The following is a 130,565-nucleotide window of genomic DNA, read 5'->3' as shown; positions in this document are numbered from 1 at the left end:
ACTTTTTCCCGTATCCAGCCAATATCGGCGCTTTCGGTGTTTCTGTGGCATAAAATGGGATGAAGGGGGCTGGTCATAGGTGTTTCATTAGGTCACTTGAAAGAAAAAAAGAAGACAGTAGGCCATCAACAGTGCTTCTTTGTCCATAAGGTGCATGTCAGTAGGTCACAAAGCTCATTTATCTTCAACAGTTTGCTTGAACGGTGGAAACGAGCAGTTAACCGCTAACTACTAATTAACTTTCCATCAATGTGCATTTCTAGCAGAACAAATGTGAATGCAAGGTGTGCAAACAGTTTAAATTAACAAAATCGCCAGAATTGTAAAAAAAGGTTGTAGACAAAAATCTAAAGAGGAACGAGAGACTTCGATGGGTTTAAGCATTGACTTGTTCTGAATTTTTTTTATTAACCAAGCTGCAGTCTTGTTTCCAAACATTTTAGTTTGTGAGGCCGCCGGGGGTCATTGTTGTTCCGGCATATAATTGCAACTGCGATTTTATAAATTCAATGTCGGACTAACAAGTGAATGTTCATTGTTATTCGTGAGTGCTGCGTCGACCATTTATATTTACAACAAAGTGCAAAGCAGCTCCCTGAGAAGACCTTGGCATGGGGACTGCCGTTGATGTTCGATTATTCCGTGCAGTTCTGCTGCCTAACCACGAGCTGGTTTACATGCGCGCAAAAATTTATTGTATGTTTGGCTCAGTAATGGCAGCACTGAAAAATGACAAGGGAGCGATTATAGCATTGCTTAAAGGTGTTGTGCCACGAAATTTGCTGCTTGTGCATTCTTTGTTGCAAACGTTTTATACTTCGTTAAAAAGCATAATACATGCTCTCACATGCAGATATTCTGAGTAAAAAAATTATTATCGCACGATTCATGTGAACAGGATTCGGTTTCGGTTTCTGGGCGCCGATTCAAGCAGTGACGTCACGGTGTTGCGAGGACGCTCTGCCACGTGTGTATACCATGCGGCACTGCGGTGCGCTGCGACTTCACTGTGGCGTCTGCTCCCGCACACACGTGCTTCACCATGGAAATAAACACGCTGACTCGTCATGTCAAGCCGCGACAGCTCCGACCGGGACTCTTTGTCTGCATCGTCGAATGCAGACAAACGAAAACCATGGATATGCAAACCATGGAAATGCAATTGGATATGCAAACCATGCCCCTTAAAAAAACGCTAAAAAAAAAGCCTGCCCCCGTCGCAAATTGAACCCGCAACGTTGACCGAGCGGGCGCGACGCGCGAGACCACTGAGCCACCGCACAAATGATTCCGCGCCGCGAAACAGCCGGTGTACTAGATGGAGGCCCATCCTTGGAGTCGTACGTCGATGTTTACTAGCTAGTTTACAGAATGCCCGGCTTGTAAACTCAAATTTCTTAAATAGCGCCTGCGCAGCAAGGTTCCGCGAAGCCCCCGCAATAGCTTATCGCCATCAAATCTGCTCCTTCGCGAAAGCGCTCTCAAAAATAAGTGTGCCAGGCTGCGACTACGATTTAGCACTGTAGGGATAGTGTTTGCCGTACTATGGTTTTACGTTTTACGTTAAAAACCTTTGCCGATACTGATCTCTTATTACCCAAATTACCCTACGTAACTCTTGTTCTGCACGAAACTGACCTTATATTTTCTACAGGCGAGCCGATCGCACACGCATTCCGGGGTAGCGGCGTCGCCGAAGAGCACGGCCGAAGCGTCTAATGCCAAAATACGGATCGCATTAGCGCTAGTGTTGAGTTGTATGGGCTTCGTGGACCTTACTGAGTTTATTACCCTCCAGAAACTAACAAAATAGAGCCGCGTTCATTGCGGAACGAATGTTGTCGGGGAGCAGTTTTCGCTTCTCGGTCGATTCCCGACGACGCGTCGGGCGACCAGTCAGGCGAACGGTTTTGTTTGCGTCTTCGGTCGGCGAGTCAGTCACACTACGGCGACTTTCCATCGGCCGACGTGTTTGTGTCGCAGTCGGCGTAGTGTGACAACGTGGTCTGCAATTCCGCAGTTTGCCGATGGTTTGGCGACTCGTCGGCGTCGCGTCTATGGTGGCTAGAAGGGCCACCATATCGCGTCGTCGCCGCCGTCGTGTCGGCCTAGTTTGTCTGATACGACCAAGCGACCAAACAAACTGTGATAACTGCAGTTCACGTTGACGTCGCTCGAGTCGCTAACGTGGTATGACGTCACAAACTTTGTTATTCTGGCAATTCACTGGCGTCATGGTTAGTGGCGCTAGCGATGGGTACCGATCTTCAGAAGAGCTTTTAGGTACTTTTTAGAAGCGAATTAAAGTATATATTAAGCGCTTGCTGTACCCAGCACTTTGTGTTGATGGTCCTTGCATACAGAGGAAGCCTACAGCAGGCTTTTTACAGAATTAAAATTTGGCAGCACAACACCTTTAAGCGCAGTTACCCTAAAGAGTATTGCGGAAATTAGTTCGCAGAAGAAATGCCGTTCGGCAGATACAGTGGGAATATAAGAAAACGTTTTCTGGAAGTACTTTTCGTTTCATATGGTGACATTATATGTCAATCAAGGTGTTCATTTGTACGGTGTTTTGTGCTCCTGACGTGTGTACAGAACCTGTAGTAATGTGGTTTTCTTATCAGAATAGGAACTGTTTATATCAGGTGTCGCCATTTGTGCGAGCAAGAGCCCGTATTGATTACTAGACAGAACATAGCTACCGTTGGTGGGGAAACACGGCGAGGCTATTCCATTATTCAGTCAGCTATTAGAGCTGTGTTTCATTTCCGCTAGATCCCAGCATGAAAGTGCTTGTGCATTTGTCAATGAAATACATTTACGCGGTAATGCTTTTCTGACTAGGGGATGGCACAGCGCGCTGATATTTTGTCCAATAAACACCTCACACGCGAACGATCGTTCTTGCATTTGCGCCTGTATCTTCCGGTGGCGATTACATAATGAATCGGACTGCGTTTCTAGAATCAGCTGACGGTCATTCATTTCTCGAGAGACTGTTATCGTCGTTGTAGGACAGCTCGTTTCCTGAGTGAGGTACTGTGAAGGGAAGCGTAGTGTTTTTTTGTTATTTTGAGTCAAAGTATCCGCTATTTTCGGGCTCACACGCGGAGCGTACTTGCCTAAGTGGCGTCCAACAGGAACACGTGTCCAATACTGCTTGATCTGTGTGCGAACTATCTACTTAATACACATAGACACGTGAACGGGCGTTATCGTATCGATGACGCTGGGCCATTACTAGTTGTGAGTGCGTTGTCGGCTAATGACCACTGAGAAATTTCACGCTCGGTATGTAGTGAAACAAAAACAGTGACGCAATATCAGCTCACCCTATTGAAGCCCCGCCCCCCCCTTCCCCCCCCCCCCAAGGTTTGTTTACGGGAACCGTTGCGCACATGTATAAGTTATCACCAGTGTTGAGATTGCTATAAACCATTTCGGAGTCACCAAAGCCTGTTAAGGAATCATCCCGCCGCCACTTCGTATAGCAAGCAATGGATTGATTTAGGGCTAGGGTTTGAAATGTTTAAGTAACATACCAGTTTATCAATTTTTCTCAGACACTACTGGAGGAAGAATGCCATAGGAAGCACTTTCTTGAAATCACAATGTAGGATTAACGTTACTTCTACGTTTTTCGATCGCACGGTCCGCTCGTTATGGTTTTTTTAAAAACTAAAAACCTCAACAATCTTTAAGTCGGTAGCCAAAGGGTCCGCTTGATGATATAATATAGTAAAGCAAATTTTCTTTGAAATGTTGGTAAATAATTACAATGCATTAAGGTAATCCTCCCGGAAGAGGTGCCAGAGGAAAACATTTGAGGAGATGCGGGTTCAATAAATTACAACTGCAGAAAGCCAGCTGACGATGCAAGAACATTAATTTTTTTTTACCTTACAAATGCTCAGCCCGGCTCAACACTTGGTTACATTTTGTCTTAGAGTAGCGTTCCTTTAGGTATTAGAGATATCAGCCAACTCACTTAGAGGCTTGTTCTGCAATTAGGTTTTAGTGGACAGGCTGAGAACGCGCTTGGCTGAATTGTTGCTTCGGCTAAAAAATCTGAGTGAGGTATTTAAAGATTCGTAGAGGTTGTACACATCTTTTTGTTGCAGGGAAACGCAATAACGCGTACATTTGTGTCTCGTGACACCGTCCAATACAGAAGCCGTGCCGGCGCACTAGGAGTAGAGCTATTAAATTCTAAAGGCCTTTAGGTGATGGGGATTGATGAGTTGCGTTTCCGGCAGCGTTTCTATTAAAGGCATTTCGAGCGGATCTTTTAGTAAGGCTGAGGTCAAAATTGTTCCCTACATCTTTTACCCTGCCTTTTGGTGTTAGTGGAGGTGAGATTTCAATTGGCTTTCCGTCGCAGTGGCGCTTCCGATGTCTCAGCTTACCCCCTTTTTGTGAATGGATCTGTGTTATTCCCACGCAGCATCGTGACTACCAAGTTTTCCTCAGTTTTTATGCCTTCATCTGAACTCGTCTACGTGAAAGTGCATTAGAAAAATGTGCGTCGTTCATGCCTCGTAAATATGATAAATTCAATGCAAACGATTCAGAACGTCCATAAGTTTTGTCAGCCTTGCATTTTGTCATGGCATCGCTACATGCAGGCTTAGTTGTCGCGTTTCAGATCATGGTTGGAGGTACAATCGGTGTGTTTAGATTGGGTGTCCGCGAGGAGGGTTGAGGGCATCAGGTTTAACCTGTCCAACAAAAACAAACTTAGCTTTCTCGTGTATAAAATGTGTTATCAGGTCATTTGCTCGGTCGTCAGCATGCGTGATGCTCGGGGCGTGCGTTATGCCCCACAGTCTTTGACAAATACGTCGGACAACTGCATGGTTGACTCTCAGTGTCCTACACTGCGTCTATGAGGTTCTTGGACCTGGTTGTCGTGACGTAAACAATTAAATACAAGTTAAGGTGTGTTCTTTTCTGCCTTTCTCTTGAAACGTTTGTTTAAAGATGAATTGAAAGTCGCTCTTTTCAAAATTTTGCTTCAGTAGATGGAGTACAGTGCGATAAACTTGAAGGCACTTGTGGTTGCTTTTACCAGTGGACTTTTCAAATTTCAGAGCTGCCGATTCGGAAAGTGCGAAGATAAGTATTTTACTATCTTCGCCCCTTTGTAGCATCTTCTTACAGGTCACCTTTTCTCTGCATTTGGAGAATTATCTTGGCGATAATGTGTGCGCATCACTGCCTCATATCAGTAACAGAGTATTGCAACCTGTTAGGTGTCACCGCTACCTATTTGTTGATGCGTAGAAACAAAAACGGGAAGCTTCGACGTGCTAGAAGAGAGGGGCAGCCGCTCAGGAAACAGCTAATAGAGAGAAAGAAGCTGTCCTGATGTTTCCCTTGCCAAGCAAAGCGATGCTTTACCAAGGCACGCCTGCTTGATTTTCCCAGCAGAGCTGGTTAAGGTTGAGTTTAATCCGTTGCTGGAGTTGCTCAAAACTCGGTGCAGGGAAGTGGGGAGGGAAACAGGGTAGGGAAGAAGAGTAAGGGGAAGTTAGCGTGAATGTAAGGAGCCCAGGAGCAGGTGCTGGGAGGGTGCGCCTCAAGAAGTGACGGTTTCCTGGTCTGAATCGAACATGATCCTTCGCAATTTAAAGCCACCGTCTATTCGATTGCGATTTCATCGCATTCAGGGCACTCAGGATTTACTTTTGTTCACATAGCTGGCTTTGGCTTTGGGCTATAGCTGAGTGGAATTGAACAGATGTTCGGGTGGGAAGGCGCACGTCGGGGATTGGCTGTGCCTAGTGATGGCGTGCGCTCGGACGTACAGGGGTTATCGTAGTTGAGAGAGGCGGCGTGCTCTCTGAGTAACCAGCGTCCTATCTACTGATGAGAAGGGCAGACCTAAGAAAAGCCAACGTTAAGCTAGTGGAGACCACCAGCTCCGCTGTTGCCATTCTTCGCATATGAATAGTGAAAGCGACCGATTTTTTTTCCTGCTCATGCACATTAACATTGATTGAGACTGTACATGTCTAGTTCCTCAATGTTCTGTGTTTTTACAGAAAATAAGGAATCCTCTTGTTACGGGAGACGCTTGCAATTGTTCTACAAAACGCGAGCCAGTTTTAAAAAGCAAAATGGTCATGACGCCGCACGCTTCTCACAGTTGATCTTTTATAGCCTACAAAACGTCAGCATCATCTTAGCACTGGACAAAAAAGAGCTAAAAAATACAGGGCTGACCCTGCTAGTAGACATATTTGATAATCGCTAAACCCAGCCTCCAAAGATGCGTACACAGAAGGATAGAAAACGCGCGAACACATTTTCTGCAACAGTGTTCACTGACACACAAGTGTCAGAACCAACCCCATGATTCACGCGCGACCCTTAAGAAATAGTAGAGACAAAGGCACCAATTCATCACACGATCCTAACAGCAGTGTTTTTTAAAGTATGCCACCTCTTTCCTAATAGCTGTTGGTAAGGTTGAGCGAGGCAGTGATAATTACCGTGTGGTGCAATCTGTGGGCTCAATCGGTTCTTTTCCATTGTCTGGTTCCCCTAAGAAAAATATTGCACCACTCATACTGGAAGAAAATATGCACACTCCGCAACGAACGGCCAAGTTTTTTCCTCTCCATGACTCCAGAGACGTTTCATGTTACTTAAGACGAACATCAATGCAGCTTCCCTTCTACCCTTTAGGCATTCTATTGCAGCAGAACGTAATGCATTAGACTGCATTGTTTGTGCGCATTGTTCATATGGTTTGTGGTGATTAGCGCAGTGGCTTGGCTTTGCGATTTGTGGTCTTGGCCCCGATGTTTGGAAGCGAACAGCAGCAAAAAATAACTTGTAGAATAGCCTGTGTCAACTTTCTTGACATTGCAGGAAGGTTGTTCTATATAGGAAACTTTTTATAGGCGCTTACGGTCCACATTTACTTGCAGGTGTATTCTGGCCTGTGTTTCTTTTTCCACCCTGTTTGTTTCGGCAACCGCCCTTATAACGGTATTGGGAAAGTCGAATCCTTTGTACGCCCAGTCTATAACAAAATCCTCAATCAAAGTTTTATCCTCCATTGAGTAGTGGCAACATTTGTCAGCTTTTATTCAAAACATGAAGCTGGTATACGATGGCGCAGGAATTTTCAGTTTCAGTAAATAAATTGTAAAGGCTGCTGGCTATTCCTATGGACGCATACATCCCAACCGTTCAGTCTTAGCGAACGTGAGTATAACGCGTAAAATGTTATGCCTCCATGAGGCAATGACGAAAAACCTTCTGAGGAGAAATCGTCATCTCTAAGAAGCCTTTGTCAGACCCGTTTCTTGGCAAAATGGTAATTGACGGATTGATTGTGGCGTTAATGCGGGGGGACAACAGCTGCGCTACGAGGCGCGCTGTAGTGGTGGCCTCCGGATTAATTTTGGCCATCTGAGGATTTTTGACGTGCGCCAAAATCTGGGCCCACAGGCGTTTTTGCGTTTTGCCTCCGTCAGAAAAGCGCCAACCGTGGTTGGGATCGAATCCAGGCCAGGGTCTCAGTAACACAGCGTCTCAGCTACTGAGGCACCACGGCGCGCGGCGACTTGTTCATCTTTATGGCACGCTATGAAGGAGTTGAATCTGCCAATGGATCCACATGAGTGCGTACCTGAAGTTGTTCACTTTTGAACTTTGAATTTCTACGCTATACCGGAATCATTTTCTCATTGGTTATGGAATCATTTTCTCATTGGTTACACTGCAATATACACTGCAGTACAGTACCAAAAGTAGACTGCTTGGTCTCCATACGAAATAATGCATACGTTTTCTCAACAAAACAGACCTCCCTTTGCATTGTGGTAAGGCTTAGCTGAAGCATTGTCAGAGGCCGAAAGGCCGATATAGGTAGGGCGTCTTTGCCGCGGAATAAAACTGCACTCACTCTCATGATCGATATGAAAGTGGCGCGTCATCCGACGAGCTTGGGTGGTCAGTGACAGTAAACTGGTTAGTGAGAACGCCAGTTTGAGTCATTTAGCGAAGCAGCAAAAAATATATTTAGGTGGTTTCGTAAGTACGTATTGATGTATTGTGCCGTCTTCCTTATAGCACTGCAACCATTCAACAGATTGGTAATAAAAAAGTCGCGCAGGATTTTTGTATGTAGAAGTCGTTCACCTTAACACTGTGAGGAATGGGCTGTTCATGGCACAAAAAAGAAAATGCAGGAACAGCAAACGAGCACACAAGCCAAAACGGTGCCTCACCTGAAGAAGTTCAGAGATTCAATCGTTTTCGCGCGTTTTCTGCGACAGTTACATCAAACACAAAAAAGAACAACTTTTTTTGCTGCAGAAGATAAAATTGGCAAATATTAAACGTGGCGGAAACATCTGCGAAGGCGAGATGTTGATAGCTACAAAAAACGGAACTGTGCAAATGAGAAAAAAACAGCGTTGAGGATGGTGATATCGTGTATTTATTATAAAAAAATGACATAAATTCACGTCTGCTAAATCTGTATAGGGCTTCAGTGGCGGAGCCTGGTAGTCATCACAAATCAAAGACAATAGCAACAACAGGAATAAAAAATACATGTCCAAATAAAAGCAACATAGGTGAGTCACAAATTTGGGCAATCGAAATGTTCATAAAGATACATTGCACACACACACAGTGTAGGTTCCCAGCATGATTATTCATTTATCAAAATTGTTTATAATTTGAATTTATGCTAGAAGAATTGTCATTAAGGTCGGTCAACGCTACACGAAGATAGTAGCTTCTAGCACTACGTCCATACCTTGTGTAACAACGGGGAATCAAGTGAGGATCTTATGGCCAGGGATTATGCATAGGGATATACAAGGGTTTACAATAATTTGTCCATAAATATTTTATTCAATAGTTTCGCTCAACCAAAAATCGAAGTTTTGTAAACGTATAGTTTTACTCGAATGAAAGTTTTGCTCAAAATTGTCATCGTAGTTTGGGGTAGTTAACAGAGAGCGGGGAATCGAATTGATTATATTTAATTAGAGAATAGTATGCGCCAAAATGCGTAATATGCGCCAACTGGCCCTACAAGTCCTTCTAAACACTGGGATGCAGTATCGAAGTAAGCTGAAAACCAAAGCATGTACGACAGTTTTACGAACAGACAAGGGCATAACGTATCCAATTTTGTACAACACACAAGAAGCAGACCCAGTTTTTCGACAAATGTTTACAAGTGAGTATTCCAGGATAAGGGAGTATCAAAATTATACCAAGATATTAAATGGAAGGCTTATATGCCAAGGGCAGCAAGTACAAAAAGAGCAATTGGAGTTGTGCAGGAACAGAGAGCGATTGAGATTTAGGTTCTGGAGGGGTTCTGGAAACAAATCAAACAAGCTTTAGCAGAGTCCACAGAAATAAGCTTTGCCTAGAACCAACCCACCGCTTCCCTAAGAGCCACTTGTAATGTGGGCATCGCGTCTAGGTAAGAAGGGGCCACATATGCATTACCACTGTCATCTGCGTATTGCTATAATGAACCGCGCACGTGATAACCAGGTCGATTTGCATATAAGTTAAATAATAAAGGGCTCAGCATTCACGCCTGGGGAACCGGGGACACTAAAGGTGTAAATTATCTTCAAAACCTTCAAACGGAAGAACACTGCCGTCTGATAAACCGCGAAACACTAACTTTGGCAGTTTAGTAAGCAGAAGCGGGTGACAAACGCTGTCTACCCCTTTACTAAAATCTACTAGAACAGCCCATACAACTTTCATTTTCTCAAGAAAATAAATCAGAAGGTCGAAAAAAATCGCCGAGTAGTACTTGTGTACCATGGCCATGAATAAAAACATATGTGTAGAAAGCGCGCCATGCGCATTTACGAAGGTTATAACCGTTTTCAACTATTCTTTCTCTAATATTCAGCCGATACTAGGTGTAAATGAGATAGGCCAATATATTTTTGTGTTCTTGTGCACCCCTCTCTTAAGGACTGGTTTAACTAAGGGGGTTTTCAAACTAAGAGCATCAGTAAAAACAAGAATTATTAATAATAAGAACATTGTTGTGCCCAATATGCCGTAATGTTTTACGATTGTGTGTTCACGACACTCCTTTCAAGACGGATGTATGAAACCTGTTAACTAAGAGTGCCCGTGATCGGAACTTAAATATGCTGCTATTTCCCCACTTGCACCGTAATACATATCGAAAAAGTAGCGCGTACACGCGTGTTGTGGGCACTATTTCCAGCAAGTACCACGCCTGAAGGAATACCGAGTCAAGCAATCAATTCTAAAGCACCTTTTATCGAAAAATATAAAGGTTGGTTTTCTAAGCCAAGTAAATGCTCCGGCGCACCCTAAAAACGAGCTTTCCTAAGCAACATCGTTCTGCCGGAGGGCGAATTTTTATTTGGGTCTCAGAGGGTATGAATAGTTCCCGAGCAAGACAACGCGTTGCTAGGCCAAACCACAAAAAGCTAGATTGTACCGCTGCAAATAGGAGCGTTCAAAGGTGGTCGTCTTCTAACGTGCATGGCCAAGCAACGATGTAGTTTTTCAAGGGCTATCAATTCCAATAACCTTAGTATGAGAACTTTCAATTTTCAACATGCATGTACATGTTGTAACCTTGAACATTGTTGTCTATGGTAGATGAAGGTCCGCTGTAAAGCTGCCAAGGCTCAACAGTGAGGTCATCGGCGCTAATGTCCCAGCGAAAGTAATGTTACATTGCGACTGGACAAATGACACTAAAGATTTTAGACAATGACAGGATGAATTTATTCGGTGGCAGCTATCTTGGCTTGGGGGCAGCGTGTGCTCCTGGGTGCGTCATCGCAAATGGGTGAGCATGGTGCTGCACACAGTTGTCCACATCTTCTCGAGCCATATTCCTCCGGTCGAGAACACCATCTGTTAACACGCGAACAACCATCCTGTTAACACGCGAAACAATGATATTTGGCCAATTCTTTGTTTTCGCACAGACTACAAAAATCAAATGTTGCAACATAACCTGCCTTATATTTTGAATAAATTTGGAACACTATGCAATCCTTCGTTAAGGGAACTACGGGAAATGTTTGTGAATATGTAGTTTTAATGCTTACAAAGTTTTCTTGTTTTTTGTACTTCTTTCACTATTGTACATGGCTGTGTATTTTGCTTATGCATTTCAATTGCTATTTCTTTTCTCATCTGAAGTCGCTTTTTGTTGTTACAATGGCATACGTGCTTGTAGCGTTTTTACATTTATCCTATCTATAACATGCATGCAATTGCCAATTGCACGCGCAGTGCTGACTGATGTATCTTTTTTTTTTTTGCTGCCTTGTACTGGCTGTCTGGGCCCCCGTCAAGCTGTTCCCGCAGCTTTTAGCCCAGGCAGCCAACCCGTATTATCTGGTGAATAAAACGAATTGAATTGAATTGAATTGAATTGAATCTAGGACGGGACGGCGCTGAAGTGATGAGTAGGGATTCACGCTAGCGATGCGATGAGAGTACGTTACTAACGACGCTGATCTCATGAATGGCCCCTTGTCGTGCAACAGCGATGTCCTCAAGGAGGCGACGAAGCGTATAATGTACTTAGAACGACGTCGGACCGAAGGGCTGGGAAGAGGCGCATTCAGCTGCCTGGTCTTGTTTTAACTGGTCATCGCTGGCCTTGCGGGGCTGGCCGCGGGCTGGGGACACGAGGCTGGCGACGGTGTTGAGTGCAGGCCGCTGCAGTTCTGGAGCTGCACGATAAAGCCCGAGTACCCTCGACGTCGTGTTTAGGCAGGGATGGTGGGAAGCTGTAGCTAGAATAAGGATGACACCGCACGCTCCACCAAGCATGTTACGTAACGGCTGTACAAGTGGCATAAATAAGAAAAGGCGGTAATGTGTTAATTTGAAGGATGCCCGCAATATTGGCGCGAGCACCGCTGTGTGCCACAGTGTATATCGCGTTCGCTAATGGGAACGAATTATCCTGTGTGCAATATTCTTCATCTGTCTTGGTAACACGTGCGGAATGGTGGCTTTTTGAAGTTGGACAAAAAATGGGAGTTTTTTAGAATCATTAACAAACAAATACGATACATAAAAGGGTAATAACTTCTTAAAAGTTACAGCTAAAATTACAGAAAGTACTGCCACTTCAACTAGGAGTTTTCTTTGCGCAAGTAACTACTTTTAAAGGCGCTGGAGAACACAGATTTCGGCACTAATCGAACATGCAAAATGAGGTATAACTGGTTCTGTGTATACGCACTACGTAACGTGGCATGCTTGCTCACACTACTCCTTTCTGAGAGAGCAGTTGCGCGTGCACAGCTGCAATCACCAATAAAGCCTTCGCTTTTTTTAACCCATAAAGGCACGAAGGGATGAAACAAAAGTTACAGGCAATTGAAGTCGTAAGAATAATGCAGCCCCTTTCTGCTGGCTAGAAAAGCGCTCTGATTGGGGGCGCTGCGCGAGCAGAAGTTGCAGATCTTGAAGGTAGATAACGCTTAGCCGTTGGTTTAATTTCAAGTAGAAACCGAAGAGCCAGCCAATGGTTGGAACAGTTGTCAGGCTTAATCCAAGGTGCGTAAGAGAAGGCACCCGCAAGTTTGTTTCAGATGTGTTCCAAGCCCCCCAGATAGGACTTGGGTACAAGAGGAAGACAGGAATCTGACATGGACACAAGCATTCAGCCATTTTGTTTATTTTCGAGAAGTTTTCGACGATAAGTGCAATACTTTGTCTTTGCGTACGTCCACTGTGGCAGTTATTGCCTAGAATACCATGGCCTTCTTGTGTTAGTTGGCAGCCTATATTGACTTACGCACATTCCCCTAAAGCATTTCTGAAAGATGAAAAAAAAATGGTTGTTTAGTTTTTCTCCTTTGATAACCTTTGCGGACACAAAATATGGCATTTACTTCAGCGTTCAGTTTAAAAAGTAGCACTCCTTCCAACTTATGGCAATTGTTGTGTATCATTATTTTCTGATTCTCCAGTCCTGACGTAACAAAAGAGGGCCAGTGCGTTCAAAGATAAGCTGAAACTTGCATCGGTTGTCGCATAACTCCGAAAAAACAAAGCGGCAGCGGAACAGACTGGACGGGGCGGGACCTACATAAACACCTGTGCTTTGCCCCTTGTGCCGTTTAAGCGCAAGTGTTTGTCTAGTTCTCTCAACGCCACGTCTGTGGCACTGCCGGCCGCTTTTTTTCGAAGTTTAGAGATGACATACGTGACGCAAACAATAGCAAAAATGCCAGTGAGAAGAGTCTGCTTGTACTGTGAAGACGTTTACTCCCACGTGAAGAACCATCTTGGTATATCTTATACGCAGCTGTTTCCCATTGCAAGGAGAATGGCCTAATGCGGGCGCGTGAAGCTGGGCTGGCAATTTCCTGTCAAGTGTAATTTGTACAGAAAGGAGGACAGGGTACCAGTGTGTCTCTTTCGAATGCAATACAAAAACATATTTAAAATAGCCTTACTCTATAGCAGATGCTGGAAGCGCTGTACTCAGTAGAAAGTCGAATTACAAAAATTTTTTTCGGTGACATTGCAGTTGGGACATACCAGTTGAACTGTATTTCAGCCTGTCAATATTCTTGTATTTCGGTCGCATTCACCTTTTGTCTGGTTATTTGAATTTCAAAGTGACATAGTAGTCATCGAAGAACATTGAAACGCAATATTGACCCACTCCAATGTTTTTTCAGATAAGTTGTTCGATAAATAGACGGTCGCAAAGACAAGCGTTGAGAAACCGGTCAAACAATTTTACGTGTTTCTTCTAGAGCCGGTGAATCAAACGGCATCGCATTAGACATCGTATATACTTCTGAGAGGGCAGTTTATTTGAGAAGAATCGTCATTGATCAAGAATATTTGCGACCAAACGAGAATAGATAATATCAGTTCTGATTAATGGGTTACACTTTTTTCTATGAATCAAGAGATAGCCGGGCTTGGCGTAACGCTTGGCAGATAAAGAAGGGCATATTTCATACTCTGTTATAGTATTTAGGCTTAATTAGGTACGGTTTTTTGTGCGAATTTCTTGTTCTGATTTTTTTGTGTGTCTGTAAAGCGAAGTATGGCAGCAAACCTGATCAAACGGCAGAATGTTAACCTTTAGTGAGTAGTGCAGCCAAAAGATTATTTATTAGTAGTCTAAAGGCTCTTTTTTGAATACGTTGGCTGCCGTTCACACAATCTTAATTCAATTCATGGTTTTAAAGAAAATGAACTGTAGCTCCCTCAAAACGTTTTATTTGAAAGCAGTACTAAACAGTACGTCGATGCCAAAATACTGCAACAAGTTTTTTAGTGTGAGCCCGAAAAAATGAAACAAAATAATAGCATCGTGTCTGCTTGCTTTGGTGCAAATCTCGTCAAAGGACGGTAGTCGTAAGTCCTCGTATATTTTCGTTGCGTTTTTTAAGCCTGTGTTCACGTCTGGACTTGGCACTTCATGACCACTGCCATGATCGCTTAAGGGTTCAAAACGGCATGATATGGCGCCGTCCTTTTCAGAGAAATGTGATAAATGCACACAATGTATGCACTAATGCAAGACTGAGTACACTTTCGTCGCCGCGTACAGTTATGGAGAAAGCATATGCAAACCGGGGAGCGCACCAGCGAAGATACTTCTCGCTACACTGGTGGCGCCACCTCGCAGTGGCCCTGGGTAACGTACAGTGTGAGCACCCAGGGCCACTTCCAGATAGCCACCAGTACCTCAGTGTTGCGCTCCACGTTTTCGGATTCTGCAGTTGCTGCACTTGCTGTTGCTATATTTCATTTGCTGCAGTTGCTGTATTCATTTTCAGTTGCCGTATTTTTTGCATTGCTTTATTTAAGTTAGGAATCTATGTATTTTTAATAAAAGAACAGTGCAACTATCACGCATGTATTTTTGTGTTGTCTCAGATATCGGTAATGTTTTGCTTCTGTAGGGCAGTGTTGAAGAGTATGAAAATTCAATTAGACTCAGATGTTTAGAGATGTCTTTTTAGAGAGGCACATAATAGGATAGACGCAAAATATCGAAAAATTGTTAGCTACATAAACAAAGGCAAACACACTCATAAAAAATGGCTGGATCAAAACATCAAAAAAGAATAATATGTTGGTACAGAGTACCTTCATCCGTCCGCAGGGCATTCCGTCAAGCATTACTTTGACGCTACACGCTGTTGTAGAACGTCCACCGTTCCGAGTAAGCAAGCAGCACTTCAGTTTACAATGGCTGTTCAAAATGTCACTCTGAAAAAAATATTTCTGTGGAATTAGTAATTGTCATCACCGCGCTAACTTTTCACGATTGAAAGCACAACGCCGGCTCAGTGACACTCATCTTTCTACAGGGCAACACGCAATCAACGCTTATGCACTGAAGGGAGAAAAGTCGTCTAGCAAGCTGCGGCCTATGTTAGCGTTAATTGAACGCGTGGTTCACCCACACATGTGACATGGATATATAAAAGTTTGATACGTATACCAAACTACTGGCTAACAAACATTAAAAAACCTATTAGGAAAGTTGTGGGAAATCTATCTTACGAATTGTCTCATCCCTAAATTTCGAACAGCCAAATAGCCTACGCTCAATCCTAAGTAGGAGGTCCACAGTTGTAAATTTGTCAAGCTAAAATTTGAATATTTCAGTTTTCCAGGCATAATGAACGTTTACTTCACCCGCAGCAATCTAGCAATCCAGCTGCCCGCCAGAGCAAAGACAGAAATAACACAGTGCTCGATACACTTCACTATTTATAGGCGGCAATTCATCAATAGGCTGACTAGTTTTTAGCTAATAATGTAAAAACCAAAACATACATGATTTAAAATTAGCACTCTTCCTGCCATCCGTCTCTCGAAGCGTTGTGGTACTTCTTAACCTGTTCCGCCATATTTTCGTAGCACATTTAGTCGATATAAATAATTAGGTTGTTTTTATTCTAATTATTTTGTGGCCACCTAATGTGAAATATATGCTGTGCAGGTGAAGGTCACTGAAAAAAACCTGAGAAGGACTGGGAGTTCCCATAAGTGTAGAAATAAGAGATTTGAGTAGCAAAATCTGTTAACGCAAATTGTTCTGCGTGCAATCCCTCTTGAAATGCTGTATGTTTTGTTTATGGAAAATACGCATTCATTTTCCCAAAGTGTTGTTTTAGGATTTTTCGGCGATAAATATTTATTGAGTGCACTTTAGGTTTGCAACAAATTTATGTGATTTAGTAGATTTTTACAATACGAATTTTGTTTCAGCTTTAAGGCAGGATATCAAACAAAATGTCCTAACAACTACTTTGCATAAAGATTTCCATTTGGTGATTCCAGTATTACGTAACACTCATTGGTACCATTTGAACACCCTACAGTATCATGCCTACATTGCAAACATGGGCTGAAGATTGGACTGAACAAGTTGCCACTCTCGTCACTTTGGGTCTAATTTGTGTTTGCGTTGTTACAGTTTTAGTAGCGTAATCGGGTGTGGCGGTACTATTATAATTACACACTCGCAGATAGCATTTTTATGCCTGTCGGGTTTTGCCTAACGCTAATAAAAACTAGAAATGATGTAAAAAGTGCCTTTTTCTTCAATTTTATTCCTGAATATTTAGCGGTGGTGCCTTCGTCGTGTTTTTGATGACTTTTGTAGAAAACGTTTACATTACCGGATCGAGCCAACAAACCCATACATTTATTTCGTCTACATCTATGTGATGTCCTGCCGGGGTTACCTCCACTGCAGTATTCGTGAACGTGTTCGACACGAAAAAACTCAACACGTTTCTGCGGAGGTGAAATGGCTTGAAGGATGTCCTCAATCCTCTGGTTAAGAAGAACATGATAGCTTATTTTGACAGTTCTTTGACCACAGGCTGAATATTAGAGTTCCTCCTCTCCCCAGAACTCTGGTTGTATCAGATGGTTGGCCTATGCATTTTATTTTTTGCCACCTTGGCCCCTTTCACAGGAGCATTTGGAAAACAATTCGACTCACTTGAGAGGGCAAAACAGCAGAAGAAGCGCTGGCCTGCCAGTAGTTTTTACACGCCGAGTGTGCGTTCCTGCCACCCCGTGTTGACATCAGCCAGTGACCTACTCACACTACATACCGTGCAACCGCGTGAATGGCACACAATTCTTAACAATACAATATCAACGCCTGGCTGATCAGTGTCACTGGTGAGGGTGTGAGTTATTCCATGACGCAAAAATATTGTAAGAACGCCAACATCGCCCAACGAGAGACTTGGTTTACGTGTTGTCTGTATATTTTGCAGAAACTAAAGTTTCTCCCGAACACACTTTTAACAACTCTTAATATCAGCCAGATGTAGCTTGCCCTGTACAAGAAGGAATGAAGTTTTTATAACTCGTTTTCATAACTGGTGGGGAGTGCCGGTTTCTGTGAATGGTTCTCTGTGAAGCCATTTGTGTGGTTCTTTAGTGTAATATGCCGTCGGCTCATGTAAGCACTTGCGTATATATAGATAAAGTAACGTGCTCTCAACAACAAGGAGATATAAGTCAGCACTTTTCCTGTTAGCCTTGTTTCACGGAGTGTATTCTCTGTGGTTTGCGGTGTTTTTCACCTTGTAACTGCGCGAACTCGCACAATTAGCCACGCTACTGATCACACAGATTAATACAAACTGAATAATTTTGGCTTTTAAAATCATGTAATGAAGAAAGCCAACACTGGCCTCAGCTGCTAACTCTCTGAATGCTATGAAGCTTTGTTACACTGCCATACATTTAAGTATCCGTAAATACACTGAGGCATACTCTTCAATATTTGTATTGTTTGGGGCAGCTGAGATATACGCCAATGAGGGAAATTTTGTGGCTTTTATCACAATCGTGCATCTTCAACTTTTATTCTCCTGGCCTTCTTCCTATTGAACACATGCAAGTTACGCGGGAACCTTAGGAGAGAAAAAGAGCACAAAAAGTAGAAAGTGAAGAAGAGTTCAAGTGAAATAATCCAAAAAAGGTCATGAACTCCCTGATTAGACAGTTACTTTTTTCCGAAAGAATTAGTGTACTTACGGTACTCGCATAGATACTTTTGAATCTTGGATACAAATATTGGCAGTACTGCTTTGTAGACAGAAGCTGTCCAGGGTAGATATTATGTATGGCATACGCTTTGTTGGCAACCACGTTCCAGCAGTTCTTACCCCGGAGCCTATTTTCAAAGAGAAAAACAGTCAATCCTTCTTCGTTTCTATAGATAAGGTATATAGACATATTTTTGTATTTGTCGTCAAATGCTCAAAAACAAACAGCACTGAGGAACTCGGGAGGCTGTAACAATTTTTGTACCTGTCATATTGGCGCACTCAAGAGACGTTTTGAGGTGTGGTAGCCCGGGCCTTTTTTTCCTAACAGGACAGAAATGAAGGCCTTTAGTGCTCACCTGTACACTAAAATAAATGAGTAGTATGAAATACAAAGTAGCCTAATCCGTAGTGTTGGTTCGCTGGTCAAGCAGCATACGATTATTTATTAACTAGGAAATTAAATAATTTAGGTACCAAATTAAAATTCTGTCGCTGAATTCTATGTTTTATTATATCACAAGGGCAGGTAACTAAAACAAACGTTCGTGTTTTGAATGAAGCCACCGCTATCTGCAAACGCCCTTTTGGTTAGAGTCCGTCGGCGTAGATGTCGCCGCGATACCGGCCAAAAAACCATGTTCGCACTTTGTTTGCTTCTGACCGCACTCATACTGGTCATATTTTTATTACGGGTGGTAATATTCGTTTCCACAAAGAGTAGATATGAAGCGAGAAACAGGGTCACAAAAGTGGCAGTGTCGCATATGCCAGTTGGCCAGTGTCGTGTCAGAAAAGCCCCGCGTGACCGAAGGCTGTGTTTACATGTTCCTTTGTAATTTGATGTTTATGCTAATATTTTTACGAATATAAAAGAAATATTCGCAAAATGTAAGCGCTAATACCTCGTCCTCGTGTTTCAAGGTTATAACCCGCGTTTATTAACGTTACATTTTGTCGGTTTCGGTTAATAGCGTTCAATGGCGCAATGTACTTCAGAAGTTCAATGAGGGAACGTAACTGGGGACTCGCATGCCTATTATTGTTTTCCTCAATACGGAGCTCATTTGACCGAAGTTTACGCAAAGCCTATTACTATTAAAGGTGCCCAATAAAGACTAATTAGCCCAAGAACAGCTCCGCGACCCCACTTTTAGTTCAAGACACAGTTCTGAACGCAGTTATTCTCAATCATTGTAACGTCCTCCTACGTGCTGTTGGATGTTCTCTACTTGCCGTTCTCGGCAATGTCAAATGCAATAGAAGGTACAACAAGAGGGTACAACAGGCTGATACAACAGTAGCTGTAGTTTTTGGCTCTTCCGGCTCTGAGCGAAGCGAGCAGCTCTCGGTCGGAGCATAAGGCAAGAATGTAATTGGGCTTGAGAATCAGCAGAAACTCCCGATCGGTTTTGAAAATTTTGAAGGATTTGGCAACCTAAATATATTTTTCGGCACTGTGAAGAGGTCCCACCACCCTCTCAAAAAACAAATTGCATTAGGGTCACGTTTTAAACAAAGCACCGCTAAAAATAAGCATTGTTTTTTTAGTGAAGGAGGCTTTCGCCTCGTACAGAATAACATATAAGTGTCAACTTCCAGCTCGAAAACATTACCGATTTCATAAAACGACAAATAAAGATTTGAGGCTGCAACGAAAGTATCTGTACTAGAGAAAATAAACATGGTTGTTTGTATGTACAAATGGCAATTACCGGAGAACGTGCTTGATTTGTCTTTGGCTGCAAGTTGAAAGTCGGTATCTTTTTTCACCTCCATCATGATAGCTCATTAGATAACCTTGTTTCTCTGGGCAATCGTAAGATCCCGGGTGAGCTTGTATAGCCGAGTACGGGCCACTTCCATCATGTGTTGCTCCAAGTCTGCGAAGGACAAACAGACAAGGAACTTTATTGTTTTTAAACAAGGAACTTTATTCTCTGCGAGGGAAAAATTATTACATAGAATGGGTTATGAAGTACTTGTTTATTAACTGCTTTGCCAAATAGTTTTATTCATATGTACAGCAATCGAAATTAGGCCTAACAAAGATGTTTGGCGGGTTGTCTGTTTGGGCCAACTAAAGAATATGGCGCAAAAGTAGTTTGCGTCTCGCCTATAAATTGTCTTGCAATACCACACTGCAGGTATGTGCTCATCCATGTCTATGAAACACTTCAGTAGGCTTTGCGCGGAGATAACAGAGTACGGCGCAAATTTCTTGTGGTCCGCTTTAGTAGTACTTGCCTTGTAATTCATTTATTTATTTTTACAAGCGTCAGCGGTCACCGCACCGCTAAAGCGTAGGTCAATCCTCAAGTGCTGGTATGTGTTATCCTATGGTGCATAATCGGCGCAAAGCTCTTCCCTGATGTAGCGAGCCTGTTGCGGGTGGCGCTTAGTCTGACGAGGCAGAGACACGGGAAAAAATTTTAACTGTCCCCCTACCCATGTCGGCCGGCAAAAACAAAATATGACAGCGCAACAGCCGCGTCACACCAGGGAGAAGCTTTTCCCCGATCCTAACTCGTGCATGCGTGATCATGCGAACGACTATTGAAATTTGGAGGCGGATGTTTCGGAGCACAGAGACGCTAGAAAATTCGTCCAACTGATACCGTGTAGAAACACGATTGCCTCTAACTTTTCAATACAATCATACCCGCTTACGGTACTCAAGAAACAAGTATTGAATTTTAGTAATTGGGCTGCTGACTGCGATAATTATCATCTCACTTTGTGTCCCCCTGGCCACATAACCTCTTTGCCCAGGAGGACTTACCATGCATTCCAGTGCCTAATGAAAAAAAACCATGAATTTTGATTTTACAGCTAGCTTTAGTGTCCTCACTGATTCCGGTGCATGCCAATACCCCTGCAGGAAAGCCAACTTTCTCTGACGATGATGATGATCGATCGTGGGTGAAATGAAAAAAAAAAAAAACGCTTTCCCTGGACGGAACCGAACCAGGGTCCCACGCGTTATGAAGCCGCCGTCTGTTCGATCGTTCCATTTTAACATGGTAGAAGCGAACGCGAAGCAAGAGGTACCGATTGGCGTCGTACAAACCAAACCCAAATGTTAGGCCTACGAAGTGCACACGCACGAGTTGCTGTCGGTATGCCAGGAAAGTGGAGCGTGCCTCCACAGGGGCACATACTCACAGTGTGGGATTGGCAAACCAAATAATCTATAACAAAAAGCTACGCGATCAGCCATCGTCCTCTTTAGATGGAGGGGTGCATGATTTTTGGATACCCGGTACAACGCATGTCGCTTTTTCGCTGTGTATGGTGTCGGCATTACTAATGCACACATATTTCCGAATTCGAGAAACAACCCCTCCTCGTGCCAACGTTAAGACGACCGCCAATTTCCTTCATTATAAACAATTCCGAACTGGCACAAGTGAAGGGTCCACAGAAATATTTTGTCCACTTACAAGTGTCCAACTTCGTGAGCAGTTTCAAGTACACCGCTGTAGGAGCCTCCGATGTCCTCAGCAATGGCAACGTTGTGTTCCTCGCAGACTCCTCCTACGTACGCAATTCCTGCACAACAAGGACACGGAGAAATCTGTAGGGGAACATACTTTATGAAGGGAGTATGGAAACAGATAACAGAGTGAATGTTTTTGACGGAAGCAAAATTTCAGGCAATACCTTTGAGATGAATTGACTTTTTGGAGATTTTTTACGCTACATACGGCATGCAGTGATTTCTGGGAAATGAGAAAATTGGCATGGAAGCAAATGTGCGGAATGTGCCAAATCATCAGGTTTGAAGTGGTTGTATTCATCGTTCAGCACGAAAAAAAAGTGCGTTGAAATTATTTCACAAACAAGTGCTTCAGTTCAAACCTGGGGTTTTCATATCATTCTAAGGAGTTAATCAGTCTGTAGCCAATATCTACAATATAATTATTTCGTTTAAGACAGAAATGTTGGGGACGACCTGTTGTTTTTGTGACACTTAATTATAACGAGGTAATTAAAAACCAGCCAGGTAATCGAAACCTGTTACGAGTATAATGTGTCGCTGTATTTGGCATTTATACAATATGAAATAGGCATTTGAGTCAGTGCCCACATCAGCAGTAATAAAGGTATTAATACATCATCACGGCGTCGACGAGGCATACATTGCGCTCTTAAAAGATATATTTGACGGACGCAAGCGAACTATACGGCTTCATCACAGAACTTGTAAATTTCCTATACAAAAGGGTGTTCGCAAGTGGCACGATATCACTACTACTTACAGCTTGTCCGGAAGGTACGTTCTTAAAGCTTAAGTGGGGGAATCCCGGGGTGCGAATCAATAGGGAATATCTCAGCCTTCTCAGGTTAGCAGATGTCATTGTCCTGTTCAGTCAAAGTAGCAAGTATTTACTGAGCATGTTTCGCCAAATGTGCTCAGAACGTATGGCTGCAAGCTTAAAAAAACACGAAAAAATTCCAGGTAATGCCCAATAAGCACGCCAAGACACCAAGACTTCATTACCTACCTTAGGGTAGGTAATGAAGTCTTAGAAACAGTAGCCGAATACGTATACTTAATGTAGTCACAGCTGTTGACAGCTGTTGGCCCAGACCACGAAAGGAGAATTACCCGAGCAATAAGGCTACGGTGGGCTGCTTCTGGTAAAAATTCAGATATCCTGACCAGTAAGCTTTCGCTGCCACTCAGAAAGCTTGTATTTAATAATAAATGCGCTCTTGCAGTACTGACTTACGGGGGATAAACTTCGGGTCTCACCAAACGACTTGAAAGGAAACTTAGATCGACACAAAAGGCCATGGAACATGGAGTGCTAGGCATCACGCTACGGGATAGGGAAACAGCTGCATGGATTATGGAAAAGACTAAAGTGGAGGATGTCCCAGTTCACATTAGGCGAAGGAAATGGGCATGGGCGGGTTATGTAAAGCGTATGAGGAACAAAAGGTGGACCATCTCTTTAATAGCGTGGCTGCCAATAAACCACAAACGCAATAGGGGTCGGCCGAGGAGTCGATGCAGAGACGAACTACGAAAACGTGGGGGGAAAGCGTGGACTCTGCTAGCGCTCGACAGGCGTGGCTGGAGACCTTAGGAGAGGCTTTAGTCATAAAGGGACACAATCAGGCTTATGACGATGGTCAAATTAGTAACAGCCACCTTTCTTCACTCCCAGCTCAACCTGCTCCATAGTGCTTTTTGCTTGACTTGAGCACATGAAGCGGCCATTGACACAGCTAAAAATTATAACTGGCGCAAAATTCTGAATGTGAAGCACGGATGTTTATATAAGCATGATGAAAACTTCATTGAGAAAACAAACTGTTATTCTGTTTGAAACGGAATGAGGGTCATACCGGGAGGTTTGAAATGATCTCGAGTAAAAAATATACTCCGTACCTGCAACCCGTTTGTTTACAGAACCTCCTGTGCTTGTACACATGTCTCGCCTGCAACACAGAAAGAAAATTGCAAATGAAAATGCGGACGTTTATGATAAAAGGGAGACAGAACTCTTACCCTGTCAACAAGACAATCGCGTCGGGAGTTCCGTAACTTTCTTTCTTCGGGGCTACGTATTTGCTGAAAAGATCGAGGCTGTAGTCGTCATACATAAGCTCGTCGTTTCCAAATATGTAAGGTCCATCCTGGGTGTAAAGTGGTTTAGTAATTATTTCGGAAGAAATCATGAAGTTTTTATTTATATTGTGCGTTAAACACGCCACTTTCGACACAAACGTTACAGCTATATATACCAAGAAGGATCAAAGGATCGGGCACTAATGCTATAAAACTATGCATCATAAAGACAACGGCGCATCCAGACGTGACAGCGCAGCGCAGTGACATATAGACTGGGCGTACTTTGAAGTTTTAGAAGCTCCGAATAAAGTGTGCTTTGAGCAGAGGTTGGGAGCAATAGATTAACATAAGGGGACGGCTAATATTTGTAGGCTCTCCTCATAAAAAGCATGCAAATGCAGTGGCCAGCAAAGGGGAAAGCGTTGACAGAGAAGTATTTAAACAACGGCGGTTAACCATAGACGGCCAAGATAACCAAAGGAGAGGCAAAGCAGGCAAAAAAATAAATAGGGCGAAAAAAGGAATCAAAACGTCGTTAGGGATGTACAGGGAAGAGCAACTTGACATCAGCACGGCTTAGGTACACCCTTGTAGTGTTCACAAAAATTACGACAAATTCCAAATTTTTTCGGAATAGTTTATAGACACTATATGGTGGGAATGGGTACCTGTTGGTGAACCTTTCGTCTGCATCGGTACACGAAACGATATTCCTCCCCTGATTACCCCGCAAGTATATGTGATTGGCCGAAAAGACCCGATGTTTTGCTAATGATCTGAAAGCTCAAAAACCTTGGTCTGAATCGCCTGAGCATTTAAGCGTAGCGTTCCTGTGATTTACGCTTACTGAGCCTTGAGCGGCATCGCGTTTTCTTTTGTAAAGACGCCGTGATAATTGCCATTATCATATTGCTGCAGTTACTGCTGCCACCGTATCGCACTGTCGATAGAAGCAACAACGAGTCTTCAATGACAAAAAAACGCCCCCCCGCCTCCCCGAAGGGGATCATGCGGAAATGCGAATGCATTGGGTGCACCGATGAGTGCGCTGCGGCAAGCAGTCACGGAGAGAGGCGCGCGCTCCACTGCATTTATATATATTCTTCCTAGCGCAGCGAGCGGAGAGAGGGTACGCGGAGAGGAGAGAGAGACCCGCGCAACACGCCCGCCCCGCGCGCGAGCTCTCTCCGCCGAGCTCCGCGATGCGAGCGCCCTCACATGCCCGAGCGCGCTCCTCCTCTCCACTCACTCTCCGCTACTCCGCCCGAGCTCCGCGATGCGAGCGCCCTCACACGCCGAGCGCGCTCCTCCTCTCCCCTTGCCCTCCGCTACTCCCGCCCGAGCTACGACGTGCTCCGGTTGCTAGGCGCGCCACAGCTGTTGCTAGGCGCACGCCGGCCAACGCACGACAACCCCCGACTAAGAAATGCATTCGCATTTATTATAGAGAATAGTCAGAAAGGCTGACAGCTGAAAATCAGCTGAAAATTGCTACTTACTGCCGTGAAGTTTCTTTACAAATTCAAGGGATATCTTTTTATCTGAAATGATTTCTCGGGGCACTTTATTCCATTTACGGACCTTCAAGACATAGACAATGGCTTGGCTGCTTTATTGTAGTTGCGTCTCTCACTTCCTTCTAGTGTCTTCATCTTTTGTCGCTAACTACTTCGTCAGTTTTCTTTAGTGGTATACCGCGTTTGCATCTCCCTTCGCCCTCGTTTCCTTGGTTTCTGGCGCGAAATGGTTTAACAGGCACACAGGTGACACAGGCCACAGTTTGAGCACAATCAGAGTTCTGTGTGGCCAGGTGGTCGTGCTTTGCATGTTGTTTACGTGCCGCCTGTCCTACGTCAATATACTGTGCCCTCGTTTCCACTTGTTGCGTGGAAGGCACAGGCTTAAGTTTTCTTCTATTGCTGGCGGTGTGTGGAGAATCGCAGTGATAGCGCTCTGGGCTTCTACTATAAAGGCGCGGATGCAAATCCTATGTGAACTCAGACTTTCTTGATTTACGCATATCAGCGGTGAATGTTTTCTTGGTTGCCCAAATGAACCGAGAACGAAGGTTTTTTTCACAGTTCGATTGTTGAGACTTTTGCGTAAACAGATTTTCAGGCACTTCTAGCGGCAGTAAATGGAATGTCCTACCGAGACAAGTTTCTTTTGCCTTGCCTTTACTGTTTGTTTTTTAAAGACGATAGTCTTTCTTGGGCTACTTAAACCCAGAAATTTTGGTCTGTCTGTACGTCTGTCTGTCTGTGACTCGATTCAGCCACCCGGCCAAAGCAAAACAATGCCTGCGCAATAGTCTTATATAGTCACAGCTAAATCTACCCGTCTATGTCCGGTGTAATGTTCATACTTGTGAACATTGTTGAAGAAGAACACATTACGCAAATATGAGACAACAAATCAATACAGAAGTGATATTTGCAGTGTTCCTTTATAAAAAATCAAACATGCTTGACTTTTGCGAAATTAAATACTTCATCAACTGCAGAAAAAGAATTCCCTCCGCCGTCGCCTGCTGTCACCCGCGCCACTATAGCTTCTGGCGCCATTTTAAGAAATCAACCGACAACAGTTACGCAAGGTTCCACTAGATAGGTTCCACGTTCTTCTTGCAACGCACATGGAGTAGGGAAACGCGCTTCTATAAACGTTGAAGTAGGGCGCCTCGATTAACGCGCGTCTTCGCCGTACGGCAGCGTTCGCTTCGAGACACCCGGTTTGGAGCAGTGGAACGCGGGTAATTTAAAATGATTTAAGCAAAGCTTTGGCGTCTTTACCTTGGGATGAGCGCGACGCAAGAGGAACAACATGAGAGGTGAGCGGGAAAGCGAAGGGAGGCATTTACTTCGCGAAAGCAGATAAAGACTATCGTCTTTTGACGGCATTTGCAACGAAAGGAGCAGATACGCGGCCAATTTTTTCTTTTGCCTTGCCTATATTATTTATTTTTTTCTGTTACGCAATGTTTTCTTGCTTTCAGTATTCCTCGAAACAAAACGCCGTTTCTCTTTGGTGTACGTCAGTGTGGTGGGGACACGCATTTATGTTCACATAAATGCTCTCGGGCCTCCCAAGTAAGCATTGGCCTGCGTTTGCCAGTTAAGCAGTGGCTTCCGGATTTCCACGAGTTCTCTTGAAACAGGTAATGGTCCAAAAGAAGTTTGTAGTCTCACCATTTATATGACGCAATGCCTTAATTTTTTTACAACCCAAGTGTCGAGTGCTGCTATCACTGATTGTGGTAATTTGTAATTTGAATCTAGAAAGAAATAACGCAACCAAAAATTCATTTTTATGAAAACTTACGTCTTTCGTGAGCTCCAGTCCCACAAGAAGAAGCTTGATTGCAGGGCTAGTGATGCTCATAAACACCGCATTTATCTGAAATATACGGAAAACAAAACTGGATTTTGTGAACGCCTATAATTGCGCACGAAATCTTTCAGCAGAACACAGGCTTTTAAAAGAACGTAATCTCTGTATCAATAATAGTGGAGGCTGTCTCGGGGGGCCGCCAATAAGTACTCAATTATATAAAATAAGGGAAACGTAATGAATTCTGCATTTATCACCCGAAATAAAAGAAAACTCAATCCAGGGTCGCTCTATAGGCCTTTCCGGGGCTGCGGCGCCCTCTCTTAGCTCCTTTTGCGATCAATGGCAGGCGGATATTCAAAGTAGTCAAAGAAGGGCACCACAGCCCCTCTGGTGACGACGTTTCGGCTGGTGTCCAGCCTTTTTCAAGTGGAGATGGCTGTACCCTAGCCGAAATGTCGTAATCACTGTGGTTATGTTTTTCATGGTCACTCCACACTCCAATGTAGTATATATATATATATATATATATATATATATATATATATATATATATATATATATATATATAATCCAGGGAGTAGTAGAACTTTGAAGATGGTAGAGAACACAAGAGAAGAAAAACTTCGAACAAGGTAAAAGCACGATTGTGGCCTACGTTGCAGCAAAGAGAACTTGCTTTCCTCAGGGCAAGTTCTCTTTGCTGAAACGTAGGCCACAATCGTGCTTTTACCTTGTTCGAAGTTTTTCTTCTATTATATATATATATATATATATATATATATATATATATATATATATATATATATATATATATATATATATATATATATATATATATACAGAAAGATAAGTCGGCAGTCTACAACGCCAAAGGAGGCATAGGGGTGTGGTTAGGCTCTTTTTTTTAGTACGGTTAATGAAGTTAATATTTTTTTAAATATACGGAAGAAAGAAAGAAAGAAAAACACGCACCCAGAGTGGGGACCAAACCCACGCCTTTCGATTAGATCTCGAATGCCTTACCAATTCGGCTATCTGGGCGACTGTGTTCTCCTTCACTTTCTGGGCTATTTATATTCACTAGAAGTGTATCTGACGCTTGAGGGTGGTAGCCAGCGCCACTCAGACTACACGGGGAGAAGGGGACCTTCTTTTCAACCCCCGGGGCGTGACTAGAACGTCTACAGCCTGTCATGAGCGGGTAACTGGCGGGAAGCCCTCTTATGCTACCTAGGCATCAAGGCTGCCAGAATCGAGACCCTCGCTACGCTTTCGCAGAATAATATAGTAAGGAAATGAGGGGCTCGTTGGGGAAATACAGAAAGATAAGTCGGCAGTCTACAACGCCAAAGGAGGCATAGGGGTGTGGTTAAGCTCTTTTTTTTAGTACGGTTAATGAAGTTAATATTTTTTTTAAATATACGGAAGAAAGAAAGAAAGAAAAACACGCGCCCAGAGTGGGGACCGAACCCACGCCTTTCGATTAGATCTCGAATGCCTTACCAATTCGGCTATCTGGGCGACTGTGTTCTCCTTCACTTTCTGGGCTATTTATATTCACTAGAAGTGTATCTGACGCTTGAGGGTGGTAGCCAGCGCCACTCAGACTACACGGGGAGAAGGGGACCTTCTTTTCAACCCCCGTGGCGTGACTAGAACGTCTACAGCCTGTCATGAGCGGGTAACTGGCGGGAAGCCCTCTTATGCTACCTAGGCATCAAGGCTGCCAGAATCGAGACCCTCGCTACGCTTTCGCAGAATAATATAGTAAGGAAATGAGGGGCTCGTTGGGGAAATACAGAAAGATAAGTCGGCAGTCTACAACGCCAAAGGAGGCATAGGGGTGTGGTTAGGCTCTTTTTTTTAGTACGGTTAATGAAGTTAATATTTTTTTTAAATATACGGAAGAAAGAAAGAAAGAAAAACACGCGCCCAGAGTGGGGACCGAACCCACGCCTTTCGATTAGATCTCGAATGCCTTACCAATTCGGCTATCTGGGCGACTGTGTTCTCCTTCACTTTCTGGGCTATTTATATTCACTAGAAGTGTATCTGACGCTTGAGGGTGGTAGCCAGCGCCACTCAGACTACACGGGGAGAAGGGGACCTTCTTTTCAACCCCCGGGGCGTGACTAGAACGTCTACAGCCTGTCATGAGCGGGTAACTGGCGGGAAGCCCTCTTATGCTACCTAGGCATCAAGGCTGCCAGAATCAAGACCCTCGCTACGCTTTCGCAGAATAATATAGTAAGGAAATGAGGGGCTCGTTGGGGAAATACAGAAAGATAAGTCGGCAGTCTACAACGCCAAAGGAGGCATAGGGGTGTGGTTAGGCTCTTTTTTTTAGTACGGTTAATGAAGTTAATATTTTTTTTAAATATACGGAAGAAAGAAAGAAAGAAAAACACGCGCCCAGAGTGGGGACCGAACCCACGCCTTTCGATTAGATCTCGAATGCCTTACCAATTCGGCTATCTGGGCGACTGTGTTCTCCTTCACTTTCTGGGCTATTTATATTCACTAGAAGTGTATCTGACGCTTGAGGGTGGTAGCCAGCGCCACTCAGACTACACGGGGAGAAGGGGACCTTCTTTTCAACCCCCGGGGCGTGACTAGAACTAGAGCGTGGGTTCGGTCCCCACTCTGGGCGCGTGTTTTTCTTTCTTTCTTTCTTCCGTATATTTAAAAAAATATTAACTTCATTAACCGTACTAAAAAAAGAGCCTAACCACACCCCTATGCCTCCTTTGGCGTTGTAGACTGCCGACTTATCTTTCTGTATTTCCCCAACGAGCCCCTCATTTCCTTACTATATTATTCTGCGAAAGCGTAGCGAGGGTCTCGATTCTGGCAGCCTTGATGCCTAGGTAGCATAAGAGGGCTTCCCGCCAGTTACCCGCTCATGACAGGCTGTAGACGTTCTAGTCACGCCCCGGGGGTTGAAAAGAAGGTCCCCTTCTCCCCGTGTAGTCTTAGTGGCGCTGGCTACCACCCTCAAGCGTCAGATACACTTCTAGTGAATATAAATAGCCCAGAAAGTGAAGGAGAACACAGTCGCCCAGATAGCCGAATTGGTAAGGCATTCGAGATCTAATCGAAAGGCGTGGGTTCGGTCCCCACTCTGGGCGCGTGTTTTTCTTTCTTTCTTTCTTCCGTATATTTAAAAAAAATATTAACTTCATTAACCGTACTAAAAAAAAGAGCCTAACCACACCCCTATGCCTCCTTTGGCGTTGCAGACTGCCGACTTATCTTTCTGTATTTCCCCAACGAGCCCCTCATTTCCTTACTATATTATTCTGCGAAAGCGTAGCGAGGGTCTCGATTCTGGCAGCCTTGATGCCTAGGTAGCATAAGAGGGCTTCCCGCCAGTTACCCGCTCATGACAGGCTGTAGACGTTCTAGTCACGCCCCGGGGGTTGAAAAGAAGGTCCCCTTCTCCCCGTGTAGTCTGAGTGGCGCTGGCTACCACCCTCAAGCGTCAGATACACTTCTAGTGAATATAAATAGCCCAGAAAGTGAAGGAGAACACAGTCGCCCAGATAGCCGAATTGGTAAGGCATTCGAGATCTAATCGAAAGGCGTGGGTTCGGTCCCCACTCTGGGCGCGTGTTTTTCTTTCTTTCTTTCTTCCGTATATTTAAAAAAAATATTAACTTCATTAACCGTACTAAAAAAAGAGCCTAACCACACCCCTATGCCTCCTTTGGCGTTGTAGACTGCCGACTTATCTTTCTGTATTTCCCCAACGAGCCCCTCATTTCCTTACTATATATATATATATATATATATATATATATATATATATAAGACAGAAATAAGAATTGGCAGTCAAGAAGACCTCGGAAAGGAAAGGGGAGGATGTAGTAGCTCAAGATAAAGAGTTTGGAAAATAATAAAGTGCAGAAAAAATGCCCGCCAGGTGCCCTCCACACAAAATGCCCTCCACTTTCTTATTTTTCCAAATTATTTATCTTGAGCTACTACATCCTCCCCTTTGCTTTCCGAGGTCTTCTTGACTGCCAATTCTTATTTCGGTCTTATTTTCAACGAGCCCCTCATTTCCTATTCTGATTCGCTATATATTTATATATATATATATATATATATATATATGTATATATATATATATATATATATATATATATATATATATATATATTGTGAGCACGTTGTGAGCATTGCGTCCTATTTACAGTAACCGGGTTGTACATTGTGGGCACCATCCTGTGCTGCATCTTCCCCTCATAATCATCGTCATCAATATTATTCTACCAATCCTCCTCTTGTGAAGATCATGGTCATCGGAGGCTAGTTCCGAGTCTGCGACGGTTGCAACGCTTCCGAATAAACGTCCTTCTGCACCTGTCTCTGAAGGCCCTCCCAATATAATAGTTGGCAGTTTGCACTGTTTGTTTGTCCTGTCTTACGACCATGTTTTTTTTTCGTTCAATCATACAAAGGGTGGTTGATGGATTTAAAGGAAAAACTGGCCGAAAGTACTCATTCGCAATTGAATACAGTTTGGCAGTGTGGAAAGAGAGGCACGTTGTAGCTTTCAAAAAGCTGTTTTCTTGCCTGAAACATCGTTTATTACGAATAAAATTTTTAGATCAGCAATATAGTTGGTGCATAATATGAGCTATATCAGGTAGTTTTATCTAGAGGGCATCGAAACCTTATTAAGGTTTCATACCAAGAAAGCCGCCATATTAGCCAACATTGGAAGTATATGTTTTGAAAATGTTTTCTTTCAATGGCGTGCGCGTTTTTCCCACACTGTGCACGGCAAAGAGCAAAAGCGGAAACAATAGTTGTGTATAAAACGGTACAACACGTCTGAAAAAATATTACTGGCGAAGATGCACCATTTCAATAAATGTAAAGAAATCGTTATGTAGTTTCATTTGTTACGCCATCTTAAAGAGCTACTTTGGGGAAATGTTGGTTTATTGAACCAACTTTCGTCTATACGCGAATATTTTATGAAACGGGTAATTGATCAAGAAGTTTAAAAGAATTTTGAAAATTCTCGCTCACGAAATCACCAAACTAGCAAAACGTTGTTTAAGTGGTTTCACAATTGCGGCTTTCCAGGTATGAGACCTTCAGAGTTCAATGATCCAGAATAAATAACAAGCTATGGTTTTTGATGGGGAATGCCTCGAACATGATTTATCTCGGCCATCCCGGGAGTGGGATTGGAGGGGGCATTCTCGAAACACTTGTTAGTCCTCTTGGACTACTTGCGATGAGAACGCTATTCGCCCTGCGTCTTCAGTTGTAAGTGCCTACCAGCTGCCCTTTGTGTGTGGGTGAAAAGAGGCACTCGGTGGGATTTCCGCTTGTTTAAATATAGTGCGGGTGTTTGTGGTCGGGTGCCTGCTTCATCGACATACATTTTAAGGTGTCTGACGTTGCGCACGGTGATCTCGGCACATAGTTCAGAACGTGGTTCTTTAGGGAGTTAAGGAAACAAATGTTTATGTCCCAGGCTTTAAATGGCGGTGCGCGCTTTGTTAAGTTCGACTATCGGGTGTGAGCTCAAATACGTCTAACTACTATACTCATTCTTCTATGGTGTTCGCGGACAAAAAAGCCACGTACTAAAGCTGTTTGAAGGATAAACGCTGCGCTTTTTGAAAACAAATTGCGGAAGGCTTGCACACGCACGCATTTTTTTAGATCCCTTACCTCCCTGAACGAAATCCCCTAAACTTCATTGCCTTGGCTCACCAACAATTCTCAGTACTCTTAACGCTGGATTTGCGCCGAAAACAGGCTGCATTTCCTCTGGTCTCGCACACTATAGTGTCTATATCATACACATGTCGGTTGTCCATTTTGCAGAACAAAATCAGTTGGCCTTGGTACCCTTCTCTTGTCTAGTGACAAGTCCACACGCGGTTTAGGAGAAATGTTCAAGTATTGGGTTACTTTCGGGAAATATATGCAGAATTGCTTACGCTGTTAAAGAGTATGCATATGTAGCGCAAAACATCATCGTCAGAGTTGAAGCGCTTGTGATGTATAGTGTCGGACACAACGTAGATCTCAATTGTCACATTTTGTGGAAGCTTTTCTGCTTCGCTAGGCTGTCTGCTGTTATTGTAGGCCCTTTCTGAAATTCCTGTAAATAGATTTATAACAAATAAAACCACATTTATATTTCAGATAACTAACAAAGTATCCGAAATAGTCATTTCAGCAAGGCGAAAATGTGTGCAAAAAAATCGTACTGAAGTCCTCATGATTTTGGGCGCAGGCCATGCGGGAACGTAACTAGCTCTTCTAGGAAAAAATTTTATTCGCATGAGCATTGAATTTAATTCTCATTAAAAAGTGTAAAAACGAACGTTGCCTTTCGAACTTGTCACGGAAGTATCTAAGGCGCAATACCAACCGTGTATAAACAACAAGGCTGTGTACCCGGGACAGTATGTTCTTTCACAACGTTATTAGGCCGATTAGGAATCTGTTCAGTGAGTTAGCTAGAAAAAAATTCCGTTTCTTTAACCTAAGAATTATAATTTCCTCCGCGCGGTGGGGCGGGCAAAAATTGAGCCAATAAAAATTTACAGATAATAAACATAGGAAGACAGGATTCGCCTAGACGCAAAGCAAATTCTCGTTCGACATTCACGTATTAGCTCCATATTTGTGTGTTTTCCGTCTTTTTTTTACTCCAGATGAACCAGGAAACTGGCGTCTGTTTCTTTCGGCCCAGTATAGAAATATTTGGATGTTCTTTCTACACGTATTGTGCGGCATGGCCGTGCTTTAAGACTTTGGAGCAATGCAGTCTAATAAAACGGACCAAATTTGAATGTAAAGGCCGTGCTACGTACGGAACCAGCTTCTTGAAACCGCTATCACACGCTCTGAGGGGCCGCACGGCTACACGGTGGCCTGGGTTCCAGAAAATATCTTAACAGTAGTTATCTGTCATTACAACGAAATGCAGCATCACGAGTGCTTCGCAGTTCAATGAAAATTGGAGCTGTCGGGTGTTCTTTGAAACCGGAGCAGTCACTTTTTTTTTGCAGTTTCAGTTTCACTTCATTAGACATACATAGTAAATAACATGACGTTAATATACAGGCAGGGATCCCATAGCGAAGAACACTGCAGTCGGGACCCCTGATGATAAAAACAAAGTGAACACTACGTGCAGTCGCTGAACAAGAATAAATGCATAAGGATTATACAATTGACAAACAAAATACTAAGCCACTAAATGTCAAAACAATGCTAATATGTTAGAGAAAATCAGGAGTAAAGATATGCTAAGAGTGCGCGAATAACATCTGATGGAATCTAATAATACAAATACACATGTATGCACACAACTAGTCATGCACACATACACAAAAATGTACATATCTATAAGTACATATATATACTGGACTATCCATAGATTATGATATTTGTTTTAGTCAGCTAATATAAACGTTTTCAAATACATGGCCACATACACATACACACTCATTCGAAAGCTTCAGAATATCGTGAGTTGCCAGGAATATGACATTTTATGATAGGCAAAGTGTAGGATGCAGCAAGCGCTTAAATGAGTTAAGCGATCTGGAAGTTTTGATAGTGAACGCCAAGTTGTTCGACTGCTTAATCCCGCAAATTCAAAAGTGTACTTTACATAGTAGGTCCTTGTTTTTGGGAGTATAAAATTATTTTGTTCCGAAATTATTTTGTTCCGAAATATTTTGTTGGGTGTTCTATGAGAGAACCACAACTCGTGGAGATTTGGGCGCAATGACTTGGCGCCCCAGCGGCCCGGTCTTCTAGATAAACTCCGCAAAACAGCTAAGAGGGCCAATGCCTTCTCGTATACATATGGGAAAACTTGCTTTTAAATCCAACGCTGTACTCATCGTATTACACTGCTAAAATGTCATCAGGTGTACAAGATCACCAGGCAACTGTCGTGAAGCAAGTCGGTGAAAGGGTTGTTATTGTTTTAATGCATTGTAAATTGTTGTGTCATCGTAAAGAAATACATTTCACAAAACAAATTTTGTCGGTGTGTAATATAGCAGTTGCAGCGGTAAGATATGCTACACGCTCCCTCGATGGCTTAGACAAAGTAGCTAAAGAAATAACAGAGTTGTTTTACTTCTAACAAAGGTTTATTTTTTTAGGTCTCTCCGAGCTTCAGCGCTTAGCACGTTCAGAGCTTTGTTATCGACATATGATTGAAACATGAGCCTCGCAACTCCCAAAACTGCAAATAAAAATGCGGAAAGGTCAGCCTAGGCCAAGCCAATTCCTGTGTCATCCTCTTTCACAAGCACACACTCCTCGTCTGCTTGAAGTTACTTCCATAACTCACTGTGGATATGTGCGTTTTTGTTTGAATTGAGCGTTCTGGGCCCGTCTATAGTCCCATTGTGCTTGAACGAGAAACTTATTACCTTTAATCGCGGTTTCAAAACGGAACCAAACCGAACTGAAAACCAGAACCCAACCCTATTTTTGCCGGAAGTGAACCCAGACCCAAAGCGTTTTATTTTGAGTTCGCTGAACCCGAACCGGTACTGAACCGAAAAAATAAATAACGGTTAGCCATTCAAAGCGAAACGGTTCGAACACCCGTTATTTATAATAGGCGGTCAGTTTCAATCGGAGCTTTTCTCTTTGACGCGAGATCAACGTCGTAACCTTTCACGCCCTTTTCCCCTTGAGAGAAGTCACAACACTATCAACTGTCGCAACATGAGGAAATGCATGTCGGGCAGTGGTACAATGGTATGCCGTAGCGCCACTAAATAAGCTACGCTTAAGAGCGCCGCCACTTCGTGCACCCAGAAGCGTCAGGGGGCCATTTTGTTTCTGGCTTGCAGTGTTGCCATCTCTACCAACGAAACCGCCGCCGGTTGTGACGGGCAGAGTGTGACCGGCCGCCCTAGCATCCGCGCAGCAGAGAGAGTGGCTGCGTTCCAATTAGCGGGCAGCTTCGTAGACAGCCTACGAAGCAGTCTAACTAGTCGTCTAAAGGAATAAAATTGCAACGGCGCCGCGGACGTAAACGCAACATTGCAGACGACCGCCTCGTAGCAGACATGTGGAGTCACGCAAGACTCAAGTTTCGTAAATAATATTACCGTTGTTGTTACAAACATTACGTAATTAAAAAAAGACAAAGTCGTATTCACTACTAGTAAATTATAGTAAATATTCGAATAAAGGAACAAGTGCTTTTGTTCCAACGTTAATACGCAAAAAGGTGGCGCTGGCGGCACTATCAGTTTAGACAGGAAGGTAGCCTCCATCGTTGCTGACTCTGATGCGGTCTCCTCGAACAAGTCTTCGTTGACTGCTTCGTTCGAATTGGAACGGTGCTTAACATTGCGGGCTGCCCGCGAAGACGGCAACGAAGCCGTGTAAAGGGGAAATTGAAACGCACCCAGAGAAAGAGGATAGGCGCCCAGAAACAAAATGGCTGCGCCCATACGTAAACAAATATGACGTGGTGCTGACCGACCAAATGGAAATCCTGGCGGCGTATAACAATGAGAGAAAAGAGTGCCGATGCTCGAAAAGCCTTTATTTAGCGACGCTAGTATGCCGCTGCTGGTCGCGCGTGCAGAGTGCAAGGCTGAAAAAGACACAGCCGCGGTATCCTGCAGGCGATACGAGACATCGACTTTACCCTTCCTTCGCTGCGACTGTATAGGCGCCATCAAGCTGCAAGATCACGCAAAGGCGAATTTCAACACCGTAAACTTTCCTCCTTGTTGCATTTCATAATATGCTTGGACAGGTTTCACACATGAAAAGTGCAAATACTTCACAAGTGTTAATCCCAGGTAATATTAAGTGGCTGAGCCACTGGCGCGGATGTAGGTTCATTTATCTTTGCCTGCCGCTGCTACGGGGATGTAGACGAGAAATAAACACCGTATGTTGATATTTCGACGCTGGTTAAAGATTCCCAGGTGTTCAAAATTTTTCTGCCACCCTGCAACATGCGGTACGCCTCACAGCACAGGTACAGCACATGGCGTCGAACGCACCTTTTTTGATTGATTGTAGTGTTTAACGTGCCTACGCAACGCAGGCGATGAGGCGCGCTGTAGTGGAGGGCTCCGGAATAATTTTGACCAGCTGGGGATATTTAACCTGCGCCGAAACCTCGTACACACGGCCGTTCTTGCTTTTCGCCTCCATCAGAAAAGCGGCCGCCGGGCCGGGAATCGAACCCGCGACCTCGTGCTTAGCAGCGCAACGCTTTAGCCACTGAGCCACCGCTGTGGGTAACGCAAATTTTTTACAAGTGTGCTCGCGTGGCAAACAAAAAGAAAAACCCTTTCACTTAGGTTCGAAATGTTCCACATACAGTACTGCTCGTTTTCGCTGCCTTCAGCCATCGAACAAGCACAAAATCAGGTGGCATATTGCCCTCCAAACGCCCCTCCTATGTCCAACTCTTCACATAACTAAAGTTGACATCACGGCGATGGCAGTGAGTGCCGTGGTGCCTCGTACAATGGTTGCTTGATGACGATGCGTAGAATGAATGAAACAAATATTTAATAAAAACAACAGGTGCAGTTGTTAGGGCACCCGCCCGTCCCTAGTCCGGGATCCCCTGGCTTCGGCTGGTTGCGCGGGCCCTTTGCACCAGGTCAAGCTGGAACGTAGGTCCTTGCTGGTCAACCGCGCCGTCCACTGTTGTATAGAGGGGTTGGGTATTGGGTGCAGGTCCGGTGTCTTTTGCCACTCCCACACCTGATGGTATAGGGTACCGGGCGCAGGGCAGTAGTGGAAGGTGGGTGGATAGTCTGTCGGATGAATGGCATGAAGAAGGGTACGGTGTGGATACGTGTTAGTTTGAAGTCGTCTGAACGTTGTTGCTTCATCCCTTGTGAGTTGGTGGTGTGGAATGGGGAAAATTTGTCGTTTATGTCCGTAGTTCGCCAAGATATATGTGTAGCGCAAGAGAGGTTGCGGATTAGGTGGAAGAGGCGGTGACTGCCCCGTGAGAGAAACGGCCCGGTGTATGTAATCGCGGGCAGCGGCGTGAGCCGCCTCATCCCCCTCAAGGGATTCGTGTACTGGCATCCAGACTATATAAACTTCTGGAATGCTCTGCCTTGTTAAAAGGAGACGAAGTGCCATTTTAAAAATTCTAACTTGTAAGTAATTTTTCCACGCTGCGTGAGAGTCGGTAAGTATGGTAAGTATGGTATGGTATGGTATGGTCGGTAAGTATGGCAGTGATGATGGACAAGTTTAGACCGGCGATTTGCCGTCTTACGTTGACGTCAGATCTTTATTACAAGCCACTACAGCCAACAAGATCTTGGGCTTTGTAGCTTCAAAACTACACATATATTGCAACATGTTTTTGAGGCACAGAGGAAAGAACAAAACTGGCGATTTGTGAAAGATAAAAAAACCGAGATGGCACTTTTTATAGTGGTTTCAAAATTACAGCAAAGTTTCCGACTTGCATGCAATGCAGATGATTTTTTAAAAAACCACCTAGTGTACATACACTGGGATTGCCAGGAAAATGAATAATTATCCGTGAATTACAATGAAAAATAACTCCCTAGCTTTAGCAGATATAGACAAGTGGAACATAACATTTTGGCCATTTCTGAGATGAGCCATATTGTTATTTAAATTCTAAAGATTCCTTCCTGAAATGAAAACCAAATAAGTTACCTCGTTTGAAAGCTATGCCTCGTATCGAGAGAAAAAGGCCTGCGCTTGTTTGTCTTTTACAGAGGAAAAGTTTCGAATTTTCAGCGATCTGCCCAAAGGGCATAATGCCCTGAGCCTTCTTTGGGATTTTCTTAGAAAGGAAAAGTTTCTTTTCGGCAATCTTAACTTCACATATACATTGTGTGAAGGAGCCATATATCAATTTCTCGTGAAATTACATGTGCAGCTTTCCCGCTCATGGCAGTTCTTTCAACAGTGATTACTCTGCAATTTTTTAGCGAAATGAAAATGTTCTTTTGCACAGCTAATATTTGAGGTGAATACTTGCTTTGTGCACAGTTTCAAGTCGCGCACGTTGCGCGACTGGGTTCCTGAGCCATGGGAACTATCCCATAGAAATGCATGGGGAGTTAGATTTGACAGCGAATTACACAAAAAAATATACAGAAACCTGAAATCTTCTTTTAGCGTTTTAATCTTCACGTTGATTTCTAGCTTTATGCCAAATATCATCTTCCTAAAGTGGTTTTTCTAGGTTCCCGAGAGGTTGTAATTTTGAGCGAGAAAGCTGGGTATGAAAAATGTCGCGCACACACTTGTCCCATCTCTCTAGTAAATACTACTAACTATAGACCCTAGGACGATATAAGGCTGGTCTAGAAAAGTCCTGGTGTATTGCCATTATTTCACTTCTTTCACCTTGTATCTTACTCAATCATATAACACTTGACTTTGAAAACGCACCAGCTGTTATTGTTAAAAAGCAGTATTTTGAATTTCTGTTTGTATTTTGCGTTTATTGGCGCTTTCAACTAGTAAACATTCTTTTCTCCCTTCTCTGATAACCCAAGGCACCAAACCGGTTCGGAAACCGGTTCGACAGCATGATTGAGTTGTACCGAAATTGAACCGGAATGGAATTAATTCATCCCAACCGGAACCGTAACTGAACCGGTAGTTTTTATGGTATGGCGCACTGCCCTTAACACACCTGTGTAGAATGCCTTAGTACTGTCGAGATGTGCCGTGAATATGAACTTCCGGAAAGGTACAGCTGTGTTTACTCAAACACAAGGAGGAATTCTGGATGGCGAGTAATTTTCTACGAACGTGCAATGTGGCGAATATCGAGAAGATGTAAATACTGATGGTGTTCATGCCAAATCGTGTTATATGATACTCACCAGGTGCGTCTCGCAAGAAATTGTCATAGCAAATACTGCTGCTGTTCATGCTAAATTTTGTTGTAAGATACTCACCAGGTGCGTCTCGCAAGACATTGTCATATAATATCTTGTTCTGGTGTAGTTTATATATTGCGTGGGTATTTCGAGCACTGTAGGCTCTTTCTACTGGCTGGAGGGGTTCTATTCTTTCTGTAGGGTTGAGGAGCCCTTCCTAACCACGAAAAAGAAGAGTCACATTAGTCGCAAAAACTTTGCTCTGAATACTTTTTCAGTCTAATTCATTGTTGGTTTTATGTTAAGAATTGCTTTGAGTGACACATGGTAATATTACCGTAATCAAGTGTCTTTTTGTCGCCGTTGAACTGTTTTTATTATAAGAAAAACGGAGCAGCAGAGACGGGCATGGCGATAAGATTACGTGCGCACGAGCGGGCGCGTGCATCTAGCGGTACTTTTGTCCCCGTGCATGCTGCCATGTTTTTATCTTAAACAATGGCGTAATACAGACACTTAGATAATGGCTTTAAATAATGATAAAAGCGAAAAATGAGCAAGATCCTATTGCACATAGACGTTCCAAAAACTCGATGTAATCTTTTTGAGCCTATGGACCTTAAATAAAGGGTGATGCATGAAAAGTATTTGTAAGCAGGTGTTTTGGGATTTATTAGCGACTGATAATTTTATGTGGGGCTTGAAGCTTAGCTGTCAGCGGGGAAAATTAGAAAAACGCAATTCTACTATTCAGCGTTACAACTAAAAACACAAGCGCCACGGGCAGTCAAATGAATGATTATTCGAGACACAGCAGCACTGCACGTATAATAATTTTGGCATGTTGGGTTTTCGGTGCCAATCCCCCCACATGTAGCTGGTCTACTATACCATAGACCCATAGAGAAGCTCATAGGACAGCGTAACGAAGCACTCGATATGTGTAGCCAATCCCACTGTTAACTTAGGATATGCCCTGGAACAGTTTATCAGCACAGCTTACGATTTCTGTATTTGGATTGTTGTCTGGTGTTCAGTTCTAGTATTTATTGCCAATGAGGTGTTGTGGTTTCTTAGGCGCCGAGTTATTAATAATTCCTACTTTCTTTCATAATTGAATGTTTCCCACTGAAAAAGACAGTTACGACTGCATTTCATTTCGCAAGATTTGTGTAGTACAGTCTACGCTACACAACTCTCTACAATATACAAACGAGTGCATCTAAATTGCCGAGGTGATGATTACGAATTGATGATTACGAATTCGGTTATGTTTTAAGAGGTGTTACAAAAAGGGTAAGGAGCAACTGGTCCTGATAAATAGCGATTATAAAAGTTCTCTCAGCTTCTCGCAATTCTCAAACTCACTAAACTAACTAGTTTTAATCGGTATAAATGGAAATCACTAAGTTCGCATGCCGAATTCTTTCGGTGTCTACGCTTCTGTCGCGCGATTGTGTAGCCCCAGGCTAGCACATCAGGATGGCTAGGTTTCCCTGTCTGACCCTTCGAAAGACTCTCCTCCCCGTTTTCTCTCTGCCGATGCAGGACGGGCTACGGCGGCTGCGTCCACCGCTTTATCCCGGCCACGGCCGACGCTGCTGCATTCGCGACACCACCCCCCCGAATTCCAAGTAACGGCTGGCAGAATCTGTTGTTTCACTCTTTGTAGAGCCACGTGTGTGAATTCGAGTGACGTCGCATGGGCAATTGTTCAGGGTGCCGTTTAAAGCTTTGCTTTCCAACCACGTTCACAGCGTGGATTGAAGCCAATTTTTTCCATCGTGCCTTCGCGGAATGTGCCGGTAGTTAGACGTACTAATCCGGATGGTTTTTGATAACCGTGGAGAATCCACAGGGTGGCACGCAGTTTGTGGAATGGGCTTTGAGTGATGTTTTAAGTACTGGGAACTTGGAAATAACTCAGCGACAACATTTCAAATGAAGCCGCTATGTGGGTTCTTTTGCAACTTCACATGAAAATACGGTTTGGGTGCGTAATTTAATCATGTTACAAATCAAATTGCAGCGTTTGATCTAATATAATAGTTGTCCCACCGACCGTTAACGAATGAACAATCTGCAATTTTTTTTATAATAAAGTGCAGGAATTTGTCCCAGATATGATAAGCAAAGAATAGCGGCAGCTGAAACGGGATTATGCCCTTACAAGTATTTTCTGGAGACATGACCAGCCGACAGATATTAACGAAGTATAAAAATGACCACAAACTGCCATTTAAAAGTCGGAATGTTGTTCCTAAAATGAGAAATAGAAGTACGTGCACCTTCATTTTGAAAAGACTGAGCAAATTTGATTCTTTTGCACAGGTCTTGCGTGCGCAGAGGGCTTATAAAATTGAAAAGCGGGCATTGGCAAGCGTTGGTGTAGTAATTTGCGCACACACTTCCAAACCTTGGTTACTTACGATTTTGACACCGCTTTCGTCGTTGAATAGAAAAACTGTTGTCATGGTGTTTTTATTTTCATACATGTTCTTTTCAATGTCAGATGCTTTAACCTGTTAAAAAAATGTAAAAAAGAAGATGTCTTGAAACCTACAAGTGCACAACCCTTTTCTGCAGCTACTAGGAAGGAAATTGCAATACCATCGCCTGCTATTATTTATGGAAGAACCATAGTTTCGTGCCTCTAAAGGCCAAGAACAGGCAGTGCTGGAACCATTTTTTGGGTAAAATAGCGCTTGGGAATGTTTTTTTTTTGCTCATACACAGCCGTGCTTTCGTTTCAGGGGCAGCTGAAAAAGAAAGTTGAAGACTAAGGATTGACCAGAAGGCATTTTTTTTTCATTAATAATTTTTGTTTTCTGTCCATAAGCTTTTCCCTAGAGGATATTCACGAATATTTTAAAGGCGTTTTGTGTCAGCGGTTGAATATTTCAGGTCCTTACTGGGGCTTAGTTTTTGAGAACTGAGCCCAGAGAACTTTGTGTTCAATTTAATCGGCCACCGCAGGGCCCGAAGCCGAGGCTTTGTGGAGGTCGCGAGCCCGAGCTCCACAAAATTGGAGTATCGAGGGCAAAGTTGGACCTCAGGTCACTGTACAGTGGGATCAAGACCAAGTGTAGCGTGGCCACTAACATTCACCTACAGCCGCCGAACCCACTACCACGCATTAACTTGACATCGACTCAGCGGGGCGCAACGACGGTGCCCGCACCGGACAAGCTTATGGTCACTACATGCGACGGGCCAGTCGATACAACAAGTCAGCACATCGGCTTGGTCGCGTGATGCCCGAGTCCCAAAATAGTACATTGAGTAAAGAGACCCACCCCAGTCGCTAGATCCAACGCGTGAATGATTCGAATAAGTCAGTACATTCATTTGGGTCACTACATAAAACGCGACCTTAGAGCGAACGAGCCATTACATCCAATGAGAAAAAACGGAAGTTCTTGCCTTCTATTTCTGGCGTTGTGAAAGCAAGAAAAGCTTGAATTAAACATTTTTTTACCTTCACAGACAAGCTCTCCTATTTACACACCACGATTAAATCTCAACCTTGAATTTGATATGCATAGATGTCGCAGTTTAAAAAAAATAGTGCCCGTACATGAATAATCATAAATTCTACATTTTAGTAATTGGTTTCAGTAGTGATGTATTTCTATTCGTGTTGCTGCCTGTCACTGTCTTTGCTATGCAGGGAAAGTTTAAAACGGTCGTAATATTTCTGATTTTGAACTGCGACTGGTAGGACCGATCCGCGTTCGTCATTGGCTATATTAAGGCATTAGAATGTGCGGTATGACAAGTTTGCATTTAATGCGGGCATGAAGACAAAACCAGTGGAATTAAATTAAAGCGGATCGAGGAACTATCCGCAGTAAGTAATGTTGGTCAAGTCGCGCAATAATAGTTACGCGTAAAATGACGATTACACATGCACAATGTTTATAAGAACAGGTCTTGCAGATCTTCAAAATAAATCAACAAAACGGCACCCAGGAGCATTTCTCAAAAACTAATTACAGCAGAAATCATTTGAAGGAAGTTGAGTGCATTTATGATGATAATTACCTAATGAAAACAATATTAGTGACATAACCACCTGCGCATCGTAAGTCAGAGGCAAGAAAGATGATATTCCGAATTCTAAATAAAGCTATTCTCGTCGCGCCCACAACCCCAGTAAACTCTTCGGCAACTGATGCCACAAACATAAGAGCGCCACTAAAAGCAAAAAAAAAAAAAACTCGGGGGCTATTTCCGAAATTCCTTATGCAAAATCGCGACTTTTCCGAGAAGAGTGGTTATCAGCTGTTATTCAGCTGATAGAAACAGTTTGTAATTTTTAATTACCCCGGGGTACTCGCCGAACAATTTGTCATTTTAGTAGATTTTGTGCAGTTGCTCAGAAAAATGAAATTACTCTTCAACAGCTACAAATTAGCTCAAATATACGGATATCGAGAGCCACATATTTAGGGTAGCGTTTGCAGAAAGTACGCATTGGATACTGCGCATAGAATTCATTAAAAGCATTGTCCGCTGTCCCACAGGCATCTATTCTGGGGCCTTTGTAGTTTTTATTTTTGTAATTGATGTAAAATCTGTAGTAGCTCAAAGATCTGTTGAGATCAAACCTTTTTCCGAAGACTTTACATCTCTGTAACCAATGCAAATGACCAAATAAAAATTGAGGTCTTCAAGCCTTGGATGACTGGTGTGCACAGGCGGGAATCACCATTAACTATTCAAATATAACGTTTACTCACATGTATGTACCTATGTATGTACTGACAACGAGTGAGTGCATACATAAATAGATGTACTGACTCATTGGATGTATGACTCATTGGATGGAGTGACTCTGAATCCACCGGACACTGACCGTGACTCGTACCGACCAGTGTTCTCTCCCCCACATTGTTAGTGCATACATAAATAGATGTACTGACTCGTTGGATGTATGACCCATTGGATGTAGTGACTCTGAATCCACCGGACACTGACCGTGACTCGTACCGAAAAGTGTTCTCTCCCCACATTGTTAGGCAGCGTGTCGGTAGTGTTAGTGTTTGGCATTGCACTGTACTGTTACGCCCTCTTTCATGCATGTTCGATGTGACTCGTTCCCATTTGGAGGCGAGTCGAGACAGCCTCTGTGGTCAGAGTTCTTTCCTAGTCAAGAGTCGTGTGGCGACCATCCGCACCACGTTCTCCCTATGGGACCAACGTGGCGTTTCTAGCTGATGATACGATCCAGAGACCTGTCCAACCAAATGTGGGTGGTGTTAACACCCCTAACTGAATATGTTATCGGTCTAAGTCATTCCGAAATATCCAACAGACTTGAAGACCTTCATACATTAGATTTTTGCATGGTTGAGGAAAAAGGGCAGTCCAATAACTGTTGTAACGACGTTATTGGCACGCTGAGAAATAAGGACGGATGCAAGTCCTTCTTCGACTATTTTGCACTCGCAGGCTACAACATTCACAACAAGTAAACCACGGGGTATAAACGGTGCTTCAATTTGGTCTCGGATACTGAGCGATTATATCTGCCATACTAAGACTAATAAAGCACCGCCTACCCCATCAGCATGTCTGGTGGTTCGTAAACAGCTTAGCTTCTCAACTACTTCTCCAAATCGGGGATGACGCCTCAGATATTTGCCTGTTTAGTTTGTAGTACTCTCCATGAGCCACCCGCCACGGTGGCTCAGTGGCTAAGGTGTTGCGATGCTGAGCACGAGGAAGTGAGTTTGACTGCCAGCACCGGCCACCGCTTTTCTGACTGAGGCCAAGAGCAGAAACGACTGTGTGTACGAGATTTCGGCGCACGTTTAAGATCCTTAGGTGGTCAAGATTAGTCCGAGACCTGTCGCAAGAAGAATGTAATCTGTTTCTACTCGCTTCTTATGCTGCGCCATTGTGCAGCCGAATTGAAGTTGAAATATTCCACGTGGCAGCTCGTATCTTTGATGTGACTCTATCCGTCAGTAAGTAAAGACGTCAATGACCAGGCGAAGATCAAAAAGTTTTTGAAGGTACTTTTAACATCGCAAAACAGGAACACTACCACGAAATAAAATGGGGCAATTTCAAGATGAGCCGGTTAATATTAGCTTGGTGGCACCAATTTCAATTACGCGATTATAACTGCATTTCCTCGTCAAACAACGCTAGACTCTCCCAAAGTGTGTACATTACACGGCGGTGTTCACTAAGCTCACAGTAGAGGAAGAAAAGCGAGAGAAACAGCTCCTTGATTTTAAGGCTTCTACAAGACGCGCATAAATGGCGACACATGAAGACAATAAAAAACTTTTATTCTTTCGTTTTGCCACAAACTTCCTGCCACAACAGCAGGAAAGCACTCTAGCTACTTTCAACCTTCGAAAAACCCATATATAGAACTGCCGCGAGGGAACACAAGGAAAAAAAGTTAAAAAAAAACAAACATGAGCTTGTTTTGTAAAAACGAATAACACACAGCAGCTACACAGCTGCCGATATGGCTTTCTGACGAAACGTTTGAAGGAGAACAGGATGGAATTTGAAGAAATGCAATGTGTGTCTCCCATAGATGACAATATTCAGCTTTAAATATTTGTTACCGGGAGAAGAAAAAAGGGTACACACAAAATATTCCTAAATTAATTCGTTCTCTTCGTGCAGTAAAGCAAAACGCGGGCCTGAACTCCGAACTTCAACAACAGTAAATAAAAGCAATACAAACACTGCGCACACTCCCACCAGTTTGAAATCGTGTTATTGGCTTTTTCAACGATGCTATTCTTGGCCCCGACAGTTCATTTCAGACTTTTTCCATAGTGGAAACTGTCGAGCAGTAAAATGGCATGAAAAGGTGTAGGAAGGTTCCTCGTGCGCCTCAATGCGATTAAAGAACAGTTCTCTTTTGCTGCTTTCTACTAGCACTTCGGTATTATCCTCGGTGTTTGTAGAAAGCCTAGCTCGCCATCTTCAATATTACATTGTGACGTGAACTCAATGTACTTACGCCTTCCTCAGTCACAATATATTTTCTGAAGTTTTGCACGAAAACCTTTTGGTGAGTGAGCCTGAAAAATCTATCCGCCTGCCTGTCAAGCAGTACAACGTAACGCGAGGCGATATGTATGGGTAGATCGACCTTATGGGTTACTAAGTAAAGGTCCTTCGGCTTTTTAATAAATACGCCCAATATCGAATGTATACTTTTGTGATGAAGCACTCTTTTGAATAAAATATTAGGTGCACAAAACCCAGAAGCTAAAGACTAAGGAAACAAATGCGCATATATAGGGATGCACAATACTAGTCTATGTTTTGACTCACTTATGGTTTTTCTTCTGGTTCTGTTGTGTACATAAGTAAAAAATGTAAAGCAAGCATTACACTGTAGGCGCCTGGTTTAGTTGAAATAGACCAGACTAAGGCAAAAATGTTTTCGCACCCAGCTTTATTCTCCATTCATTGAATCAGAGTAAGGTCAGCCAAGAAATTCCACATACATCAAGAATGCGCTGAATTTAGAGGGAAAAGGTACCACTGGTTCTTTATTGAGCGTCATTGCTTTTAAAGAGTTTTGTATTTGCACCGTTGTTTTTGTACAGAACAAAACTACAAAAAAACGGGGAACACGCACCCAACATTCCAAAATCAGTAGCTAATGGAAACTGAATGAAATATATTTTTCTAGATACCCCCAAGTTTAATCAGGAAAACAGACAGCATGTTATGTGAATAACTGTAAGCCTAACGCATATTAGGAACACAAAGGGTTTCCTTCAGAATTTTTTACAGATTTTGAATTTGTTTCTTGCGGTTCAGAACTTCAAGATACCATTACGAGTTCGTATAGTTTTTATTCACAAATGCAGTTCCTGAGTCAAAGACCACTCAGTATTGAACGTTGATTTCAAATTACCTTACTTCCGACGGACACATTCATCCCATAAAAATAAGGCCAGGCAGACCGTGTCAACGTAGTCAGTGTAAAATTGCCGAAACAAAAAGAACGAACTGATGCAGTTCGCGTTGACCATGGGTCCACCGGAAAACACGAAACTAAAATGAAACAAGTTTTTGAGGACCAAGCTCTGCACCTCGATAAATTGTGGCACCGAAATGGGGTAGGCATGAGAGCCACTTAGATATTCAAGTACTTTTCCTTATAACGGCGTTCCAACTTTTTTTGTCTTCATGCGCCCTCTCTTTCCGCTGATACTGAACGCAGGTCCTAATCAGGTGACCAGGCATTAAAGTGAATGGCTGACTGCACTTCTGAAGTTTAATTATAGACCCATACATACGGCTAGAAAAAATCACTCTGTGACAATTGCAACAATTCTAAAAGTGGTTTAAATTTCCTTGAACAATTCATTGTTGCACGTGATTGACTACAGACTCATCAGTCTGCAGACTTGGTATTTAGAACAACTAGGGCCACACACCCCTTCCAAAATGTTGTCAGAAATAACTAACAAAATTGCACGTATTTTTTTAACCTGTAGTTCAATTGGGCGATCAGGTATGCTCACGTGCTTTGGGGGTCTTTTAAACGTGAAGGTTGTAAATATGTAATACAGAAGTCATAAAGTTGCTGCTTGCCTTATAAATGCCCGTTACATTTAACTAATCTAAAAAAGATGGTGGCTCATTTTGCGATCTAGATGGCGCAATCACCAAAATTTGTAAACACTGATTTTATATGCTAGTACGTAGGGGAGAGGTTTGTACCGACGAATAAGATTCAGAATTGGGATTTGTCAATTGCATTTTAGTTATAAAAGGCGATTTTCGCAAGAGCTCTTTATGGTGTGTGTCAGCTGAAAAGTTTTTTGTTGACGATATTGAGTACAAATCAATTGTTGTGGCCGTACCAAATTTCCCTTTTTTTGATACATAAAAAATCTCAATGCAGAAGAGCTGGTACAACTAGTAGCGGTGTGTATTTCTCTAAACAGTATGCAGAAATAAGCACATAAGAAAAACCAAGCTTCAAATTAAAACCCAAGGTTGACAGTGTGAAAATGTTACTTACGAGCTGGTCCAAAGCTTCACCGTCACGTGAAGTACGCAATCGAACCCATTCTGATGCAACGGAAGCTTTGGTTAGCGTCAGTGTCAAATTATCGTGTATTCGCACGACCATTGAACCATCAATGCTTCGCTCTTCAAGTAACCGAGGATGTACGAGGGTCCTTTCCTGGGCTTTGGAGAAGAACGAGAATGTCGAGGTTACGGATAGTAGCTGAGGGTGCTGGATCGTGACAATTCGTTAATTAGTTGTATACGTGCCCGAAACCACCTGACTTCCTGCTATATTTAAAGCAGGAGCGACGTAGCCACATACAATGTCCACAAACCATGGTATCTAGCTTACCATTTATTTATTTTCCAGAACCTAGGCTATTCTCGGTAGTTCGAGAGGCCCCAAAATATTATGAATTGAACACACAGCGGCAAATAAGAAACGCGGCCTGAAACGAAATAGAGGATAGGTATTATGACTTCAGCGCAAATTTTGTGTTTTTCCGCTCTTGGTTACCGCTGCGTACTATTTGTTTCCTGATTTGCCTAGAAGTAATGAAAACCGGGCTAAAGAGAGGAACAAAAAGAGGTAGGAAGATAATAAAGATGCTGATACGAGGATTCAAAATAGTGGTGGGAGCAAAACCAGTGATCAGATGAGGGGGTAAGCAGGTGTAGAGGAAAGGTTCCACTATAAACTTCGCAAACTTCTAGATCTGTTATTTCCACATCAGAAAAATATTAGGGAGGTTTTCCATCTTGCTATCTACGGTGAGAGACTTTTGAATGGGAGGAGTTTGTATTTTTACGCAATATTAACTGTTCGTTTCACGTGTTCTGTACGTTTGAATGGAGGAAGATAAAATGTTCATTATATTTACGAATAGAAGAGTTCATATGTCGCGGCATGTGCCAGGGCAACTTATTTTGGGATAACCTCTTCAACGCACCCATTTCAGTACATATTGGGCACAATTATGGCAAAATACTGCGTAAATTTGACAGAAACCACGGCATTTTGCTAACAGATTACAAGAAAGAAGGGATTTTATAGCAAAGTCGCATGGGTCCTATCGCGAGAAAAAGTGCTCACTCAATGTTGCCAGTTGCATGAAACAAGTTTGCCTTTAAAATAAGCTCTGAGCATACTCTGATCCGTACACAGTCTCTTGAATAAAGGAACCAAAGCACAAAAGCTGAATTATTTTCGTTAAAAATGTTCCCTGAAACACACAAGCGAAGCTAACGAGTACGCAAAAACGTCAGTGTTCTTGGAACGCATTCAAACCGATATTTGTTGACCCTCGGGATAGCAAACGATGGCGCAAGGTCGGCCTTAAACTCGTTACTATGCACTGCGGGAAGAAACATTTGAGTTGGTAAACCTCGGAGAAATATACCACCTGAAGCAAAGAATCTTCCAGGCCATGATAAAAATCTTAATGACAACAAACTATCTCAGTAATAGATACAGATAACACGAGCAAATGGAGTCCCGACCTAATGAAGTCACTGTAGACTTTGGGAACTCCATTATACGAACACCATTGTAATTGACTGCTGCAAGCTTACCGGAAGCCATGCAAAGCTCTGACTACATTCCTGTATTGAAATCTTGATGAAATCAAGAACCGCCCAGAACTACCAGGGCGGCAGCACAGAAGTAGCGAAATCTGATTAGTTTAAGACGTAGAGAAAAACACGCGTATCGATATTCCATGCGAACAAACTGACTAAAGCACGTACCGTTGCTTGCGAGCGAACAAATGCTCTACTTACCTTCCCCAACTGCCATCAGAATATAAAAAACCGCCGCTAGCAACATTCCCTCTAAAGGCACTCTTATCTTGTACGGTAGCCGTTTCTTACGCTTTATATAGTAGCACACGTTGTCAGATTTGGCCAGTGTATGCTTCGCAGTACGAATGGGAGAGCATCAGTCTCGCATGTATCTCTGTTAGATTAGGATCTTAGGTGGAGCAGGGGCCGCATTTAAGCAGAAGCGTTTAATGGTTACGCATTGAGAGTGTGAATGTAATTGTCATTATGGGCACCATGCAGTTGACAAGCAAGAACAGCAAAAAATGTGAACTACGAATTCAGTTCACAATGGCGGGCATCGACATCAGGAGGGTGAATCCTACGAAAGGGTAAGCATCGGTATAACCGAAGTTTTCAAATGGCGATGAAACCTTATAAATGTCAGTTTCTTTATTTTGAGCGCCCTTTTTTGTGTTGAAAGCACGTAGGTGCCCAGTTGAAATACATACTGCTTGGATCCGACGACATTTAATAACGGTCAACGTCTTCTCGCTAAATGCTAGCCTGCGTCGTCGAGCACTGTTATGGAGGAATAATGTTCCGTAGAGTGGGAGCTTGCATCACACGTTAAACTTAGCTCGCTATTAAAACAACTGTCTTTTAGCAAAACATTCGGGCTGCACACCGAAACTAAGATGATTGTGGATGTCTGTGCAAAAGTTCGCAGATCTGTTTTTGGGAAAGTTTGCACGTGGACATACAAAGCTGCTCGGAAGGAGAAGGCTTTTCTGTGTAAAAAGCCACACGTACTTTTTGAGCTAGGAAAATTTTAAGTGCTCAAGAATAATAATGGCAGACACAGATTTATGCTGAAATGACATATTCCGCAATCATATTCCGCAATTGCGTGGTGGTTGCGACATTTCTTTTTTGCGACGTACTAACAGATATTCAGGTCATGTTGTTGAGATTTAAGCTGTAGGTGCGGAAAAAGGTGATGTAGAGGCAGGAAGGGGCAAATGCGGCGTTAATGTGACGCTCACGACGCGATTTGTTTCAATCGCGTGTCTTCCTATTATGAAAACGTAAAGCGAGGGCTTTGCGGGGAGTGTATTGCGGGACGCTGTGTTTCGCATGGATAACTTTTAAAGCGAAGCTTTTCATGTATCACTTGTGGAGCCGCAAAAAATGCACTTCAGGAAAACCAAGTTTACTGCAGGGAAGCCAACTTTACACATTGGGCTTTTCACAAAGGGCAAATCAATCACACATCGCATAAAAAGTGGGATGTTTACGTGCATAACGGGTCCCATGGTGGTAGAAGATTGCAGTTTAGCGTCTCGTGGTTGAGAAATGATGGTAGTGAAACTACTTTTTAACAAGCACACAGATGCCACAATAATCCCACACCGCATGCTTAACAATGAGAAGCCTAAAAAAAGCGGAAACGCCGGCGTTTCTGAATCAGCCCATTAAGATGACCCAATCCCACACTAATAGATACAAAATCATAACATAACATAACATTCGGTTAGCTCAGCCTTGTCGTAGATTTGGTTTGGTTTGACATTCGCGTGCTGAGTGTATACTTATGGTATTTTTACAATATCATGCCATTATGCCCAACATTTTGATTTCCTTCAAACATTCTTCGTTCTTTTATTCTTTTTATGGCATATTTTCTTGCGCGTATCTGTTTTCAATGAAATTGAAATAGTTACTGTGATTCAATTAAACCTGTTCCCGGTTTTAAATCTACGGCTGAAAATATACCCTGTAGTAATTTCGGTGCAGTCTTTCTCCTTTGTTTATACCCGTGCAGCGAAAAAAAAACAACACACTATCGTTCTGGGTGCATGCAGACCGGGAAGTCTCCTCAGGTTCCATAGTAAAGTCCGGCAAACATACAAATCTTGATTATATTTCGAAGGAATAAAAAGTGAAACTCTCGACCCCTACCTTTTTGAACTGGGGGTCTTTGTAATGTTTCTATTTTCATTGGTTATTGAAATGCTCCTGAAAGCAAAATTTTAAGACAAATTTGGACAAGAAAGAATACTGGTAGACAGCTTGACTTTCTATTCATTCACAATGTAATGATATTTACACGTAGCGGAGGTAAGCACACCCTTGGGATTTTCTTTGAAAGGAATCCTGATGATGGACTGTAGTCAAAGCAATGTCCATTGAGTAGCTGGAAGCAAATGCACTGTCGCCCAACCCCAAGTGACGTAAATGAGGGCTATGATAATTACTTCATTTTAACGTTCTGGCGTTAAATGGTTTCCGCAAACATAATTTGAACGAAGAGAACAGTATGTTCCATTTTTATGGCTGACCTTATACTTCGGCGAGTGCAATTAGAAATAAATAAGCGTGCACGGTAACTTCAGTTATCAGTAAATAAACATGTGCACATGTTTACTATCCTTTCAAGATACATGTACATGTATGTTGGAAGGATAGTAAACAACCTTCCAACACATTTTTTTGCACATGGAAGGATAACGGCGCTGCCTAAACTACAAAACATGAAATGCTCTGGCAGACATTGAGTTAAAATCACGTACAATGCTTCAAATTATTATCCGGTGAATTATTTTAGCAGGAAGCCGTATCTACCGTCATGCATAACGTCATTCTGGTGGGAAGGGTTAATGAGATCGCATGTTACGTGGATGTCTGAAAACTAGTGTGGATATCATAGCAAGCCGACCTTGCCGACAGTAACAGGTGACAAAATGTTTTCGCCTACAAAGTAAAAAAATTGCCTTAGTAATGTTGAAAACAACAGGGAAAACAAAAACAGCATGATCGTAATATAGCACGGCCACGTTCTTCGTCTCTACTAATATTTTATTACTGTTCTAAAGAATACTTAAGGCATTGATTTCGGAGAATGTGTCGTAATCACCAGTAGCTTTAAATATAAATGAAGCAAACTATTTTTAAGGAGTTGTCAAAAGGGAATAACAGAAGCAAGGCTGGTTACATTGGAGTATACTGCTTAGTAATAATATAATGAATGCTAAAGGAAGACGCGTGTGTGCAATTATAATGAACTTTGCTATTGATGAAGTTATAAAAACACACAGGACAAGGTTTACATGACCCGTCAAATTGATGAGATACAGTAAAACGAGGGGAGAGTTTGTATTTCTGAGTTGCACCTTGCCTTCTAGCAAGGCTGTACCGGATGATGCAGCTTGGTTGCAGAGCTTTTGGAAGTAAGAAATTAGAAGAAGGAATAAACAGTTTGGAAATGAGGAGAGTTGCAATTCTATGTCATGGCGGAATAGGCGGGGGTCACCTAACGGTTGAAAGAGACACGATACCAGAAACAATGACAAATTATTCACAAGACGCCTAAATGGATATGACCCCCAGCAGTTACACTGGAAAGGCCCTTTTTTTCTTCTTACGGAGGACACTGCTGGCTGAAAGGAAGTTAATGTGTTGTTGTATGTGTTGTGTATTGGCGCAAGAGCAGCTTGGCCAAAGAGCGCCAAATACCAGGGTTTTGTATATTTCTTTGGGGGCATACTTCTTTAAGTAAAAGGGTTAAAATATGGTGTAGGGGGCCTTTTCACTAAAAGCAACCTATTGGTGTAGAGGGCCATACTACTAAGAACTATAAGTGGTGAATGGAAAGCACTTCAGCTTTCAGTGAGGGATATCGGTGAAACAATTATGGTCGATATGAAATTTTTTGTAAAAATCCGAAGCTAAATAAATACTCTAGGACACGACTGCATGCAAACATGGGATTGTCTGCAAGGAAATGTGCTGGGTGAATCGCGATGTGGTGCGTGTAGCATTCTGGAAAGTGTTTGCGTCTGCCAGCGTCGTGTTCTTTGCATTCGACAAGGATGTGAATAACAGTAAGTGCTTGTCCGCATGCCGAACATTGTTGTCTTTCTGTGCCATTTAAAACGTAAGAATGAGTGCCGTGTGTGTCCTATACGTAATCTGCAAAGTGTCACTCAAATGATTCTGTTCCGCTTGTCTGTTATGTATTTGCCTATTTTTGGCTTAATTACATGAAATGTATTCTCTGTCTGTGTGTCCCATTCTTCTTGCCATTGCTCGCGGAGTTTGCGTCTGATGAGAGCCTTCAGTTCAGTGTAAGGTATTAATGTCACGTCAATCTCATCACGGTGGGTGGCGGCAGCTTCTTGTCTGTCAGCAGACTCATTGCCAACTGTTCCGCAATGGCCGGGGAGCCAGCAGATTGTAATTTGGAGCCCCATGGAGTATGCACACATAATAGTCTTTAGAAGCTGGTTTAAATATGTATTTTTGTGGCTTTTGCCAGACGATAAGCCGTTACAACACTAAGTGAGTCTGTGTATATAACTGACAGGTATTATGCTTTGTATTACGTGTTCAAGAGCCATAGTAATACTACATGCCTCTGCTGTGAGTATGCTTGCGTTTAGGTTCATTACTTTTGAGCAGGTGAAGTTTGGTCCAAATGCCACACATGCTACTGCAGAGCGTGTTTTGGATGCATCAGTGTAGAATTCTGTGCATTGATATTTTTTTGAAGACTTAGGAAGTGTTGTTGTATGAGGGCCTGAGAGGCTTGGTTCTTATCAATATTAACAAATGACAAGTCGCATGACATGAGTAGAAGTTTCCAAGATGCAATAAAACCCGTAAGAACAGTTTTCTGACTGTGCGTGAAAAATATTCCCAACTCAGAGGCCTCAGATCTGACTGTAAAAGAAAAAGGTTGGGGCAGTGAGGGGCGTTTTAAAAACAAGTTTGCGCTAGTATGATCGCTTAGTATGGTGTTACAGGGATGCTGAGGTATCGAGGCCAATTTAGCAGCATACAAGAGTGCACTGAATTTACGCTGGTGTTCTAGGGACCACGTGTCAGACTCCACATAAACACCTAAAACGGAACTCGTACGGAAAGCACGTGTAGCTAGCCGGAGTCCTAGGTGGTGAACAGCATTGAGCATCTTGAAGGCTGTTTTTGATGCCGACTGATGCACAATGCTTCCATAGTCAATGTTGGAGATAATTAGGCTACGGAATATCCTCAGTAAGCATGTCTTGTCAGTGCCAGGACTGGTGTGCTAAAACGATAGGTGTGTTTAAGAATTGCATGCACTTCATTTTGAGTTGCTGAATATGTGGAACCACCTCTAAATATTGTATTTTATTTGAGTGCATTATTTGAGGCAAACCGCTGGCATTTAAAGAAAATTGCTCATCTACTCCACCCACTAAATCATATCCACGGCAGCAGAGGGGGGATCTTCGCGGCGGAGAACAATCGTCGCGCATGCTGGTGTGGATTAAGGCGAATGGGCCGCCGATAGGTGCACGGTAGCCGTGTGCAACAACCGCTTTGGCGCATCATACGTGCGCGGAAAAGCTTACTCGTCTAAAGCTTGTCTTTTGGAGGATCCGCTTGAGGTCACTCACCACACGTTACCCGCTAACAAACTAAATGTGGCGATTGACTGCTTTGATTGCAGTCAGCATAGCTCTCGGTCGCAGCTGAAGACCGATGCAGTTCTTATAAAAGTCAAGACCATTTCCATTCCCATTCCATTCCGGGCAAACTGCGCCTAATTGCATTCCCTTCCCAATCCTCATAGCGTTGCCCCCATTCGACTGCCATTCCTTCCCAGGACCTCGAAAAAATGGAAGGATTCCGGAACCATTTCAATTATGTAGCGGTAAATCAGTAAGACTGATTGCCAGCGTGAAACAAAGGAGTAATTGTATTTCCTTTCTTTGTGGCACATTCTGTTTGAGGGTATTTAACAGGAATGGGGAGCGTTGACTGGGTAGTCATGCAGCTTTCCAGAATGCACTAAAATCTTATTTCAAAACACAAATTTGCAGCATTGTTTTACGTCTTTATTCGGGCTAGTAGGTATTTATTTACAAGACATTCAAGCGTCATATGCTTAGCGAAAGGACGTAAAGGACATATACGTGCGATAATACCCGCAAGTCGGTCTCCTTTACGTGCTTTATCCAAATATTATGCGCTTGAATGCATTATCATGGTAGAATACAGCGTGTCTCGCGTTTTAAGAGGAAAAAAACAAATGCAAAGAATGGGATATGATTACCATGTAGCAGTGTAGAAGTATTCCGCTTTCAAAGAACGTGAGAGCTGTTGAGTTCGTCCAGGAATGATTATGACTGGCAGGACCAATGTATATCGAGGAAGGCGAGATGGAGTGACGGCACATCTCGTGGCGTAGGGCAGCGGCATAATACAGCCATGCGAAAGTAATTCACACGCGTCCTCGTAACTATGTTTACTATTTGATGCAGGAGCTGCTTTTGTGGCGGTGGATTCGAATGAAAGGATGACGATGGACGGTAGTGACCCAAGGCGGGCTGAAGAAGGGGACCCTTAACAGAATATCATCTGAGTGCATAGACGCGTCTTTCCTATGCGACAGATATGTAACCTAATTTCTGTAACGAACCCACCCAAACACACGACGGGCTATTAGGACCACTTTTTTAGTTCACTGGTCACACATGAGTGAAAATTGTTCCGTACGACTAGTACTCATAACGACTTAAATTTTACCGTTGGACGCCATCCCTCGCTTGAATGAGTACCTCCACACAGCCCTGTCGGAAAACCCGGATTGGAATGCGCTGGAGACAACGGAAAACACTGGAAAACGCCGAGCTGGACGACACCAACGCGGGGACCGCATTTTACAGCATTCGGAGAGGGATGGAAAATGCCGGAGAGAACGGAAAACACTGAAAAACGCCGAGCTCGACGACAGCAACGCGAGGACAGCATTTTCCAGCGTTCGGAGAGCGATGTAATAGGCTGGAGAGAATGGAAAACACAGAAAAACGCCAAGCTGGAGGACAGCAACGCGGGGACCGCATTTTCCAGCATTCAGAGAGCGATGGTATATGCTTGGGAGAACGGAAAACACTGAAAAACGCCGAGCTGGACAACAGCAATGCGGGGAACGCATTTTCCAGCATTCGGAGAGCGATGGAATACGCTGGAGAGAATGGAAAACACTGCAAAACGCCGAGCTGGACGACATCAACGCCGGGACTGCATTTTTCAGCATTCGGAGAGCGATGTAATATGCTGAAGAGAACGGAACACACTGAAAAACGCCGAGCTGGACAACAGCAACGCGGGGACCGCATTTTTCAGCATTCGGAGAGCGATGGAATATGCTGAAGAGAACGGCAAACACTGGAAAACGCCGAGCTGGACGAGAGCAACGCGAGTACCGCATTTCCCAGCATTCGGAAAGCGATGGAATATGCTGGAGAGAACGGAAAACACTAAAAAACGCCGAGCTGGACGGCATCAACGCGATGACCTCATTTTCCAGCATTCGGAGAGCGATAGAATATGCTGGAGAGAACGGAAAACACTGAACAACGCCGAGCTGGACGACATCAACGCGATGACCGCATTTTCCAGCATTCGGAGAGCAATGGAATATGCTGGCGAGAACGGAAAACACTGGAAAATGCCGATCTTGACGACAGAAACGCGGGGACCGCATTTTCCAGCATTCGGAGAGCGATGGAATATGCTGGGGAGAACGAAAAACACTGAACAACGCCGAGCTGGACGGCACCAACGCGGGGACCCCATTTCCCAGCATTCGGAGAGCGATGGAATATGTTGGAGAGAACGGAAAACACTGAAAAACGCCGAGCTGGTCAGCAGCAACGCGGGGACCGCATTCTCCAGCAGTGGGAGAGTGATGGAATAGGCTGGAGAGAACAGAAAACACTGGAGAAAACCGAGCTGGACGACAGCAACGCGGGGACTGGATTTTCCAGCATTTGGAGAGCAATGGAATATGCTGGAGAGACCGGAACACACTGGAAAACGCCGAGATGGACGAAAAAAATGGTCACCGCATTTTCCAGCATTCGGAGAGCGATGGAATATGCTGGAGAAAATGGAAAACACTGGAAAACGCCGAGCTGGACGACAGCAACTCGGGGACGCATTTTCCAGCATTCGGAGAGCGATGGAATATGCTGGGGAAAACAGAAAACACTATAAAACGCCGAGCTGGACGACAGCAACGCGGTTACCGCAGTTTCCAGCAATCGGAGAGCAATGGATTATGCTGGAGAGGCCGGAATACACTGGAAAACGCCGAGCTGTACGATAGCAACGGTGACCGTATTTTCCAGCATTTGGAGAGCGATGGAATATGCTGGAGAGACTGAAAAACACTGGAAAACGCCGAGCTGGACGATATCAACGCGGGGACCGCATTTTCGAGCATTTGGAGAGCGATGGAATATGCTGGAGAAAATGGAAAACACTAGAAAGCGCCGAGCTGGACGACAGCAACTCGGGAACGCGTTTTGCAGCATTCGGTGAGCGATGGAATATGCTGGAGAGATCGGAAAACTCTTGAAAACGCCGAGCTCGATGACAGGAACGTGGGGACCTCATTTTCCAGCATTCGGAGAGCGGTGGAATATCTGCAGAGAACGGAAAACACTGAAAAACGCCGAGCTGGACGACACCAACGCGGGGACCGCATTTTCCAGCATAAAGATAGCGATGGAATATGCTGGAAAGAACGGAAAACACTGGGAAACGCCGAGCTGGACAACAGCAACGCGGGTACCGCATTTTCCAGCATTCGGAGAGCGATCGCATATGCTGGGGAGAACGGAAAACACTGAAAAACGCCGAGCTGGATGACAGCAACGGGGGGACCGCATTTTCTAGCATTCGGAGAGCGATGGAATATGTTGGAGAGAGCGGAAAACACTCGAAAACGCCGAGCTGGACGACAGCAACGCGGGGACCGCATTTTGCAGCATTCGGAGAGCGATGGTATATGCTGGAGAGAACGGAAAACACTGGAAAATGCCGAGCTGAACGACAGCAACGCGGGGAGGTTGCTGGAAAGCACCGAATAACATGGGTAAGTTGCCCTAGGGGACTGGGGTTCAGCACGGGCGAAAGGGATAGCACGAACGGGATAGTACGGTCTTATGCGCATCTGGGCTGGACACGAGAATGCCGCGCGCCGGTTACGTGGTCGACTGGTTGTATTCCAGCGCCGCGATCGACGTAGATGCTCGGAAACTTAGTGTTAGCGGTCCGTGTGGGGCTGCCAAATCCCACTTTTTTAGTGTGGGCTGCACGGAAAGAATGCTGTGTACGAGGGGCGGTCATCTCGTTCAATTGCATTGCTAGCGTCTGTCGTAATGAAAGTTTGTTGTATTGCTTCTATTAGCAATCCGGCCGCGTTTGAGAAAGCCTTTTCTACAACGTTGCAATTAACAACGCAACCTAGCACAAATCACAGTAATGTTGGAATATCTAGGCGTAGCCCACTGACCAAGCAAGTGGATAAATAAAGAACTTCAAAAATTTGTGGGGTTGTTTGAGGGAACTGCAATTGCATATGTTGTACTGTGGGCACTTTTTGATGAAAGAACAGGCAATAAAGGTAGCCCGTCGGCAATATGGACGCATAAAGGGCAAGCAAGACGTTCTTTTTAAAGACAGGGTGTAATTATTGTAGTTAATATTTTGACAAGTATTTTTATGTATATTTGAGAGTCCCATTGTCTCAGTCTGCGTGCTGCTTTATTTTCTTTTTCTGGAGAGCAACCTGTCTTTATTTTTTTAACGCGAAAAATGTGTCCAATCAAGCCTGATTAAGGAAAATAAGTCTCTAAAACCAGCTAACCAGTTGCCGCTACCGTTGTAAACACAAAAAAAATGGCGCCATTGAACCCATTGCATTACCACGACGTTCAAAAAAGAATAAACGTAGAAATAAAGAAATCGGGCGCCTTCACTCTAGCCCTGCCGTTTTGAAGAAAGTCTGGGGATGCATCGTCCCTTCCGAAGGCCTGTCGCGCGACAGCACTCGTGGTGCGGGGGAGCCCACAATACGAATAAATGAGAAAGGTAAGGAGGGGTCGCGGAACAAGTTGTCGTGATCGGCCGGGAAACACTTTGTTCCCTCTTGCTTTTCCTCTTTCGGTCAAAATTTGGTGGTGGCCGCGATACTGAGTGGCTCGTCCACATTTCACATCTGCGCCGTGTCTAGTTGAAGTTGCGCGTAACTTTTTTGCAAAAACGTGCGTCTTATGTCTCTGGGAAGTGTCAGCAGCAACATTTAAAACTACGGAAGCTGTGGCAAAAGCAAGAACGGTGGTTCAGATTGCAAGCATCTCAAAGTGAGGACTCCTATAGTGACGACAAACCGTGGTGCCTGGGATTATTGGTACTTTGATGCGAGTGAATAGCTCGAATCTCACCGGCAGCCTGATTTGGAATACGCCGGCAGCCTGATTTGGAAACCTCCTCCACCTTGGGGATTTCCCCTAAATCTGGTCGATTAACAACAAATATAGTAGACGTATCTCGCAGCAAATTTCAAAGCGACCCATGATCCTTTCGATCGGTATCACACAGGATCCCTCGCTATAGTTATGTAGGGGCCACCGCACTCTGTCTTCCTTTTGGGAGACGGCGAAAACTTTGCGCCCATGGGCATCCTCAATGTGCCAGTCCTCGGACTGTCTGCGAATAGTGCGAGGACTGCCGTCAGACAAAAAGTTCCACAGGAAAGGATATTCAAGGAGGCCGTATAAGAGAACATAGGTTCCCGGAACTGATAATCGAGGAGGCCATATAAGATAATAATCAGCTCCGGTATCTGTCATCAAAGTCACCTCGTGGCATTTCATTCCGACGCAAATCTTATTGGATATTGCTTCAAAAAAATGATCAGGGAACTCGGCGGTATATCACCATGGCGTCTCAATGTGGGTGGGTGTCGTTCATGAGATTCGTCGTCCCCAAAATCCCTTCCAGAAGTGGACGCGTTTAGTTTTACGGGCAATGCAGAAGTGACTTGCTCTTTCGACAAGGCGGGCGAAAGAAGGTCGATAAGGTGGTGATGGCAAGCGGAAACCGCGGGTGGCCACTTGTGCGAAAAGGTGTGGACGTTTGAGGTACTCCTCGATTTTCTGTGGCCGTAAACCACGACATGGACATAGGGAAGTCGAGTGGAATACGCGAAGGTAGATTTCACTGTAAGGGAAGCCGCGGCAAGCTTCATAAGCGTAGCCACATTGAAGAACAAAAAGAAACTTTAACGCCCAAAAATAAATTCTGGAGTGGCTTTCTAGTCCAGAAGACCATGGGCAATCCTGGCGCTCTCCTCTCGGTCAACCAAGATAATCAGGTCGTCGAGGCTCGAGTGGGATAAAATGGATAAATTGGGAAGTGGGAAGGGTTGGGAATGAAGTAAAGGTTGGGGTTTCGGTCGCACTCCCGGACGACGTGATAGAGTGTGCCTGAATTACCGCAAAACGCACACTCCCGAGAGTATTGTGTAAGGAACTTTGATGATTTAGTCGTACATGGTTTGAGAACGTGTTCGTTTGAATTCGTCGTAATGTGTTTTTCTGCGTTTTAGACGAACTGTGCGGAGCGGGGAAACGGTCCTCCTACCGGGTCTAAAATACTGTTATTTTCTGGTAAGTTTCAATCGGCGTTGGACAGTGCTCCTCTGAAGCCCGGTTGGTGAGAGCGCGGATCAATGCATGGGCTGTGTCGGCGCGTGGAAATCGGAGTGGGCAGGGGTCTACACGATTCTGGCCGCACGAGAGGGAGGCGTTTTGATCAGGAGGCGCAGGGATGTTGGAGACACTGCGTCAGCCACGTAGCTTCCGTATGCCGCTTCACAATCGGTGATTACCGCAATCGCAGTGGTTTGGGTTATAGCCAAGGCGATCGCCACTTCTTCAACTTTTTGGATGGAGCTGGTCTTGATTGTGAGACCGGTGAGTGTTTGATCCCTTGAGGTGACCACTGCAACCGCTGCTCCTCGGTGTCGCTGATATGGGGCGGCATCAGTGTACACTGCTGTGGAGTGTTTGCACTACCGTTTGTCGATTGCTGTGGCTCTGGCTTTTCTCCTGCCCTCATGATGGTCTGGGTGCAGATTTTTCGGGAGGTTGGGACATAGATGTTATTTATAATTTCTGGTGGAAACGCCTGGGGTCGCTGTCGCGCCTGAGCCTGACAATTACACGTTGCCAACACAAGGCGTCCTGCAGGGGACAAGCCTAATCGCAGTTTGTGGCTTGCGAGGTGGGCCTCAATAAGTTCTTCGACCGGGTTGTGAAGGCCGAGATTGCGCAGGTGGCTGTGGAGGTGCTCATGGGTAATCCCAAGGACCGGTTGTAGGCTTTTCGGATGATTACGTTTACTTTTTCAAGTTCTGTCTTGGAGAGGACAGTTTCAGGGGTTGCGTACGTTATCCAGGAGATGACAAATGATTGCACAAGTCGTATTGTGTCCTGCTCTTTCATGCCGCGCTATCTGTTGGAGATTCTGAGAATTATGTGCGTCACTTGTTTGGCTCAGTGCTTCCGGAGGTTCACCAGGGTAGTGTTCTTGGTATCGGCTTGGATTACCAGCCAGTGAATACTGAGGTGTTTGCAAGGGTGTATAGTGTGGCCACCCAATTTAATCTGAGTGTCACTGAAGTACTTGGCGGCGCTTTTTTTCTGACTAGTAGCAGCGCTGATTGTTGCGGGGCCCAGCAAAGGCCGCATTCCTGGGCATATTAACTATATCGGCTGCTTGTTGAAGGTTGTGCTGAAGGAAACGCAGCGAATCAGAGCCAGTTCAAATTGTGAAGTTGTGATGTTGTCTGTGATGATGTAGTTGTTTTATATTGGGAACCTAGTGTAGTGGCCTTGGAAGATCGAGTAGTGATAGGTTGAAAAGGAGGGGGGGATAACACTGACCCCCCAGGGGTGCCTATATCCTCGAGGTGGATAAGATCGGAGGAGATGTCTTCAGCTCTGAGCACTGCCACGTGGTTCAAGAGGAAGTCCGCGATGTAGTTGTACGTTCGTTGTTTGCATCCTGCTTCGGCCAGGTGCTGTAGGACTGCACTATGTGCCACGTTGTCAAATTCCCCCATGAGGTCCAGGCGAGGATGGCTATTGGGAGTGGCGGGAGGCTGAAACTAGCATGTCTTCCTTTTAGCTGGGTGAGCACGTCTTGTGTTCTAAGGTGCTTGCGGAATCCGTACATTGTGTTTGGCACCTGGCCACTGTGGTCCAGGTCTTTGTGAAGCCTCACGAGTATGATGCGTTCGAAAATTTTGCCCACACACAAAGGTAGTGATATAGGCCTCGGGTTGTCGATGTGGGGAGATTTTCCAGGTTTGGGGATCATCCAGACTTCCGCTTTCTTCCAAGTGATAAGGAGTTTGCCAGAGCGGTAGCAGGAGTTAAATGGTCTATGAGGCTTTGCACGCCGCTGTCCTCGAGGCTTGCCAGGAGTTTGTAGGTTATTTTAGCTTGCCCAGGAATGCTGGTTCGCTTGCTTTTGGCAATGGCTGCGCGAACCTCGTGTAGCTGGATGTCCCGGTCGAGCAAGGGATTGGGGGTCCCTGTGTGTGGTAAAGATAGAGCTGCTTTCGCGGCCTTTAGGTATTTGTAAGATCTCGTGTGAGGTCTTCCGTCGTGCCTTGGTAGGAATGGAGCTTTTTAGGTAAGGTGCTGCTGCTTTCACCCTTGCTCTTGAGCTGGTAAATTAGGTGTCAAAGAAACTGCCATGTCTTCCGGGTAGATAGTGTTCTCCGAAGACCGTCACACATTGTCAATCAGTTTTCTTTCCATATCGACTTTTTGTATTTCGCCGCTTCCTTGTTGAGTTGTGCTATACGCAGCTTGAGTTTTATTTTATGTCCCTGCTTTTTCCACCTTTGCGGAAGGCTCTGGCCAGCTTCCAAAGTATTTAACAATTTCAAATTGATGTACGGGATTTGGCAATAAGGGATTATAGCCTTTGTGGAGGTCTTGTCTTGAATAAGTTCATTGTCCCACTGGTCATAAGAGAGGTTCAGCGATGGAATCTCGACTTCACTACGGATTTTGGGGAATCTGTCCTAGTCATTGATATGCGCCAAAGTAATATGGGCGTTCTAGTCCACACCATTAACCCATATTTTGATAATATCATGATCTGACCCTAAAGATGCTGTTGTGTTTAATCAGGTGGCTTCCTGGATGTTCCGAGTCACTGACAAGTCAGGAAAGTGTCCCTTGCCACACTGTTTCGAGTCATTGGGGGTGCATTTAGGTCGTTGATGATTGTAAGTTCTTGGTCTTGTATGGTTCTTACAAGCTTCATGCCTCTTTTATTACTTTAGCAATAGACCCGCAGCTGATGATCAGCGTTAAAGTCTCCCAGTATACGAATTGGGGAACCATCACCAATTTGAAGCGCGGCTTTGATGGTGTCTTCGATTCCCGACTGTTTTTTGGTTGGCCGGAAGTATATGTTCGGTTGAACAGGCTCGCCTTGCTCTGAGACGAACGAGGGATGAGCTGGGTAGGCGTGGGGTGACACTCTTTTTCAGGGAGAACGCCTGGCGTGGACGCGATGGATTTACGAAATAAAGTTGCTGTAGATTCGCCTGTGCCATCTATATGCGATACATATTCCTGTAATTTAGCGGGGACATTAGTTTTTTGAATTACGAGCACGTCTGTTGATGCGTTTGAATTTGATAGGCATTGCTGGAGTGTCTCAGCCTTGTATTTAAATCCTCTACAGTTTCATTCCAGAACTGGTCGAACCCTTTAGTTGTCAACTGGTAACCGTTATTTATTTTCCTGTTCAGTTCCCGTTAGGGTCCAGCGGGCCAAGATAAGAACGGTTCGGGATCGGGTTCAGTTCTCAAAAAATACCGGTTCTGTTCCGGTTTTAGCGTTCGGTTCTGTTCCGGTTCGACACTATGCTTTTCACAGCCGAGCTGCATAGGTGCTCGCATCGTCCGTTGATGCTTGTTACGCCAGGCTAAGGCACTCCTCTGTGCCGGATGGTGGCGCCACCGCCTCGATGGTCGTCTAATGCGTGATCTCGGCTTGCGTGCTGGGGCACGTGCGCAGGTTCGCTTCCCTACATAAGCATCGATAAACTACTAGACCTCCGTGGGTGAGCTTGCCGTACGCAGATACCGCGGCGAAGGGCGTTGTGTGGGACCCCACTTAAGCGGTATTCGGGCTACAGTGAGTTTAGGTCGCCAAATACCACTGCCGTAGTCTAAGGCATAGAGTTTCATACAAAAATTACGCCCACCTCCCCTCGCGGGATCCCTGCTGTGATGCGACGCTGAGGGGGTTCAAGCGCAAGCGGAGAGCAACCGTCGACCGAAAGGCCGCCGGAGAGCGGCACACCTGTTATATTCTAGGCACTATATCTGCGCAGCGCCGCCCACCGGTGGAGTGAGGGCGCGCTGGGCCGCACACGCTCTCACCTGGGCACGCGCCGGCGCCAGTGCGTCTGCCGTGGCTATGACGCAACACAATCCAACACAATCCAAGCCAAGCCAAGCCAAGCCAAGCCAATCCAATCGAATCCAATCGAATCCAGTCCAATGCCCTTCGCGAGAGAGTGTTCGCTATCGGAGAGGAGAGCGGGAGAGTGGCTGCGGACAACGGAGGCACGCCGCGGACAACAACGGACGCACGCAGGAAGGACAGGGCCGCCGACAAGAGATGCTCTGAGCGTCGCATCTAATAACTAGAGGAGAAACTGGCGCTAGTGGCAACGCGAACATGGCAGCGGCGCTTACGCTTCCATTAGAAATTTTGGGTAGTTCTGGAACCGGATTGCGTAGGATCGAAACGGGCCTATGGCTGCGAAAATGGTGTTTTTTGAGAAAAAACTCTTATTGCCCTGTCCTCCGTTTGTAAATTACATGACGAACAAAAAAGTTACTGACCAAAAACTGGTTTTGTACGAAATAAAACCGCGCGTTTAAATAAACAGCACACGCGAAGTCGAGGGGGTTTGGTGAGCAGGTTTGCCATTTGCCGCCAACTGCAGCACGACTCGGACTTTTTTAAAAACTATTTGTAAAAGTTTCGGCGCTCGTAGTTTGTAATACTAAGAAAAGTTTTGTGCTCATTTTTTGTGGTAAAAAAAGAAACCGATTACCTTTGGAGAAGTTATTCTTGCCTGAATTGGTGACAATCATCAGGCTGCGCTCCTATCAGGCGCCGGTGCTGCTGTTCTACGCCGTAGGAGCCGGCGTTCGCACGAAAGGTGTGCCTGTTCCAAGCGATTCACAACCGTCGTAAGCTTCGACAATACATTGCTCTGCCGAATGAGCAGCGCCGCAACTCCTAATTCGTAGACAACTTCGCAGCACAGAGCGCCGTCATTTCTGTTTCCGTGGTCGCTGTGCGGCAATGAATTGGCAACCCATCTAATTCGCAACTCTGGGTAATAAAACATTTCTACTCAGGGCGGCATTCAGTTCAAGGAGAAACGTATTTTTGATCGCTTCTCCCAACATCCTGCGTAGGCAAATGCATTCATGTAAATCCAAAACGAAAACGAAACTGCCGGCAATCCATAGCAACTTCCACAGGCCATCGAGCGCCAATCCGAATCCAGAACTACCTATCACGCCCATTGAGGCGTGCGATCGCAGCGCCAGATTCCTCTCTAGTTGTTATTGTATGAAACTCTATGGTCCAAGAGAAGCTTACTGTATGCAATGTCGAGGGACCATACTTCTTGACCCGTACGCGCCTACCGCTGGCCCATCACCTTCAGACCCATACCGCAGGCCCAAGAGTGCTCCCGAGATGATGCGACGGCCGTTCTGTGCGCGATGTTGGCTCGCGCGCCGGGGCATGGAGGGCACTATCGCACACATATATGCACCCATATAATACCAGAACTCCGTGGGTCAGCTTCGAGTATGCACTTTCTGTGGCGAGTGGCCTCGTGAGTGACCCAGCCTATGCTGTATGTGGCCGGCAGCATGCCGAAGTCAGCTCCGCTGTTTCAGAACGTTTGAATGGCGTGGATCTGGGTGTAATTGTTTTGTATATATACGTGCGTACTCTAACTATATGGAATACCTTAAATATCTGTATTTGTTTGGGAGCGCAGTGAATAATCTTGTGATTTTTAAGTAAATGTTTGGGATTTTTTTAGCAAAGCTTTCTAGCTATACCAGACAACGATTCTTTCGTGGCGGGGGGACTACAAATTCCCAACGCGGGGGGGCGGTAGAGGGGAGGGGGGAGGTGGAGAGTCACTCCCGGAGCACACTAGAGAAGGCGCGGCGAATATTTACCCAGCGTTCCCCACGCGGAAGTGCCTGCTCACCGGCGTCGGCGTGGGCGGTACGTCTTTGTCGTCTGCTTTAGCGATGTTTGTTTTGTCCCTGTCTTGGTGCAGCTTCGCGTCCATAGCGCGGTGCCTTCGCATGGCTTGGTTAACTTGTTCTACAGCACTTCCAGGGTAACCCGCACCCGACCGAATGAAGTGGTCGTACGGCAAACATGCGTTAAGGATTGGTTTGGAGGGCAGGAAAACAAAATGTACAAACCGCATACAGACATCTGTACGCTAGAGAAACGCTACCTGTACAGACATCTGTACGCTAGAGAAACGGGACACCACTTTCTAATTTGGTGATGACGTATTTGGTTGTGTTTTAAGAGGTATTACAAAAGGCGAAAGTGGCAACTGGTTCTGATGAATAGCCATAATAAAAGTTCCCTCAGATTTCTCGCAATACCCAAACTTACTAAACTAGTTTAAATCGGTATAAATGGGAATCACTAAGCTTGCATGCCGAATCGTTTCGGGGTCTGCGTTTGTGTTGCGCGGTGGTGTAGGCCCAAGCTAGCACATCACAATGGCTAGGCTCCGCTGTCTCACCCTTCGAAAAACGGTCCTCTCCGTTTTCTTTCTCCCGACTCGCGGCCCGGCTACAGAGGCAGCGTCCACCGCTCTAGCCCGGCCGTGGCTGACGCTGTTAGTGCGTTCGGGACACCACCTCCGCAAATTCCAAAACGGTTGACAGAATCTCTGGTTTTACTGTTTGTAGAGCCACGTGTGTGAATTCAAGTGTCGTCGCATGGGCAATTTTTTAGGCGTCGTTTAAAGCTTTGCTTTTCAACCACCTTCACAGCGTGTGTTGGTGCAAATTTTTTTATTCTTTTAAAACCTTGGCTTGCCATTCAATTTTTGATGATGATGATGATGATGGTGTTTAATGGCGCAAGGCCAACAAGGGCAAAGAGCGCCAGAAAAGAAGTTATGTAATGGTTGATGAGACTGTAAATACTAAAACCTGTGAGTAGAAGTAAACGGGTCACAATACAAAAGACAATGGAGATGGCTGGTGTATGGGGCCAGGATGATTACACGTGATATGACAAGAGCTGCAGAAAAGTTACCTCAGGTAAAAACTTAAGAAGACGTTGACTAGAAAACATTGGCAAGTTGGGCGAGTTGGTGCTGATTCATATCGACAACAGGCGCGGAAAGACGTAGACTAAGAAAGAAATGCACGTCGTCCTGTGAAAAAGTGAAAGAAAAAGCGCGTCGTCCTGTGTATTTCTTTCTTAGTCTACGTCTTTCCGCGCCTGTTGTCGATAGAAAACATTGGTTAGTTGGCTTTTTGTGTGCAGTGGAATGTGTCCTCTGTATAATAAGGGAAATGTTTGTGTCGCGTTGTGTCAAGTGCCTTGCATGTGATTAGTATGTGGACTATAGATAGGTCCCTTCACACCTGCTACACCTGGGTCGCGAAGAACCAGTGAGCAGGCGGGAGTGCGTTACATGTGTGTGGCCTATCCGCAGCCTAGTTAGGGCGACTTCAGTGTATCTGTTGTGTGAGTCAGTTGTGTAGCGTCCCAATTGTGGCTTTATTACGCGTATTTTGTTGTCTGTTTGTTCACTCCAGTGTAGTTGCCATGTGTTACGAAGCTGTCGTCTCATGTGTGTCTTTAGGTCGGTGTAAGGTACTGTTGTTACGTCAACTGCGGTCATGAGAACAGCCGCACCAGCCATGTAATCAGGGGTCTCATCGCCAGGGATCCCACAGTGACCTGGTACCCAGCATATAGTTGTTTCTAAATTTGAAGCATATGGAGTCATTATAACAATAAAAATAACATTGATCACGCAGTTTTTAGACGACCTTCCTGATGACAGTGCCTGTACAACGCTTAGAAAATCTGTGTACACGATCGACTTCGAAATATTATGTTTGATGATAATGAGTTAAAATGAGTAAGATGCCATAGCCTTCTGCCGTCTAAATACTGCAATGTAAATCCATTGTTTTAGTAACACTAAAATGTGGTCCGTGCACTGCACAAGAGACATTAGAAGCAGTTTTCGACACGTCGCTGAAAAACTCTGCGCCCCTGTACTTGTCCTGCAGGAACAGGAAGTGCTGCAGAATTGCAATCCTGGGCACCCTATTTTTTCTAGATGCGTGAATGACAGGTCGCATGATATAGGACGAAGATGCCATGGTGGAATTAAATTATGGATCTTGTGCGCGTCTGAAAGGGGGACATTGAGTGCAGAAGCCACCTCTCTCACTCTGAGAGAGAAAGGTATGCGCATAGATGGCCTGTTTAAAAAGAGTTGCCAGTTTGATGTATCGTTCATGATAGAATTAAAATGATTGTTGGTGAGAGACACTGTCTTAGATGCATACAGCAAGTAAACATACTCCCGCTGATGCCCTAGGCACCATTTGTCACACTCGACATATAGATTCTCGACAGGACTAGAGCGGAAAGTGCCGCATGATAGGCGAAGGCCAAGATGCAGCACTGGGTTGAGCATTTTCCAATCTGTTTTTGTAGCCAACCCAAGCACGACACTGCCGCAGTCGAGCTGAGATCTCACCAAGGCTGTGTAAAGGCGAAGCAGGAGTTGTTTGTCGGCCCCATAAGATCGCTGTGATAGGACCTTAAGAATGTTCATTGTTTTTAAGCATTAGCATTGAAGCTGTTTGATATGATGAATGAATGTAAGCTTTTCGTGGTATAAAATAACTGAAAATTTATGCTCCTAGTTCACAGGAATCGACACGCTGTTAACAGTGATGTCTGGGTCCGGGTGGGCCCCACGCTTCCTGGAGAACACAACAGAAGTGCTCTTTCCTAGGTTACTTTTAAAACCACTCTTGTCTGCCCAGCCGGCAAGTTTCTTGACGCCGAGCTGGACTTGACATTCGGAGATTGACATTTTACATGATTTTACAGATATCTGCACGTCGTCTACATACGTGGAATAAGAAATTGTAGGTGCCAATGCCTTCCCAAGAGAGCTCATCTTGATTACGAGGAGCGTGCAAATCAACACTCCACCCAGCGGCACGCCATTTTCTTGCACGTGAACTTTTGAGAGTGCAGAACCAACTTTCACTCAATACGTTGTCTTTGACAAGTAACTAACAAGGGTGTTTAACATATTACCCGAAACGCCGAATGACTTGAGGTCACTAAGGATGCCGTATCGCCAAGCGGTGTCGTAGGCCTTCTCGAAGTAAAAAAACACCGGTAAACAATACTGCTTATGCACGAAGGCACCTTTGCTGTACGAGTCAAGTGCGACGAGTTGATCATTCCTCGATCGCCCCACCGTGAAGCCTGCCTGGCAGCAATCGAGAAGACCGTTATACTCAAGGAAGTACACGTGCCTGCAATTTATTATCTTCTCAAGAAGTTTGCACAGGCAACTCGTTAAGGCTATTGGACGGTGACTTGAGGAAGAAGACGGGTCCTTTCCCTCCTTCAAGAAATCCACTACTTTGGCCTCCCTCCAAGAGTGTGGAATGTGCCCCAAAAGCCATATTTTATTATATAGGCGCAGAAGTGTTTCAAGTGTGTGTGAGTAGGTGTTGTATCATTGTATATGTGATGATGTCTGGGCCAGGAGCTGAGGGTTTACACGTGCTCAGAGCAGCCCTCAGCTCATTCAGGGAAAACTCTGAGTTATAAAAAGTTGTTGACCTATTGTTATCTAGTATAGGCTTCTTTTCGGCCGATTGTTTGTGTTTTATGAAAGTGTTTGTGTAGTGTGCTGAACTTTACGCGTGTTGGAAATGTTGTGCGAGTGTCTTCGAGTGTCCTGGTCTTCGAGTGTGTCCCCTGTTGTGCTTACCAGAGGCAGGCTGTGTGTTTCTTGTCCCTTGAGCTTGTGTATTCGTGTCCACAGTTTTCGTGTGTCCGTGTAGGAGTTTATTGATGTTATAAATGAGCGCCAACTATCTCGTTTTGCTTCACGGCGCACACGTTTGCCTACCGCCTTTGCGATTTTGAACAAAAGGAGGTTTCCCGACGTGAGGTACCGACGAAGGAGGTACCTACGCCTTGTTCTGGGCCTCTCGCGCCCGAGTACAGTCCTCGTTCCACCACGGCCTCATCTGGTTGCGCAGGGCATCAGAGGCGTGGGGAATTGACTTTTCAGCGGCGTCGAGGATGTGCGCCGTAAGGAGTTGGGTATCTTCTTCAACGTGTAGGTGTCCAAAGGATGTGTCGTGTAGTTTATATGCCTCTAAAGGTGTTCCAGTTAGCTCTTCCTTCGTTGAACCTGTTTTGGGAAGATGGACTGCGTGGGCTTTTACCTATATATGTTTGTGAGGCGGAAGTGGTCACTGCCATATGGGTCAGTGCCCACACCCCACTCCAGAAGAAGAAAGAGAACTGCGGAGCCAATAGCCAAGTCAAGATATGTGTGTGTGTGTGTTGTGTCCTATGTTAACGTATGTGGGCTTATTTTTGTTGAAGAAAGATGCTCCTGAATATGTAAAAAATTTCTCTATCAGGCGACCTCGGGCATCTGTGCGGAAGAGCCCCAAAGAGAATTGTGCGCATTAAGGTGGTGGTGGTGGTGGTGGTGAAAACTTTATTCAGCCAAAGCTGTTAAGAAAGAGGCGCCAGCTGGGAGCACCGGCACACTACAGTCCCCTAGTCGACGGTCAGGAGTAAGTGGGCCCTAGTGGCGAGTTCGGCCAGCTGGATTACACTCTCTTGCACTTGTGGATCGGAGCTGAGCAGCGTAACCTCCCATTGCTCTAGTGTGGTAAGGGGCAGGGATAGAGTAACATGGAGAGGACGTTTGGAGGGGCACGCGCCCACTATGTGGTGGAGGCAAGCAAAAGGCGCGCCGCACCATGCGCACGTGTGGCAGTATCACATGGGGAAGTGGAGGTGGCACAATGCGGGATGCAGGAAGGTGTTAATTTGCAGCCGACGCAACTGGACAGACTGCCTACGCTTTAAGGTAGGAGCGGGGACGGGGAAGTGCATTCGAATAAGGCGGTAGTGCTGCGTGATTTCCCGATACGTAACCAGGCGATCCCTCCCTCCCAACCGAGGTGGAGAGGCAGCATCCGAGGCATCCCGGCAGCAGAAATATCGGGCTACCTCATTAGCCAGCTCGTTACCCGGAAGGGACGAATGGGCCGGTGTCCATATCAGGCTTGGGCAATGTGCAGGCGGATTCGGTGCTGTCTGCAGGAGGCGTGCGGCGATGGGGGATACAGGACCCGTCGCAAAGTTCCCAGGAGCCCTCTGCGAGTTGAAGATTATTGCAGTGACCGGGGTAGCAGTGAGGGCCAGGGCAATGGCGACTTCTTCACCAACTTCAGGGTGAGGCGTGGAGACAGAGCACGAAGCAGCAGTCTCTCCTCGGGAGTTGACGACTACGGCGACGCAGGCTGCACGTTCGGGATTTTCCGCTGCGTCGAGGTACAGGGTAGTGGGGTGCGAAGCATGGGCCTTGTGTAAGACCTTGACCCGGGCGAGGCAGCGTTCTTGATGGAAGGCAGGATTCATGTTCCGCGGGATGGGGGCCACACTGTAGCGGGATCGGAGAGAGTCGCTCAAACTGACCTTACCTCCGTGCTGCGTAGCAAAGGAGATGCCCAGTTTTGTTAAGATGGAGCGACCCATCGATGTAGAGGCCAGGCGGTGGACTTGGCCAGCACGCTGGGCTTCAACAATCTCCTCGAAGGTATTGTATGCCCCGGTGTGAAGAAGCTTGTCAGTAGAGCTGTGACGGAGGAGACCCATGGCCAGCTTGACCGCCTTGCGGATGATGCATTGGAGGCGTCTAATTTCGGTCTGGGTAAACGTGAGAAAGGGGGTGGCGTATGTGATGTGACTGGTAATGAGTGCTTGCACCAAGCGAAGAAGATTAGCTTCTTTGAGGCCATGGTTGCGGTTGGCTATGCGGGCGAGAATTCAGCCAACCTGGTCAGCTGTGTTTTCAAAAGTGCGGATGGAGTCAGTGTTAGCCCCATTTTCTTGCATGCGGAGTCCAAGAATGCGAATTGAGGGCACGTGCGGAAGGAAGGAGCTTGCCTTGTAGCGTGACCTGAATATTAGGGGCACAGGCATCACAATGGCGACGCTTCGAGTGATAGAAGAAGAGCTCGGACTTCTTTGGTGAGCAGCTCAGTCCCCGTTCGTGGGCGTAAGTGGCGATGATGTTGGCAGCTTGTTGCAGGCGGTCTTGAATGTCACCATCGCTGCCCCCAGTTGTCCAAACGGTGATGTCATCCGCGTAGATGCTGTGGTGCAGGCCCGGGGTGCGTTCCAAGAGGGGAGGGAGCTGCAGCATAGCCACGTTGAACAGAAAAGGGGAAATGACTGACCCCTGAGATGTGCCTTTACTGCCCAAGGGCATGGGATAAGATTTAAGGTCTTGGATCGAGAGGGATGCTGTGCGACCAGTAAGAAAGTTGGCAACGTGCTGGTAGGTGCGGGGTCCCACACGAAGTTGGTTAAGCGCGGTCAGTATGCTTTGATGAGTGACATTATCAAATGCCATGGTCAAATTGATGCCCATGATGACTTTAGTGTCTTGTGGGGAGATAAGGGGGTTATCCAAAATTTCATGCTGAAGCTGCAGCATAACGTCCTGGGCAGAAAGTTTAGGATGAAACACCAGCATGGTGTGAGGGAACAGACCCTGATCATACATACAGGCTTGGAGACGGGCCAGGATGACGAGTTCAAGTAACTTGACCAGGCAAGAGGTTAGGGAAATAAGTCTGAGATTGGTTATAGCCAATTCCTTGCCTGTTTTGAGTATAAGAGAGATCGCTATTTTCCACGATGTGGGAAGAAGTCCCGACGTCCACACTGTGTTCACGTGGTCAGTGAGCGCCTGTTCTGCGGCTCCACTGAGGTTCCGAAGAATCTTGCTGGTGATGCCGTCAGGACCCGGGGCTGATCGAACGTTGACACGGGTAAGGGCAGCCCTTACTTCGGCAACCGTGATGGGGAGATCTAAGGTCTCGTTGGGGCCGCCGGTGTTATCTGGGGAAGAACGGAGGCAGCGGACGGAATATAGAGCTCCTGAAGCTGCCGAAGAAGCTCCTGCACAGAACCCGACGACTTGTGAAGGAGGGTGATCATCTCATGCTTGGTGTGCTCTCTTTTCTTCTCCGGATTTAGCAGGCCGCGGAGAATATTCCAGGTCTGCGGAACATTCATGTTGCCATCCATGCGGTCACAAAGAGCATTCCAATGCTGGTTGGTCAAGATTGTTGCATGCCTGCTAATGTCCTGGTTGAGCTTAGCCAGGCGGTGACGGAGAGGGCGGTTGTGCTTGTGCCTCCAGAGTCGACGTACTAGGCCCTCCTCGGCTTCCCATAAGTGGAGGAGACGAGAATCAACCGCATCAAGGTGAGCTTGTTCAGGGACAGTTTTGGTTGCACCATCACGTTGTTCGAGGTCTCCTGTGAAGATATATGGTTGGGGCAGCTGGTCAACCAGCACCTCGAAGTCAGCTCGAAAGTGCAAAATCAGGACGAGTGTGAATGGAGCATACCGTTATCAACCTATTAAATATGATTGTGCGAATTGCCACAGCCTCAAGGACAGTGTTCAAGGTGATAGGGTGGCATACTAAAGATTTCTGGGCGATTATGGCCACACCGCCCGGAGAGTGTGCAGCCAGCCCTATCCCTCCTGAATACCATATAGCTATTTAGGAAATTTGTATGATTGGAATTTAAATGTGTTTCTTGGACACACATTACACTTGGCTGATTAGCATGCAGAGTCTCGAACACGTCGTCAAGATTATTCAGAAGGCTTCTCCAGTTCCACTGAACAACATTTTTTCTTCCCATTATTAAGTGTTCAGAGCTACTGGAGTGTGGCTATTTATGTAAGGTCTTTCGGGGCTTGGACTCTTGGAAGGGGTTTTTACCTTCTCTCGAGGTTTAGATGAAGGGACCCGTTCCTTCCACTGCAAAGCAGACAGGAAAGGTGCCACATCCCTCTCGTCATCAGATTTGTGGGGAGTAGCCGGCGGACTGGAACTCTTGGACTTGGCACCCCTCTGCCCTTCGTTGGAGCCGCGACCGCCGAGGGCGTCAGGAGCGCCCCAGGTGGCAGAGGAGGTGCGGCGGGGTTGGCAACTGCTGTGGGTGCCTCCGTCTCCATCTCCTCCGTGCCCTCGCGTGTGCTTTGGGCTTGTGGAGAGGAAGCAGTGGATGCAGAGGCCTCCCCACCTCCCCAACCGACGTGGTCGCCACCATAACTGCCGCTGGCTCAGCGAGTTATGCGGAGGAGGGTTAAGCTGCCTGAGCCAACCCGGGGGGGGGGGGGGGGCGGGAGCTGGACTAAGTTCGACTTTCGGTACTGGGTCCCCACCGAAACCAGACGTCACTCCGCCCCCCGGCGAGATGCGTCGGCGTACCTCCCCAGGGGGAAAAAGGCGAACCTCTTCCGCGCCTCTGGGTAGGTGATGTTCTCGGTGTTCTTAACATTGATTATCTGCTTCTCCTGCTTAAACCTTTCACATTTTCGCGAGTACGCTGCATGGGGTCCCTGGCAGTAGGCAGAGGTGAAGATTTCGGATTCACAGTTTCCTGAAGGGTGGTCACGCTGGCCGCACTTAGCGCAGGTAAGTAGGCCACGGCAAGAGTTTGTGCCATGCCCGAATCGTTGGCACGAAGCAGCGCCGTGGGTTCGGGATGTACGGGCGGACAGAACAATACATATAACCAGCATTTATGGATTCAGGAAGGTTGGATCGATCGAAGGTCAGGATAATGTGTTTAGTTGCTATCTGTTTGTCATCGCGGCGTATGGATATGCGCTTTACTACCGTGACGCCATGATCCCTTAAGCCTTCCAAAAGGTCAGCACCGGCTTCGGAAATGAGATCTGCCTCAGAGATCACACCCTTAGAGCTGTTTAGGCTGCGGTGGGGTGTAACCTTGATCTCCAGATCTGCAATAAGGGTTTGTTTCAGGAGGATTGTGGATTGCTCGTGAGTTTTTACTTTAACTAGCACTTCACCAGTTATGAGTTTTTGGCGTCGTATGTTTTGCCTATGATACCTTCAAGGAATTTCGAAACAAGAAATACGGATTGAGAGGTAACCAGCTCCGATTCGTCCACAGATTCAAGGATAAAAAAACGAGGGTAGTTATATGGCTTTGGGAGAGAGATCGAAGGCAAAGCAGAAAAAGAAACTTCGGTGCGGCCCCTTTTTAGGGACCGATCACGTTTGGGGGGCTTCAAAATGCCATATGCTATAGTATAAAAGCAGTATAAAAGTAGGCGACGGGGTTAGTTCCTTCGCTCGGGTTACCCTGATACTGAGAGATTTCCCGGAGCTCCCTGCCTGGTAAACAGACAGGGACCCCATCCGGCGGAGCTTGACCTGGGCTCCGACGGCCACCGTTTGTGGTTTCTGCCCTTCACCGTACAACTCATAGCAACGGTAGATTACAGCTTGAGTATGGGTGCTCGGGGTCCGCGGTGTCGCCAATACTGTCACCAAGACTACTCAAGGTGGCCGTTCCGGGGGCCATTAAATTTTATATCGGCTGTTATCGGGTGTTATATCGGCTGCTGAAAACGTACCCCAAGGGCAGCTAATTTTGTGAATATGAGAGCTGCCTGCTGTAGCTCATATTTTTGCACGTAATACCATATGTTAACCTGACAATAAAAACCAATATAACGCATTCAAGAAATGGTAAAGTGGCATGGTCAACTTTATGATGCACATTGAAGAGGGTGTAAGAACATCACGCGCTTCATAAAACGAATACAACGACCACATGGACGACAAACGAGCTGGGAGTGGTGCGGTTGCCTAATCACGTATTAAACATCTCGGTATGCGACAATTTACATATTGATATATATTTGATATATATTTGAAATATAAATACGGCATACAAGTCAGAGTGTATAGGGTTTATTTTCCAAAAAGAAGGTTTCACAACCTTACCTAAATAAGTGCAGCGAGTAAACCAAGTGTATTCACCGCACATCAAACAAGTTTCGAGCAGTCGTAATAGTTGTACGTGCAGGCAGAAGTTTCTCTGCCTGGGAATTTTCTCTGACATTTCAGGACTTCATTACACTTTTCGTACATCCTATAGCATTTTTCACCTTTGCTGTATTGATTCTTGACTCTGAGGACGCACGCTCCTGGAATAATGCCCGAAAAATGTCGTAGTATATTAATAAAAGCATACCCTAAACGTTTCACATAAATGTAAAAATCAGGAAACTAGAAGAGTGGATGTAGCGTGGTTAAATGTTGGTTTGCAAGACCATGATCATCTCAAAAAATTTAGATTCGTACGCGATCATAATGACGCGTAATCTTGACTAAGAACATTTGTTTAAATGTACTCCTAATGGAGGCCAACTAAATACTAAGCGTTCAGGAGTGGCATGCCAGTGAGATCTTCAATGTATGTAAAATAGATCTGAACCCACTACCAGACATAACAAAAAAGCCTGCCCAGTTTTCAAGCAAGCAATTAGATTGTAACATTCCAACCTGCTTAAAACGATCAAGAAGAAAACTGGTGTTGCTGGTCACATCTTTCTGGTGAGTTAAAGTTCTCCAACGCAGTCCTTGAAGTGGACGGAAAAGAAACTGGCATAATAGATGCCTGTTCGGTGAAACATTTGGAACTAAATGCTGACGTATAGAAGCCTGGGATCACTGCTAGTATGGATATTTGAATAGGTGAAGAGATGCTGGAGAGAACGAAAATGAGATGATTGTGTGTTAAACCGGGGAAAGAAAATATGCTAACTGGGCATATTTAAAATCATTGCGATGGTACAAACCGAACAACCCACGTTCGACGCAGACAATCATTCATTTTGCAAATATAGGCCCCAATATCTGGTGGCCAACGAAAAGGTGGCGCGGTGTTATTATTTTGATTTGGAAAATTTAAAAATCGGGGAGGGGGGAGGAAGGAAAATTCACCATACTTATTGCGAATGTTGGGCCTTAATGTTCGACCTCTTGGTACTATACAAATAAGTGGATGCATGTCTGGTTTATTGACTGAGTGCATAGACTTTTTCAGTATCAAAGTCACGTGTTACAAATATCAGGGTTTCAACATGCTTTTAGGACGCCAAGGGCGTTAGTTGAGGACGGATAATAATGTAGCTGCCCGGGCATTCTACTGGCTCGACTACCAAGATGTCGCTGTCTGGCAGTACTCCGTGACTTAACAAAGTCGTTGTTTTATGTTGTGGTGGAGAATGTTTCTTCTACGCGCCTATTTCTGATGAGCGAAAAATATAAAAGCCCTGTGTAACGCCATCGTACCCTTGTAATTTGCGATGCTTTGGGTGAGGCTCACTTATAGGCAACCTGGACTACTTTTCGAAGAGTTCAAGATGCCGGCCAGTTTCTGCATTTTTTCACACAAGCAGTAGTGTCTGGTTATCATTACCGGTGACAGCTGTCCCAAGCGCCTGCAACAGCCGTAGTAGGCGTCGTTGACACTAACGTGATTTACAATGTATCTCCAGATTCAATACCCCAATATAGGACAAAATTGTGGCCATCAACTTTTCAACATGCCTTATCCCACCAAATATGTGGGACCGCGGTCACGTTAAGATTAGGAATCTACGCTTCAAAACAGTTGTCTGGGACAATCATAATGCCGGTAAACATGTCGTCACAAAGCAGCGTACGACGTACACCTGGGAAGACTCCCTGTCCTAGCGATCGAATATATATTTATGGCTTTTCTGAGGCTTCTTGATTATCGTAAAATTTGTATCTCCGTGAGTAAATTATGCCTTAATTTTCCCATGCTCTAACGTGGCCTGGAGAACTCTCAATTTAGCGACCGATGGTTTTCTTGTCTAGAATGCAGGTACTGCCTGCAAATATAGATGTGATAGGATTGACTTGCAGGTGCGGGTTAGTGCTGCATATTTGTGGCGGCACTTTTGGGGAAGCGGCTTAATTGTGTTCTATTGTTATTTCCATCAATTAAAAGCTGCATTTTGAAATGATATGTGCCGGGTTGTTAGGTGATATTGCAGTAAAAACGGATACGCCGACCAAAAGAAAGTGTGATATTTTCGCTATAAATATGTGGTACATACGTTGTGAATAAAGGTAAGACAAGAAATTGCGATCAACTTTTTAGGGAACAACTAACCAGGAAAGCATTTCTCTCGATTCATTTAAAGGGTGTCGCTAGAATACTGCTAAAAAAGTCCGTCCAGAAATAAAACGCAAAAATTGTACTACACTAGTGCCGCTACCGTGTGAAAAATTAGGTATACTGAGATACGCGTCAAGGACACCCGTCACACTGGAAGGACATCTGAGAGACATTCGACACAACGCGTTTATTCTAAGCGGCAGCCTGGCTCTCCAGCACCAGGAATTATGATGTGCATGGTCCGCAGAACGAGATTAGGTACGACACGATGATGATTGTGGGTGTGAGAACAGATGCAGTGGCACATAAGAGAATCCCAATCTCACCACGGCACTTTCATGCGTCCTTGGATTGGGCCTTACAATTGTGCGCAGATAAATGCGCTCACAATACATAAAACTACTTTCCACCGATTTTAGAGGCCTATTTGTTTCGGTAAATCCCACCGAGTCGGCGTAAACATGTATGCCATATTCCCCTATCAAATCATAGAAAACAGGATCGCTCTGCGCCTTTTGAATTTACTGTACAGAAGTTCAGTTCATTGTACTGGCAGCGATGAGAAGTCTTAACTGCTGAGCTTAAGGACGCGGGTTGGATTCCCGGCCGTGTTGGCCGCTTTTTCGATGGAGGAGAAAAGCGAAAACGCCCGTGTGTTTGAGATGTCGGCGCACATTAGAGGTCCCCAGCTGGTCAAAATTAATTCGGAGCCATCCACTACGGCGTGCATCACCGCCTGTGCAGCGTGGGCGCGTTAAATTTCATAATGAAATCAATCAAATCTTTATTTACTTTTTCTACACATATTTGTGTGAAACATGATGCTAAAAATCCTCCCATACGAACACCTCTACATTTTTCTTACCTTTTGGGTATCCGGGCGTGTAAATATAAAAAACAGCACACATTCCTCCCGGGTTCATGTAGACCATGTAATCTCTCGACAAGAGTCCTCCGGTGTTTTCTGAAATATATGAACTTTTCATTGTGTATAAAGTAAAATTGACTACTAAGATTTTTGCACGGGTTACTTTTAGGGAAAGTTTTTATTTTTAATTCATTGTATAAGGTTAATTGGCACATTTCTGAAAGCCATGCCCTGCACAGACGAACCACCAGTCGTATAGCCCAAGTAAAAACACACACAAGCCAAAAACTAGATAAGAGTCAATGTACGAGGTGCCACAAACCCAGGTATCTATACTTATACTATTCTCTGCGGCTAGTCTTTACGGTATCTTTATTTAAACCTACCAAAAGTACAACATTGTGCAACCAAACCACAACATTTTAACTTGATGCGTTCAATTGGACAACATTTATTCTAAGACCTTTTCCAAGTTCAGTCGTTTCCGTTACTTCAGCCTGCTTTTAGAATTAGGCTTCAACTTTATCTTTTTGCGCCTTTCGCATCGCTGTTGGTTTCAAATGGTTTCGCTAAACGATTTTCGATTTGCCATTCGTGCGACTGCCGCACGATGTCTCCCTCAACTGCATCTTGAGATATCGAAACCTTGCGGTTGCACGGGCTGCTTTGCGGCCGCAGGCTATTCTCGGGCCAATTATTTGAACTCTCGTGCAGTGCGGTGCCACTTCAATCTTGTGACGTGCCGCAACTTCCTCGCGAGTAGGTGCTCGATTTTGTTCCAAGCAGTGTGTCTGGGCTTCGTCCTTTTGCGCTTGCATGGAGCCACGACCTCCGGCAGTGGCGCCCTTTCAGAGTACTTCGGTTGCGGCGATTCGTATACGACAAAGCGTTCGTCAGGGCATGAGAAAGGTTTACTATAAATTTTGGAACTTTGCGGTGCACCGTTGGCTGCCGTATCATACCCACACTTTGTGCTTAACATTCCTAGCCAGCAAAACGCGAACTACTCGTTTCATAGAAAAGACAATGTTTTATCTCAACAGTTGTCTTTACACTACCGTAGCCTAGGTAGTCTTGAGTTATGTGTTTTGGACAAGCATGCGGTAGAGCAAGCACATCAGGCCTCCAGGAAGAGCACACGGAGAGCACACGGTAGGGAACGCATATCAGCAGCAACTGCAGTCACGAATGTATCAAGAATCCCCGTACGATTAGCCAACCTCTCTGATGTGCTTACCGGCAGCACCCTGCCTTTTTCTGGCGTACCAGTACGCTCCTCTTTATGTGGCTTGTCTGCCTGCACACAACGCTGAGTACGCTCACCTTCTCGTGCTTGCAACTCGCCTTGAACCTTCGCGTGTGGCTTAAGAAAATATTTTGCTTTTGTGCTATTCGCAAAGCGGGCTCGTCACAGGCCACTGCCAGTGTGGCTTCTCTCTAACTGCATGGGTTTGATGCCCCCTTGTTTGCATCTCTTTTCTCCTAGGTGACAACCTAATTCTACAATTTTTATCTCTTAACAGCGCAACCATTATCAAAACTCCAACTAAAGAAGCGGCAGAGGTTGCCATTGCGCGGGGTATAACTGAAACCAAGGCCACTGCGATCCTTTCCGACTCGCGGCTGGCCTGTAGACGATTCCTTGCAAGATTCCACGAGCACACCACCCCCTCATCACTGCCCCGAACCCAACGGGGAGGTTATGATAATTTAAGCCCGATGCACTCTTGTCTGGCAGAGAACGAATTTACCAACGCGGCAGCATGCGCACTCGCCACAAGGCCGTGGCAACAGATCTGGCACCACCCCTGTTTTGTCCTATGCCCAGCATTATAGACTAAAATGAAGGAACCCTCACCGCCACATTCATAAGTACGCAATAACAACGCTCCACATCTCGCTGTTACAAACCAACATGTTTCGCCACACGGTTCGACTTAATAGGCTGTTTAATACACAGTATTCTCAAGAATAAAACTTCTTCGGGCAATAAAGCGGCCTGTACCACATAGCTTGGGTAATGTATGAAAGGACGGACCAGTCACCTGCTTTCTCTAATTCCAACGTCGAGCAGAGGGACACCGTGCTGTCCATTGCACACCTCGCCGACCAGGTCATGCGGACGGAGGGGACAGAACGTAGGACGACAGCATTTAAACTCCTGGACAGCGAGCCACTCGTACATATAAATACACCAAATAAAGGTTTTGCTCTTTCTCTTTCTCGCTCTCTCCAACGCTGTCAGTGCTAGCTTCGATTTTTTTTCGTGAGCCGTTTTTGGTGGTCTCAAAAACTACTTTCGTGTTCAAGCCTGCGACGATGTTTTGCGACTCTACCTGGCGCTGTTTATTCTCGCACCATTTCTTAAGCTCTCTACCGGCTAAATCTAGCTCTTTCCGGGTGGCGATAAATATTTCCATGTCCTTTTCGATCGGATGCAAAATAACCTCCGCCCCCACCCCCTTTCTCCGCCAAAAACATTTCTCCTCTGCACTCTGGTAATCACTCACACAATGCTTCCGTGGACGCAATTTTTTGGAACACGTCACTTATATAGAATGAGATAAACCAAGTGTGATGATGTAGGACACCGACAACATATATTCACAAGACAAATAGAAAATGCAGACCTAAATATTTAAATGATGGAGCCGGAAGCGTTCCTACAACATAACTGTACCCACAAACGTTCGGGCTGACGATATAGGACACAGGCAAGGTATATGCCCAAGACAAAGAGAAAATACACCTCTGGAAATGAAAAATGATGACCCCGGTACAGTTCCCATAACAAAAGTTACCCACAAACAATCGAGCTGATCTGTGTCGAACTTCATGGCTGGTGGAGGGCCCAGGTCGTCTTGCCGATGGCATGGTTGTGGTTGGCCGTTGATGTGGCGTTTTAGCCCTTAAGCGTGCTTGTAAAATAGAAACGGTGCGTTGCAGAAGCTGGCAAGATTTTTTGAGAATCGTTGAGGTGAATTGGCGTTGTGGATGTGGATCCAGTGATGTTCCTTAATGGGGGAAAATTAATTTAGAAGTTCAAATGTTCCCTATTTTCAGCAGCATTGTTTCACAACAGGCTTCTCAAGAATTCCCTGAAAAATTCCCTGCGTTCTCTTTCTGCAGCTGGTAGATATTTACGTGGATTACTGTTCGGTTGTGGGCGTCAGCTAGCGCCAGCTGTGTCGGCTTTACGCAACCTTCCGGGCGCAGACGTCGTTCAGATAATCATAGTTTCAGCGTTACCGGAATTCCAGTAGATCTGTCGCTCAACAGCATTTGACTATGCATTTCACGTTTTGGACCAAACAGCATGCTTGCTTTGCATGCTAAAGTCTAAGTTAGAACTGCCCGTATGCAAGAGGACGAGGCATTGTTGGGTAATTGCGGCAATTTTAGCTCAGTGCTGTGACTGCTTCTGCCATCTCACGCTAACAGCACGCGGACTAAGGCGCACCCGAAATACATTTTGTATATTGCGCACGAATACATGCGAACAGGCTTCAGTCCTTCAGCCACTGGCGCTTCAGGCATTACTAGATAGTTCTCATGGAGTATTCTTTCTTGTGTGCCCCCTTCTGTTTTATGAACTGGATTACAAGCGGTCTTGCTTGCTTGTCGCTTGCGGGAACACGAGTCCGGATATTTCAACATACATACATACATACATACATACATACATACATACATACATACATACATACATACATACATACATACATACATACATACATACATACCTACATACATACATACATACATACATACATACATACATACATACATACATACCTACATACGACGAAGTGTTCAGCAAACATTTTAAAATAAAACAAAGTAATCAATGATGCGACGTCCCGTTTTTTACATTATTTTTCATTTTTACTCAACGACTCCTTAAATTCCGTGCATCTATTGAAGATTCACGTTTTCCGTTTTAGCCAGAGTTGCAGCGAAAATTCCCTGCAAAAGGGAAAATTGCCCGCACGGCACATCACTGTATGGATCGGCTGTCATGCGAACGGACGGTGAGGTTGGCTAGACCAGCTGAGAGAGATGGACGGAGCAAAACCGTTGACGGGCTTAACAAAACACGCATTTAATATGCAGTCGAAATACCTTAACGTAAGGCACTCCAGAATCAATTGCACACAGCCGATAAACACTCAAGCCCCTAACTAAAAATCGCAAAATACAATTCAATTCAAAGCCCAAAAAGTATCTACAATAAAGTTCCGCACAATTAGTTGATATGCACTCATTCCATCAAGTCCTAGTAAATTCATTTCCCACCACAACTCCCTAGTTGTACCCTACGACTGTGTCCCTAGTGGACTGGCATACCCCTGTCGTCGGCGCTGACGTGTCGCACCCGTTGCGTGGCTGTGAGTCGGTGGTAGCCGTCCTTGCCTTGCTTCGATGCCGGCGTTCGATGCACTCGGTCGTTCCTTGGACGGTTGGGCTCCGCGCGACCTGGCGTTTCTTCTGTGGCTACCCCCTGGTAGCCGCTGCCGCTGTAGGTCCCAGGTAGTCTCGGCACGAACGTAGCCTTTCGGGGCCGTCGAAACGAAGGTCGACATAGCGTGGACGTTGACTGCAGGTGCCCGCCCGCCACCGCCGGGGCCACGAATACACCGGTTTGTGGCGCGCCTAGGATGCCACAGCCGATGCTAATTCGGCCCGCTCCCACCCAGGCTTAGTAAGCATAATCGTTGGCCTGGCTACGTAACCCTAACTCGTTCGTTGAAGCTCACGCGCTCCTGCCGCCTTCTGGTTCCTTGCCTCCCCCTCTCTTTGTGCGCCCGGCTTTTAACCCCTCTCGGCTTGATCGCGGCGCACTCTCATCGGCTCCTTGGCTTTTCGTGTCCATATATGGTCATGACGCCACTGGTCTCTTGCACGGCGTTCTCTGATTGGCTGACCAGTGCGCTGCCATATTACGCCACGATGCCTCGGGGTTTCGGCGCGGTGTTCCTTCATTGGTGCGTTCTTGGCGCGCACCTTAAAATTTCCGTTTTTTTGTTACTTTCTTTCTCTTTTTTGGGGGTTTTAATGCATCCCCTCTAAGGGGGTGCGCTTGACACATGACATAGGTGTTGAGGTCCCCTGGACGTTTGTTTCCTGTCGAGGGTTGGGTCGCGCAGCGTGCTTTTCTTGTCACCCAGTTCACCATGACTTCGGCCCCTTCCTTGAATTCAGGCAATGTTAAATGATTGCAGGACCGGACGGTTTGTCTTTGGGAATTCCCGTGCGTTCGCGTGAAGTTAAGAACTCACCTATAACCGTGAACCTATTGCCTCCGGACTGCCATCCTTCGGCTTCCTCGCGGTTTTTTTTATCCCCGTTTTCTGTTCTCCTGTCGCGTGCAGCTCCCCGGTCATCAGCAGCCGCACTTCAACTTTTTTACCAATATACCACACGAAAAGCGCTTTCTCACAAACGTAAATAATTACTGCGAATACTCCTTTATTAAACTACCGCATGACAGTCTGGCGAGGAATAGCAAAGTGGGCCATGCAGAAGCATGTATATGATGGATGGTACGCGCAAAACGTCGCCTTAATAATTTTTACCAAATAAAAGAAAGACAAACGCAAATTTTCGTCACATTATTCGAACCAATGACTAAGAAAAGCATGGTACATTCCCAAAAAACGTGCGGAAGCAGACCCCATTCTTGGCCTGTAAAGTTTCTTTAGGTGCAGCCAGAATTAAAATTGCCCATTTTCAACCCAGACTTTTAAATCTCTCATAGGATGCCATATGTATCATGTTTCTTCCCGGTATTGGCACACTTTTTTGCGCTAATTAATGCTCTCGTACCCCTGTACCTTCCAGTGGTATGGGATGGGCTGACCGTGGAGAAATGCTTTAATTTCAACTCCTGAGTTTTAGTTGGCCACTATGCCGGAATTGCGGCGTCCACCTTGCCTTAAAGGAGCCATGAAGAGAAAACACAAGTTTGGTTCATTCGAAAGATTGCCTCGTTAGAACCATAACGACACCACTTATAACGCAAACTTCGCTCAAATAAGCTACATAATTAGGAAAAAAGGAAATGACCATGCGACCCACCAGCTCATTTTCCGCAATAGAACCTATGATGTCACTCGAGAATGCTCTGCGATTGGCGGAGGCCGGCAAAAGCAAACGCATGTTAGGCAGGGCTTACAGTTTGCATAGCGAGCTAAATGCCCGTGAAACATACTGCACGTTCTTTTTATGACAAAGAACGGTGGAGTAAACGGTTGAAGTTCCGAACGAACACGGAAGCGTGTGCGCCAATGCGTACGAAACTACCGCCGGCCGAGCTCGACATCTCGCCGTCGCGCCGACGAATTTTCGGGTTCGAGGCTCTTAGGGGCCAACGAACCGTCCCAGCACGCACAGCCGCGACCTTGCTTGGTATCGTTATCCCTTCACAGGTGGTTGGCCGTCATATCGCCAACCAGCAAAGGTAAAAATAGAAACGAGGGGAGTAAGGAACCGCAAGCAGCGACGAGATAGTGACAGTCGTCGCAGTTTCGGAATGGTGTTGGCTTGCTGCTATTGTTAGGAGCTCGTTTCCAGTTTACAACGACTGAAAACTTCAGTTTGTTCGAGTACTTTACAATGAAATTTCGTTGCTACGTTTTGAAATGCCCATGTAGTACGGGCAAATCGTCGAGGGAGTGCGACATCCCCGGTGAGGAGATCTCCTTTCATGTGCTGCCCAACGACGAACCTCGGCGAAGCAAGTGGCTACGTTTTGTGAACTTTGCAAACGGAGGAGAAAGAGAGCTAAAGGAAGTACGAGTGTGCTCGCTTCATTTCCGAGGAAGTGATTACGGCAGGGACCCTTACGTTAGCTCACTCCTGGGACATGCTGGCGCTCGTCGCCGACTTCGTCAAATGGTCAAAGCGCTCTGACCTTGGGGGAAAAAAAATGTCGTAAACACCGCGCATTGACGCTCGTATCTTTCTGGTCGAAGCAGAGAGCTCGCGCGAACGGCTTTCCATACACGACACCGGCCAACTGGCATAAGCGATACTGCTACTGAAATTGAACTATTATTAACCGTAATAAAAATAGGGCACATACGTACCAGTCTGTATACGTCCGTCGCGACGTGGCTGACGAGGCAGCGGTGCCGACGGCAGGGCGTTCGTCTGTTGTGGCTATCGCAGAATGGTAGCTTTCCCGTCCACCGCGTTTCCCACAACTCTTGCCGCTCGTGCACTTAGAAGCGTTGAGCGTTCAAGTGGTGTGAGGTTGCTAAATGCAAGCCCGAGCTCCTCGGCGAGAGTTTTGTTCTCCGGATCAGGCGATTCCATGACTAGGGCTGCGGGTGCACTAGGTTTTACTAGTATTTTTAAAATGGCCGCTGTCTCGGTCGACTGCCGCGTGTGGGTGCTATATGGAGTCGACATACTAAGTATCTGTTTCATGGACCGGCTCGTATGACGCCATGGTTCACGTCACGGAATGTGCAATTTTAGCGGGAGATTTAAAATTTTGGCTTAAATTGCCTTATTTCTCAGTGAATAAAGCATCATTTGCTTCCGGGAAAGCGCTTGGGGTACTATGAAACACCTCATCTTTCGAATAAAAAAAACTTTTGTTTTCTCTTCATGGCTCCTTTAAGTCTACAGGATGACAGCCCCGACAGCAACAGCGAACTCACCGGCGGCAGCCCTGCCACCGCCTGCGCCGCTCAACTTTGAGGGGACTGCCCAGTGGCCAGAATGGATTACGTCTTTCGATGACTACCGCTACTCACAGTGGCTCAATGACAGAGCAGAGGAAGCCCACAAGATTACGTTTTGCACGCCAATGGCAGACAGGCCAGGAAAAATTTTCAGACATTCGGCCTGAATGAGAAGAGCCCCGAAGATGTGCTGTAGTGAAGAAAATGTTTGGCGCCCATTTCGTGGGCGCCAAGAACAAAGTCTGTGAAAGCGTCAATGTCCAACGCCGGAAGCAAGAACCCAGAGAAAGCGTGGACAAGTTTTTTACAGCCCTGCACTAACTAGCCGAGCAATTCGACTTTCAGAATTCGCATAGCGAATGACGAGGGGCAGGTTTGCAGTAGGCTTCCCAAACGCACAACTTTCGGAACTTTTTCAGATGGTTACGAAGCTGTTACAAAACCGACCACTCCAGCGGAGGCCACACTCAAGGAAGCAGGTCTCCGAGAGAAATTGAAACTTTGCCCCATCAGGAACAAGCCAACGACTGGCAAACACAGCATGGCCCAGCGAGCACCGAGGAAGCCGTTCATCCACCGGGAGGAGCGCACCACCAAACACCAACGGCAGTAGCTGCAGCCATGGTCGCAGGAATTGGCACGAGGCACGACTGGAATGGCCAACACGAGTCGTCTTCTCTGCACACATCCTAGGTCTCCTGACGTGGTCGGTAGGGTACCCTGGAACACGCTTAAACGATGGGCCGAGCCTATCGACAGATTACGTACTATCCGTGCCCATCGGCGGAGCGTCGCTGTGCTCTCAGAACACTACCGAGCCTGCACACCTGTTTCCCATCTTCGGCCGCGCAGCAGCAGTGACATCGGCCATCCTTCCATCTGAACATTTAAAAGCTAGGTTCGCGTGCTCGCTCGTCAGTGGGCATGGAGGCACAACTGGAATGGCCAAGAATTCACGACTCGCCTTCCTTGCGCAGGTTAGTCACCCTTTGTAATTATTGACTGTTTCAAATGACACAATCAGTTTTAAGTCGTGTTTCCATGTCCTGGAACGCTGTTTGACTCATTTTGTGACCTGTTGCTGTTAATGTGCGGTGACATGGAAGAAAATCCGGGATCTGGAGATGAAACCACGGCTGAATTGTTTAAACTTAGAAAAAAAAAACAAATGAGCGTTCAATCCGCATTGAGGAGAAGCAAACCAACATGTCGCAGGCCATCGCTGAAATAAAAGATGCGCAAGCATCTATTTTTAGCTTAGTAGCTGATAAACAAACGATTACAACCACTCGAAGCTCAATCCGACGCCTACGCTAGCTGGAAGATTGATACAGTCGAAACACGTGAAGTCCTACAGCGCACGAAACCATAAGGAAAACTCAACCTCGAAAGCACGTTTGGATGACGCTGATGATCGGTCTCGGGGAGACGACTTAAGTTTTTTATAGAATTACGTTCACCACATCAATAACATGGCATGATGCAGAGGAGAAGATTATTGCCCTTGCCGCCGAAAAGCTCCAGTTTGACATTCCAACTGGTACCATTACGCGTGCACATGAGAATTGGCAGGTTTGCTCCTGGTAGGAACCGGCATATCATGGTTAAAGTCTCTGCTAATAAAATTAAGGAACTTGTTTTTGTGAAGCGAATATTGCTCGATGACTTAGATCGCAGCACTAGTTTAGATTTTCACCCTGCCACAGGACTTGCGCGCAAAAAGCTCCTTGAGTGTAGCAAAAGGCTAAAAGCTTCTTTAAAGTATAAAACACAACAAACTTCTCATTGGTAATGAATATTACGGATACGACGCGAACGATGATGCAATTATCCCGACGAGTGGTGAGAGGGACTACCGAAATGTCGATGCTTCGTGACCAGGAGCGACGCGCTCAGGCCGTATTTTCCCTGCAAAGAAATAGGGAAGTCCGAGGGGTGACGGCATAACCTTAAAATTGCCCGTACTATTCACTAACATACGTAGTCTTTATCCAAAATAAGACAGCCTAAATGCCCTAACTAACGATTGCGAAGCTGACATCATTGTGCTTACTGAGACCTGGCTGTCCGAGAAAATATCTACCTCTGAACTGCTTCATTCTAACAAAAATTTGCCGTCTTTTGCAACGACTGTGAAGAAAGAACTGGTGGAGGTGTATTAATTGCGGTTAATGATACATTTGACTGTTTTTCGGTGTCGCTTGCTTGCAATTTAAAAATGACAAGGCGCTGTCTAAAAATTTCTTCCAGAAAAGTAATTTTCGGTGAATGTTATCACCCGCCTGGGCCCTGCAATAACTGTCTAAAGCAAATTTGAGAGCAATTCCCCGCTCTCTGATTTCCTTTCAAAGTCCGCGCCAACTGACGCTACTTCCGTTCTTAATGTTTGCTCAGATTTCGCGCTGTGTCAGATCGTTCAACATCCCACACGTGTTACAGCATGAACGTCTTCCTTGCTTGATCTAATCCTCACATCATCACCCCATATTGCGTTACCACTAATGCACATTCCTGGCCTCAGTGATCATGGCGCATTGCAATTCACCACATCTGCTCCTTCCACCCGTGCTAGCAATCGCGCCGAAATATATGACGGATTATAACAAGGGTAATGGTGGGGCTATAAACGCTCGCCTATCGTCTTTTGTAGACACTTTCTTGCTACGCTGCAATGAGTTACCGAATGAAGAATTTTGGGCGTCTTTCAAAGCAAAAGTAATGTATTTTATAAGCAGAAACGTTCCACTAGGAAGAGCACTTCAGTCCTCTAACGCTCCTTAGTACACATTTCTTAAGCATTTATCTAATCAGAATGTACGGCCTTTTCGCGCAACGAACAAATGCCAAAGTGCCACTGAATGGACGGCGCACAAGCGCGCAGCTAAAGTTTATTCTAATGCCCTCAAGAACGCCAAATTTATTTTTTTGATCAAACCCTGCCGTTAATCCTCTAAACCAATTGTAAGCGCTTTTGGAACGTTGTAAAGAGTAGTAAACCCATACATTATAACCCTTGTTAACACCTCCACTGACTAAGTTCCTAATCAGGACTGCGCATCCCTACTGAATGAAACATTTATCCGCTCATTTAACAATTCGCTAATTTCTAGTGAGCCTTTCCCTCGCCATCCCAATTTCACCCCCATGGATTTCATCGTTGTAGACTATGCTGGGATCAGAACTATCATTAGGGGACTTAAACGATCATCTTTCTGTGGCACGGATGGAATTCTGAATTTCTTGAAAGCATTTTTAAATACTGTTCAATAATAGTGCATTGCATCTTTAACAGATCTGTTAATGACGGGCGCTTGCCTATTAATTGAAAAACATCCAAAGTGGTCCCGCTTCACAACTCAGGAAACACGCAAAACCCATAAAACTACCGTGCCATCTCACTCACATCTGTGCCGTGCAAAATTCTTGAACACATCAATTTTACGCCCCTGGTTAACTCTCTCGAATCGAGTAGATTTTTCTATCCATCTCAGCATGGATTTCGAAAACATTAATCGTGTGAAACGCAGCTTCTCATGTTCACTGACGACTTGCACTCATTTCTTGACTCCGGATTTCAAACTGTGTGTTTTCAGATTTTGCTAAAGGTTTTGACACTGTTAACCATCGATCTTCTAATACTAATTTCAGTCGGTTAAACATTAATTCTCAAATATTACAATAGATTCATCATCATTATCACCATCACCAGCCTATCTACGCCCACCGCAGAGCAAAGGCCTCTCCCATTATTATTCAATTATCCCGGCCCTTTGCTAACTGCGACCAATTTTTTGCCTTCCTTACTACTCGGACTCGCTATACGCCAGCGAATGAAACAAACTCACCATAAACCCCTGTAACTACTGCTGTGCCTCAAGGCTCTGTTTTAGCGCCATTGCTCTTCTTAATCTACATGAAAAACATTCCTAATAATATATCCAGTTATATCTGTCTTTTCGCAGATGACTGTGTTGTGTGCTGTAAGCGAACTACTGACTCAGATATATTAAGCCATACGGGCTGACCTCGATAATATCACTGCTTAGAGTACGCTCTGGCATATGAATCTGAGCATTTCTAAATGTAAATCAATGACAACTTCGCACAACCTATCATCCTTCCAAAACTATTTTCTTAACAATACTCCCCTAGACTCCTTAGTTTCATACAAGCACCTTGGTATACATATATTGAATAATCTTTTCTTTAAACGGCATATCGAGTGCATAGTTTCAAAATCGAACCGTATGCTTGGATACCTGAAACGTAACTTCAACCGTGCACCGCCTTCACTTAAAAAAATTAGCAGTGGCTTAGCTCGGCTTTGCCAGGGTATACGTAGCATAAGCTAAGGTTCAGCTGGTTATTCTTATATTATTAAATTCTTATCCTGGTTGTCTAGGATTAGGTGATTATCATACTTACTGCTGCTAAAACGATTTCCAATTCAATGCAATCCAATCTAGTCCAGTCCAATTCAATCCAGCCGAGTCCGGTTCAGTACACTCCTGTCGAGTCACTGCTCCTCGCGCATGCGCAGCACGGCTATCCAGGAGCCACGCGAAACTGCTATCAAGCGGCTCCGGCGCACCGTCAGATTTGGCTACTGCACAAGATTTGGCTACTGCACACTTTGGCTAGTGCACGTTTTAGAAGCAGTTAGCATGATAAACAACTAATCCTAGACAACCAGGAAACGTACGAATAACCAGCTGAACCTTAGCTCACGCTACGTATATCCTGGCATAGCCGAGCTAAGCCCCTGCTAATTCTTTCCCCTGTCTGGTGTTGACGTGAAAGCGCGCGCAATAAAATAAAATCTGAATTTTTGGCACAGCGATATATTCGTCAGTTATTGCTGATGTTCACATGTATTGTTGCTTAGCAGTGCATTTTTCAGTTGTTGATTATATTCACTTCATAATTGTCATTGTACGGCAACATGCGTGTCTTGGCTCATGCCTTCTTGTGGTTGGTTTATTTCTTTGAGTTACCTTTTTTGTGTGCCTTGTATTCTACTATTGATGTAGCCCCTCCCCTCTATAACGCCTCTTGTAAACCCTGAGGGTAAGAATAAATAAAAAATAAATAATAAATAAATAAATAAATAAATAAATAAATAAATTAATTAAAATACAGTGGCGAATACAAGGGCAGAGGTTCTGTGGACGTGAGAGTCATGGTGCGTGAGCCTGGTGTCGGGCACGTTCAGCACGGTGTCACCTGTGTTGAATCAAAGGACATTTCACCGTGGTCTGCCAGAAGACAATGGAAAACACCCAGGCTGCGTGTCGGAGACATAAGGCGAAGGGCAAATTCTTTGTTTCGGGCACTTAATACCTCAAATGCCAGACACGCAGGAGTGTGTATTATTGTGCGCGGGTTTTCAAAAACTGTTTCGGGAGCGAGGTCGCTGTCGTTCCTCCTGAATTCCCCGGTGTGCCGCCCCGCATAGCCAGATCACAAGCTGTCATGAGAAACGCCGCAAATGAGCCCCTCGAAGTTTTGAACTCGTTCCTGATGATATTGTTTGGAAAGGCTAAAGAACGCGACAAACTAACTTTGAATATTGTACAATCATTGAAGTGCGTTTTGTCGGGGCTTCCATCCATTGAAGCTGTCGGTGTGATCAAATTTGTTGGAGCTGTTGATGATAAACAGTAGGAGTAAATGCATCCGAAGATATGTTTGGCCTGGGCATGATGTCCGGCGAATACACCATTTGCATGAAAGATGGTGTGGTTCCATTGGCAATTTTGACATCTCGACGACTATCTATCCTGTTAAAGAACCCTATGAAAATAGAGATGCGATAAATGGTTGAAAGAGAAGTAAAATGTAAGGTAAAAGGCCCGACTAAATGGTCTGCGGGAATAGTGGAATAGGGCTAAAATAAAACTACCAGGGGAAGCTCAAATATGAGCGGATTTAACCCAGCTTAACGAGAGCTGTAGGCAATTGGAGGGGGCCACACACCTTTCAAAATTGCATGACAACTCTGGGTTCCGCCAGGTTAAGGTGGCAAAAAAAAAGCGCGGAGCTGGCCCCTTTTATCACCTCGTTCGGTAGGTACGGCTTCCAGCGACTGCCGTTCGGTGTCAGCCCGGCCCCAGAATACTTTGACAGGAGAATGGGGGATATGTTGGAGGGCTTCCAGGGGAGGTGACCCTGACGGATGACATTTTAGTTTTCAGAGCAACGAAGCAGAAGCCCGACGAACGGCAGCACGCAGTACTTGAAAGGCTCACTTAAGCTGTCGTAACACTCAATACGGCAAAGTGTTCCGTTTATGTAACTCGGGTAGCGTTAAGAGCGTAGGTGGTTGATTATTCGACAATCAGGCCTGATACCAAGAAGGTTCTTGCCATAAACGAAAGGGCTACGCCTTATGTGTTGCTGATGTCCGCAGGTTTTCGGGCATGGTAAACTATCTGGCAAGGTTTGTGAGTAATCTTGCAGACATATCACCGCCACTCCGTCGTCTGAACCTGTTAGACGGAGAGTGGCACTCGGGCAAGCCACAGCAAAACTCATTCGAGGCTCTAAAAGCATTGATCACCTGGGCACAATGTGTCTTAATATTTGACCCCGAGCTGTGTACCATTTTATCGGCCGACACGTCATCTGTCGTTCTGGACTGTGCTGATGCAAGTGCAGTCGGACTGGGAAAGGCGACGAGTTCTTTATCACTCTCTGTCATTAACACCGACGGAGCAACGGCATCCGTAAATAGAAAAGAAAGCGCTGGCGCTGATGTGGGCCGCAGAAAGGTTGGGATATTGTTGTATAGGGCTGGGATTTCAATTTGAGACAGATTAAAAACCGCTCGTATCACTGCTAGGGCAGTCGCCAGTTGATGTGATTCCCCTTGGAATAGAAAGATTCCGACTAAGGCTCACGCCGTTTTGGTTTTCAGTATCTTGTGGCCTAGAAAGGCAGATTGGCACCGCCGACAGCCTTTCTTCGGCCCCTTACACGGAAGCTGATTTAGCCATAGGGAAGCTAGATTGCAGCAAATTTTCCGGCCAGGTAAAAGGCTGTATTAGAGAACTAAAATTTTCACCAGACTGGAGCAAAGTAAAGTTGGCACAAGAACAAGACAAGACTTGCCTCAAAATCGCTTGTACTCTACGGAAGGTTGGCAACGTTGTGAGAAAGTGAGCGGTTGGTTGAGTCCTTCCTGATCGGAAACAGCAAGCCTCACGATATAAGACGGTGTGCGTCTGCGTGTGCCTCCGAATTTGAGGAGTTCATTGCATGAGGGGTATCAGGGCATTTTGAAACGTCACGCAAGGACCCGGGGATCTGTCTGATGGCCAGGTCTCAGCGCTGACCTGAGAGCTTTTGTAAATAATGTTCAGGACAGCGCGATTCTGAGCGTTCAAAAACCCGAAGCTGTAATCACAGGAGATCGGAGTCACCCAGCTTACCTTGGCTAAAGTTAGGAGCTGATCTTGTCCACTTGCGCTGAAGGGACTACCATGTGGCTGCAGCCCATTATTTTTTGTTGTCTGAAGCTCACCCTTTTGTGTTCTTTGAGCTCCGCGGCGGTCTTCGTAAACGTAAAAACTGATTTGCTCGGCATGGGATTCCAGAGCTCGTCGTGACGGACAGCGGTCCTTAGTTTATGTCTGCAGAATTGGCTGGGTTGGCACAAGTTACGGCTTTCATCTCGTTACATCCAGGCCCAGGGAGCCGGAATCCATCTGGGTAGCCGAGCGTACGGTAGAGATCGCAAAACACATGTTGGGAAATTTGGCTGTGCCTTACCTAGCCCTAATTGCATATAGTGACTCCCCTGGCCCGTTGAGCAAAACAAGCCCACCCCAGCTACTGACGGGCAGAATCATACTCTCTACGCTCCCGGTGCGCCCAAAAAATCTTGTATTATCAAGGGCTAGTGGTTTTATGAGCCTCCAACATAAAGACGAGGAAGTTCGGAATAAGCCAAGTCTAATACGACCGGTGACATGCGGTAACCCGATTACCACTCTCGCTCCAGCAAAAAGGGTGTGGATAAAAACTGCAAAAAGCGGGCAACAGTGTTTAGTCGAGCCCTGTGGCCTCGGTTTTAATTGTTCAGAGAGATGACGGAGTTGAGGTAGAGAGAAACAGACGAGCAATATTGGTCAGGTACAGCGAGATGACAAGCGGGAATGACCCATCCCACAACTCCAAACGCTACAGTGCAATCCGAAGAATGCAGCCCCTGGGCAGAACCTTCTACGCCGAATTTAACGCCGGCCACTCTACTGAATAAACGGGAGCCTGGTGGTTATGTGACACGTTACGTTTGAGAAATAAGACTGCCACAGCGATATGGCTGCAGTTGAGTCCTGCACAGTATTGCTTGTTTCTGTTGAATTGTTGCTGATTACTTTGTGTTGTGTTGTTACCCTTTCAAAAAAAGAAGATGCCATATTATTTGTTTTCTGTGTTGTTGCCGAGCGCCAGAGTGCGCGGGCCGATGTGACGCCCCTGTGTAAACTGTATTAAACGCGACTGTCCAGCAAGCACGGGCCTACGGACTAACTCGGGATGGCGTCAGTCTTTCGCTCACTTCACCGCTCTCCAGGGAGTGGACACAAAACTCATATCATAAATAATCTACATGGTACGGAAACTATGCCGTTTTGTTTAAAGTGTGTATTCTTACCGAATGCTGTGTTCGTATGCCCAGCCGATGGGAGCTGAGACTCAAGGTGTTTTTGTTTCTGAGCAACGTTTACGTGCTAGAAAGTCTGCGTACATGCGTATGAAACATTTGTGAGTTCCTAGACAACTGAGGACTCCATATATGCTAGTCGTATCCCATGGACAACTTCTCGTTCATTTGAAACCGAGTAAAACTGCCGAGTGAAAACTGGTTCTGAACACTGCACGAAAATGTGCTCTTCAGATGAGTCATTTCTGGGTATTTTACCTGATGTAGAAGCTGCTTTAGCGATGGATGTCTGGGGCTTTGTATATATCAAAATACATTCTGAATAATTTTGTTCCAAGTACAGAGCTCGCTCAATTACGGTTGGGGCTTTTTGAGTTGAAGAATTTGTGTTCATGATGAAATCTTTTCTTTTGCGTGGCATTCAAACACCACGACAGGAACATGCAGAGGTTTAATGTACTGAGCATTGAGCTCTTTCGAGCCGCCATTAAATTTACGGAAGAAAGAAAACTAGTTTCTTTTGGTGCGGAATCTGAAAGAAGCATTTTCTTTTAGCCTGTCAGACCGCGGGCGCTTGCTGCTCCGCTATAAAAAAAACACGCCTGTCATTTCGTCCCAGCGTGAAGTGTCTCAATAAAGCATACAAAGTAAAACTTACGCCAACATCCCCTCGCGGGAACCCTGGTGTGATGCAACGCATCTCGTTGGGGGTTCCATTGGCGTTTTCCGTAGTATTGATTACGCTTATAGCAGGGATTCTCACGCGAAGGAGAGGTGGCCGTAATTTTCCATTTTCACCATGCAATGCACATGCAGTACACGTATGCTCAGGTACGCTCTTTATAGCAGGCGAGAATGAGTGCCTTGTGGTCCGTAAAGTGCACAGTTAGGGGCTCGACGATTGCATCAAGCAATCGTCGAGTACTGCGAGAGAGTTCAAGCGTAACACGGACGACCGTCGACTGAGACCGTTGGAGCGCGGCATGCCGCTTTATATTCATCGCGCCCAAGGAGAGGAGAGCACGGAGAGAGAGAGAGTACTGCAAATGCGCAGCGCGCGCAGCGCCGCCCACCGGCGCCTAGCAACGGAGTGAAAGCGCGCTCCGCCATCCCGCAGCTGTTTGAGAGAGAGTGTTCGCTATCGGAGAGAGGAGAGGCGCAGCTGTGCGGACAACGCCGGACAGACGCAGGAAGGACAGAGGGGCGAGGATGAGATGCGTTGCTTCTAAAATACTGCAATCTGTCAAACAGTGTTTTTAGGCAACGCGAGGAGCGGCGTTCATTCTAGCCACAATGGCTGCCGTGTGTTCCAGCCGATGGTGCAGTAGCTCCGCATCAGTCACAGAGGGCGATAATCGGGAAGTGAGGTTAGCCTATATAGACGCGTGTAAGCTTACATTGCTTTATTTTGTGTTTTAGCAGTGTACTGCAAGTAACGCTTTCAGTTTCACTATAGCTCCAGAGCATGTACAGGTGCCGTCAGAAGTAATTGGAGCACGGGAGCTGTGGCCGAACCGCATAGGAGCGGCGTGTAGCAGCACCGGCGGTAAACGAAACAAGCAGAACACGCATGCTCGCCTGCCGACGGCGATGGCCCATCTATACTTCTCAACCCACTTCTTTCAACGCGACTTAGAGCATTATTCGCAGCATACCGGCCTCAGCGAAGTAGAAGATCGGTTCTATTCGCTTCCCCATGCCGATCTTTTGCCCGCTCGCTGTCAAGGAGAGCATTACGATTGATAATGACGAAACAGCATTCGAAAATGTAAGCGGCATACCTGTTCCAGCTTTCATGGAACTTTCGACTTTTTATTTAAACTCCTGGGTTATTTGCCGGGCTGGTGTAGTGTACACACAGAAGTCGGGAGTATGTATCGGCTCGCGAGTGGCTCCAATTCTAAGCGACATTTTTCTTGCTAAAGTTGGTCGCTCTCTTCAGAGGGACCTGAACGGTATGGCCACTAAACTTTTCCGTTACGTAGACGACTACCTGGTCATTTCTGAGGATTCCTCCAGCCTAAGAGCGACCGTGGATATTTTAAAAGTATTTAGGCAAATGGGTTTGGGACTCAGTTTCACGATTGAAACAACAAAACAGAATGACATCCAGTGTCTGGATCGGTATCTTTGGTTTGATAAGGAGCATGTCTGCTGGATGTATGCGCCCTGTCGGTCAAGCCTTTTGTGAACTACTCATCCGGCCATACCAAGCTTGTAAAAAACGCTATTCCCTTGTGATGTTTTCGCTCAGCCGTTTCGAAATCGTGCCAACACTTGATGACAAATAGCTTCAACGATCAAGTTAAAAAAAATTCACAGCATATCCACGGGGTGAATGATGATGAGTGGGCGAAGCTCCTGAGGGGAAATCATCGGTAAAACCTTGACTCTTCAGTGAAAGTTCGCCCACTACATCTGTGTCCGAACGTAACGTCTAGAAAGTCTCGCTTAAACCGCGCGTCGGCACCTTGCGGCTGAGCTCGCCTGATGCGTTTTGCAGACGCCTCACGAGCTCTCACAGCATGGGGGTCTGCCTGCCGATACGCGCGCTTTCTCACCGCTTCCCGTTCTCTGACGTTTTGGAGATCCTCTTCGCGCCGCAGCCGTGCCGCTTCGCGTACGGCAGGGTCCTCGCGCAGTTGCCGTGACGCTTGGGCCTCTCGTTCTCGAACGCTGGGATCTTGGCGGCGTCGTCGTGCAGCCAGACGACACGCTTCGGCCTCCTGCTCTCGTACGGCAGGATCTTGGCGGCGGCGTCGCGCAGCTTCACGGAGCACTTCTGCCTCGCGGGCTCGCACATCTGCAGCCTTATCCATCGGGCGACTCCGAGCGCGCGCCAACAGCGAACGGATTTTATTACAACGCTCCCCGCCATCTAGTAAACAATCCAAGAACTAAACTAGAGGTAGCCACGCCATCTAGTAAACAATCCAAGTGCATCTTTTCATCATATACAAGTACCGCCATCTAGTAAACAACCCAAGAACTAAACTAGAGGTAGCCACGCCATCTAGTAAACAATCCAAGAACTAAACTAGAGGTAGCCACGCCATCTAGTAAACAATCCAAGAACTAAACTAGAGGTGGCTACATACATACGTTGAGGATGGACAGACCCACGCCTTAAGGAGCTTCGCCCCTAAAAGTTAAGGGAGGCAGGATTTCCGCAGCATCTCTTGTCATGGTCGTGTGAAAAACTTGCAAAAATCCTAAAAACAAAGTCCGGTGGCCGGGATGTTGCAGAGGACACAGAAGCCGAAAAACGTTGCCGGCATCCAATACATTCATACAATCACGCACCGCCTAAAAAAAGTGGGCCATCGCTATGGAGTGCAAGTGGCTATCACGGCCCGCAACAAGTGGCGGTCTGTATTTGGCAGGCTTGACAGAAAGATAGAGCGGGGAAGTGAGAAGAAAGCGGTTGGTTGTGGTGGCAACCACAAGAAACGGTATGTCGCATGCGCAACGGGAGTTGTGTACAGCATTCCTTTGCCCTGTGGCCGAACTTATGTTCGACAACCTGGCCGCTGTATCAACGTGCGTTTGAGAGAACATGAATTGTCATTGAAGGGCCCTGTATCATCCCATCTTTCTTCGCATTGTGCTAAGTGCAGCCAATGCAAAACTAATGTTCCTGAAGCTAACATTTTATTTGGGCACCGTTATCAAACAACCCGCGAAATCATGGACGCATTCCACATAGCTGAACGAGGTGATAAGTGTGTAAGCCAAACAAGCGTGTGTCTCCATCCTAAAGAGATTGCATATCTGCGTGTGGCTTGACTGTAACATATGTATATCTACTTGTGGTATCACCGTGACATTTACAAACTTGTTTCGACCATGCGCAGTGTCTTTTTATTACTTTAGTGTTTGTTTTCAGTATTTATATTTACCCTCTTTGATATAAAATTTAGTTGTTAGACAAGCGGCTGTCCTTGTGCTGCACTTCCTTCGTCTTCGTCTGAGTTCGCGCTGGTTTTATCCAACAAAGTCGAAGGCGACGATCTTTTTGCTTGCTTCTCCTTTAAGCTGCTCGAGTGGAGTTGTGTACATGTGGGTGTTGAAGAGTTTTATGTTCAGCTCACACTCTGGCCTCCTCAGGCTCGAATCTCAACTCGCGTGAAAGCTTTCTCAATTAGCTTATTTGTGTAGACAACCTTCCCTGAGAAATATGGATTCCTTCCCAGCATTCATTTACCTGATTAAGATATCCTGTCAGATAATTTCTGCGCCATGCGTCAGCCATTTTTTCACCATTTGTCAGCCTTCCTGTGTTTGCGCGATTCCAGATTTTGGACCAAAATTCTTAGCTAATGCTTTCCCATTCAAAAGAATAACCCATCAGAGCTACCCACTCTAGAGATCTTCCACTAGCAGTGAACGTAGTCAAACGACTTCAAATATTTGAATTATGTTAAGCCTGAAAGCTGTTTTTGTGAGGTGTTTGAAGGGTACATGCGTTTAATGGCACATTTTGTGTTGCGCAGGTTGAAGCGATGGTACCTGGGTAAAGCTCATTAGGCTGAGAGATTGCTCGTAAGCCTGAAAAGGCTCAAAATGGAAGGATTTGAGAATGAATTGTTTGCAAATAGCTGTTTGTAAGTTTGCCTGCTCTGGCCGTTTGGTTTATTTTACTGTTCTGCATAATGTGTGCTTTGACGTAGCACGCTTTGCATGAAACGTTTGTAGAATACCAATCTGAAAAACAATATTTGCGCTAGAACAGTTTTATAATGTTCACAATTTTAACCGAAAGTTTATCTTGCTTCTTAAGAACTGTGATATTGAAGTGTGTAAGAATGGCTTCTCTTAAAGCCAAATGACGTCGGTATCATAACGCAAGGAATGACTTTCAAATTGGCGGTGGGTGGATAACAAAGAGCAAGGATGAATCTATACTAAATTATCAAAGTATTCAATCTGCTGCTATGTAATTTTATTTTGGGCTTATATTTGCGTGTCTTGAAAGCCAAAATTGACGACAATGCGCGCCATTCATGTTATTCTATACGCCGTGATGTCCGCCGCTACCAAATGGGAGGATTTACGCAACGGCCAAGCGTTTGATTTTCCGTCGCTCCTCCCTAATTCAGAGATACGGTATCACATTCCGAGAACGAACTCATAACACTCTTCTACATCACTGATCTTTCGCGTGTGTTTCTGATTCACTACGGTGGCTAACCCCATTCTTTGCAAACCGGCTAGATGATTTGAAAAGGGGCTATCATCTACAGCTTTTGAGAAACTATGACTCAATTACGCCATATGACAATCGTAACTATAGTAAGCCTAGCTATATGTCAGTGTGACGATTACATTTTCGTGAAGAGAATACTAGGCACCGAAAGAAACCTGCGGACACAATGCGCGACACAGAAAAAAGGTTTGCAAACGCGATAACTAAATCATTAAACTTGCTAGGAAAATCTCTGTTGAGAAAATGTTGAACACACAGCGTACTGGCTCCATTTAGGCGCATACTTATTCGCCAGAAAGGTGTGTTGGCACGTTTAAAACAAATTGCACGGCGATCTGACGTTATGAATATTTGGCGGAGGGGTAACTGAAAGCTTGGTAACTTTTCGAAAGCTTCTCAAATGTTGAATTTTTTATTGATCCGTGTTTGGGACACCAAAAGTAAAAATTATTACCCACAGCTTGTAACTGTAAGTTCGGAGTCATGCGAAAGCGATGGACCAACTTCGGCGTTTAACCGAAGGTGCCATTGCCCCTACATATCACCCGCTTCTACCATGCCACTTACTTTTAAACAGAAAATAGCACCTAGTTAAAGAAACAAGATGAGATAGCCACTTTCGCCGTCAAAATGATGGTTTTAATGCGGACACATCGTTTACCTATTACCTTAAAACAACAATGTTACACCATACATTTGAACAAAATTGCATAATTTGTGTAGACACCCGTAAGTTATTATTGTAAATAGAAGGACTGTGAGCATCAAAAATAACGAAACATAATAAAGGTAAAATAGTGTAATCGACAAGTGTTTCTATCAAGCACGACTCTTGTACAGTGAAAAATAGATCCCCGAGGAGACAAAATAAAACGCGCACAAAAAGTTGGGAAGAGCCCCAACCACGTAAAACCTTGCGTTTGTTGCACAAAAATGCATAATTGGCGAATATAACGCACTTAGACAGTTTTTTTAGCGCAGACAAAGATAATTGGTAGTATTAAATAAAACAAAAAAACAATGGTACGAAATATACGAACTAAGGAATATTAAAAATATATTCAACAATCCAAATTTGCCACTCTTCTACAATGCCCTCTGACGCCGTAGTCTCTACGTAAAAAGAAATGGCCATAAAAACTGAAACTTGCATAATAGAATAATGAGGTATAGCGAACCGTGTAATGCCCTGAATTTTCACAGAAATGCAATATTGCTAGTGTTAACGTGTTAAATCGCTTAATTAGAGGTCAGATACAAATTCGGTCGAATTAAATATTGAGAGCCTATCAACAACAAACATGGACCTACAAAATAATAAAAAGGAGCCAACGAATTTGTAAAGCCTATCGTGATCACATCCTTACCCAATGAAGGAACACATAACAACGCTCTAAAAAATTAAGGAACACACAAAAAAGCCATCCTGAAAAAAAAAACCGACGATGCAACGCCCTGGGTATGCACAAAAATGCTTATTTGGTGAAGTAAATTCGTTCGATTGTTATAACGAAAATATAGATGGAAGTCGTCAGAAGAATTTTGAGCAATAAAAGTTACGGAAAACAAAGAAATTATACGTATGTAAGTGTGACGATAACGGAATAAACAAGGTCGACCTGGATAATGACCTCACCCGATGACAACGAAAACAACAAGGCACCAAATACAAATAAAAACCTCTAAAGAACGAGAAAGGCTAAGCATTTGGACGAAATGCATAATTGGGATGTTGACAGGTTTCATTTCGGTAAAACGCATATGTAAATTTTTTGTCAGAGGTAAAAGGGCTAAAAATAAAAAGAGGCCTCCTAGTCATTTCCATGCGTAGTACTAATACGCAATATTAAAAATACGTAGTGTTAAAAAGTTTGGTTCTTTTATGCCGTTGCGCGTATTTTCCAACAGGATACCACGCGATAAACACTCGGTATGCTTTAAAAAGCAGCCGAAGGTGACTTTAGCACCCGGTATATTTTTCTTGAACTTCACACCATGAGACGAGAGAAATAAAAATAAATATTGTAGCGACACCTTACTGTATTTGAGCACCACGGCAGCAACTTTGTCTTTAGGATAAGAACTTCCCTGGCGCGGTCCAAGGTTCCCTGTAAGGTCTACCGGTACTCTGAAAAGAAAACATTGAAGATCACTTCCTGGCCAATAACAGCCGACAATGACAAATAGATTCCTTTTTATAACGGTTAATATTAAAAGAAGCCCTAGGACGCGCAATAATTTTACTATACGTATCAGGAACTCACGTGTAGTTGTAAGTTTTGTAAAAATACCGTCGCTTGATTTCATAAACATTCGGGCTATCAGAGTATGCAGTAATCACGTCCTTGAGACACAAGGTACCGCCGTGGTCACGATCCGGTCCCATAACAGTGTACACCGTTTGGGATGGCATGTTGTAAAACTGAAAAAAGAGTATATAATGAGCATTTAACCGGCAGAAAGCCAACAATCTGCAGTGTTATACTTCTAAAAACAGCATAAAAAATGGAGAAAAAGAGCATTATGAAACTCAGATCTAACATAACGCACAAAATCTACTTCCCACCATAAACTTTTTGCTATTTATACTATTATTCTTTCTATTTTGCATTGTACTGAAGACACAGCCGGAGCCATCAGTGGATTTGTTAACACGAAAGTGTTTTATTCCCGGATACAAGAAGATTTCGCTGGCGTCATATCCGTCACGGAAGTGACGCCGGTACAATGAAGCAAGCGTCCTTTAAGGGGTGCACCCCTGCACACCGGGTGTTCTTGCGGAGAAGCAACCTTTAGTACTAAACAGTACGTTATACTTAAGGTTGTTCGTTTTCAGGTTTTAGAAGTTAACACGAATATGTTTTATGCCGGGACACACGAATATTTCACTGACCTCATATCCGTCAAGGAAATGACGACAGAACACCTTTGCCGAAGTGACCCGCCAGCACGACGTCGTTCACCAAGTGAACCCACAAAGCAGCAGCCAACCCGCAAATTATGCTGAGCTGCAGGTTTCACTGCACATTTCACTTACGTGTTTTACTGATTCCTATGACGGAGGAATCAACCATAGTTTCTTTATAAAACTGAGTAGCTTTGCGGCTGCTGTCGAACAGGCAGTGCGTTAGTTTCACAAAGAATCAGTTAAGAACATCTGCGACAGAAGTCTGACTGGAAAAGGCGGATGCAGAATAGAAACGAGTGCATAACAAGTGGAATTTGTTTTGTTCGTGCGTCAGAAACAAATTGCGGAATTGGGGCTTTGGCCTTTGGATAGAATTTGGGCATTAGTAAAGCAAGGGGCTGGTGCGAGCATTTTACCACGCGAAAGGTGAACATGGTGAAAAGGGTTTATTAATCCAAAATTGTCTTCATTGAAAACGAAATTAGAAATTTCCAGGCATACCGTCGCTGAAACTATATGGCGACTAGCCCTTCGTGTTTGAGAACCATAAAACCGTGCGTTCGAGATTCTTGATTCCCCTTATGGAATGGCAGATGTGAGTACTACGAGGGAAACCTGGTAGTTGTGACGTTTAGTTTGTTTATTAAACCCTCAGGGCCAAATGGCCCTGCAGAGGGGAGTGGATCACACTCAACAGCAAATGGTGCATGGTGGGGAAAGAAAAAAAACAATACATTGTTAGTAGGTTTACAAGCACAGCTTCAGCGTACAAAGCTAAAAATACTTTAAAGTGATCCGGCTTTACACTTTACAATGGTAGCTAGTGTTTTACGAAAGAGGTGGTTGTCATTATCACCAACTATTTCAGGGGAAAGCTGATTGCACTAACGGGAAGAACGAAGCAAGAACGAGTGCCCACCTGCTTTTATTCATAGCCATTTTACGTACTGCTTATCTTCATGGGGTAACACGTACCCCAGATAATTGATTTCATTACAACATATTCAATATCAGGCCATTCGTACACGGATTTATAGACCATTCCTCACCCATGCTCCTTCACTGCTTCTGCAGTTGAGTATATTATCTATCAATAAATTATTTAAATATAACCTAACAATCTTGTCGTTTAGGTGAAAACATACCATGGTTCCATTGAATGTTTTCACTCGGTCAAGTCTTGTTCACTTAAATTCCACTACGTTTTCCTCTAATCATAACTTGCTCTTACCCATCGCCCAGACTACTTATGGAAAACAAACTGCCCACTTTGTAGCTCTCGTGCTTTGTAATGCCCTGCCAAATAACGTTAAACTCTCTTCGTCATTACATGAATTTAAAACAGGCATTCTTGAGTTTTATCGGCAGGCTTAACCACATTTGCACTTTTTATTGTTCATTTGCAACTGTCTGTCTTCTGTTGCCCTTGTTTACATGTTAATTTTGTCGATTTATTTAATCTACTGCCAATATTTTATGTACCATTGACTATGGGCTTACTTACAGGAGGTCCCCTTTCAGCCCTTGGCTCTGGGAACTGTTTCTGTATGGTCACTCATGTACACATTTTCACTGAACAAATACACACGTTTTCGGATTCTGATTCTGATTCTGATTAGTATGATGAGTGATAATGCCGACCTGGTGATGGTAATCGATGCGGCGAGAAAATTACTGGGGCTGCAAAGACGTTCATCGCGCGTGATGGGACGATGGCACTATTTATGAAAAGTTGTTAGGCGGGGAAGAACATGCATGTGACGTCAACTGGTTGACGACGCACGGTAGTGACTAATGGTTCCCCAATTTGCTTAACTTGCGCAGCCGCAATCACATTACGTGTTGCTGGAAGAACAGCGGAGTAAACCTGCTGGTGTAAACTGCGTTGTGCGACATCGGTGCGTGAGATTTCCCAGAGTGCTGCGCAATATTTGTGTGACTACGGTTGTGAAAGTGAATGGCAGGGAAAGAGAAAATATGCAGAAATCAGCTTCCGCGCCGTCTATATGTTGTTCTTATCCGTCATCTGAATTAGGCGAGCCTAGTGTTGTGACCAAAAACGATTATAAAGACACGCTACGTTTAAAAATGTTTGATGTTAACGCTCGGCAGCTACATTTTGCCAAAAAGGCACGCACAATTCGATGGCTCGGGATTAGTTCTTTTTGCCTGGTGATCTTTAGCGTGGTCGCGCTACCTTCAGAGCCCAGCTTACCAATACTCTCATTGCCACGAGAAAACCAAAAGGGTGATCATTGTGGTTTCGCGTTTTAAGAACACAGACTATGAATTTCAAAACACCTCTCATCAACACCGTTCACCCAATTTCGTCATCGGGACCCCTGATTTCACAGCGGATACATCGTTGACGAGGAAGAGATAGGTGCTTTCTGTGCAGCAAGTAATTGGAGGTCAGGAGCGCCAGACATATATGTTGTCACATGACGTCATTATAAGTAAAATTATACCGGTGGTCTCAGTCACAAGGCCGTCTGCATCGAAAAAAGGAAACAGAATCAAAGAAAGCCTTGTGGCAAGGATATTGGTGTTCATCAGCACATGCGTTTTAAAGCCTCGGAACGGATACACTTTTTGTGACAGGAGGGCCTGACGCGTGCGTAACTTGCCTCCCCACTTACTGATTGTTCTGAGCTTTACTTAAGGTTTCCCCTTTGGATTGGGGTGATAGAAAATGACATCTCGCCTACGTACGTTATCAGTGTTCAGGTAGTCAAAATTAGACATGTTTTGTTTTAGTTCTGAGCTCACCCAAACGTGGCTTCGGGCCCCTCAATCGGCCCCTTCAGTGCTTTGTCTCGACCAATATTCCAATAGGTTTGCGTAACCCCCTTGCAAGCCACAGAATGCTTCCCTAAAGAGAAAAGCTTATGCTTCATGAAGTTTTATTTTTCATTCATTTTGGTCTGTTGGATGCCTGGTCGTTCTGGTACTGTGTTAGATTGTTTCCGCAAATTTTGCACAGGACCAAGAAGCTTTATTTTGCGGAAGAATATGCTCACGTACGTTCTTCCGGGTCATAAATTCGCCCAATGCCGGGAATGGCAAATACGTCTGCCCGCTGTCATGTCGGGGTGTTGAAGCGGGGACCCCACAATGCCAAAAGCAGGGCATGGCATATAGGCCAGATCACTATTGGGAAGAATGGTGGGGCACATGGCGGCAATGGTCGTCAGGGCGAGAATGGGGGGCCGTGAATATTCTAGGCATGGCAGTTATCTTGCTAAGGGATATACATAGATGCAGTTATGGCTGCAGGGAAATGTGCAAGAAGTTATGACGAACCCTGGGCTCATTCCAAAGCACTATTTTAGGGGCGAAGCACCTTAGGACCTCGCTTTGTCCGGGGCTTGGCGTCCGTGTACACAGTGTTGCGCAAGCGCGAGGAGCGTCGGATTGGAATTTGATTGGATTTGATTGGATTGGTTTAATTTGAATTGTATCGAATTGGTTTGGATTGGGATTGTATATACTGTACACACGCGTTGTCACTCATTCACATGCGCGAGTGTGCAATGCCATGGGTTATTTACGGTAAGAACGATCCCCAGTGCCTCGCCCACTCGTCATGATTTACTTCGTGGAGATGCGCGAATTTTCAGTCGCGCGGGCCCTCAGTCTATTTTGGCTCGCCTGTGCGCATACGCTCCGCCGGTATTTGAGGGTACAGTTGACGCAGATTTCATTCGGCATTCTGAAAGTAGAAGGGAGGTCACATAGCCTCGAGCACATGCCTCTCGGGGCGCCACCGAAATCCCCCGGCCCGTTACGAAAGTAGACGCGGGAGCCTCCGGCCCGCTCACCACTGTCGCCGCTGCCTTTGCGACACGTTCATGACTGAGATTCACCGTTTGTGTGCGTTGTAAATACATATTGTTCAGACGGAAAGTGAAGACACAAAACTAGGCGAGAAGACAACGAAAACGAACAGACCGGCCGCGAGTGGTATAAGAGAAGGAAGATGGTGCTGCGCGCTACTCGCTCTGTGCTGACCGCTCCCCTCCTACGAATTCCCTGCGCACCGGGCCGCCTCTTTTTTAATCTTTAATAAAGCCCATCTCATCCCCTACGACCGTGTCAATTGGCAGAGGTACCGGGGTATCGACAACCCCCCTGGAAACAACCGATGACTTTTGACAGAGCAGGCGGATTACTGGCTACCCCCCCCCCCCCCCCCCGCGGACAGACCGGCATGCCGAACACCCGAGCGACTGAGGCCGCTGTCCCAGGAAAGGTGAGCGTCTGGCCCCACCAGAGGGAACCACGCATGTTTTTTGTGGCTCCGGATGAGGACGTAGAAGACTGGATGAAACATTATGAAAGGGTCTGCCAGTACAACCACTGGGACCCGGCGTCACTGCTCACCAACGTGTCCTTCTCTCTTGACAGAAACACCCTTGTGTGGTTTGAAAACAACGAGGACAGGTTGTCTACGCGGGATAACTTTGTTACCGAGTTGAAGAAGTGTTTCAGCGATCCAAGCGCCAGAAAGAAAAAGGCTGAACAAACTCTCGCGCAACGAGCCCAGGTTCCCGGAGAAACCTGCACAACGTACATCGAGGAAGTGCTCAAGCTGTGCCGCTTGGATAATCGCGGCATGTCCGATGAGGACCGGGTGGGTCACCTGCTCAAGGGAATTGCAGAGGACGCGTACAACTTTTCAATAACGACGGAAGACCACGCTTCTGCACAGGACGTGATTCGCCCCTGCAGGGGGTTTGAGGCACTGAAAATGCGGCGAATTGGACCCAAGTTCGGTCGTCTCGCAAACGTCACCACCATAGTGAGTGTGGACTTGAATTCGAACGCTTCAGAAGATATCGCGTCCCTGGTTCGCAGAATTATTAGAGAAGCGCTTGGCCAGCAAAGTGTCTGCCGCGACTCGCCCTGCCATCATTGTCCCGCTCCAGTCCGCCCGTCTACCATCAGTGCGCATTGCAAGAGTCACCAGAAGAGTCTCCAATGCCCTTGTATGAGGACAGTTCGAGGTGTCGGCCAACCAGTTTTCGGGATGAACGCTCTGGCGCCCTCGCTAATCGGTCTCCTTTTCGGAGGTTTGCATCCTCCAAAAGTGACCCTCCGCGCCGACCACCCGATGACCACAAAAAACCCCTCCAAGGATATGTTGCGCCCCGACCGTCTCCTCTTTGTTATAACTGTGACCTCCCTGGTCACATATCCCGATTTTGTCCGTATTGCCTACGGCAGCCCCAAGGAGACTTCACGAGACCACCTAGGGCAATGCGCAACAAACCGCCTTACGAAGCGACTACACCGACTTCCACTTTCTACCGGTCCAGCCAATCGAGCAACATGCGCAACGACTCGCCCGTGTCCGACCACAGCTTCTCTTCCTCGCGTACGCACCAAGCGCGATCACCCTCGCCGCGCGGAAGGTTTCGCTCGCCGACGCTGGGAAACTAGCTTGTGCGACCTACGGGGGTGAGGTCACGAGACGGTCGTTTTCACCAATTCCCCCACCTGTCATAATGACGAAAAACAAAGGGATTGTTAGTGTGAATGGCGTGGAATCGTTAGCTTAAGTGGACACTGGTGCCACAGTTTCGGTTATGAGTCTTTCTTTCAAGAATCGTCTTGGCCACATAGTTGTGTTTGCGTGTTATCGCAACGCTCATTTCCGCGGTGTCGAGGGTGAGCATCTGCGCGCTGTCGGCGTTTGTTCTACGACAATTACGCTTGGTGAAGAGGCACTCCGTATGGAGTTTATTGCGCTGGCGCAGGCTACCCATGACGTTATTTTGGCTATATATTTCCTACCCGACAGCGGAGCTACGCTCGACTGTGGTTTTGGCGAAATTTCTCTCCACGGTGAAATTCTGCCCGCGCGAGTTCACGATCCCAGCGAGACCAGCGCAGGTGTGCTTTCAGTTATTGAAGACACCCTGTTACCAGCTATGGCAGCTTCGTTTGTTCAGGTAAACTCTGCTCCTCTTCGTTCGGAAAGCTGCTATATTTAATTGAAGGCGATGCAAATAACATGATCAAGAAAAATATTTTCGTACCCCGAGCTGTGGTCGCGGCCGCAGAAGGACGTAGTCATGTGTGGGCAGTAAATGCATCTAGTGAGCCAGTAGTTCTTCCCTGGGGATTCAAGATTGCCAGCTTCGAGGAACAAGTCAACGTCGCCATTCAAGCGGTTAATCACAACCCCGACCATACCACGACAGAAAAACCTGACTATACCGCCGCCTTTAGGCTCTTGATCAACAACTCCCTTTCATCCGTCGAACAGTGCCAGCACTGCGAACTACATATTGAAAACGCTCACTCCTTATGTGTCGACTTTCGACTTTGCTGAGGGCGATCATTCCTTTCCCGTTCCTGCGTCCCGGCTTCAGGATCGAATCCACACTGGCGATGCGACCCCTATATAGGGACCGGGCAGCTGGACGGGTGGCGCCACCACTCGGTGCTCCCCTCGTCAGTGGAATGAGCCGGTGCATTGGACTACACAGCCTCCCGTTGTTTTTGTCGTGTTTGCTTCGGTGCTTTGAATGTTTTGGTGGTGTTGTGAGTGTATATGTGCGGTGAAACAAAGTCTAGACAGATGTTGGGTTCATAGATGCAGTAATGACTACGTAAACGTGTCGGACGCTTCTAAAGTTGGGTATCGGCTGCAATGGCATCAGCGCTTTTTGCAGCGATTTGCGCTTGGCTACACCCGTTCTGAGTACGAATAAAACTACTATTAGTAGTATTATTTTCTTCTTAAATGCACTAACGGCTACGCAAACGTATTGGATGCTTGTAAGGTTGGGAATGGGCTACATTGACACGAGCACTTTTTGCAGCGCTCTGCGCCTGGCTCCGCGCGATCCGAGTAGGAATAAAACTATTAGCAATATTATTATTAATTTCTACCACTTTAAATTATATTTACTGGTTTCAATGACTACGGTTTCCACGCTAGCCTTAGCGCTGAGATACCTTGATGCGCGTGCTTTAAATAGTAAGGCACCTGCATACCGTGCCTTACCGTGTAGCCGTTGGATTACCGTGTAGATTACCGTGTAGCCGTTGAAATGTTGCTGTAGTTTACACTTCCTGTAACCGTGAGTTTTGTGCCTTCGGTTTTGGTAAGCGACACTGTGACAGCATGGGAGCCTGAAAGCCGAAGTGGAAATCACACATTTGTGGTAGTCATTTTATCAAGAGCCAAAGTTATTCATCAACTCAACAGCCCGAGCTACAAACCATGCACCATCCCTCCTCCCCTTCCCGTTTTACCACCTGCGTAGAATAAAGGCTGGCACCGATTGTTAAAACATGTGGCAGCGTTAACGTCAGCCGGTGTTTTTTAATGCTTAAGTATTCTTTACAGAGTACCTAAAAAATCGTGTAATGCCTGGTGAAGACACCAAAAACGCGCGAATAATTGCCTCAAATATGGGTGCATCAGCTCGAGTCGTCCAGCACAGACATATATCCGACACGCTGGCCAAAGTTTAGATTTGGAGAGGGGGGCATGGAAGTTCAAAATTAAACAGCAAAATCATCTAGCCCTCCGTCTAATGATTATTTGAACGCAAAGCTTTCTCCCTGCGAAATCGAGTGGGAAATGGTCAAAGTCAAAGGCGCTGCGATCAAAACACCAAACTGCGTGCTGGTCAAATTCGACGCCAACTAGTCAAAGTATAAAACCAGAAGGCAACCAAAGAAACCCATACGATAGAGCTTTGCGATAAACCCTCATCGTCGTTAGACGAAGCTGTGCATGATTTTTCAAGCGTATATAGGTGGCAGCTTCTAAACCGACCGCAGCATTCAGTTGTGAAGCTGAGTACAGGTTTCGGGCACCCTCCTGTCTTGCGTCCTTCAGACACACAAGAATTGGTTTTTGAAAAACCATTTACCAACTAGCCAGCAACAATTGCTATTCTTGTAAAGGAATGCTTCTCCACGACAAGACAATAACGTTTTACTATCATGCGGTATTTATTCTATCAACTATTCCCGATGAGTGTAGTAAGAGCATTTCTGTGAAATTAAACACGTTTCAGCCGTAGGTAATGAAGTTACGGAAGCGTCGTCCATCCCAATTTCTGTTTTCAGGTAAATCTTAGAAGACACCCTCCTACTTTGTCTTTCGCTTGTGCACGACGTCGACGTTTTTTCGTCATCGACTGTCCAAGGCCAGCGCCGCAGCATTCTTAGATCAGTTGCACACACCGGCTTTGTGGGAGAATTTAGCTGCAGTATACTCCTCGATACGCGAAACTGCATGCAGGCATCAAAAAATTGCATGAAGGAACGGACTTTCACTTCCAGCTTGACTTCCAGCTTGGCGCATTGAGTGTCGTCTGCTATTTGTAAATACTGAGTATGGGCGTAAATCACACACATGGCATGACTCGTAAACGTCATGTCCACACTCAAGATTTACCGATCTGAAAAATGCACGTGGGGTTACGTACGCTTTGCAAGCCGCACCGCAGAAAAACGACAGAAAACCATGCACAGTTACGCTGCGCTGAACGCCGCCGGCATTCCACTGACGAGCGGTTCGCCACGGGCGGCGCTGTTCGCTGAAGCGACGGTGGTGCCATACAACGGCCGCCCGGTCCCTATAGCAGAAGCCACATCGAGTGTCGCCTTCCCAACGGAAAATAATTAATGACCAGGTGCAAGAGATGTGAGCAAAGGTGGGAACTGCGAGTCCTCAAGCCCCTGGACCGCACCAGTGATCTTGGTAAACAAAAAAGATAATTCATTGCGATTTTGTGTTGGATATCGTCGTCTGAATCCTGTCACCAAACAGGACGTATATCCCTTACCACGCATCGATGACGCTATCGACTGCCTTCATTCCGCTTCATATTTGTCCTGTCTTGATCTCACGTCAGGATATTGGCAAATTCCGGTACACTCATCCGACAAGAAAAAAACAGCCTTCGTGGCCCCAGACGGCCTATTAGAATTCAACGTCATGCCTTTTGGGCTATGTAATGCGCCAGCGGCGTTTGAAATGTTTATGGGCACAATTTTGCGCGGCCTTAAATAAGATATATGTATGTATTATTTGGACTACATCATAATCTATGGCACGACGTTTAGCGAGCATAACCAACGCCTTGGCACTGTTCTTGACAGGATTCAAAAAGCAGGGTTGGTTCTGAAGTCAAAGAAGTGTCATTTGGCAGAACTTCAAGCAATCGTGCTGGGGCTTCTCGTCGAGAATTCGGCGCGACCCCCAAAAGATCTCAGCCGTTCGAGGCTTCGTTACACCACGTTCATCAAAAGACCTCAGAAGTCTTTTTGGCCTTTGTTCCTATTTTCGACGTTTTATTAAAAATTTCGCCCCACTTTCTCACCCCCTGAATTGCCTGCTACAGAAAGACATCGCTTTTCGGTGGACTCCAGAATGTGAAACCGCATTTTAACAACTAAAGTTTTTACTTACTTCAAGCCCAGTTCTTCGCCACTTCAACCCAGCTGCCGCTACCAAACTTCACACGGACGCCAGTGGAGTCGGCCTTGGTGCTGTACTTGTCCAGCTCCATGGCGGGGCACAGCATGTCACTGCCAGCCGAACGTTGACGAAAGCCGAACGTAACTGCACCGTTACTGAACTTGAGTATCTAGCTGTGATCTTCGCCGTTCATAGGTTTCGTTCATACCTGTATGGGCGCCACTTCTTCATCGTCACGGACCACCACTCACTATGCTGGCTGGTTGGTCTGCATGACCCATCCGGCCGGCTAGCTCACTGGGCATTGCGCTCACAGGAGTTCGATTTTTCTGGGTTGTACAAGAGCGGACGGCGACACACTGACGCGGACTGCCTGTCACGCCTTTCTGTCCCAATGAACCCGTGTGACGACGATCACTTTGATGACTGCCTGGCATGTCGGTCGACTGCAGTGCCAACCGCCCCCAACGTGAAGGAAGAACAACTGACGGATACTTCTTTAAAAACCACGTTTAACCCAGCGCAGCGAGCGCAGCCATCGTGCCCGTTTGTCGTGCGTGACGGCTTGTTGTTCAAGAGGAACTATTCGGTGGATGGCGCCCGCGTTCTTTTGGTTATTCCCGATAGCCTTTGCGCCGCTATTTGGCATGCTACGCCCGACGACCCCACAGCGGGTCACCTGGGCTTTGTGCGCACGCTACATCGGCTCAAACAGAATTTTTACTGGCCAGGAATGCGGCGACATACGAATCACTACGTTGCCGGCTGCCCGCAATGTCAGTGTCATAAACGCTCGGGGAGCCCTTCGCCAGGACCTCTGCATCCCGTGACTCCGCCTAGGTCCCCATTTGAAAAAAGTTGGAATAGATCTTCTTGGACCTGTACCGAAGTCTTCAACAGGTCACCGGTGGATTATCGCGTGCGTCGATTACTTGACACGGTACGTCGAGACGCCCTCTCTCGTTGCAGGTGAGGACGTCTCAGCCTCCTTTCTGTATTCTATTGTCCTTCGTAATGGAGCTCGGCGCGTTATCATCAGTGACCTCGGGCGACAGTTTACGGCAGATGTTGTAGAATAACTATTAAGACTTTATGGCTCTGTATCTCGCCATAGCACCGCATACCATCCGCAATCCAATTGATTGACGAAGCGCCCAAACCGCACGCTGACCAATATGCTATCAATATATGTCACTTCCGATCACAAGAATTGGGACACTGTGCCACCATTCGTGACGTACGCCTACAATACCGCCAAACACGAAACTACTGGTTATGCTCCATTTTTGCTACTGTATGTACGTGCTCCACGTACATTTCCGGACAGCATCTTGCCCTTCTCACCACATCACCACCTTTAACTCGCCCAAACTTTGTGCCGTGCTGAAGAAGCGCGCCGGCTCTCCCGTCTTCGTACTCTAAGCTGGCAAGCTCGTACCAAGGCTTGCTTCAATGACCGACATCCTCCCGTCGCTTTCACTCCAGGTGAAAAACTTTGGCTATGGACTCCGGTGCTCAAGAATGGACTACACCAAACATTCCTCTCCACTTACTCCGGACCGTTCGTGGTGCTCTCCCGCTTCAACGATGTCAACTATGTCGTCGCCAAAGTCCCGTCTAATGGTCGCCGCTCAAGCAGGACGCAGGTAGTGCATGTAGCTCGCATAAACGCTCACTCCCGCACCCCTCAACTCGCTGGGCGAGCTTGTTCTGCCCCGGGGGAAAATGTTATGACGGAAAGTGAAGGCACAAGACTACCGAGAATACAACGAAAACGAACTGACTGGCTGCGAGTGGTAGAAGAGAAGCAAGACGGTGCTGCGCGCTACTCGCTCTGTGCTGAACGCTCCCCGCCTACGAATTCCCTGAGCACCGCCCGCCTCTTCTTAAATAAAGCCCATGTCATCCCCTACGACCGTGCCAATACTTATATGGAGCAGTCACTCTGTTCTCAAATGTGGTGTATTCAGGAGAGTGTAAATGTTTCTGACGCGACCTTATTGCGGTACATTGGGTCCGTATAAGCGCCGGACGTGTGTCACAGGCCGGCGTCGCGAAAACGGTATATGCATGAAGCTGATTGTAATTCCGCTCCCCAGAAATTTGCTAACAGTATCACCGCAAGCAGTGTTGCTTGAGATGGTCATACGGCTATACACGATGATGTAAATCGGTTTTGTGCGCTTACATAATCTAGCAGACCACTCATACCTGATCACGCCAGTTACACTTCATACCTCAAATATTGATCACTACCCTTGAAAAGCCAGTGCGGCATAAATTTCACCAACACTCTATAAAATAAGTGCGATGGATACTGCGAAATTCTATGGTGGCATCAGCACACGACAAAAAATTTAATGCTGGGTCGCCATGTTGCGAGGTGAGCGCTCGCAATCCGTCATCTGCGACATATATCGTTCGCGAGCAGCGCGGAGACGGGCTTATACACTAATACGCGTCCGGGACTAAACGCGTCTTCGAAACCTCATCGTACGACACAGAGAGCCTGCAGAATCTATCACAAGCTGAAATCAAAGGGCCTAATCAGATCCCACACTCTTCCAACGACACCGTTTATCGCTTGTGAACTTACTAAAAAATGCGTCTGCCGAGAGATCAGCTGCTTGTTGAAATCGAAAAGTAGAAACCAAAGCGTAAAGTAAACGCGCAGCTTGTGTTTGTTATTACTAAAACGTTCGTTGCTTGATTTCGTTCCGAATATACACAAGAACAGTTAAGCGCCCGTTCCCCCCCCCCCATGTCTTCTGAAATAACAGCGCATTTCGCATCTAGTTGGTCCGGTCAGTCCGACCTTGCTTAAGTTTCGACAAACCTCTTTAGCATCTCCGAAGCTGCACTGAGTTTGGTTTATCCCGTACGATCTCTTCTCTTTATTCCGTGTTTGGCAGACCATTTATTTTTCCGTGGTTTCATAACTTTCCTTTGACTTTGCTATATGGCGTGAGTAAGTATGAGGGAAGTATGCTTTTTCTTGCTTCGACCGACCACCCGTCCAGATGAGGCCTATCGTCGAGAGCGTGTGGGTACTTGAGCGTAACACAAATTATAACTCGTCTAGAAACAGCTTGTCCTTGGGCTTCACGATTGTTCTAGCTGACAGGGAGCGTTTCACAAATCTTTAAATCATGGAAGATTTTTTTGAGCCCCTTTTATCTATGTATACACTTTCAGTGCGTGTTACGTTCTAGCGCGAGCCGTTGGAAAACGAGTGTCCCGGTGTTTTTAGTATCGTGACTACATGACACGACGACTACGGGAGACGCCAACCGCCCGAGCCCCTAAGGTTCTTCGCCCCTAAAACCTCAGATGTTTCAAGTGCTTCTACCCTGGAGTCGAATTTGGCATTGGGAGTGTTTTTTAAATATTTCGGCCTTTATAAAAAAGCTAGCCGCACTTACGTGACCACGAGAAGAATTAACCTAAAGCTTTGAAAAGGCTCTGAATGCCTCTGATCGTAAAAGTACTGTATATATGTCATAATGAAGGGGTGGGATTCACTTGAAGGAAATGGCCAGAGTCCAGGGAAGTAGACTGAGGATACGGCATTGCGGATAGGGAACGATAACGGTACGAAACGATGACCGAACGTAGGATCAGTGACTTCCGCCTTAATGAGCTTCAGTGAGCTGTAAAGTGAAGAAAAACAAGCGCTAAAGGTGCCATAAAAGCTCAACTGCCTCATAATCCACCCTTCTTTATATTTCCCATATAAGTTTTCCAGTAGAGGTAATGAAATTACACGTGTTAATAACCGAAACCGTTATACAATGGTTCCGTAATATAAAAAAGACGGCAGTCTTACCTTCCGTCGTGGTGTTTTTTTTTATTTCTCGTCCCAATCAACTTAATCAGCACAGTTCAGTTTCTCCATGGGCCCTACCAACTGCACTCTTCCACATTGCTTGAATTCGTCAGACACAATTGCTTTGCTTGAAACTTAAGTTTTGTCAGATATACGCTCACGGAGTGAAGATGTTTAGAAGCTGCATTAGATGTCCCCACAAAAGAATAATAAATATTCGTATTACAAGCATCTTATAAGGGTATTCTTATCCAAGTGGCGAAGGGGAAAGTTCTGAGAAGTAGCACAGGAAGACGCTAAAACCCCCTTATCACCTCAACAGTTTTGTTTGGTTTCAGGAAAGTGGACTCTCTGCGAAAAACCACAGCAACAAATTAGGGGCAAGGATCAAACGCCAGTAAAAAAAAATTCACGCATCTCCACGACGTGAATCATGACGAGTAGGCGAAGCACTGGGGACCGTTCTTACCGTAAAGCACCCGTGAGTGTGCTTAGTGCTGCTAAAACGATTTCCAACCCAATCCAATACAATACAATAAAATTCAATTTAACCCAATCCAATCCAATTCAATCCAGTACAATACAAATAAAATCCAATACAATCCAATTCAATGTTCCTCGCTCATGCGCAGCGCGGCCCTCCGAGGAGAAGTCTCTGTCAATCTTTATAACCTTTTGTGAACCTTTTGTTCACAGATGTTTCGATTTACGTGGTGCGGTGCCTCTCTCTCTCTTTATCTCTCGCTCCCTGCCTCCCGCCCCTGTCCCTCTCTCTAACTTTTGCGAACCTTTATTTTGTTATTGTTATCCTTTTGTGAACATTTTGTTCAGGGATATTTCGATTTACACGTTTCTGTGCTTCTCCCTCTCTCTATTTCTCTCTAACCTTTTGTGAACCTTTTATTTTGTCCTTGTTAACCTTTTGTGAACCTTTCGTTCACAGATGTCTGGATTTAGGCGGTGCAGTGCGTCTCTCTCTCTTTCTTTCTCTCTCCCTCTCTCTCTCTCCCTCCCTCTCTTTCTCCCTCTCTCTCAAACCTTTTGTGAACCTTTTATTTGTTCTTGTTAACGTTTTGTGAACATTTTGTGCACAGATGCTTCGATTGACAAGGGGCTGTGCGTACCTCTTTATCTCTTCCTCCCACCTCCCTCTCTTTCTCTCTCTAACTTTTTGTGAACCTTTTATTTTGTTCTCGTTAACCTTTGTGAACCTTTTGTTCACAGATGCTTCGATTTACACGACGGCCAGGTAGTGAAACGCTTCTATGAAGATGTGTAATGGGCAATGACTAAAGTAAAAACACAGTATACAGTACTTATGGGAGACTTCAATGCTAAAGTAGGCAAGAATCAGGCTGGAGACAGAGCATTTGGAATTATGGTCTGGGCTGTAGAAATAGCAAGGGGGGACCTACTAGTCGAGTTCGCAGAACGGAATAACCTAAGCACCATGAATACCTTCTTCTGCAAACGAGAGAACGGAAGGGGACGTGGAAGAGCCCGAATGGGGAGCATAGAAATGAAAGAGACTTCCTATTATGCGATAATCCTGGCGTCGTGCCGGATGTGGAAGTTCTGGGAAGGGTAAGGTGTAGTGACCACCGTATGGTAAGATGTCGAATTAGGCTAGATTTGAGGAGGAACCGCAATAAGCTAGTACGAAAGAAGCCGATTATTGAGTTAACAGTAACACGTAAAGCAGAAGAATTGCAGGATCGCGCTGCAGAGCCGATATTCAGCTCTGACCCAGGAAGCACAGTTTACGACACAGGAAGCCAGCGACAACCTTACACGCATGATCACTGAGTGTGCAGTAGAAGTTGGGAGCACGATGGCTAGACAGGATACTGGTAAACGTTCCCAGGAGAAGGAAGGTCCAATTAGGAAACGGCCAACCATGACAATCTCCTCCGCAGCTGATAGAAAAGAACTAGCGGATCTTTCGAAGTTAATCGATAAGTATAAGATAGCTGACATACGGAAGTATACATGAAGAGAGTAGAATACGCTGTAAAGAACGGAGGTAGCGTGAAAGCAGTGAAGAGGCGTCTTGGCGTGGGGAAAAATCAAATGTATGCACTTAGAGACAAGCAATTCAATGTCATCACAAATAGGGATAAAATAGTCACAGTGGCCGAGGAGTTCTATAGGGATCTGTACAGTAGCCGGGACATACAGGATAATGCCGAACGAGACAGTAGTTCAGAGGAGATAGACATCCCACCAGTAACGACCGAAGAAGTATGGAGGGCTTTGAAAGAAATGAAAGGGGGCAAAGCACCTGGTGAGGATCAGATAACGACAGACCTCCTGAAGGATGGCGGAGAAATTGTACTTAACAAACTGGCAAACTTGTATTCTTAATGTCTAATCACCACAAGTGTACCGGAATCTTGGAAGGACGCGAACATCATCCTAATCCATAAGAAAGGTGACATGAAGGACTTGAAAAATTACAGGCCGATCAACTTACTGTCAGTCGTCTACAAGGTACTTACCAAGGTAATCACGAACAGCATTTCTGCAAACTTAGATTTCAGTCATTACGAGAATGCATTTGATTCGGTCGAAACCTCAGCAGTCATTCAGGCATTACGAAACCAGGGTGTAGATGAGCATTATGTAAGAATACTAGAGAATATCTACAATGGGTCCACAGCTGCCATCATCCTCCATACGGAAAGAAGTAAAATACCTATAAGGAAGGGCGTCAGACAAGGAGACACAATCTCTCCAATGTTATTCACAGCATGTTTACAAGAAGTGTTCAGAAAATTTGATTGGAAACGGGTGGGCGGAAGAGTTAATTGAGAACACCTCTGTAACCTCAGATTTGCTGGTGACGTTGCCTTAATAAGTAACCCGGGGGACGAATTGCAAAGAATGCTTTCCGCACTGGACAAACACAGTAGAACTGTGGGCCTAAAATTACTATGCAGAAAACAAAAGTAATGATCAATAACCTCGGGACAGCATAACGGTTTCAGATAGGTGGCGAAGCAGTGGAAGTGGTAAGTGAATATATCTACTTGGCCAAGTTGTGACCCCGGATTTCAACCATGAGCCAGAGATTATTACAAGGATAAGAATGGGGTGGAGTGCATACGGCAGACATTCTCAGATAATAAATGGCAGCCTACCATTGTCTCTGAAGAATAAAGTGTATAACAGCTGCATCTTACAGGTACTCACCTACGGGGCAGAAACTTTGGGCTCACTAAGAGGGTTCCACTTAAATTGAGGACACTGAGCGAGCAATGGAACGGAAGATTATAGAGGTAACATTAAGGTAGAAGAAGAGAGGGGAGTGGGTCAGGGAACAAACACGTGTTATGGACATATTAGTAGCAATGAAGAAGAAGAAATGGACGGGCGCAGGGCATGTAATGCGAAGGCAAGATAACCGTTGGTCATTAAGGGTAACGGAGTGGATCGCTAGACAAGGCAAGCGTCTCAGGGGGTGGCAGAATGTTAGATGGGCCGATGAGATCAAGAAGTTTGCGGGGGTAAATTGGTCGCAGTTAGCGCAGGAGCGGGGTAATTCGAGATTAATGGGAGAGGCATTTGCCCTACAGTGGACGTAGATAGGCTGGTGATGATGATGATGATGATGAACCTTTTGGGAACCTTTTGTTCATAGATGTTTCGATTTACACGGTGCTGCGCGTCTCTCTCTTTTTCTTCCTGCCTCCCTCTCTCCTTCTGCCTCTCTCGCTCTCTCTAACTTTTCTGGACGTTTTATTCTATTCTTGTTAACCTTTTGTGAATATTTTGTTCACAGATGTTTCGATTTACACAGTGCTGTGCGTCTCTCTCTCTCTCTCTCTCTCTCTCTCTCTCTCTCTCTCGTTCTCTTTAACCTTTTCTGAACCTTTTATTTTGTTTTGTTAACCTTTTGTGAACCTTTTGTTCACAGATCTTTCGATTTACGCGGTACTGTGCCGTGAGAACAGAAGCCGGAAGCCGGATGGAGAAGCCTCGGCCTTAAGGTGCTCCGCCCCTGGACCTTCAACAATAAACTTTGGAAGATAAGCCTCGGTGAGTTTCGCTGGGAAGAATTGTTCATTGCGTAAACCAGCAATACACTACAAGACAGTGCAGGCTTGCAAGCGTAAAATTGAAACACAAGATCTGGTAGACTGCTGTAGAGTTTTCGGGCAAATTTAAAGGGAAAAAGAATTTTCAAGGCATAAACGTAATGATGAATGATGGACCTTTATGAGCAAATTCATGCCGTATCAGGGCACAGTGGTTTGAAACGGCTTTGTTGAAGTGGAGAGCTTGCAAGAAAGTGATTGGTTTATTTATATTGAAGCCCCTATATGACCAAATAATTATTTCAGAGAAGTTCGCCCCTACAAGATGGAATTTATCGACGTATGCTGGAGAAGGAAGATAACCACTGCATCAAAATTAGGTCTGCTTATGAGAAAATTCATAACACGGTTAAACAATACCGATCACAAGATTTCCAGCAAAATTTTATTGAATGGTGTATCGTGTTTGCTTCAGGCTTATATATATTTCCGACCTTCAACTAGGTGCCACTTATGAGAATATCTTTCATTATCTTGAATCCCCACGCGCAGCTGAGAAGTGATATAGATAAAGAGCGCCAAAAATAATCTGTATAGAGGGTTCTAATATATTGTCGCGAAGCGGAGGTCTCTTGATGATTTCTGGTTGTTTTGAGTTCTGTTCCCGCCGCCAGGGCTCTTCCTCCCAAGTGTTTTGTGTGAAAACGCTTCGGACGCGGCTGGCCCCTGGCCACCTTTTTTCTGAGAAACGGCTCCGGCGCGTGTGTTTGCCCGTCGGCCGACCAGGAGTACGCGACTGTTGAAGGGAACGAGCCATCGGCCCATCTCAGGTTACCGCGTGCAGTGGCGTCTCCGACCCACCGTTGCGTCTACGCGGGCCGCTCTGTGCTCCGAACCCTCGGTCTGATTCAAACGACCGCCTGTATTTTCCCCTTTCGAGTTTGTATGCACTACTTTATTCTCGCCAGTAATTCTTTTGCGGGAAACGGGCGCCTTCGAGTTCGAACTTCGTGTCCTCTGTGTTTGATTTTTCCTACCCACTTTGGCGGGAACATGGCTGATTGGAGCAAAGAAGCGTCTCCCCGATTGGCTGCAGAAAGCCTTGTTCCATTGCGTCCGCACTCTCCAGGATTCACTTTTTCCCCCAATACGTCCCCCACCGGACGGCTTGAAGCGAATATAACGCGGTCCCGCTGGCTATTGAGGGCGGCGGGTGGCCTGCACCAGGACTCACTTCAGAAACTCTGCCGCTCGTCGTCATGCCCTCCCGCCGGGAGATCGAGATCCAGTCAGCCATGTCCCGCTAAGTACTCTTAATCTTTTGACTGTCTTTCTCATCTATATAATAAGTGTAATTGTTTCAAGCTTGTAAGTGCTAAGTGTCATCAATGTTACCAGTAAATTAAATCAGTTAACTTTAAAACCTCTTCAACGCCTCGGCTTTTCCCTGCGAAATCATGCTACCGTAGCGGCAGATACTGGACCAAATTACGCCTTTACAATATTATGTCAAAAGAAAGAGCAAACCGGTAAATAAGAAACTTACCCTGAAAGGAGGGTTGGTAAGAAGAGCTTCAGGTACTTGTGGAGACCCGCGTTGGGCTGTAGTAAGAGACAAAATATGCGCAATGGCCCCAAGGAAGAATAAGCTAATTGGGTTCTCCATCTTTCTTTCCGGGTAAAGCCGATGTGCCTTTTCTTTGAACAATGGGAGTTTATATACCATTGAAAAAAAAATGATAAGGCCGGAAAAATACCTAGAACTAATCAATCACACTGGAAGTTACAAAGAGGGACACAAAAACCAAACAAAAACAAAAGAAAGGTTTTGTAAAGGAACACTGCACAATATGAAAACTGACGAATCGCCTGAAGTATTTCAGCAGTTACTCTGTACCGGCAGAAGACCGCTCATTTGGCATAATTTTCTTTTAAAGTGTAAAGTGTATAAAATATCAGACGTATTTCAGTGAGAGCATGTGCCATCAACGGAGGCATGTGCCTACGGAGGTATGTGCCTCCGAGCATGTGCCTCCGGAAGCATGGGCCTCCGAGCATGTGCCTCCGCAGGAATGTGCCTCCGACAGCGGGCACATTGAACCATAGTGATGGCTCAGAGGTAACGCACTCGCCTCGTATGCGGGAGTTACCGGGTTCGAATCGCGGTACCGCCGGGCACCCAGCGTTTCTTTTTAATGGGTAGAGGCGTCCCTGGTTGAGTGCGGACCCTTTACAGGGGAATCCACGCCTGAAAAGCTGCCTTTACCCTTGCAAAGAACCCCTGACCCTTGTCAATCTGGCGGGTCCCCGGCCATCATGCCACGTTGCACCATTGCTGCGGGTGAAAAAGTCTGGAGGCATATCCTGCCACAGGCGGTTGCGAGTTTAGCGTCTACCGTGGCTGTGGAAGGCACCATGTGCATTCGTGTGCCTCGGTTGCGCCGGGCACCTACCGATAAAATAGGTACGAGCGACTCCTCGGCCTGGCGCTCGGCCCTTGTGTGGGACTACAATACTTGGGAAGTTCACCGGCCCTGCACGTGAAATCGCGGCTATGGAAAGGGGCGGCAGCAAAAAGACAGGAACTTTTAAAGATGATAGTCTAACTTGGGCTACATAAACCGAGAAATCTTGGTCTGTCTGTATGTCTGTCTGACTGTCCGTCTGTCTGTCTGACTCGATTCAGCCACCCTGACAAAGTAAAATTTACACTGCGGAATAGTCTTATATACTCACAGCCGAATGTAAACGTCTAAGCCCAGTTTATATTTTCATACTTCTCAACTTTGTTGAACAATAACAAGACATTATGCAAATATAAGACAGGAAATTAGCACACAGGAGATATTTACAGTGTTCCTTTAAAAAAATTCTGGATGCTTGGTATTTTGATAGCAAATGATATTCTACATATACTGCAGAAAACCGCCGCCTGCTGTTGCCCGCGCCACATCCTGGCGGCATATGAGAAATCACGCGGCAACAGCAACGAAAGGTTCCACTAGCTAGGTTCCACGTTCTGCTTGGAACGCACGTGGAGCACAGCAAAGCGGTTGTATAAACCTTGAAGTCGGCCGCCTCGAATAACGCGCGTCTCCGCCGTACTGCAGCGCTGGCATCGATGATTCCGGCCTGTAGCAGTGGAACGCGGTAAATTCAAATCTCCTTGAGCAAACCTTTAGTGTGTTTACATTGGGATGAGCGCGACGGAACAGGAACAGCATGAGAGGTGAGCGGGAAAGCAAACGGGGGCGATTCCTTGGCAAATGTCTACAAATACTATCGTCTTTTGACGACATTTGCAACGGAAGGAGCAGATACGCGGCCAATTTTTTTTTCGTAATATACTTTACAATTCAACTTTACAAGTTAGCGTAATAGTTCTTTCAGGTCTCGGCAGAACACCAAGATCGAAATAAATTAGCTGCAAACGCAAGGTACACACAGAGAGATATGTGCCTATTCCAGGCTACAGATTATTGATAGATACTTCTCTGCATATGTTCATTAGGTGTTTCAGCCTTCTGATGCAAGGATTGAAGTTGAGAGGAAACTTTTTGTTATTTAGGGCAATGTTCTTCATCAAACACATCATTCATAATATTGTGGGCTACGGGCTATTCATTGAAAGGAAAAATGGTTCCTGATTAACCAACCAAAGTGAATTTTCAACGAGTAGAAACAGTAATCATATGCTTAAAATTTGGTACCAATAAAAACGCTGCATTTTACATTAACAGCACAAGTTTTTCGAAGGGCTGCTGTTTTTGGGGAGAGTTCGTTCAGTTCCGGCTCAACAGCTACGCTCCGCCAACTAGAGATGCCTTTGTAACACTGGGGACAGGCTTAGGTCCATGTTGGAAGTAAAAAATTTCACTTCCATGCCTCAGAAATCCTGCACTTCTTGTAGATCTCGCATCGTGTAATGTAGGCAATATAATACAATCGACGTATTGATAATACCAGCTGAGCGCAGCACCAAACGTATTTACCAAAAAACAGAAAAATATACCATTCAGGAAAACCTTGATGGGCATATTATAGAATCCCAACCGCAAAACATGTGCGTGTAATTGTTTCCACGAATATAGGTAGCGATCACAACATGAGTAATACATAGCAAGAACATTTCAAAGCAGATATGCAAATCGCGTGGGCCTTTAAATCTCGAAAAGTAAGTACAGATACTCAAAAGGTTCTCGGATTGCCGTAGATTTGTATCGTTTCACTGGGTGGTTCACGAATGGAGTCATGAATAATAGTGAGTGAGAAAAGATGCTTTAGGCCAAGCGTTCCTATAAATATTCACTTTGTAGTTATGACTACCCGCAAGACGATAAAAAATATTAGCGGAACATCGGAGCTGAGCTAAAGGTCACAGGTTGCCTAAAACACCAAAGATTTCAGCAGAGGGCTTCCGCCTTTGTAAGGCCTCTGTTATAATTTACAGCATTTGGGCGCAGTGTCTGGCATATGCTAATAAAATGGCGACTTTTATTTTAGGTATCTATACAAATGCACCAACCTGAAACAATGATTCAATCCTCAGACGTTTCGGTCGCGAGTTGTCTAGGCATGTCTCAGTTTTGTGTGTACCTAACCTTTTTCTTATTTTGGTAACTGCGTAGACTCATTGTTTTGCATGGCTTTTCCAAATCACACTTCTCAGTACTAGCTCCTGTGCGGGCGCCTGGTGAGTTTCAAAACAATTATCATGGCAATTCATTGATAATTTCAATTGGAGATGCGGTTGGCTGTTACGGAAGATCTAGATATTTTGTGGGCACCATTGAAGTACGGGTTGAAAGAAATAAAATTATTGGATATGTTCTCTTTATTCTGTCCAATTTTTATCCGGAGAGGAAAACAGAAGGCGAAGCTGAATAGACCTGGATAGGTCCGTCGTGAACAGTGAACGAGCCATGGGTTGGTCATACGTGAGATTTTAGTTCATAATATGATCTATAGGCGGGTAACCTACCAAACATCACGGACCCCCAAACTACCTGTTATTTCGGTGACCAGGTAATGATCTACTCGTTAGTTACACGTTGGGTGGCGTACGCAACAAACGGGTGGTTGACGTGCCCCCCTAAGAAGCTAATTAATTTCTGGTTGCACATCCGTTGTTTCTGATATTCCAATATTGCTGTTTTGCCGAGTGGTCGATCATTGACATTTGTTGTCAGAAAATTTCGCAATTTCTTGAAGAACGTGTTTGGGATTGGGAAAAGACTGGAATGATAAAATCCCACTTCCCTTGAAGAACCTAATTGGCACACCTTGGGGTTTACCGGAATACTGTTCTTATTGACTCTTAATGCCTGATGGAGGCTATCCAAAGGTGGTGCTTTTAAAAGCAGAAATTCCTTACTTTTTTCGCCCTTAATGAAGTCAGAAACATCAATACGCATGTCACGAAGCCAAAGACGACGCAGCTGTCCTAAAGGAACAAAACAAATTTATTAGAGCAAACTTGTGATCCCCTAAGAACTGAAAAATACACAGGCGGCGAAGCAGCACCCAACAAATTCACGTGCGTTGGCGAGTGTCGGAGAATCGAATGCCGCGGTGTCTGCTCCACAGGCATTTATCTTTGGGCGGGAGTGTTTCTCGAACCATCGATTTCATCCAGAACACTGTAGATCAAAGAAGATTATTCTACGGGTGTTGACGTTTAGTTCGAAATGCTCTCTCTATCAAAAGAGACAACACGGGCGGCACAAAAATAAAGAATGGCACACGGGCTTCACTTGGCACACGGATAACACAGATAACACAGCCCGGTGGAGCCGGTCGGCACAAACAAAACGTAAACAAACCCGATGCATGGTTCGTGGCATTAAACCCCCTCTAAGAGTGCATCAACCCGATGCTAAAATAAAAGACAGTCCAAAAAAACAAGAAAAAGTCCTTCATCTTGCGTAGTAAGGGTAGGGCAAACCACATGGTCGACTTCGTGGCGCGTGCATCGTCGTGATGTTCCGGAATGACCATCGGGGATCAGTTGTAGGTAAGTTGGCGAACACGTTGTAGAATCCGGTAGGGTCCGAAATACCGTCGCAGAAGCTTTTCACTGAGTGCGCGTCGTCGGATGGGAGTCCAAACTATCACACGATCGCCATGGTGGTACTTGGTGTCTCGGCGTCCGTTGTTGTAGCGCCCGGTATCCACCAGCTGCTGGACCATTGTACGAACTCGAGCGAGCTGGCGAGCCTCCTCCGCGCGCTGAAGGTATCTTTAGACGTCGCTGTTCAGGTCGTCGTTTTCTACATGCGGGAGCATGGCGTCAACAACCGTAGTCGGCCTTCTTTCGTAGACAAGCTCGAACGGTGTCAGCTGCGTAGTTCCCTGGATAGCAGTGTTGCACGCAAACGTGACGTACGGGAGCTGTTCGTCCCAAGTCTCATGCTCAACGTCGACGTACATTGAGAGCATATCCGTGATTGTCTGGTTCAGACGTTCCGTTAGTCCGTTCGTTTGGGGGTGGTACGCCATCGTTCTTCGGTGATCCGTGTTGCTGTAGCGTAAGATGCCTTGCATAAGCTACGCAGTAAAGGCCGTTCCGCGGTCCGTGATTAGGACTTCTGGGGCTCCATGCCGCAGAACAACTTGGTTTATGAACAACTTCGCAACTTCTTGTGGAGTCTTCCTCGGAAGAGCGGCGGTTTCTGCGCGGCGCGTCATGGATTCTGTTGCAACGACAATCCACTTCTCGGATTGTGACGTGAGGAACGGGCCCAGAAGGTCCATTACAATCTGTTGGAACGGCCTCGATTAGATTGCGATCGGCTGCAGAAGTCCGGCGGGTCTCGTCGGCGTCATTTTTCATCGCTGGCAGTCACGGCAGCTCCGGATGTAGTGGGTGACGTCGGATGTAAGGCGGGGCCAGTAGTACCTCGCCTTGATTTTTCCAGTTTTGCAAGCTGTGCCGGGATGTCCGGAAGATGGGTCGTCGTGGCACGATTCTAAAATTTCCTCACGAAGGTCTGCGGGGATGACAAGAAGATAATTCGTTCTCGTTCCGGGGCTGAAATTCTTCTTCACGAGGACGGAGTTTTCAGGCTGAAGGCTGGTAAGTTGCGTGTGTACGTCCTAGGCGCGGCGACGTTGCATCCTTGGAGGTAGTCGACTATGACGCGTAAGTCGTGGTCGGTACGCTGCTGGGCGGCTACGTCGCTCTCCTTCGCGACTCCTAAGAACGTTCTGCCTTCATCATAGTCTTGTGGTGGGGGGGTCAACGGGGGTGCGGGACAGGCAGTCAGTGTCGGAGTGTTTCCCGCCGGATTTATTGGAGGTAATTGATTGATTGTAGGGTTTAACGCGCCGACGCAACGCTGGCGATGAGGCGCGCCGTAGTGGAGGGCTCCGGATTAATTTTGACCACCTGGGGATCTTTATCGTGCGCCAAAATCTCGTACACACGGGCGTTTTTGCTTTTCGCCTCCATCGGAAAAGCGGCCGCCGCGGCCGGGAATCGAACCGGCGAACTCGTGCGATTTATTGGAGGTAATCTTTGGCGTGGAATGCATGCAGGCAACCATACGAGTGCCTGCCATATCCGTGGCCAAGCGTCTGTTAGTAAAGCGACATTGTGAGCACGACCCCCCCAATCACGAACCCCTCTTCTCCGCCATGCCTTAATGGCGACCAGGCAGGCCGCGGGCCGCAACGTAGACACGCGCGGAAGACACGCACCATTAATCAAACACCGCGGATTTTCTCTGCTCCATCGTCAAGACGAAAGGTGCAACACGAGGTGGGCTACGATAAGAAGCAACGACATGAATCTCAGTAGCGTGAAGCAGGGCGATACCCCTTTTGTTCTCGGCGCTGTTCATGCTTTTTTCGCTAATCTTAGAAAAGGTGCCTGTGCTCGCGCTCCTCTTCGGATCTCCTGCGGCCCGAGTCACGACGTACTAGCTGGGTGGCATCACCACCGCGATAACTTGCTGGCCCAAGTGATGCTGCCGTACGTGTGTTTTACGCTCAGCCAACACCG

General features: G+C 45.5%; 1 protein-coding gene across 2 annotated transcripts; it reads right to left on the bottom strand.

Annotated features, from left to right (window-relative positions):
- Window positions 1–12,704: 12,704 nt before the first annotated feature.
- On the bottom strand, window positions 12,705–124,235 carry LOC144177900 (venom metalloproteinase antarease-like TtrivMP_A). Of its 2 annotated transcripts, XM_077705486.1 has the most exons (16): window positions 124,110–124,235; window positions 104,609–104,766; window positions 104,384–104,472; window positions 80,780–80,878; window positions 48,871–49,040; window positions 42,281–42,373; window positions 39,930–40,068; window positions 32,949–33,112; window positions 26,971–27,045; window positions 23,587–23,714; window positions 23,467–23,516; window positions 21,509–21,617; window positions 19,781–19,948; window positions 18,055–18,193; window positions 15,130–15,252; window positions 12,705–12,829 (listed from the first exon to the last, which is right to left on the bottom strand). In XM_077705486.1, the coding sequence occupies exons 1-16, from the start codon at window positions 124,227–124,229 to the stop codon at window positions 12,752–12,754; spliced, it is 1,902 nt and encodes a 633-aa protein (XP_077561612.1). In that variant the 5' UTR covers window positions 124,230–124,235; the 3' UTR covers window positions 12,705–12,751. The 2 variants fall into 2 exon arrangements, with proteins under 2 accessions (XP_077561612.1, XP_077561613.1); XM_077705487.1 differs by lacking the exons at window positions 80,780–80,878; window positions 104,384–104,472; window positions 104,609–104,766; window positions 124,110–124,235 and adding an exon at window positions 50,640–50,690.
- Window positions 124,236–130,565: the final 6,330 nt, after the last annotated feature.

This window comes from Haemaphysalis longicornis, unplaced genomic scaffold (assembly GCF_048455015.1).
Source record: "Haemaphysalis longicornis isolate Haplotype H1 unplaced genomic scaffold, Haemaphysalis longicornis Haplotype H1 scaffold_333, whole genome shotgun sequence".
NCBI lineage: Eukaryota > Metazoa > Arthropoda > Arachnida > Ixodida > Ixodidae > Haemaphysalis > Haemaphysalis longicornis.
The sequence above is the reverse complement of the archived record's forward strand: the minus strand, read 5'-3'. Positions and strand labels throughout refer to the sequence as shown.

Coding starts and splice junctions, on each gene's coding strand:
- LOC144177900 (XM_077705486.1), bottom strand. CDS start 124,229: ATGGAGAACCCAATTAGCTTATTCTTCCTTGGGGCCATTGCGCATATT. Junction 40,069..42,280: donor ACGAAAGCGGTGTCAAAATC/GTAAGTAACCAA, acceptor TTTCGTGGTTAG/GAAGGGCTCCTCAACCCTAC. Junction 18,194..19,780: donor CAAATCAAGCACGTTCTCCG/GTAATTGCCATT, acceptor CTTTGAAAATAG/GCTCCGGGGTAAGAACTGCT.